The following is a 144179-nucleotide window of genomic DNA, read 5'->3' on the forward strand; positions in this document are numbered from 1 at the left end:
AACCCAAACCATAACCATAACCCAAAACATAACCCCTAACCCCTAACAATAACCCTCAACCAAACCATAACCCCAACCCCTAACAATTACCCTAACCCAAACCATAACCCCAATCATAACCATAACCCAAACCATAACCCCTAATCCCTTACAATAACCCTAACCCAAACCATAACCCCAACCCCTAACAATAACCCTAACCTAAACCATAACCCCTAACAAGAACCCTAACCCAAACCATAATCCCATCCATAGCCATAACCCCAACCATAACCATAACCCAAACCATAACCCAAACCATAACCCAAACCATAACCCAAACCATAACCCAAACCATAACCCAAACCATAACCCAAACCATAACCCAAACCATAACCCAAACCATAACCCAAACCATAACCCAAACCATAACCCAAACCATAACCCAAACCATAACCCAAACCATAACCCAAACAATAACCCTAACCCAAACCATAACCCAAACCATAACCCAAACCATAACCCAAACCATAACCCAAACCATAACCCAAACCATAACCCAAACCATAACCCAAACCATAACCCAAACCATAACCCTAACCCAAACCATAACCCTAACCCAAACCATAACCCTAACCCAAACCATAACCCTAACCCAAACCATAACCCTAACCCAAACCATAACCCTAACCCAAACCATAACCCTAACCCAAACCATAACCAGATTCCCAACCATAACCATAACCCCAACCAAAACCATATTCCCAACCATAGCCATAACTACAACCATATCCCCAACCATAACCATAACCCTAACCGATAACCCCAACCATAACACCAACCATAACCCCAACCATAACCCAAACCCTAACCCCAACCCCTAACAATAACCCTAACCCTAACCCAAACCATAACCCCTAACCCCTAACAATATCCCTAACCCAAACCATAACCCCTAACAATAACCCTAACCCAAACCATAACCCCAACCCCTAACAATAACCATAACCCAAACCATAACCCCTAACACCTAACAATAACCCTAACCCAAACCATAACCCCAACCCCTAACAATAACCCTAACCCAAAAACCTAACCCAAACCATAACCATAACCCCAACCATAACCATAACCCAAACCATAACCCCTAACCCCTCACAATAACCCTAACCCAAACCATAACCCCAACCCCTAACAATAACCCTAACCTAAACCATAACCCCAACCATAACCATAACCCAAACCATAACCATAACCCAAAACATAACCCCTAACCCCTAACAATAACCCTCAACAAAACCATAACCCCAACCCCTAACAATAACCCTAACCCAAACCATAACCCCAATCATAACCATAACCCAAACCATAACCCCTAATCCCTTACAATAACCCTAGCCCAAACCATAACCCCAACCCCTAACAATAACCCTAACCTAAACCATAACCATAACCCAAACCATAACCCCTAACCCCTAACAAGAACCCTAACCCAAACCATAATCCCATCCATAGCCATAACCCCAACCATAACCATAACCCAAACCATAACCCCCAACCCCTAACAATAACCATAACCCAAACCATAACCCCCAACCCCTAACAATAACCCTAACCCAAACCATAACCCAAACCATAACCCAAACCATAACCCAAACCATAACCCAAACCATAACCCAAACCATAACCCAAACCATAACCCAAACCATAACCCAAACCATAACCCCAATCATAACCATAACCCAAACCATAACCCCTAATCCCTTACAATGACCCTAGCCCAAACCATAACCCCAACCCCTAACAATAACCCTAACCTAAACCATAACCATAACCCAAACCATAACCCCTAACCCCTAACAAGAACCCTAACCCAAACCATAATCCCATCCATAGCCATAACCCCAACCATAACCATAACCCAAACCATAACGCCCAACCCCTAACAATAACCATAACCCAAACCATAACCCCCAACCCCTAACAATAACCCTAACCCAAACCATAACCCAAACCATAACCCAAACCATAACCCAAACCATAACCCAAACCATAACCCAAACCATAACCCAAACCATAACCCAAACCATAACCCAAACCATAACCCAAACCATAACCCAAACCATAACCCAAACCATAACCCCAACCATAACCATAACCCAAACCATAACCATAACCCAAAACATAACCCCTAACCCCTAACAATAACCCTCAACCAAACCATAACCCCAACCCTTAACAATAACCCTAACCCAAACCATAACCCCAATCATAACCATAACCCAAACCATAACCCCTAATCCCTTACAATAACCCTAACCCAAACCATAACCCCAACCCCTAACAATAACCCTAACCTAAACCATAACCCCTAACAAGAACCCTAACCCAAACCATAACCCAAACCATAACCCAAACCATAACCCAAACAATAACCCTAACCATAACCCAAACCATAACCCAAACAATAACCCTAACCCAAACCCTAACCCAAACCATAACCCAAACCATAACCCAAACCATAACCCAAACCATAACCCAAACCATAACCCAAACCATAACCCAAACAATAACCCTGACCCAAACCATAACCCTAACCCAAACCATAACCCTAACCCAAACCATAACCCAAACCATAACCCAAACCATAACCCAAACCATAACCCAAACCATAACCCAAACAATAACCCTAACCCAAACCATAACCCAAACCATAACCCAAACCATAACCCAAACCATAACCCAAACCATAACCCAAACCATAACCCAAACAATAACCCTGACCCAAACCATAACCCTAACCCAAACCATAACCCTAACCCAAACCATAACCCTAACCCAAACCATAACCCTAACCCAAACCATAACCATAACCATAACCCTAACCCAAACCATAACCAGATTCCCAACCATAACCATAACCCCAACCAAAACCATATTCCCAACCATAGCCATAACTCCAACCATATCCCCAACCATAACCATAACCCTAACCGATAACCCCAACCATAACACCAACCATAACCCCAACCATAACCCAAACCCTAACCCCAACCCCGAACAATAACCCTAACCCTAACCCAAACCATAACCCCTAACCCCTAACAATATCCCTAACCCAAACCATAACCCCTAACAATAACCCTAACCCAAACCATAACCCCAACCCCTAACAATAACCATAACCCAAACCATAACCCCTAACCCCTAACAATAACCCTAACCCAAACCATAACCCCAACCCCTAACAATAACCCTAACCCAAAAACCTAACCCAAACCATAACCATAACCCCAACCATAACCATAACCCAAACCATAACCCCTAACCCCTAACAATAACCCTAACCCAAACCATAACCCCAACCCCTAACAATAACCCTAACCTAAACCATAACCCCAACCATAACCATAACCCAAACCATAACCATAACCCAAAACATAACCCCTAACCCCTAACAATAACCCTCAACAAAACCATAACCCCAACCCCTAACAATAACCCTAACCCAAACCATAACCCCAATCATAACCATAACCCAAACCATAACCCCTAATCCCTTACAATAACCCTAGCCCAAACCATAACCCCAACCCCTAACAATAACCCTAACCTAAACCATAACCATAACCCAAACCATAACCCCTAACCCCTAACAAGAACCCTAACCCAAACCATAATCCCATCCATAGCCATAACCCCAACCATAACCATAACCCAAACCATAACCCCCAACCCCTAACAATAACCATAACCCAAACCATAACCCCCAACCCCTAACAATAACCCTAACCCAAACCATAACCCAAACCATAACCCAAACCATAACCCAAACCATAACCCAAACCATAACCCAAACCATAACCCAAACCATAACCCAAACCATAACCCAAACCATAGCCCAAACCATAACCCAAACCATAACCCAAACCATAACCCAAACCATAACCCAAACCATAACCCAAACCATAACCCAAACCATAACCCAAACCATAACCCCAACCATAACCATAACCCAAACCATAACCCCTAACCCCTAACAATAACCCTCAACCAAACCATAACCCCAACCCCTAACAATAACCCTAACCCAAACCATAACCCCAATCATAACCATAACCCAAACCATAACCCCTAATCCCTTACAATAACCCTAACCCAAACCATAACCCCAACCCCTAACAATAACCCTAACCTAAACCATAACCCCTAACAAGAACCCTAACCCAAACCATAATCCCATCGATAGCCATAACCCCAACCATAACCATAACCCAAACCATAACCCAAACCATAACCCAAACCATAACCCAAACCATAACCCAAACCATAACCCAAACCATAACCCAAACCATAACCCAAACCATAACCCAAACCATAACCCAAACCATAACCCAAACCATAACCCAAACCATAACCCAAACCATAACCCAAACCATAACCCAAACCATAACCCAAACCATAACCCAAACCATAACCCAAACCATAACCCAAACCATAACCCAAACCATAACCCAAACCATAACCCAAACCATAACCCAAACCATAACCCAAACCATAACCCAAACCATAACCCAAACCATAACCCAAACCATAACCCAAACCATAACCCCTAACCCCTAACAATAACCCTAACCCAAACCATAACCCCAACGCCTAACAATAACCCTAACCCAAACCATAACCCCAACCCCTAACAACAACCCTAACCTAAACCATAACCCCAACCATAACCATAACCCCTAACCCCTACCAATAACCCTAACCGAAACCATAACCCAAATGCCTAACAATAACCCTAACCCAAACCATAATCCCATCCATAACCATAACCCCAACAATAACCCTAACCCCTAACCCCTAAAAATAACGCTAACCCAAACCTTAACCCCAACCATAACCTTAACCATAACCGCAAACCATAACCCCTAAACCCTAACAATAACCCTAACCTTAACCATAACCCCAAACATAACCTTAAGCATAACCGTAAACCAAACCATAACCCCTAAACCCTAACAATAACCCTAACCCAAACCATAACCCCAACCATAACCATAACCCCTAACCCCTACCAATAACCCTAACCCAAACCATAACCCAAATCCCTAACAATAACCCTAACCCAAACCATAACCCCAACCCCTAACAATAACCCTAACCTAAACCATAACCCCAACCATAACCCCAACCATAACCATAACCATAACCCAAACCATAACCCCTAACCCCTAACAATAACCCTAACCCAAACCCCTAACAAGAACCCTAACCCAAACCATAACCCCAACCATAACCAGATTCCCAACCATAACCATAACCCCAACCAAAACCATATTCCCAACCATAGCCATAACTCCAACCATATCCCCAACCATAACCATAACCCTAACCGATAACCCCAACCATAACACCAACCATAACCCCAACCATAACCCAAACCCTAACCCCAACCCCTAACAATAACCCTAACCCTAACCCAAACCATAACCCCTAACAATATCCCTAACCCAAACCATAACTCCTAACAATAACCCTAACCCAAACCATAACCCCAACCCCTAACAATAACCATAACCCAAACCATAACCCCTAACCCCTAACAATAACCCTAACCCAAACCATAACCCCAACCCCTAACAATAACCCTAACCCAAAACCTAACCCAAACCATACCCATAACCCCAACCATAACCATAACCCAAACCATAACCCCTAACCCCTAACAATAACCCTAACCCAAACCATAACCCCAACCCCTAACAATAACCCTAACCTAAACCATAACCCCAACCATAACCATAACCCAAACCATAACCATAACCCAAAACATAACCCCTAACCCCTAACAATAACCCTCAACCAAACCATAACCCCAACCCCTAACAATTACCCTAACCCAAACCATAACCCCAATCATAACCATAACCCAAACCATAACCCCTAATCCCTTACAATAACCCTAACCCAAACCATAACCCCAACCCCTAACAATAACCCTAACCTAAACCATAACCCCTAACAAGAACCCTAACCCAAACCATAATCCCATCCATAGCCATAACCCCAACCATAACCATAACCCAAACCATAACCCAAACCATAACCCCAACCATAACCATAACCCAAACCATAACCATAACCCAAACCATAACCATAACCCAAAATATAACCCCTAACCCCTAACAATAACCCTCAACCAAACCATAACCCCAACCATTAACAATAACCCTAACCCAAACCATAACCCCAATCATAACCATAACCCAAACCATAACCCCTAATCCCTTACAATAACCCTTACCCAAACCATAACCCCAACCCCTAACAATAACCCTAACCTAAACCATAACCCCTAACAAGAACCCTAACCCAAACCATAATCCCATCCATAGCCATAACCCCAACCGTAACCATAACCCAAACCATAACCCAAACCATAACCCAAACCATAACCCAAACCATAACCCAAACCATAACCCAAACCATAACCCAAACCATAACCCAAACCATAACCCAAACCATAACCCAAACCATAACCCAAACCATAACCCAAACCATAACCCAAACCATAACCCAAACCATAACCCAAACCATAACCCAAACCATAACCCAAACCATAACCCAAACCATAACCCAAACCATAACCCAAACCATAACCCAAACCATAACCCAAACCATAACCCAAACCATAACCCAAACCATAACCCCAACCATAACCATAACCCAAAACATAACCCCTAACCCCTAACAATAACCCTCAACCAAACCATAACCCCAACCCCTAACAATAACCCTAACCCAAACCATAACCCCAATCATAACCATAACCCAAACCATAACCCCTAATCCCTTACAATAACCCTAACCCAAACCAAAACCCCAACCCCTAACAATAACCCTAACCTAAACCATAACCCCTAACAAGAACCCTAACCCAAACCATAATCCCATCCATAGCCATAACCCCAACCATAACCATAACCCAAACCATAACCCAAACCATAACCCAAACCATAACCCAAACAATAACCCTAACCCAAACCATAACCCAAACCATAACCCAAACCATAACCCAAACAATAACCCTAACCCAAACCATAACCCAAACCATAACCCAAACCATAACCCAAACCATAACCCAAACCATAACCCAAACCATAACCCAAACAATAACCCTGACCCAAACCATAACCCTAACCCAAACCATAACCCTAACCCAAACCATAACCCTAACCCAAACCATAACCCTAACCCAAACCATAACCCTAACCCAAACCATAACCATAACCCTAACCCAAACCATAACCAGATTCCCAACCATAACCATAACCCCAACCAAAACCATATTCCCAACCATAGCCATAACTCCAACCATATCCCCAACCATAACCATAACCCTAACCGATAACCCCAACCATAACACCAACCATAACCCCAACCATAACCCAAACCCTAACCCCAACCCCGAACAATAACCCTAACCCTAACCCAAACCATAACCCCTAACCCCTAACAATATCCCTAACCCAAACCATAACCCCTAACAATAACCCTAACCCAAACCATAACCCCAACCCCTAACAATAACCATAACCCAAACCATAACCCCTAACCCCTAACAATAACCCTAACCCAAACCATAACCCCAACCCCTAACAATAACCCTAACCCAAAAACCTAACCCAAACCATAACCATAACCCCAACCATAACCATAACCCAAACCATAACCCCCTAACCCCTAACAATAACCCTAACCCAAACCATAACCATAACCCAAACCATAACCCCTAACCCCTAACAATAACCCTAACCCAAACCATAACCCCTAACCCCTAACAATAACCCTAACCCAAACCTAACCCCAACCCCTAACAATAACCCTAACCCAAACCATAACCCCAATCATAACCATAACCCAAACCATAACCCCTAATCCCTTACAATGACCCTAGCCCAAACCATAACCCCAACCCCTAACAATAACCCTAACCTAAACCATAACCATAACCCAAACCATAACCCCCAACCCCTAACAATAACCATAACCCAAACCATAACCCCCAACCCCTAACAATAACCCTAACCCAAACCATAACCCAAACCATAACCCAAACCATAACCCAAACCATAACCCAAACCATAACCCAAACCATAACCCAAACCATAACCCAAACCATAACCCAAACCATAACCCAAACCATAACCCAAACCATAACCCAAACCATAACCCAAACCATAACCCCAACCATAACCATAACCCAAACCATAACCATAACCCAAAACATAACCCCTAACCCCTAACAATAACCCTCAACCAAACCATAACCCCAACCCCTAACAATTACCCTAACCCAAACCATAACCCCAATCATAACCATAACCCAAACCATAACCCCTAATCCCTTACAATAACCCTAACCCAAACCATAACCCCAACCCCTAACAATAACCCTAACCTAAACCATAACCCCTAACAAGAACCCTAACCCAAACCATAATCCCATCCATAGCCATAACCCCAACCATAACCATAACCCAAACCATAACCCAAACCATAACCCAAACCATAACCCAAACCATAACCCAAACCATAACCCAAACCATAACCCAAACCATAACCCAAACCATAACCCAAACCATAACCCAAACCATAACCCAAACCATAACCCAAACCATAACCCAAACCATAACCCAAACCATAACCCAAACAATAACCCTAACCCAAACCATAACCCAAACCATAACCCAAACCATAACCCAAACCATAACCCAAACCATAACCCAAACCATAACCCAAACCATAACCCAAACCATAACCCTAACCCAAACCATAACCCTAACCCAAACCATAACCCTAACCCAAACCATAACCCTAACCCAAACCATAACCCTAACCCAAACCATAACCCTAACCCAAACCATAACCCTAACCCAAACCATAACCAGATTCCCAACCATAACCATAACCCCAACCAAAACCATATTCCCAACCATAGCCATAACTACAACCATATCCCCAACCATAACCATAACCCTAACCGATAACCCCAACCATAACACCAACCATAACCCCAACCATAACCCAAACCCTAACCCCAACCCCTAACAATAACCCTAACCCTAACCCAAACCATAACCCCTAACCCCTAACAATATCCCTAACCCAAACCATAACCCCTAACAATAACCCTAACCCAAACCATAACCCCAACCCCTAACAATAACCATAACCCAAACCATAACCCCTAACACCTAACAATAACCCTAACCCAAACCATAACCCCAAACCCTAACAATAACCCTAACCCAAAAACCTAACCCAAACCATAACCATAACCCCAACCATAACCATAACCCAAACCATAACCCCTAACCCCTCACAATAACCCTAACCCAAACCATAACCCCAACCCCTAACAATAACCCTAACCTAAACCATAACCCCAACCATAACCATAACCCAAACCATAACCATAACCCAAAACATAACCCCTAACCCCTAACAATAACCCTCAACAAAACCATAACCCCAACCCCTAACAATAACCCTAACCCAAACCATAACCCCAATCATAACCATAACCCAAACCATAACCCCTAATCCCTTACAATAACCCTAGCCCAAACCATAACCCCAACCCCTAACAATAACCCTAACCTAAACCATAACCATAACCCAAACCATAACCCCTAACCCCTAACAAGAACCCTAACCCAAACCATAATCCCATCCATAGCCATAACCCCAACCATAACCATAACCCAAACCATAACCCCCAACCCCTAACAATAACCATAACCCAAACCATAACCCCCAACCCCTAACAATAACCCTAACCCAAACCATAACCCAAACCATAACCCAAACCATAACCCAAACCATAACCCAAACCATAACCCAAACCATAACCCAAACCATAACCCAAACCATAACCCAAACCATAACCCAAACCATAACCCAAACCATAACCCAAACCATAACCCAAACCATAACCCAAACCATAACCCAAACCATAACCCAAACCATAACCCAAACCATAACCCAAACCATAACCCAAACCATAACCCAAACCATAACCCAAACCATAACCCAAACCATAACCCAAACCATAACCCCAACCATAACCATAACCCAAACCATAACCATAACCCAAAACATAACCCCTAACCCCTAACAATAACCCTCAACCAAACCATAACCCCAACCCCTAACAATAACCCTAACCCAAACCATAACCCCAATCATAACCATAACCCAAACCATAACCCCTAATCCCTTACAATAACCCTAACCCAAACCATAACCCCAACCCCTAACAATAACCCTAACCTAAACCATAACCCCTAACAAGAACCCTAACCCAAACCATAATCCCATCCATAGCCATAACCCCAACCATAACCATAACCCAAACCATAACCCAAACCATAACCCAAACCATAACCCAAACAATAACCCTAACCCAAACCATAACCCAAACCATAACCCAAACCATAACCCAAACCATAACCCAAACAATAACCCTAACCCAAACCATAACCCAAACCATAACCCAAACCATAACCCAAACCATAACCCAAACCATAACCCAAACCATAACCCAAACCATAACCCAAACCATAACCCAAACAATAACCCTGACCCAAACCATAACCCTAACCCAAACCATAACCCTAACCCAAACCATAACCCTAACCCAAACCATAACCCTAACCCAAACCATAACCCTAACCCAAACCATAACCATAACCCTAACCCAAACCATAACCAGATTCCCAACCATAACCATAACCCCAACCAAAACCATATTCCCAACCATAGCCATAACTCCAACCATATCCCCAACCATAACCATAACCCTAACCGATAACCCCAACCATAACACCAACCATAACCCCAACCATAACCCAAACCCTAACCCCAACCCCGAACAATAACCCTAACCCTAACCCAAACCATAACCCCTAACCCCTAACAATATCCCTAACCCTAACCATAACCCCTAACAATAACCCTAACTCAAACCATAACCCCAACCCCTAACAATAACCATAACCCAAACCATAACCCCTAACCCCTAACAATAACCCTAACCCAAACCATAACCCCAACCCCTAACAATAACCCTAACCCAAAAACCTAACCCAAACCATAACCATAACCCCAACCATAACCATAACCCAAACCATAACCCCTAACCCCTAACAATAACCCTAACCCAAACCATAACCATAACCCAAACCATAACCCCTAACCCCTAACAATAACCCTAACCCAAACCATAACCCCTAACCCCTAACAATAACCCTAACCCAAACCTAACCCCAACCCCTAACAATAACCCTAACCCAAACCATAACCCCAATCATAACCATAACCCAAACCATAACCCCTAATCCCTTACAATGACCCTAGCCCAAACCATAACCCCAACCCCTAACAATAACCCTAACCTAAACCATAACCATAACCCAAACCATAACCCCTAACCCCTAACAAGAACCCTAACCCAAACCATAATCCCATCCATAGCCATAACCCCAACCATAACCATAACCCAAACCATAACGCCCAACCCCTAACAATAACCATAACCCAAACCATAACCCCCAACCCCTAACAATAACCCTAACCCAAACCATAACCCAAACCATAACCCAAACCATAACCCAAACCATAACCCAAACCATAACCCAAACCATAACCCAAACCATAACCCAAACCATAACCCAAACCATAACCCAAACCATAACCCAAACCATAACCCAAACCATAACCCCAACCATAACCATAACCCAAACCATAACCATAACCCAAAACATAACCCCTAACCCCTAACAATAACCCTCAACCAAACCATAACCCCAACCCTTAACAATAACCCTAACCCAAACCATAACCCCAATCATAACCATAACCCAAACCATAACCCCTAATCCCTTACAATAACCCTAACCCAAACCATAACCCCAACCCCTAACAATAACCCTAACCTAAACCATAACCCCTAACAAGAACCCTAACCCAAACCATAACCCAAACCATAACCCAAACCATAACCCAAACAATAACCCTAACCATAACCCAAACCATAACCCAAACAATAACCCTAACCCAAACCCTAACCCAAACCATAACCCAAACCATAACCCAAACCATAACCCAAACCATAACCCAAACCATAACCCAAACCATAACCCAAACAATAACCCTGACCCAAACCATAACCCTAACCCAAACCATAACCCTAACCCAAACCATAACCCAAACCATAACCCAAACCATAACCCAAACCATAACCCAAACCATAACCCAAACAATAACCCTAACCCAAACCATAACCCAAACCATAACCCAAACCATAACCCAAACCATAACCCAAACCATAACCCAAACCATAACCCAAACAATAACCCTGACCCAAACCATAACCCTAACCCAAACCATAACCCTAACCCAAACCATAACCCTAACCCAAACCATAACCCTAACCCAAACCATAACCATAACCCTAACCCAAACCATAACCAGATTCCCAACCATAACCATAACCCCAACCAAAACCATATTCCCAACCATAGCCATAACTCCAACCATATCCCCAACCATAACCATAACCCTAACCGATAACCCCAACCATAACACCAACCATAACCCCAACCATAACCCAAACCCTAACCCCAACCCCGAACAATAACCCTAACCCTAACCCAAACCATAACCCCTAACCCCTAACAATATCCCTAACCCAAACCATAACCCCTAACAATAACCCTAACCCAAACCATAACCCCAACCCCTAACAATAACCATAACCCAAACCATAACCCCTAACCCCTAACAATAACCCTAACCCAAACCATAACCCCAACCCCTAACAATAACCCTAACCCAAAAACCTAACCCAAACCATAACCATAACCCCAACCATAACCATAACCCAAACCATAACCCCTAACCCCTAACAATAACCCTAACCCAAACCATAACCCCAACCCCTAACAATAACCCTAACCTAAACCATAACCCCAACCATAACCATAACCCAAACCATAACCATAACCCAAAACATAACCCCTAACCCCTAACAATAACCCTCAACAAAACCATAACCCCAACCCCTAACAATAACCCTAACCCAAACCATAACCCCAATCATAACCATAACCCAAACCATAACCCCTAATCCCTTACAATAACCCTAGCCCAAACCATAACCCCAACCCCTAACAATAACCCTAACCTAAACCATAACCATAACCCAAACCATAACCCCTAACCCCTAACAAGAACCCTAACCCAAACCATAATCCCATCCATAGCCATAACCCCAACCATAACCATAACCCAAACCATAACCCCCAACCCCTAACAATAACCATAACCCAAACCATAACCCCCAACCCCTAACAATAACCCTAACCCAAACCATAACCCAAACCATAACCCAAACCATAACCCAAACCATAACCCAAACCATAACCCAAACCATAACCCAAACCATAACCCAAACCATAACCCAAACCATAGCCCAAACCATAACCCAAACCATAACCCAAACCATAACCCAAACCATAACCCAAACCATAACCCAAACCATAACCCAAACCATAACCCAAACCATAACCCCAACCATAACCATAACCCAAACCATAACCCCTAACCCCTAACAATAACCCTCAACCAAACCATAACCCCAACCCCTAACAATAACCCTAACCCAAACCATAACCCCAATCATAACCATAACCCAAACCATAACCCCTAATCCCTTACAATAACCCTAACCCAAACCATAACCCCAACCCCTAACAATAACCCTAACCTAAACCATAACCCCTAACAAGAACCCTAACCCAAACCATAATCCCATCGATAGCCATAACCCCAACCATAACCATAACCCAAACCATAACCCAAACCATAACCCAAACCATAACCCAAACCATAACCCAAACCATAACCCAAACCATAACCCAAACCATAACCCAAACCATAACCCAAACCATAACCCAAACCATAACCCAAACCATAACCCAAACCATAACCCAAACCATAACCCAAACCATAACCCAAACCATAACCCAAACCATAACCCAAACCATAACCCAAACCATAACCCAAACCATAACCCAAACCATAACCCAAACCATAACCCAAACCATAACCCAAACCATAACCCAAACCATAACCCAAACCATAACCCAAACCATAACCCAAACCATAACCCAAACCATAACCCCTAACCCCTAACAATAACCCTAACCCAAACCATAACCCCAACGCCTAACAATAACCCTAACCCAAACCATAACCCCAACCCCTAACAACAACCCTAACCTAAACCATAACCCCAACCATAACCATAACCCCTAACCCCTACCAATAACCCTAACCGAAACCATAACCCAAATGCCTAACAATAACCCTAACCCAAACCATAATCCCATCCATAACCATAACCCCAACAATAACCCTAACCCCTAACCCCTAAAAATAACGCTAACCCAAACCTTAACCCCAACCATAACCTTAACCATAACCGCAAACCATAACCCCTAAACCCTAACAATAACCCTAACCTTAACCATAACCCCAAACATAACCTTAAGCATAACCGTAAACCAAACCATAACCCCTAAACCCTAACAATAACCCTAACCCAAACCATAACCCCAACCATAACCATAACCCCTAACCCCTACCAATAACCCTAACCCAAACCATAACCCAAATCCCTAACAATAACCCTAACCCAAACCATAACCCCAACCCCTAACAATAACCCTAACCTAAACCATAACCCCAACCATAACCCCAACCATAACCATAACCATAACCCAAACCATAACCCCTAACCCCTAACAATAACCCTAACCCAAACCCCTAACAAGAACCCTAACCCAAACCATAACCCCAACCATAACCAGATTCCCAACCATAACCATAACCCCAACCAAAACCATATTCCCAACCATAGCCATAACTCCAACCATATCCCCAACCATAACCATAACCCTAACCGATAACCCCAACCATAACACCAACCATAACCCCAACCATAACCCAAACCCTAACCCCAACCCCTAACAATAACCCTAACCCTAACCCAAACCATAACCCCTAACAATATCCCTAACCCAAACCATAACTCCTAACAATAACCCTAACCCAAACCATAACCCCAACCCCTAACAATAACCATAACCCAAACCATAACCCCTAACCCCTAACAATAACCCTAACCCAAACCATAACCCCAACCCCTAACAATAACCCTAACCCAAAACCTAACCCAAACCATACCCATAACCCCAACCATAACCATAACCCAAACCATAACCCCTAACCCCTAACAATAACCCTAACCCAAACCATAACCCCAACCCCTAACAATAACCCTAACCTAAACCATAACCCCAACCATAACCATAACCCAAACCATAACCATAACCCAAAACATAACCCCTAACCCCTAACAATAACCCTCAACCAAACCATAACCCCAACCCCTAACAATTACCCTAACCCAAACCATAACCCCAATCATAACCATAACCCAAACCATAACCCCTAATCCCTTACAATAACCCTAACCCAAACCATAACCCCAACCCCTAACAATAACCCTAACCTAAACCATAACCCCTAACAAGAACCCTAACCCAAACCATAATCCCATCCATAGCCATAACCCCAACCATAACCATAACCCAAACCATAACCCAAACCATAACCCAAACCATAACCCAAACCATAACCCAAACCATAACCCAAACCATAACCCAAACCATAACCCAAACCATAACCCAAACCATAACCCAAACCATAACCCAAACCATAACCCAAACCATAACCCAAACCATAACCCAAACCATAACCCAAACCATAACCCAAACCATAACCCAAACAATAACCCTAACCCAAACCATAACCCAAACCATAACCCAAACCATAACCCAAACCATAACCCAAACCATAACCCAAACCATAACCCAAACCATAACCCTAACCCAAACCATAACCCTAACCCAAACCATAACCCTAACCCAAACCATAACCCTAACCCAAACCATAACCCTAACCCAAACCATAACCAGATTCCCAACCATAACCATAACCCCAACCAAAACCATATTCCCAACCATAGCCATAACTCCAACCATATCCCCAACCATAACCATAACCCTAACCGATAACCCCAACCATAACACCAACCATAACCCCAACCATAACCCAAACCCTAACCCCAACCCCTAACAATAACCCTAACCCTAACCCAAACCATAACCCCTAACCCCTAACAATATCCCTAACCCAAACCATAACCCCTAACAATAACCCTAACCCAAACCATAACCCCAACCCCTAACAATAACCATAACCCAAACCATAACCCCTAACCCCTAACAATAACCCTAACCCAAACCATAACCCCAACCCCTAACAATAACCCTAACCCAAAAACCTAACCCAAACCATAACCATAACCCCAACCATAACCATAACCCAAACCATAACCCCTAACCCCTCACAATAACCCTAACCCAAACCATAACCCCAACCCCTAACAATAACCCTAACCTAAACCATAACCCCAACCATAACCATAACCCAAACCATAACCATAACCCAAAACATAACCCCTAACCCCTAACAATAACCCTCAACAAAACCATAACCCCAACCCCTAACAATAACCCTCAACAAAACCATAACCCCAACCCCTAACAATAACCCTAACCCAAACCATAACCCCAATCATAACCATAACCCAAACCATAACCCCTAATCCCTTACAATAACCCTAGCCCAAACCATAACCCCAACCCCTAACAATAACCCTAACCTAAACCATAACCATAACCCAAACCATAACCCCTAACCCCTAACAAGAACCCTAACCCAAACCATAATCCCATCCATAGCCATAACCCCAACCATAACCATAACCCAAACCATAACCCCCAACCCCTAACAATAACCATAACCCAAACCATAACCCCCAACCCCTAACAATAACCCTAACCCAAACCATAACCCAAACCATAACCCAAACCATAACCCAAACCATAACCCAAACCATAACCCAAACCATAACCCAAACCATAACCCAAACCATAACCCAAACCATAACCCAAACCATAACCCAAACCATAACCCAAACCATAACCCAAACCATAACCCAAACCATAACCCAAACCATAACCCAAACCATAACCCAAACCATAACCCAAACCATAACCCAAACCATAACCCAAACCATAACCCAAACCATAACCCAAACCATAACCCAAACCATAACCCCAACCATAACCATAACCCAAACCATAACCATAACCCAAAACATAACCCCTAACCCCTAACAATAACCCTCAACCAAACCATAACCCCAACCCCTAACAATAACCCTAACCCAAACCATAACCCCAATCATAACCATAACCCAAACCATAACCCCTAATCCCTTACAATAACCCTAACCCAAACCATAACCCCAACCCCTAACAATAACCCTAACCTAAACCATAACCCCTAACAAGAACCCTAACCCAAACCATAATCCCATCCATAGCCATAACCCCAACCATAACCATAACCCAAACCATAACCCAAACCATAACCCAAACCATAACCCAAACCATAACCCAAACCATAACCCAAACCATAACCCAAACCATAACCCAAACCATAACCCAAACCATAACCCAAACCATAACCCAAACCATAACCCAAACCATAACCCAAACCATAACCCAAACCATAACCCAAACCATAACCCAAACCATAACCCAAACCATAACCCAAACCATAACCCAAACCATAACCCAAACCATAACCCAAACCATAACCCAAACCATAACCCAAACCATAACCCAAACCATAACCCAAACCATAACCCAAACCATAACCCAAACAATAACCCAAACAATAACCCTAACCCAAACCATAACCCTAACCCAAACCATAACCCTAACCCAAACCATAACCCTAACCCAAACCATAACCCTAACCCAAACCATAACCCTAACCCAAACCATAACCCTAACCCAAACCATAACCCTAACCCAAACCATAACCAGATTCCCAACCATAACCATAACCCCAACCAAAACCATATTCCCAACCATAGCCATAACTCCAACCATATCCCCAACCATAACCATAACCCTAACCGATAACCCCAACCATAACACCAACCATAACCCCAACCATAACCCAAACCCTAACCCCAACCCCTAACAATAACCCTAACCCTAACCCAAACCATAACCCCTAACCCCTAACAATATCCCTAACCCAAACCATAACCCTAACCCAAACCATAACCCCAACCCCTAACAATAACCATAACCCAAACCATAACCCCTAACCCCTAACAATAACCCTAACCCAAACCATAACCCCAACGCCTAACAATAACCCTAACCCAAAAACCTAACCCAAACCATAACCAAAACCCCAACCATAACCATAACCCAAACCATAACCCCTAACCCCTAACAATAACCCTAACCCAAACCATAACCCCAACCCCTAACAATAACCCTAACCTAAACCATAACCCCAACCATAACCATAACCCAAACCATAACCATAACCCAAAACATAACCCCTAACCCCTAACAATAACCCTCAACAAAACCATAACCCCAACCCCTAACAATAACCCTAACCCAAACCATAACCCCAATCATAACCATAACCCAAACCATAACCCCCAATCCCTTACAATAACCCTAGCCCAAACCATAACCCCAACCCCTAACAATAACCATAACCTAAACCATAACCCCAACCCAAACCATAACCCCTAACCCCTAACAAGAACCCTAACCCAAACCATAATCCCATCCATAGCCATAACCCCAACCATAACCATAACACAAACCATAACCCCCAACCCCTAACAATAACCATAACCCAAACCATAACCCCCAACCCCTAACAATAACCCTAACCCAAACCATAACCCAAACCATAACCCAAACCATAACCCAAACCATAACCCAAACCATAACCCAAACCATAACCCAAACCATAACCCAAACCATAACCCAAACCATAACCCAAACCATAACCCAAACCATAACCCAAACCATAACCCCAACCATAACCCAAACCATAACCATAACCCAAAACATAACCCCTAACCCCTAACAATAACCCTCAACCAAACCATAACCCCAACCCCTAACAATAACCCCAACCCAAACCATAACCCCAATCATAACCATAACCCAAACCATAACCCCTAATCCCTTACAATAACCCTAACCCAAACCATAACCCCAACCCCTAACAATAACCCTAACCTAAACCATAACCCCTAACAAGAACCCTAACCCAAACCATAATCCCATCCATAGCCATAACCCCAACCGTAACCATAACCCAAACCATAACCCAAACCATAACCCAAACCATAACCCAAACCATATCCCAAACCATAACCCAAACCATAACCCAAACCATAACCCAAACCATAACCCAAACCATAACCCAAACAATAACCCTAACCCAAACCATAACCCAAACCATAACCCAAACCATAACCCAAACCATAACCCAAACCATAACCCAAACCATAACCCAAACCATAACCCAAACCATAACCCAAACCATAACCCAAACCATAACCCAAACCATAACCCCTAACCCCTAACAATAACCCTAACCCAAACCATAACCCCAACGCCTAACAATAACCCTAACCCAAACCATAACCCCAACCCCTAACAACAACCCTAACCTAAACCATAACCCCAACCATAACCATAACCCCTAACCCCTACCAATAACCCTAACCGAAACCATAACCCAAATGCCTAACAATAACCCTAACCCAAACCATAATCCCATCCATAACCATAACCCCAACAATAACCCTAACCCCTAACCCCTAAAAATAACGCTAACCCAAACCTTAACCCCAACCATAACCTTAACCATAACCGCAAACCATAACCCCTAAACCCTAACAATAACCCTAACCTTAACCATAACCCCAAACATAACCTTAAGCATAACCGTAAACCAAACCATAACCCCTAAACCCTAACAATAACCCTAACCCAAACCATAACCCCAACCATAACCATAACCCCTAACCCCTACCAATAACCCTAACCCAAACCATAACCCAAATCCCTAACAATAACCCTAACCCAAACCATAACCCCAACCCCTAACAATAACCCTAACCTAAACCATAACCCCAACCATAACCCCAACCATAACCATAACCATAACCCAAACCATAACCCCTAACCCCTAACAATAACCCTAACCCAAACCCCTAACAAGAACCCTAACCCAAACCATAACCCCAACCATAACCAGATTCCCAACCATAACCATAACCCCAACCAAAACCATATTCCCAACCATAGCCATAACTCCAACCATATCCCCAACCATAACCATAACCCTAACCGATAACCCCAACCATAACACCAACCATAACCCCAACCATAACCCAAACCCTAACCCCAACCCCTAACAATAACCCTAACCCTAACCCAAACCATAACCCCTAACAATATCCCTAACCCAAACCATAACTCCTAACAATAACCCTAACCCAAACCATAACCCCAACCCCTAACAATAACCATAACCCAAACCATAACCCCTAACCCCTAACAATAACCCTAACCCAAACCATAACCCCAACCCCTAACAATAACCCTAACCCAAAACCTAACCCAAACCATACCCATAACCCCAACCATAACCATAACCCAAACCATAACCCCTAACCCCTAACAATAACCCTAACCCAAACCATAACCCCAACCCCTAACAATAACCCTAACCTAAACCATAACCCCAACCATAACCATAACCCAAACCATAACCATAACCCAAAACATAACCCCTAACCCCTAACAATAACCCTCAACCAAACCATAACCCCAACCCCTAACAATTACCCTAACCCAAACCATAACCCCAATCATAACCATAACCCAAACCATAACCCCTAATCCCTTACAATAACCCTAACCCAAACCATAACCCCAACCCCTAACAATAACCCTAACCTAAACCATAACCCCTAACAAGAACCCTAACCCAAACCATAATCCCATCCATAGCCATAACCCCAACCATAACCATAACCCAAACCATAACCCAAACCATAACCCAAACCATAACCCAAACCATAACCCAAACCATAACCCAAACCATAACCCAAACCATAACCCAAACCATAACCCAAACCATAACCCAAACCATAACCCAAACCATAACCCAAACCATAACCCAAACCATAACCCAAACCATAACCCAAACAATAACCCTAACCCAAACCATAACCCAAACCATAACCCAAACCATAACCCAAACCATAACCCAAACCATAACCCAAACCATAACCCAAACCATAACCCTAACCCAAACCATAACCCTAACCCAAACCATAACCCTAACCCAAACCATAACCCTAACCCAAACCATAACCCTAACCCAAACCATAACCCTAACCCAAACCATAACCAGATTCCCAACCATAACCATAACCCCAACCAAAACCATATTCCCAACCATAGCCATAACTCCAACCATATCCCCAACCATAACCATAACCCTAACCGATAACCCCAACCATAACACCAACCATAACCCCAACCATAACCCAAACCCTAACCCCAACCCCTAACAATAACCCTAACCCTAACCCAAACCATAACCCCTAACCCCTAACAATATCCCTAACCCAAACCATAACCCCTAACAATAACCCTAACCCAAACCATAACCCCAACCCCTAACAATAACCATAACCCAAACCATAACCCCTAACCCCTAACAATAACCCTAACCCAAACCATAACCCCAACCCCTAACAATAACCCTAACCCAAAAACCTAACCCAAACCATAACCATAACCCCAACCATAACCATAACCCAAACCATAACCCCTAACCCCTCACAATAACCCTAACCCAAACCATAACCCCAACCCCTAACAATAACCCTAACCTAAACCATAACCCCAACCATAACCATAACCCAAACCATAACCATAACCCAAAACATAACCCCTAACCCCTAACAATAACCCTCAACAAAACCATAACCCCAACCCCTAACAATAACCCTCAACAAAACCATAACCCCAACCCCTAACAATAACCCTAACCCAAACCATAACCCCAATCATAACCATAACCCAAACCATAACCCCTAATCCCTTACAATAACCCTAGCCCAAACCATAACCCCAACCCCTAACAATAACCCTAACCTAAACCATAACCATAACCCAAACCATAACCCCTAACCCCTAACAAGAACCCTAACCCAAACCATAATCCCATCCATAGCCATAACCCCAACCATAACCATAACCCAAACCATAACCCCCAACCCCTAACAATAACCATAACCCAAACCATAACCCCCAACCCCTAACAATAACCCTAACCCAAACCATAACCCAAACCATAACCCAAACCATAACCCAAACCATAACCCAAACCATAACCCAAACCATAACCCAAACCATAACCCAAACCATAACCCAAACCATAACCCAAACCATAACCCAAACCATAACCCAAACCATAACCCAAACCATAACCCAAACCATAACCCAAACCATAACCCAAACCATAACCCAAACCATAACCCAAACCATAACCCAAACCATAACCCAAACCATAACCCAAACCATAACCCAAACCATAACCCAAACCATAACCCAAACCATAACCCCAACCATAACCATAACCCAAACCATAACCATAACCCAAAACATAACCCCTAACCCCTAACAATAACCCTCAACCAAACCATAACCCCAACCCCTAACAATAACCCTAACCCAAACCATAACCCCAATCATAACCATAACCCAAACCATAACCCCTAATCCCTTACAATAACCCTAACCCAAACCATAACCCCAACCCCTAACAATAACCCTAACCTAAACCATAACCCCTAACAAGAACCCTAACCCAAACCATAATCCCATCCATAGCCATAACCCCAACCATAACCATAACCCAAACCATAACCCAAACCATAACCCAAACCATAACCCAAACCATAACCCAAACCATAACCCAAACCATAACCCAAACCATAACCCAAACCATAACCCAAACCATAACCCAAACCATAACCCAAACCATAACCCAAACCATAACCCAAACCATAACCCAAACCATAACCCAAACCATAACCCAAACCATAACCCAAACCATAACCCAAACCATAACCCAAACCATAACCCAAACCATAACCCAAACCATAACCCAAACCATAACCCAAACCATAACCCAAACCATAACCCAAACCATAACCCAAACCATAACCCAAACAATAACCCAAACAATAACCCTAACCCAAACCATAACCCTAACCCAAACCATAACCCTAACCCAAACCATAACCCTAACCCAAACCATAACCCTAACCCAAACCATAACCCTAACCCAAACCATAACCCTAACCCAAACCATAACCCTAACCCAAACCATAACCAGATTCCCAACCATAACCATAACCCCAACCAAAACCATATTCCCAACCATAGCCATAACTCCAACCATATCCCCAACCATAACCATAACCCTAACCGATAACCCCAACCATAACACCAACCATAACCCCAACCATAACCCAAACCCTAACCCCAACCCCTAACAATAACCCTAACCCTAACCCAAACCATAACCCCTAACCCCTAACAATATCCCTAACCCAAACCATAACCCTAACCCAAACCATAACCCCAACCCCTAACAATAACCATAACCCAAACCATAACCCCTAACCCCTAACAATAACCCTAACCCAAACCATAACCCCAACGCCTAACAATAACCCTAACCCAAAAACCTAACCCAAACCATAACCAAAACCCCAACCATAACCATAACCCAAACCATAACCCCTAACCCCTAACAATAACCCTAACCCAAACCATAACCCCAACCCCTAACAATAACCCTAACCTAAACCATAACCCCAACCATAACCATAACCCAAACCATAACCATAACCCAAAACATAACCCCTAACCCCTAACAATAACCCTCAACAAAACCATAACCCCAACCCCTAACAATAACCCTAACCCAAACCATAACCCCAATCATAACCATAACCCAAACCATAACCCCCAATCCCTTACAATAACCCTAGCCCAAACCATAACCCCAACCCCTAACAATAACCATAACCTAAACCATAACCCCAACCCAAACCATAACCCCTAACCCCTAACAAGAACCCTAACCCAAACCATAATCCCATCCATAGCCATAACCCCAACCATAACCATAACACAAACCATAACCCCCAACCCCTAACAATAACCATAACCCAAACCATAACCCCCAACCCCTAACAATAACCCTAACCCAAACCATAACCCAAACCATAACCCAAACCATAACCCAAACCATAACCCAAACCATAACCCAAACCATAACCCAAACCATAACCCAAACCATAACCCAAACCATAACCCAAACCATAACCCAAACCATAACCCCAACCATAACCCAAACCATAACCATAACCCAAAACATAACCCCTAACCCCTAACAATAACCCTCAACCAAACCATAACCCCAACCCCTAACAATAACCCCAACCCAAACCATAACCCCAATCATAACCATAACCCAAACCATAACCCCTAATCCCTTACAATAACCCTAACCCAAACCATAACCCCAACCCCTAACAATAACCCTAACCTAAACCATAACCCCTAACAAGAACCCTAACCCAAACCATAATCCCATCCATAGCCATAACCCCAACCGTAACCATAACCCAAACCATAACCCAAACCATAACCCAAACCATAACCCAAACCATATCCCAAACCATAACCCAAACCATAACCCAAACCATAACCCAAACCATAACCCAAACCATAACCCAAACAATAACCCTAACCCAAACCATAACCCAAACCATAACCCAAACCATAACCCAAACCATAACCCAAACCATAACCCAAACCATAACCCAAACCATAACCCAAACCATAACCCAAACCATAACCCAAACCATAACCCAAACCATAACCCAAACCATAACCCAAACCATAACCCAAACCATAACCCAAACAATAACCCTGACCCAAACCATAACCCTAACCCAAACCATAACCCTAACCCAAACCATAACCCTAACCCAAACCATAACCCTAACCCAAACCATAACCCTAACCCAAACCATAACCAGATTCCCAACCATAACCATAACCCCAACCAAAACCATATTCCCAACCATAGCCATAACTCCAACCATATCCCCAACCATAACCATAACCCTAACCGATAACCCCAACCATAACCATAACCCTAACCGATAACCCCAACCATAACACCAACCATAACCCCAACCATAACCCAAACCCTAACACCAACCCCTAAATATAACCCTAACCCTAACCCAAACCATAACCCCTAACCCCTAACAATATCCCTAACCCAAACCATAACCCCTAACAATAACCCTAACCCAAACCATAACCCCAACCCCTAACAATAACCATAACCCAAACCATAACCCCTAACCCCTAACAATAACCCTAACCCAAACCATAACCCCAACCCCTAACAATAACCCTAACCCAAAAACCTAACCCAAAAACCTAACCCAAACCATAACCATAACCCCAACCATAACCATAACCCAAACCATAACCCCTAACCCCTAACAATAACCCTAACCCAAACCATAACCCCAACCCCTAACAATAACCCTAACCTAAACCATAACCCCAACCATAACCATAACCCAAACCATAACCATAACCCAAAACATAACCCCTAACAATAACCCTCAACAAAACCATAACCCCAACCCCTAACAATAACCCTAACCCAAACCATAACCCAAACCATAACCCAAACCATAACCCAAACCATAACCCAAACCATAACCCCAACCATAACCATAACCCAAACCATAACCATAACCCAAAACATAACCCCTAACCCCTAACAATAACCCTCAACCAAACCATAACCCCAACCATTAACAATAACCCTAACCCAAACCATAACCCCAATCATAACCATAACCCAAACCATAACCCCTAATCCCTTACAATACCCCTTACCCAAACCATAACCCCAACCCCTAACAATAACCCTAACCTAAACCATAACCCCTAACAAGAACCCTAACCCAAACCATAATCCCATCCATAGCCATAACCCCAACCGTAACCATAACCCAAACCATAACCCAAACCATAACCCAAACCATAACCCAAACCATAACCCAAACCATAACCCAAACCATAACCCAAACCATAACCCAAACCATAACCCAAACCATAACCCAAACCATAACCCAAACCATAACCCAAACCATAACCCAAACAATAACCCTGACCCAAACCATAACCCTAACCCAAACCATAACCCTAACCCAAACCATAACCCTAACCCAAACCATAACCCTAACCCAAACCATAACCCTAACCCAAACCATAACCAGATTCCCAACCATAACCATAACCCCAACCAAAACCATATTCCCAACCATAGCCATAACTCCAACCATATCCCCAACCATAACCATAACCCTAACCGATAACCCCAACCATAACACCAACCATAACCCCAACCATAACCCAAACCCTAACACCAACCCCTAAATATAACCCTAACCCTAACCCAAACCATAACCCCTAACCCCTAACAATATCCCTAACCCAAACCATAACCCCTAACAATAACCCTAACCCAAACCATAACCCCAACCCCTAACAATAACCATAACCCAAACCATAACCCCTAACCCCTAACAATAACCCTAACCCAAACCATAACCCCAACCCCTAACAATAACCCTAACCCAAAAACCTAACCCAAACCATAACCATAACCCCAACCATAACCATAACCCAAACCATAACCCCTAACCCCTAACAATAACCCTAACCCAAACCATAACCCCAACCCCTAACAATAACCCTAACCTAAACCATAACCCCAACCATAACCATAACCCAAACCATAACCATAACCCAAAACATAACCCCTAACAATAACCCTCAACAAAACCATAACCCCAACCCCTAACAATAACCCTAACCCAAACCATAACCCAAACCATAACCCAAACCATAACCCAAACCATAACCCAAACCATAACCCCAACCATAACCATAACCCAAACCATAACCATAACCCAAAACATAACCCCTAACCCCTAACAATAACCCTCAACCAAACCATAACCCCAACCATTAACAATAACCCTAACCCAAACCATAACCCCAATCATAACCATAACCCAAACCATAACCCCTAATCCCTTACAATACCCCTTACCCAAACCATAACCCCAACCCCTAACAATAACCCTAACCTAAACCATAACCCCTAACAAGAACCCTAACCCAAACCATAATCCCATCCATAGCCATAACCCCAACCGTAACCATAACCCAAACCATAACCCAAACCATAACCCAAACCATAACCCAAACCATAACCCAAACCATAACCCAAACCATAACCCAAACCATAACCCAAACCATAACCCAAACCATAACCCAAACCATAACCCAAACCATAACCCAAACCATAACCCAAACCATAACCCAAACCATAACCCAAACCATAACCCAAACCATAACCCAAACCATAACCCAAACCATAACCCAAACCATAACCCAAACCATAACCCAAACCATAACCCAAACCATAACCCAAACCATAACCCAAACCATAACCCAAACCATAACCCAAACCATAACCCCAACCATAACCATAACCCAAAACATAACCCCTAACCCCTAACAATAACCCTCAACCAAACCATAACCCCAACCCCTAACAATAACCCTAACCCAAACCATAACCCCAATCATAACCATAACCCAAACCATAACCCCTAATCCCTTACAATAACCCTAACCCAAACCAAAACCCCAACCCCTAACAATAACCCTAACCTAAACCATAACCCCTAACAAGAACCCTAACCCAAACCATAATCCCATCCATAGCCATAACCCCAACCATAACCATAACCCAAACCATAACCCAAACCATAACCCAAACCATAACCCAAACAATAACCCTAACCCAAACCATAACCCAAACCATAACCCAAACCATAACCCAAACAATAACCCTAACCCAAACCATAACCCAAACCATAACCCAAACCATAACCCAAACCATAACCCAAACCATAACCCAAACCATAACCCAAACAATAACCCTGACCCAAACCATAACCCTAACCCAAACCATAACCCTAACCCAAACCATAACCCTAACCCAAACCATAACCCTAACCCAAACCATAACCCTAACCCAAACCATAACCATAACCCTAACCCAAACCATAACCAGATTCCCAACCATAACCATAACCCCAACCAAAACCATATTCCCAACCATAGCCATAACTCCAACCATATCCCCAACCATAACCATAACCCTAACCGATAACCCCAACCATAACACCAACCATAACCCCAACCATAACCCAAACCCTAACCCCAACCCCGAACAATAACCCTAACCCTAACCCAAACCATAACCCCTAACCCCTAACAATATCCCTAACCCAAACCATAACCCCTAACAATAACCCTAACCCAAACCATAACCCCAACCCCTAACAATAACCATAACCCAAACCATAACCCCTAACCCCTAACAATAACCCTAACCCAAACCATAACCCCAACCCCTAACAATAACCCTAACCCAAAAACCTAACCCAAACCATAACCATAACCCCAACCATAACCATAACCCAAACCATAACCCCCTAACCCCTAACAATAACCCTAACCCAAACCATAACCATAACCCAAACCATAACCCCTAACCCCTAACAATAACCCTAACCCAAACCATAACCCCTAACCCCTAACAATAACCCTAACCCAAACCTAACCCCAACCCCTAACAATAACCCTAACCCAAACCATAACCCCAATCATAACCATAACCCAAACCATAACCCCTAATCCCTTACAATGACCCTAGCCCAAACCATAACCCCAACCCCTAACAATAACCCTAACCTAAACCATAACCATAACCCAAACCATAACCCCCAACCCCTAACAATAACCATAACCCAAACCATAACCCCCAACCCCTAACAATAACCCTAACCCAAACCATAACCCAAACCATAACCCAAACCATAACCCAAACCATAACCCAAACCATAACCCAAACCATAACCCAAACCATAACCCAAACCATAACCCAAACCATAACCCAAACCATAACCCAAACCATAACCCAAACCATAACCCAAACCATAACCCCAACCATAACCATAACCCAAACCATAACCATAACCCAAAACATAACCCCTAACCCCTAACAATAACCCTCAACCAAACCATAACCCCAACCCCTAACAATTACCCTAACCCAAACCATAACCCCAATCATAACCATAACCCAAACCATAACCCCTAATCCCTTACAATAACCCTAACCCAAACCATAACCCCAACCCCTAACAATAACCCTAACCTAAACCATAACCCCTAACAAGAACCCTAACCCAAACCATAATCCCATCCATAGCCATAACCCCAACCATAACCATAACCCAAACCATAACCCAAACCATAACCCAAACCATAACCCAAACCATAACCCAAACCATAACCCAAACCATAACCCAAACCATAACCCAAACCATAACCCAAACCATAACCCAAACCATAACCCAAACCATAACCCAAACCATAACCCAAACCATAACCCAAACCATAACCCAAACAATAACCCTAACCCAAACCATAACCCAAACCATAACCCAAACCATAACCCAAACCATAACCCAAACCATAACCCAAACCATAACCCAAACCATAACCCAAACCATAACCCTAACCCAAACCATAACCCTAACCCAAACCATAACCCTAACCCAAACCATAACCCTAACCCAAACCATAACCCTAACCCAAACCATAACCCTAACCCAAACCATAACCCTAACCCAAACCATAACCAGATTCCCAACCATAACCATAACCCCAACCAAAACCATATTCCCAACCATAGCCATAACTACAACCATATCCCCAACCATAACCATAACCCTAACCGATAACCCCAACCATAACACCAACCATAACCCCAACCATAACCCAAACCCTAACCCCAACCCCTAACAATAACCCTAACCCTAACCCAAACCATAACCCCTAACCCCTAACAATATCCCTAACCCAAACCATAACCCCTAACAATAACCCTAACCCAAACCATAACCCCAACCCCTAACAATAACCATAACCCAAACCATAACCCCTAACACCTAACAATAACCCTAACCCAAACCATAACCCCAACCCCTAACAATAACCCTAACCCAAAAACCTAACCCAAACCATAACCATAACCCCAACCATAACCATAACCCAAACCATAACCCCTAACCCCTCACAATAACCCTAACCCAAACCATAACCCCAACCCCTAACAATAACCCTAACCTAAACCATAACCCCAACCATAACCATAACCCAAACCATAACCATAACCCAAAACATAACCCCTAACCCCTAACAATAACCCTCAACAAAACCATAACCCCAACCCCTAACAATAACCCTAACCCAAACCATAACCCCAATCATAACCATAACCCAAACCATAACCCCTAATCCCTTACAATAACCCTAGCCCAAACCATAACCCCAACCCCTAACAATAACCCTAACCTAAACCATAACCATAACCCAAACCATAACCCCTAACCCCTAACAAGAACCCTAACCCAAACCATAATCCCATCCATAGCCATAACCCCAACCATAACCATAACCCAAACCATAACCCCCAACCCCTAACAATAACCATAACCCAAACCATAACCCCCAACCCCTAACAATAACCCTAACCCAAACCATAACCCAAACCATAACCCAAACCATAACCCAAACCATAACCCAAACCATAACCCAAACCATAACCCAAACCATAACCCAAACCATAACCCAAACCATAACCCAAACCATAACCCAAACCATAACCCAAACCATAACCCAAACCATAACCCAAACCATAACCCAAACCATAACCCAAACCATAACCCAAACCATAACCCAAACCATAACCCAAACCATAACCCAAACCATAACCCAAACCATAACCCAAACCATAACCCAAACCATAACCCAAACCATAACCCCAACCATAACCATAACCCAAACCATAACCATAACCCAAAACATAACCCCTAACCCCTAACAATAACCCTCAACCAAACCATAACCCCAACCCCTAACAATAACCCTAACCCAAACCATAACCCCAATCATAACCATAACCCAAACCATAACCCCTAATCCCTTACAATAACCCTAACCCAAACCATAACCCCAACCCCTAACAATAACCCTAACCTAAACCATAACCCCTAACAAGAACCCTAACCCAAACCATAATCCCATCCATAGCCATAACCCCAACCATAACCATAACCCAAACCATAACCCAAACCATAACCCAAACCATAACCCAAACCATAACCCAAACCATAACCCAAACCATAACCCAAACCATAACCCAAACCATAACCCAAACCATAACCCAAACCATAACCCAAACCATAACCCAAACCATAACCCAAACCATAACCCAAACCATAACCCAAACCATAACCCAAACCATAACCCAAACCATAACCCAAACCATAACCCAAACCATAACCCAAACCATAACCCAAACCATAACCCAAACCATAACCCAAACCATAACCCAAACCATAACCCAAACCATAACCCAAACCATAACCCAAACCATAACCCAAACCATAACCCAAACCATAACCCAAACCATAACCCAAACCATAACCCAAACCATAACCCAAACAATAACCCAAACAATAACCCTAACCCAAACCATAACCCTAACCCAAACCATAACCCTAACCCAAACCATAACCCTAACCCAAACCATAACCCTAACCCAAACCATAACCCTAACCCAAACCATAACCCTAACCCAAACCATAACCCTAACCCAAACCATAACCAGATTCCCAACCATAACCATAACCCCAACCAAAACCATATTCCCAACCATAGCCATAACTCCAACCATATCCCCAACCATAACCATAACCCTAACCGATAACCCCAACCATAACACCAACCATAACCCCAACCATAACCCAAACCCTAACCCCAACCCCTAACAATAACCCTAACCCTAACCCAAACCATAACCCCTAACCCCTAACAATATCCCTAACCCAAACCATAACCCTAACCCAAACCATAACCCCAACCCCTAACAATAACCATAACCCAAACCATAACCCCTAACCCCTAACAATAACCCTAACCCAAACCATAACCCCAACGCCTAACAATAACCCTAACCCAAAAACCTAACCCAAACCATAACCAAAACCCCAACCATAACCATAACCCAAACCATAACCCCTAACCCCTAACAATAACCCTAACCCAAACCATAACCCCAACCCCTAACAATAACCCTAACCTAAACCATAACCCCAACCATAACCATAACCCAAACCATAACCATAACCCAAAACATAACCCCTAACCCCTAACAATAACCCTCAACAAAACCATAACCCCAACCCCTAACAATAACCCTAACCCAAACCATAACCCCAATCATAACCATAACCCAAACCATAACCCCCAATCCCTTACAATAACCCTAGCCCAAACCATAACCCCAACCCCTAACAATAACCATAACCTAAACCATAACCCCAACCCAAACCATAACCCCTAACCCCTAACAAGAACCCTAACCCAAACCATAATCCCATCCATAGCCATAACCCCAACCATAACCATAACCCAAACCATAACCCCCAACCCCTAACAATAACCATAACCCAAACCATAACCCCCAACCCCTAACAATAACCCTAACCCAAACCATAACCCAAACCATAACCCAAACCATAACCCAAACCATAACCCAAACCATAACCCAAACCATAACCCAAACCATAACCCAAACCATAACCCAAACCATAACCCCAACCATAACCCAAACCATAACCATAACCCAAAACATAACCCCTAACCCCTAACAATAACCCTCAACCAAACCATAACCCCAACCCCTAACAATAACCCCAACCCAAACCATAACCCCAATCATAACCATAACCCAAACCATAACCCCTAATCCCTTACAATAACCCTAACCCAAACCATAACCCCAACCCCTAACAATAACCCTAACCTAAACCATAACCCCTAACAAGAACCCTAACCCAAACCATAATCCCATCCATAGCCATAACCCCAACCGTAACCATAACCCAAACCATAACCCAAACCATAACCCAAACCATAACCCAAACCATATCCCAAACCATAACCCAAACCATAACCCAAACCATAACCCAAACCATAACCCAAACCATAACCCAAACAATAACCCTAACCCAAACCATAACCCAAACCATAACCCAAACCATAACCCAAACCATAACCCAAACCATAACCCAAACCATAACCCAAACCATAACCCAAACCATAACCCAAACCATAACCCAAACCATAACCCAAACCATAACCCAAACCATAACCCAAACAATAACCCTGACCCAAACCATAACCCTAACCCAAACCATAACCCTAACCCAAACCATAACCCTAACCCAAACCATAACCCTAACCCAAACCATAACCCTAACCCAAACCATAACCAGATTCCCAACCATAACCATAACCCCAACCAAAACCATATTCCCAACCATAGCCATAACTCCAACCATATCCCCAACCATAACCATAACCCTAACCGATAACCCCAACCATAACACCAACCATAACCCCAACCATAACCCAAACCCTAACACCAACCCCTAAATATAACCCTAACCCTAACCCAAACCATAACCCCTAACCCCTAACAATATCCCTAACCCAAACCATAACCCCTAACAATAACCCTAACCCAAACCATAACCCCAACCCCTAACAATAACCATAACCCAAACCATAACCCCTAACCCCTAACAATAACCCTAACCCAAACCATAACCCCAACCCCTAACAATAACCCTAACCCAAAAACCTAACCCAAAAACCTAACCCAAACCATAACCATAACCCCAACCATAACCATAACCCAAACCATAACCCCTAACCCCTAACAATAACCCTAACCCAAACCATAACCCCAACCCCTAACAATAACCCTAACCTAAACCATAACCCCAACCATAACCATAACCCAAACCATAACCATAACCCAAAACATAACCCCTAACAATAACCCTCAACAAAACCATAACCCCAACCCCTAACAATAACCCTAACCCAAACCATAACCCAAACCATAACCCAAACCATAACCCAAACCATAACCCAAACCATAACCCAAACCATAACCCCAACCATAACCATAACCCAAACCATAACCATAACCCAAAACATAACCCCTAACCCCTAACAATAACCCTCAACCAAACCATAACCCCAACCATTAACAATAACCCTAACCCAAACCATAACCCCAATCATAACCATAACCCAAACCATAACCCCTAATCCCTTACAATACCCCTTACCCAAACCATAACCCCAACCCCTAACAATAACCCTAACCTAAACCATAACCCCTAACAAGAACCCTAACCCAAACCATAATCCCATCCATAGCCATAACCCCAACCGTAACCATAACCCAAACCATAACCCAAACCATAACCCAAACCATAACCCAAACCATAACCCAAACCATAACCCAAACCATAACCCAAACCATAACCCAAACCATAACCCAAACCATAACCCAAACCATAACCCAAACCATAACCCAAACCATAACCCAAACAATAACCCTGACCCAAACCATAACCCTAACCCAAACCATAACCCTAACCCAAACCATAACCCTAACCCAAACCATAACCCTAACCCAAACCATAACCCTAACCCAAACCATAACCAGATTCCCAACCATAACCATAACCCCAACCAAAACCATATTCCCAACCATAGCCATAACTCCAACCATATCCCCAACCATAACCATAACCCTAACCGATAACCCCAACCATAACACCAACCATAACCCCAACCATAACCCAAACCCTAACACCAACCCCTAAATATAACCCTAACCCTAACCCAAACCATAACCCCTAACCCCTAACAATATCCCTAACCCAAACCATAACCCCTAACAATAACCCTAACCCAAACCATAACCCCAACCCCTAACAATAACCATAACCCAAACCATAACCCCTAACCCCTAACAATAACCCTAACCCAAACCATAACCCCAACCCCTAACAATAACCCTAACCCAAAAACCTAACCCAAACCATAACCATAACCCCAACCATAACCATAACCCAAACCATAACCCCTAACCCCTAACAATAACCCTAACCCAAACCATAACCCCAACCCCTAACAATAACCCTAACCTAAACCATAACCCCAACCATAACCATAACCCAAACCATAACCCCCAACCCCTAACAATAACCATAACCCAAACCATAACCCCCAACCCCTAACAATAACCATAACCCAAACCATAACCCCCAACCCCTAACAATAACCCTAACCCAAACCATAACCCAAACCATAACCCAAACCATAACCCAAACCATAACCCAAACCATAACCCAAACCATAACCCAAACCATAACCCAAACCATAACCCAAACCATAGCCCAAACCATAACCCAAACCATAACCCAAACCATAACCCAAACCATAACCCAAACCATAACCCAAACCATAACCCAAACCATAACCCAAACCATAACCCCAACCATAACCATAACCCAAACCATAACCATAACCCAAAACATAACCCCTAACCCCTAACAATAACCCTCAACCAAACCATAACCCCAACCCCTAACAATAACCCTAACCCAAACCATAACCCCAATCATAACCATAACCCAAACCATAACCCCTAATCCCTTACAATAACCCTAACCCAAACCATAACCCCAACCCCTAACAATAACCCTAACCTAAACCATAACCCCTAACAAGAACCCTAACCCAAACCATAATCCCATCGATAGCCATAACCCCAACCATAACCATAACCCAAACCATAACCCAAACCATAACCCAAACCATAACCCAAACCATAACCCAAACCATAACCCAAACCATAACCCAAACCATAACCCAAACCATAACCCAAACCATAACCCAAACCATAACCCAAACCATAACCCAAACCATAACCCAAACCATAACCCAAACCATAACCCAAACCATAACCCAAACCATAACCCAAACCATAACCCAAACCATAACCCAAACCATAACCCAAACCATAACCCAAACCATAACCCAAACCATAACCCAAACAATAACCCTAACCCAAACCATAACCCTAACCCAAACCATAACCCTAACCCAAACCATAACCCTAACCCAAACCATAACCCTAACCCAAACCATAACCAGATTCCCAACCATAACCATAACCCCAACCAAAACCATATTCCCAACCATAGCCATAACTCCAACCATATCCCCAACCATAACCATAACCCTAACCGATAACCCCAACCATAACACCAACCATAACCCCAACCATAACCCAAACCCTAACCCCAACCCCTAACAATAACCCTAACCCTAACCCAAACCATAACCCCTAACCCCTAACAATATCCCTAACCCAAACCATAACCCCTAACAATAACCCTAACCCAAACCATAACCCCAACCCCTAACAATAACCATAACCCAAACCATAACCCCTAACCCCTAACAATAACCCTAACCCAAACCATAACCCCAACCCCTAACAATAACCCTAACCCAAAAACCTAACCCAAACCATAACCATAACCCCAACCATAACCATAACCCAAACCATAACCCCTAACCCCTAACAATAACCCTAACCCAAACCATAACCCCAACCCCTAACAATAACCCTAACCTAAACCATAACCCCAACCTTAACCATAACCCAAACCATAACCATAACCCAAAACATAACCCCTAACCCCTAACAATAACCCTCAACAAAACCATAACCCCAACCCCTAAAAATAACCCTAACCCAAACCATAACCCCAATCATAACCATAACCCAAACCATAACCCCTAATCCCTTACAATAACCCTAGCCCAAACCATAACCCCAACCCCTAACAATAACCCTAACCTAAACCATAACCATAACCCAAACCATAACCCCTAACCCCTAACAAGAACCCTAACCCAAACCATAATCCCATCCATAGCCATAACCCCAACCATAACCATAACCCAAACCATAACCCCCAACCCCTAACAATAACCATAACCCAAACCATAACCCCCAACCCCTAACAATAACCCTAACCCAAACCATAACCCAAACCATAACCCAAACCATAACCCAAACCATAACCCAAACCATAACCCAAACCATAACCCAAACCATAACCCAAACCATAACCCAAACCATAGCCCAAACCATAACCCAAACCATAACCCAAACCATAACCCAAACCATAACCCAAACCATAACCCAAACCATAACCCAAACCATAACCCAAACCATAACCCAAACCATAACCCCAACCATAACCATAACCCAAACCATAACCCCTAACCCCTAACAATAACCCTCAACCAAACCATAACCCCAACCCCTAACAATAACCCTAACCCAAACCATAACCCCAATCATAACCATAACCCAAACCATAACCCCTAATCCCTTACAATAACCCTAACCCAAACCATAACCCCAACCCCTAACAATAACCCTAACCTAAACCATAACCCCTAACAAGAACCCCAACCCAAACCATAATCCCATCGATAGCCATAACCCCAACCATAACCATAACCCAAACCATAACCCAAACCATAACCCAAACCATAACCCAAACCATAACCCAAACCATAACCCAAACCATAACCCAAACCATAACCCAAACCATAACCCAAACCATAACCCAAACCATAACCCAAACCATAACCCAAACCATAACCCAAACCATAACCCAAACCATAACCCAAACCATAACCCAAACCATAACCCAAACCATAACCCAAACCATAACCCAAACCATAACCCAAACCATAACCCAAACCATAACCCAAACCATAACCCAAACCATAACCCAAACCATAACCCAAACCATAACCCAAACCATAACCCAAACCATAACCCCTAACCCCTAACAATAACCCTAACCCAAACCATAACCCCAACGCCTAACAATAACCCTAACCCAAACCATAACCCCAACCCCTAACAACAACCCTAACCTAAACCATAACCCCAACCATAACCATAACCCCTAACCCCTACCAATAACCCTAACCGAAACCATAACCCAAATGCCTAACAATAACCCTAACCCAAACCATAATCCCATCCATAACCATAACCCCAACAATAACCCTAACCCCTAACCCCTAAAAATAACGCTAACCCAAACCTTAACCCCAACCATAACCTTAACCATAACCGCAAACCATAACCCCTAAACCCTAACAATAACCCTAACCTTAACCATAACCCCAAACATAACCTTAAGCATAACCGTAAACCAAACCATAACCCCTAAACCCTAACAATAACCCTAACCCAAACCATAACCCCAACCATAACCATAACCCCTAACCCCTACCAATAACCCTAACCCAAACCATAACCCAAATCCCTAACAATAACCCTAACCCAAACCATAACCCCAACCCCTAACAATAACCCTAACCTAAACCATAACCCCAACCATAACCCCAACCATAACCATAACCATAACCCAAACCATAACCCCTAACCCCTAACAATAACCCTAACCCAAACCCCTAACAAGAACCCTAACCCAAACCATAACCCCAACCATAACCAGATTCCCAACCATAACCATAACCCCAACCAAAACCATATTCCCAACCATAGCCATAACTCCAACCATATCCCCAACCATAACCATAACCCTAACCGATAACCCCAACCATAACACCAACCATAACCCCAACCATAACCCAAACCCTAACCCCAACCCCTAACAATAACCCTAACCCTAACCCAAACCATAACCCCTAACAATATCCCTAACCCAAACCATAACTCCTAACAATAACCCTAACCCAAACCATAACCCCAACCCCTAACAATAACCATAACCCAAACCATAACCCCTAACCCCTAACAATAACCCTAACCCAAACCATAACCCCAACCCCTAACAATAACCCTAACCCAAAACCTAACCCAAACCATACCCATAACCCCAACCATAACCATAACCCAAACCATAACCCCTAACCCCTAACAATAACCCTAACCCAAACCATAACCCCAACCCCTAACAATAACCCTAACCTAAACCATAACCCCAACCATAACCATAACCCAAACCATAACCATAACCCAAAACATAACCCCTAACCCCTAACAATAACCCTCAACCAAACCATAACCCCAACCCCTAACAATTACCCTAACCCAAACCATAACCCCAATCATAACCATAACCCAAACCATAACCCCTAATCCCTTACAATAACCCTAACCCAAACCATAACCCCAACCCCTAACAATAACCCTAACCTAAACCATAACCCCTAACAAGAACCCTAACCCAAACCATAATCCCATCCATAGCCATAACCCCAACCATAACCATAACCCAAACCATAACCCAAACCATAACCCAAACCATAACCCAAACCATAACCCAAACCATAACCCAAACCATAACCCAAACCATAACCCAAACCATAACCCAAACCATAACCCAAACCATAACCCAAACCATAACCCAAACCATAACCCAAACCATAACCCAAACCATAACCCAAACCATAACCCAAACCATAACCCAAACCATAACCCAAACCATAACCCAAACAATAACCCTAACCCAAACCATAACCCAAACCATAACCCAAACCATAACCCAAACCATAACCCAAACCATAACCCAAACCATAACCCTAACCCAAACCATAACCCTAACCCAAACCATAACCCTAACCCAAACCATAACCCTAACCCAAACCATAACCCTAACCCAAACCATAACCAGATTCCCAACCATAACCATAACCCCAACCAAAACCATATTCCCAACCATAGCCATAACTCCAACCATATCCCCAACCATAACCATAACCCTAACCGATAACCCCAACCATAACACCAACCATAACCCCAACCATAACCCAAACCCTAACCCCAACCCCTAACAATAACCCTAACCCTAACCCAAACCATAACCCCTAACCCCTAACAATATCCCTAACCCAAACCATAACCCCTAACAATAACCCTAACCCAAACCATAACCCCAACCCCTAACAATAACCATAACCCAAACCATAACCCCTAACCCCTAACAATAACCCTAACCCAAACCATAACCCCAACCCCTAACAATAACCCTAACCCAAAAACCTAACCCAAACCATAACCATAACCCCAACCATAACCATAACCCAAACCATAACCCCTAACCCCTCACAATAACCCTAACCCAAACCATAACCCCAACCCCTAACAATAACCCTAACCTAAACCATAACCCCAACCATAACCATAACCCAAACCATAACCATAACCCAAAACATAACCCCTAACCCCTAACAATAACCCTCAACAAAACCATAACCCCAACCCCTAACAATAACCCTCAACAAAACCATAACCCCAACCCCTAACAATAACCCTAACCCAAACCATAACCCCAATCATAACCATAACCCAAACCATAACCCCTAATCCCTTACAATAACCCTAGCCCAAACCATAACCCCAACCCCTAACAATAACCCTAACCTAAACCATAACCATAACCCAAACCATAACCCCTAACCCCTAACAAGAACCCTAACCCAAACCATAATCCCATCCATAGCCATAACCCCAACCATAACCATAACCCAAACCATAACCCCCAACCCCTAACAATAACCATAACCCAAACCATAACCCCCAACCCCTAACAATAACCCTAACCCAAACCATAACCCAAACCATAACCCAAACCATAACCCAAACCATAACCCAAACCATAACCCAAACCATAACCCAAACCATAACCCAAACCATAACCCAAACCATAACCCAAACCATAACCCAAACCATAACCCAAACCATAACCCAAACCATAACCCAAACCATAACCCAAACCATAACCCAAACCATAACCCAAACCATAACCCAAACCATAACCCAAACCATAACCCAAACCATAACCCAAACCATAACCCAAACCATAACCCAAACCATAACCCAAACCATAACCCAAACCATAACCCCAACCATAACCATAACCCAAACCATAACCATAACCCAAAACATAACCCCTAACCCCTAACAATAACCCTCAACCAAACCATAACCCCAACCCCTAACAATAACCCTAACCCAAACCATAACCCCAATCATAACCATAACCCAAACCATAACCCCTAATCCCTTACAATAACCCTAACCCAAACCATAACCCCAACCCCTAACAATAACCCTAACCTAAACCATAACCCCTAACAAGAACCCTAACCCAAACCATAATCCCATCCATAGCCATAACCCCAACCATAACCATAACCCAAACCATAACCCAAACCATAACCCAAACCATAACCCAAACCATAACCCAAACCATAACCCAAACCATAACCCAAACCATAACCCAAACCATAACCCAAACCATAACCCAAACCATAACCCAAACCATAACCCAAACCATAACCCAAACCATAACCCAAACCATAACCCAAACCATAACCCAAACCATAACCCAAACCATAACCCAAACCATAACCCAAACCATAACCCAAACCATAACCCAAACCATAACCCAAACCATAACCCAAACCATAACCCAAACCATAACCCAAACCATAACCCAAACCATAACCCAAACCATAACCCAAACCATAACCCAAACAATAACCCAAACAATAACCCTAACCCAAACCATAACCCTAACCCAAACCATAACCCTAACCCAAACCATAACCCTAACCCAAACCATAACCCTAACCCAAACCATAACCCTAACCCAAACCATAACCCTAACCCAAACCATAACCCTAACCCAAACCATAACCAGATTCCCAACCATAACCATAACCCCAACCAAAACCATATTCCCAACCATAGCCATAACTCCAACCATATCCCCAACCATAACCATAACCCTAACCGATAACCCCAACCATAACACCAACCATAACCCCAACCATAACCCAAACCCTAACCCCAACCCCTAACAATAACCCTAACCCTAACCCAAACCATAACCCCTAACCCCTAACAATATCCCTAACCCAAACCATAACCCTAACCCAAACCATAACCCCAACCCCTAACAATAACCATAACCCAAACCATAACCCCTAACCCCTAACAATAACCCTAACCCAAACCATAACCCCAACGCCTAACAATAACCCTAACCCAAAAACCTAACCCAAACCATAACCAAAACCCCAACCATAACCATAACCCAAACCATAACCCCTAACCCCTAACAATAACCCTAACCCAAACCATAACCCCAACCCCTAACAATAACCCTAACCTAAACCATAACCCCAACCTTAACCATAACCCAAACCATAACCATAACCCAAAACATAACCCCTAACCCCTAACAATAACCCTCAACAAAACCATAACCCCAACCCCTAACAATAACCCTAACCCAAACCATAACCCCAATCATAACCATAACCCAAACCATAACCCCCAATCCCTTACAATAACCCTAGCCCAAACCATAACCCCAACCCCTAACAATAACCATAACCTAAACCATAACCCCAACCCAAACCATAACCCCTAACCCCTAACAAGAACCCTAACCCAAACCATAATCCCATCCATAGCCATAACCCCAACCATAACCATAACACAAACCATAACCCCCAACCCCTAACAATAACCATAACCCAAACCATAACCCCCAACCCCTAACAATAACCCTAACCCAAACCATAACCCAAACCATAACCCAAACCATAACCCAAACCATAACCCAAACCATAACCCAAACCATAACCCAAACCATAACCCAAACCATAACCCAAACCATAACCCAAACCATAACCCAAACCATAACCCCAACCATAACCATAACCCAAAACATAACCCCTAACCCCTAACAATAACCCTCAACCAAACCATAACCCCAACCCCTAACAATAACCCTAACCCAAACCATAACCCCAATCATAACCATAACCCAAACCATAACCCCTAATCCCTTACAATAACCCTAACCCAAACCATAACCCCAACCCCTAACAATAACCCTAACCTAAACCATAACCCCTAACAAGAACCCTAACCCAAACCATAATCCCATCCATAGCCATAACCCCAACCATAACCATAACCCAAACCATAACCCAAACCATAACCCAAACCATAACCCAAACCATAACCCAAACCATAACCCAAACCATAACCCAAACCATAACCCAAACCATAACCCAAACCATAACCCAAACCATAACCCAAACCATAACCCAAACCATAACCCAAACCATAACCCAAACAATAACCCTAACCCAAACCATAACCCAAACCATAACCCAAACCATAACCCAAACCATAACCCAAACCATAACCCAAACCATAACCCAAACCATAACCCTAACCCAAACCATAACCCTAACCCAAACCATAACCCTAACCCAAACCATAACCCTAACCCAAACCATAACCCTAACCCAAACCATAACCAGATTCCCAACCATAACCATAACCCCAACCAAAACCATATTCCCAACCATAGCCATAACTCCAACCATATCCCCAACCATAACCATAACCCTAACCGATAACCCCAACCATAACACCAACCATAACCCCAACCATAACCCAAACCCTAACCCCAACCCCTAACAATAACCCTAACCCTAACCCAAACCATAACCCCTAACCCCTAACAATATCCCTAACCCAAACCATAACCCCTAACAATAACCCTAACCCAAACCATAACCCCAACCCCTAACAATAACCATAACCCAAACCATAACCCCTAACCCCTAACAATAACCCTAACCCAAACCATAACCCCAACCCCTAACAATAACCCTAACCCAAAAACCTAACCCAAACCATAACCATAACCCCAACCATAACCATAACCCAAACCATAACCCCTAACCCCTCACAATAACCCTAACCCAAACCATAACCCCAACCCCTAACAATAACCCTAACCTAAACCATAACCCCAACCATAACCATAACCCAAACCATAACCATAACCCAAAACATAACCCCTAACCCCTAACAATAACCCTCAACAAAACCATAACCCCAACCCCTAACAATAACCCTCAACAAAACCATAACCCCAACCCCTAACAATAACCCTAACCCAAACCATAACCCCAATCATAACCATAACCCAAACCATAACCCCTAATCCCTTACAATAACCCTAGCCCAAACCATAACCCCAACCCCTAACAATAACCCTAACCTAAACCATAACCATAACCCAAACCATAACCCCTAACCCCTAACAAGAACCCTAACCCAAACCATAATCCCATCCATAGCCATAACCCCAACCATAACCATAACCCAAACCATAACCCCCAACCCCTAACAATAACCATAACCCAAACCATAACCCCCAACCCCTAACAATAACCCTAACCCAAACCATAACCCAAACCATAACCCAAACCATAACCCAAACCATAACCCAAACCATAACCCAAACCATAACCCAAACCATAACCCAAACCATAACCCAAACCATAACCCAAACCATAACCCAAACCATAACCCAAACCATAACCCAAACCATAACCCAAACCATAACCCAAACCATAACCCAAACCATAACCCAAACCATAACCCAAACCATAACCCAAACCATAACCCAAACCATAACCCAAACCATAACCCAAACCATAACCCAAACCATAACCCCAACCATAACCATAACCCAAACCATAACCATAACCCAAAACATAACCCCTAACCCCTAACAATAACCCTCAACCAAACCATAACCCCAACCCCTAACAATAACCCTAACCCAAACCATAACCCCAATCATAACCATAACCCAAACCATAACCCCTAATCCCTTACAATAACCCTAACCCAAACCATAACCCCAACCCCTAACAATAACCCTAACCTAAACCATAACCCCTAACAAGAACCCTAACCCAAACCATAATCCCATCCATAGCCATAACCCCAACCATAACCATAACCCAAACCATAACCCAAACCATAACCCAAACCATAACCCAAACCATAACCCAAACCATAACCCAAACCATAACCCAAACCATAACCCAAACCATAACCCAAACCATAACCCAAACCATAACCCAAACCATAACCCAAACCATAACCCAAACCATAACCCAAACCATAACCCAAACCATAACCCAAACCATAACCCAAACCATAACCCAAACCATAACCCAAACCATAACCCAAACCATAACCCAAACCATAACCCAAACCATAACCCAAACCATAACCCAAACCATAACCCAAACCATAACCCAAACCATAACCCAAACAATAACCCAAACAATAACCCTAACCCAAACCATAACCCTAACCCAAACCATAACCCTAACCCAAACCATAACCCTAACCCAAACCATAACCCTAACCCAAACCATAACCCTAACCCAAACCATAACCCTAACCCAAACCATAACCCTAACCCAAACCATAACCAGATTCCCAACCATAACCATAACCCCAACCAAAACCATATTCCCAACCATAGCCATAACTCCAACCATATCCCCAACCATAACCATAACCCTAACCGATAACCCCAACCATAACACCAACCATAACCCCAACCATAACCCAAACCCTAACCCCAACCCCTAACAATAACCCTAACCCTAACCCAAACCATAACCCCTAACCCCTAACAATATCCCTAACCCAAACCATAACCCTAACCCAAACCATAACCCCAACCCCTAACAATAACCATAACCCAAACCATAACCCCTAACCCCTAACAATAACCCTAACCCAAACCATAACCCCAACGCCTAACAATAACCCTAACCCAAAAACCTAACCCAAACCATAACCAAAACCCCAACCATAACCATAACCCAAACCATAACCCCTAACCCCTAACAATAACCCTAACCCAAACCATAACCCCAACCCCTAACAATAACCCTAACCTAAACCATAACCCCAACCATAACCATAACCCAAACCATAACCATAACCCAAAACATAACCCCTAACCCCTAACAATAACCCTCAACAAAACCATAACCCCAACCCCTAACAATAACCCTAACCCAAACCATAACCCCAATCATAACCATAACCCAAACCATAACCCCCAATCCCTTACAATAACCCTAGCCCAAACCATAACCCCAACCCCTAACAATAACCATAACCTAAACCATAACCCCAACCCAAACCATAACCCCTAACCCCTAACAAGAACCCTAACCCAAACCATAATCCCATCCATAGCCATAACCCCAACCATAACCATAACACAAACCATAACCCCCAACCCCTAACAATAACCATAACCCAAACCATAACCCCCAACCCCTAACAATAACCCTAACCCAAACCATAACCCAAACCATAACCCAAACCATAACCCAAACCATAACCCAAACCATAACCCAAACCATAACCCAAACCATAACCCAAACCATAACCCAAACCATAACCCCAACCATAACCCAAACCATAACCATAACCCAAAACATAACCCCTAACCCCTAACAATAACCCTCAACCAAACCATAACCCCAACCCCTAACAATAACCCCAACCCAAACCATAACCCCAATCATAACCATAACCCAAACCATAACCCCTAATCCCTTACAATAACCCTAACCCAAACCATAACCCCAACCCCTAACAATAACCCTAACCTAAACCATAACCCCTAACAAGAACCCTAACCCAAACCATAATCCCATCCATAGCCATAACCCCAACCGTAACCATAACCCAAACCATAACCCAAACCATAACCCAAACCATAACCCAAACCATATCCCAAACCATAACCCAAACCATAACCCAAACCATAACCCAAACCATAACCCAAACCATAACCCAAACAATAACCCTAACCCAAACCATAACCCAAACCATAACCCAAACCATAACCCAAACCATAACCCAAACCATAACCCAAACCATAACCCAAACCATAACCCAAACCATAACCCAAACCATAACCCAAACCATAACCCAAACCATAACCCAAACCATAACCCAAACCATAACCCAAACCATAACCCAAACAATAACCCTGACCCAAACCATAACCCTAACCCAAACCATAACCCTAACCCAAACCATAACCCTAACCCAAACCATAACCCTAACCCAAACCATAACCCTAACCCAAACCATAACCAGATTCCCAACCATAACCATAACCCCAACCAAAACCATATTCCCAACCATAGCCATAACTCCAACCATATCCCCAACCATAACCATAACCCTAACCGATAACCCCAACCATAACACCAACCATAACCCCAACCATAACCCAAACCCTAACACCAACCCCTAAATATAACCCTAACCCTAACCCAAACCATAACCCCTAACCCCTAACAATATCCCTAACCCAAACCATAACCCCTAACAATAACCCTAACCCAAACCATAACCCCAACCCCTAACAATAACCATAACCCAAACCATAACCCCTAACCCCTAACAATAACCCTAACCCAAACCATAACCCCAACCCCTAACAATAACCCTAACCCAAAAACCTAACCCAAAAACCTAACCCAAACCATAACCATAACCCCAACCATAACCATAACCCAAACCATAACCCCTAACCCCTAACAATAACCCTAACCCAAACCATAACCCCAACCCCTAACAATAACCCTAACCTAAACCATAACCCCAACCATAACCATAACCCAAACCATAACCATAACCCAAAACATAACCCCTAACAATAACCCTCAACAAAACCATAACCCCAACCCCTAACAATAACCCTAACCCAAACCATAACCCAAACCATAACCCAAACCATAACCCAAACCATAACCCAAACCATAACCCCAACCATAACCATAACCCAAACCATAACCATAACCCAAACCATAACCATAACCCAAAACATAACCCCTAACCCCTAACAATAACCCTCAACCAAACCATAACCCCAACCATTAACAATAACCCTAACCCAAACCATAACCCCAATCATAACCATAACCCAAACCATAACCCCTAATCCCTTACAATACCCCTTACCCAAACCATAACCCCAACCCCTAACAATAACCCTAACCTAAACCATAACCCCTAACAAGAACCCTAACCCAAACCATAATCCCATCCATAGCCATAACCCCAACCGTAACCATAACCCAAACCATAACCCAAACCATAACCCAAACCATAACCCAAACCATAACCCAAACCATAACCCAAACCATAACCCAAACCATAACCCAAACCATAACCCAAACCATAACCCAAACCATAACCCAAACCATAACCCAAACAATAACCCTGACCCAAACCATAACCCTAACCCAAACCATAACCCTAACCCAAACCATAACCCTAACCCAAACCATAACCCTAACCCAAACCATAACCCTAACCCAAACCATAACCAGATTCCCAACCATAACCATAACCCCAACCAAAACCATATTCCCAACCATAGCCATAACTCCAACCATATCCCCAACCATAACCATAACCCTAACCGATAACCCCAACCATAACACCAACCATAACCCCAACCATAACCCAAACCCTAACACCAACCCCTAAATATAACCCTAACCCTAACCCAAACCATAACCCCTAACCCCTAACAATATCCCTAACCCAAACCATAACCCCTAACAATAACCCTAACCCAAACCATAACCCCAACCCCTAACAATAACCATAACCCAAACCATAACCCCTAACCCCTAACAATAACCCTAACCCAAACCATAACCCCAACCCCTAACAATAACCCTAACCCAAAAACCTAACCCAAACCATAACCATAACCCCAACCATAACCATAACCCAAACCATAACCCCTAACCCCTAACAATAACCCTAACCCAAACCATAACCCCAACCCCTAACAATAACCCTAACCTAAACCATAACCCCAACCATAACCATAACCCAAACCATAACCATAACCCAAAACATAACCCCTAACAATAACCCTCAACAAAACCATAACCCCAACCCCTAACAATAACCCTAACCCAAACCATAACCCAAACCATAACCCAAACCATAACCCAAACCATAACCCAAACCATAACCCCAACCATAACCATAACCCAAACCATAACCATAACCCAAAACATAACCCCTAACCCCTAACAATAACCCTCAACCAAACCATAACCCCAACCATTAACAATAACCCTAACCCAAACCATAACCCCAATCATAACCATAACCCAAACCATAACCCCTAATCCCTTACAATACCCCTTACCCAAACCATAACCCCAACCCCTAACAATAACCCTAACCTAAACCATAACCCCTAACAAGAACCCTAACCCAAACCATAATCCCATCCATAGCCATAACCCCAACCGTAACCATAACCCAAACCATAACCCAAACCATAACCCAAACCATAACCCAAACCATAACCCAAACCATAACCCAAACCATAACCCAAACCATAACCCAAACCATAACCCAAACAATAACCCTGACCCAAACCATAACCCTAACCCAAACCATAACCCTAACCCAAACCATAACCCTAACCCAAACCATAACCCTAACCCAAACCATAACCCTAACCCAAACCATAACCCTAACCCAAACCATAACCAGATTCCCAACCATAACCATAACCCCAACCAAAACCATATTCCGAACCATAGCCATAACTCCAACCATATCCCCAACCATAACCATAACCCTAACCGATAACCCCAACCATAACACCAACCATAACCCCAACCATAACCCAAACCCTAACACCAACCCCTAAATATAACCCTAACCCTAACCCAAACCATAACCCCTAACCCCTAACAATATCCCTAACCCAAACCATAACCCCTAACAATAACCCTAACCCAAACCATAACCCCAACCCCTAACAATAACCATAACCCAAACCATAACCCCTAACCCCTAACAATAACCCTAACCCAAACCATAACCCCAACCCCTAACAATAACCCTAACCCAAAAACCTAACCCAAACCATAACCATAACCCCAACCATAACCATAACCCAAACCATAACCCCTAACCCCTAACAATAACCCTAACCCAAACCATAACCCCAACCCCTAACAATAACCCTAACCTAAACCATAACCCCAACCATAACCATAACCCAAACCATAACCATAACCCAAAACATAACCCCTAACAATAACCCTCAACAAAACCATAACCCCAACCCCTAACAATAACCCTAACCCAAACCATAACCCAAACCATAACCCAAACCATAACCCAAACCATAACCCAAACCATAACCCCAACCATAACCATAACCCAAACCATAACCATAACCCAAAATATAACCCCTAACCCCTAACAATAACCCTCAACCAAACCATAACCCCAACCATTAACAATAACCCTAACCCAAACCATAACCCCAATCATAACCATAACCCAAACCATAACCCCTAATCCCTTACAATAACCCTTACCCAAACCATAACCCCAACCCCTAACAATAACCCTAACCTAAACCATAACCCCTAACAAGAACCCTAACCCAAACCATAATCCCATCCATAGCCATAACCCCAACCGTAACCATAACCCAAACCATAACCCAAACCATAACCCAAACCATAACCCAAACCATAACCCAAACCATAACCCAAACCATAACCCAAACCATAACCCAAACCATAACCCAAACCATAACCCAAACCATAACCCAAACCATAACCCAAACCATAACCCAAACCATAACCCAAACCATAACCCAAACCATAACCCAAACCATAACCCAAACCATAACCCAAACCATAACCCAAACCATAACCCAAACCATAACCCAAACCATAACCCAAACCATAACCCCAACCATAACCATAACCCAAAACATAACCCCTAACCCCTAACAATAACCCTCAACCAAACCATAACCCCAACCCCTAACAATAACCCTAACCCAAACCATAACCCCAATCATAACCATAACCCAAACCATAACCCCTAATCCCTTACAATAACCCTAACCCAAACCATAACCCCAACCCCTAACAATAACCCTAACCTAAACCATAACCCCTAACAAGAACCCTAACCCAAACCATAATCCCATCCATAGCCATAACCCCAACCATAACCATAACCCAAACCATAACCCAAACCATAACCCAAACCATAACCCAAACAATAACCCTAACCCAAACCATAACCCAAACCATAACCCAAACCATAACCCAAACAATAACCCTAACCCAAACCATAACCCAAACCATAACCCAAACCATAACCCAAACCATAACCCAAACCATAACCCAAACCATAACCCAAACAATAACCCTGACCCAAACCATAACCCTAACCCAAACCATAACCCTAACCCAAACCATAACCCTAACCCAAACCATAACCCTAACCCAAACCATAACCCTAACCCAAACCATAACCATAACCCTAACCCAAACCATAACCAGATTCCCAACCATAACCATAACCCCAACCAAAACCATATTCCCAACCATAGCCATAACTCCAACCATATCCCCAACCATAACCATAACCCTAACCGATAACCCCAACCATAACACCAACCATAACCCCAACCATAACCCAAACCCTAACCCCAACCCCGAACAATAACCCTAACCCTAACCCAAACCATAACCCCTAACCCCTAACAATATCCCTAACCCAAACCATAACCCCTAACAATAACCCTAACCCAAACCATAACCCCAACCCCTAACAATAACCATAACCCAAACCATAACCCCTAACCCCTAACAATAACCCTAACCCAAACCATAACCCCAACCCCTAACAATAACCCTAACCCAAAAACCTAACCCAAACCATAACCATAACCCCAACCATAACCATAACCCAAACCATAACCCCCTAACCCCTAACAATAACCCTAACCCAAACCATAACCATAACCCAAACCATAACCCCTAACCCCTAACAATAACCCTAACCCAAACCATAACCCCTAACCCCTAACAATAACCCTAACCCAAACCTAACCCCAACCCCTAACAATAACCCTAACCCAAACCATAACCCCAATCATAACCATAACCCAAACCATAACCCCTAATCCCTTACAATGACCCTAGCCCAAACCATAACCCCAACCCCTAACAATAACCCTAACCTAAACCATAACCATAACCCAAACCATAACCCCCAACCCCTAACAATAACCATAACCCAAACCATAACCCCCAACCCCTAACAATAACCCTAACCCAAACCATAACCCAAACCATAACCCAAACCATAACCCAAACCATAACCCAAACCATAACCCAAACCATAACCCAAACCATAACCCAAACCATAACCCAAACCATAACCCAAACCATAACCCAAACCATAACCCAAACCATAACCCAAACCATAACCCCAACCATAACCATAACCCAAACCATAACCATAACCCAAAACATAACCCCTAACCCCTAACAATAACCCTCAACCAAACCATAACCCCAACCCTTAACAATAACCCTAACCCAAACCATAACCCCAATCATAACCATAACCCAAACCATAACCCCTAATCCCTTACAATAACCCTAACCCAAACCATAACCCCAACCCCTAACAATAACCCTAACCTAAACCATAACCCCTAACAAGAACCCTAACCCAAACCATAATCCCATCCATAGCCATAACCCCAACCATAACCATAACCCAAACCATAACCCAAACCATAACCCAAACCATAACCCAAACCATATCCCAAACCATAACCCAAACCATAACCCAAACCATAACCCAAACCATAACCCAAACAATAACCCTAACCCAAACCATAACCCAAACCATAACCCAAACCATAACCCAGACCATAACCCAAACCATAACCCAAACCATAACCCAAACCATAACCCAAACCATAACCCAAACCATAACCCAAACCATAACCCAAACCATAACCCAAACCATAACCCAAACCATAACCCAAACCATAACCCAAACCATAACCCAAACCATAACCCAAACCATAACCCAAACCATAACCCAAACCATAACCCAAACAATAACCCTGACCCAAACCATAACCCTAACCCAAACCATAACCCTAACCCAAACCATAACCCTAACCCAAACCATAACCCTAACCCAAACCATAACCCTAACCCAAACCATAACCAGATTCCCAACCATAACCATAACCCCAACCAAAACCATATTCCCAACCATAGCCATAACTCCAACCATATCCCCAACCATAACCATAACCCTAACCGATAACCCCAACCATAACACCAACCATAACCCCAACCATAACCCAAACCCTAACCCCAACCCCTAACAATAACCCTAACCCTAACCCAAACCATAACCCCTAACCCCTAACAATATCCCTAACCCAAACCATAACCCCTAACAATAACCCTAACCCAAACCATAACCCCAACCCCTAACAATAACCATAACCCAAACCATAACCCCTAACCCCTAACAATAACCCTAACCCAAACCATAACCCCAACTCCTAACAATAACCCTAACCCAAAAACCTAACCCAAACCATAACCATAACCCCAACCATAACCATAACCCAAACCATAACCCCTAACCCCTAACAATAACCCTAACCCAAACCATAACCCCAACCCCTAACAATAACCCTAACCTAAACCATAACCCCAACCATAACCATAACCCAAACCATAACCATAACCCAAAACATAACCCCTAACAATAACCCTCAACAAAACCATAACCCCAACCCCTAACAATAACCCTAACCCAAACCATAACCCAAACCATAACCCAAACCATAACCCAAACCATAACCCAAACCATAACCCAAACCATAACCCCAACCATAACCATAACCCAAACCATAACCATAACCCAAAACATAACCCCTAACCCCTAACAATAACCCTCAACCAAACCATAACCCCAACCATTAACAATAACCCTAACCCAAACCATAACCCCAATCATAACCATAACCCAAACCATAACCCCTAATCCCTTACAATACCCCTTACCCAAACCATAACCCCAACCCCTAACAATAACCCTAACCTAAACCATAACCCCTAACAAGAACCCTAACCCAAACCATAATCCCATCCATAGCCATAACCCCAACCGTAACCATAACCCAAACCATAACCCAAACCATAACCCAAACCATAACCCAAACCATAACCCAAACCATAACCCAAACCATAACCCAAACCATAACCCAAACCATAACCCAAACCATAACCCAAACCATAACCCAAACAATAACCCTGACCCAAACCATAACCCTAACCCAAACCATAACCCTAACCCAAACCATAACCCTAACCCAAACCATAACCCTAACCCAAACCATAACCCTAACCCAAACCATAACCAGATTCCCAACCATAACCATAACCCCAACCAAAACCATATTCCCAACCATAGCCATAACTCCAACCATATCCCCAACCATAACCATAACCCTAACCGATAACCCCAACCATAACACCAACCATAACCCCAACCATAACCCAAACCCTAACACCAACCCCTAAATATAACCCTAACCCTAACCCAAACCATAACCCCTAACCCCTAACAATATCCCTAACCCAAACCATAACCCCTAACAATAACCCTAACCCAAACCATAACCCCAACCCCTAACAATAACCATAACCCAAACCATAACCCCTAACCCCTAACAATAACCCTAACCCAAACCATAACCCCAACCCCTAACAATAACCCTAACCCAAAAACCTAACCCAAACCATAACCATAACCCCAACCATAACCATAACCCAAACCATAACCCCTAACCCCTAACAATAACCCTAACCCAAACCATAACCCCAACCCCTAACAATAACCCTAACCTAAACCATAACCCCAACCATAACCATAACCCAAACCATAACCCCCAACCCCTAACAATAACCATAACCCAAACCATAACCCCCAACCCCTAACAATAACCATAACCCAAACCATAACCCCCAACCCCTAACAATAACCCTAACCCAAACCATAACCCAAACCATAACCCAAACCATAACCCAAACCATAACCCAAACCATAACCCAAACCATAACCCAAACCATAACCCAAACCATAACCCAAACCATAACCCAAACCATAGCCCAAACCATAACCCAAACCATAACCCAAACCATAACCCAAACCATAACCCAAACCATAACCCAAACCATAACCCAAACCATAACCCAAACCATAACCCCAACCATAACCATAACCCAAACCATAACCATAACCCAAAACATAACCCCTAACCCCTAACAATAACCCTCAACCAAACCATAACCCCAACCCCTAACAATAACCCTAACCCAAACCATAACCCCAATCATAACCATAACCCAAACCATAACCCCTAATCCCTTACAATAACCCTAACCCAAACCATAACCCCAACCCCTAACAATAACCCTAACCTAAACCATAACCCCTAACAAGAACCCTAACCCAAACCATAATCCCATCGATAGCCATAACCCCAACCATAACCATAACCCAAACCATAACCCAAACCATAACCCAAACCATAACCCAAACCATAACCCAAACCATAACCCAAACCATAACCCAAACCATAACCCAAACCATAACCCAAACCATAACCCAAACCATAACCCAAACCATAACCCAAACCATAACCCAAACCATAACCCAAACCATAACCCAAACCATAACCCAAACCATAACCCAAACCATAACCCAAACCATAACCCAAACCATAACCCAAACCATAACCCAAACCATAACCCAAACCATAACCCAAACCATAACCCAAACAATAACCCTAACCCAAACCATAACCCTAACCCAAACCATAACCCTAACCCAAACCATAACCCTAACCCAAACCATAACCCTAACCCAAACCATAACCAGATTCCCAACCATAACCATAACCCCAACCAAAACCATATTCCCAACCATAGCCATAACTCCAACCATATCCCCAACCATAACCATAACCCTAACCGATAACCCCAACCATAACACCAACCATAACCCCAACCATAACCCAAACCCTAACCCCAACCCCTAACAATAACCCTAACCCTAACCCAAACCATAACCCCTAACCCCTAACAATATCCCTAACCCAAACCATAACCCCTAACAATAACCCTAACCCAAACCATAACCCCAACCCCTAACAATAACCATAACCCAAACCATAACCCCTAACCCCTAACAATAACCCTAACCCAAACCATAACCCCAACCCCTAACAATAACCCTAACCCAAAAACCTAACCCAAACCATAACCATAACCCCAACCATAACCATAACCCAAACCATAACCCCTAACCCCTAACAATAACCCTAACCCAAACCATAACCCCAACCCCTAACAATAACCCTAACCTAAACCATAACCCCAACCTTAACCATAACCCAAACCATAACCATAACCCAAAACATAACCCCTAACCCCTAACAATAACCCTCAACAAAACCATAACCCCAACCCCTAACAATAACCCTAACCCAAACCATAACCCCAATCATAACCATAACCCAAACCATAACCCCTAATCCCTTACAATAACCCTAGCCCAAACCATAACCCCAACCCCTAACAATAACCCTAACCTAAACCATAACCATAACCCAAACCATAACCCCTAACCCCTAACAAGAACCCTAACCCAAACCATAATCCCATCCATAGCCATAACCCCAACCATAACCATAACCCAAACCATAACCCCCAACCCCTAACAATAACCATAACCCAAACCATAACCCCCAACCCCTAACAATAACCCTAACCCAAACCATAACCCAAACCATAACCCAAACCATAACCCAAACCATAACCCAAACCATAACCCAAACCATAACCCAAACCATAACCCAAACCATAACCCAAACCATAGCCCAAACCATAACCCAAACCATAACCCAAACCATAACCCAAACCATAACCCAAACCATAACCCAAACCATAACCCAAACCATAACCCAAACCATAACCCCAACCATAACCATAACCCAAACCATAACCCCTAACCCCTAACAATAACCCTCAACCAAACCATAACCCCAACCCCTAACAATAACCCTAACCCAAACCATAACCCCAATCATAACCATAACCCAAACCATAACCCCTAATCCCTTACAATAACCCTAACCCAAACCATAACCCCAACCCCTAACAATAACCCTAACCTAAACCATAACCCCTAACAAGAACCCCAACCCAAACCATAATCCCATCGATAGCCATAACCCCAACCATAACCATAACCCAAACCATAACCCAAACCATAACCCAAACCATAACCCAAACCATAACCCAAACCATAACCCAAACCATAACCCAAACCATAACCCAAACCATAACCCAAACCATAACCCAAACCATAACCCAAACCATAACCCAAACCATAACCCAAACCATAACCCAAACCATAACCCAAACCATAACCCAAACCATAACCCAAACCATAACCCAAACCATAACCCAAACCATAACCCAAACCATAACCCAAACCATAACCCAAACCATAACCCAAACCATAACCCAAACCATAACCCAAACCATAACCCAAACCATAACCCAAACCATAACCCCTAACCCCTAACAATAACCCTAACCCAAACCATAACCCCAACGCCTAACAATAACCCTAACCCAAACCATAACCCCAACCCCTAACAACAACCCTAACCTAAACCATAACCCCAACCATAACCATAACCCCTAACCCCTACCAATAACCCTAACCGAAACCATAACCCAAATGCCTAACAATAACCCTAACCCAAACCATAATCCCATCCATAACCATAACCCCAACAATAACCCTAACCCCTAACCCCTAAAAATAACGCTAACCCAAACCTTAACCCCAACCATAACCTTAACCATAACCGCAAACCATAACCCCTAAACCCTAACAATAACCCTAACCTTAACCATAACCCCAAACATAACCTTAAGCATAACCGTAAACCAAACCATAACCCCTAAACCCTAACAATAACCCTAACCCAAACCATAACCCCAACCATAACCATAACCCCTAACCCCTACCAATAACCCTAACCCAAACCATAACCCAAATCCCTAACAATAACCCTAACCCAAACCATAACCCCAACCCCTAACAATAACCCTAACCTAAACCATAACCCCAACCATAACCCCAACCATAACCATAACCATAACCCAAACCATAACCCCTAACCCCTAACAATAACCCTAACCCAAACCCCTAACAAGAACCCTAACCCAAACCATAACCCCAACCATAACCAGATTCCCAACCATAACCATAACCCCAACCAAAACCATATTCCCAACCATAGCCATAACTCCAACCATATCCCCAACCATAACCATAACCCTAACCGATAACCCCAACCATAACACCAACCATAACCCCAACCATAACCCAAACCCTAACCCCAACCCCTAACAATAACCCTAACCCTAACCCAAACCATAACCCCTAACAATATCCCTAACCCAAACCATAACTCCTAACAATAACCCTAACCCAAACCATAACCCCAACCCCTAACAATAACCATAACCCAAACCATAACCCCTAACCCCTAACAATAACCCTAACCCAAACCATAACCCCAACCCCTAACAATAACCCTAACCCAAAACCTAACCCAAACCATACCCATAACCCCAACCATAACCATAACCCAAACCATAACCCCTAACCCCTAACAATAACCCTAACCCAAACCATAACCCCAACCCCTAACAATAACCCTAACCTAAACCATAACCCCAACCATAACCATAACCCAAACCATAACCATAACCCAAAACATAACCCCTAACCCCTAACAATAACCCTCAACCAAACCATAACCCCAACCCCTAACAATTACCCTAACCCAAACCATAACCCCAATCATAACCATAACCCAAACCATAACCCCTAATCCCTTACAATAACCCTAACCCAAACCATAACCCCAACCCCTAACAATAACCCTAACCTAAACCATAACCCCTAACAAGAACCCTAACCCAAACCATAATCCCATCCATAGCCATAACCCCAACCATAACCATAACCCAAACCATAACCCAAACCATAACCCAAACCATAACCCAAACCATAACCCAAACCATAACCCAAACCATAACCCAAACCATAACCCAAACCATAACCCAAACCATAACCCAAACCATAACCCAAACCATAACCCAAACCATAACCCAAACCATAACCCAAACCATAACCCAAACAATAACCCTAACCCAAACCATAACCCAAACCATAACCCAAACCATAACCCAAACCATAACCCAAACCATAACCCAAACCATAACCCAAACCATAACCCTAACCCAAACCATAACCCTAACCCAAACCATAACCCTAACCCAAACCATAACCCTAACCCAAACCATAACCCTAACCCAAACCATAACCAGATTCCCAACCATAACCATAACCCCAACCAAAACCATATTCCCAACCATAGCCATAACTCCAACCATATCCCCAACCATAACCATAACCCTAACCGATAACCCCAACCATAACACCAACCATAACCCCAACCATAACCCAAACCCTAACCCCAACCCCTAACAATAACCCTAACCCTAACCCAAACCATAACCCCTAACCCCTAACAATATCCCTAACCCAAACCATAACCCCTAACAATAACCCTAACCCAAACCATAACCCCAACCCCTAACAATAACCATAACCCAAACCATAACCCCTAACCCCTAACAATAACCCTAACCCAAACCATAACCCCAACCCCTAACAATAACCCTAACCCAAAAACCTAACCCAAACCATAACCATAACCCCAACCATAACCATAACCCAAACCATAACCCCTAACCCCTCACAATAACCCTAACCCAAACCATAACCCCAACCCCTAACAATAACCCTAACCTAAACCATAACCCCAACCATAACCATAACCCAAACCATAACCATAACCCAAAACATAACCCCTAACCCCTAACAATAACCCTCAACAAAACCATAACCCCAACCCCTAACAATAACCCTCAACAAAACCATAACCCCAACCCCTAACAATAACCCTAACCCAAACCATAACCCCAATCATAACCATAACCCAAACCATAACCCCTAATCCCTTACAATAACCCTAGCCCAAACCATAACCCCAACCCCTAACAATAACCCTAACCTAAACCATAACCATAACCCAAACCATAACCCCTAACCCCTAACAAGAACCCTAACCCAAACCATAATCCCATCCATAGCCATAACCCCAACCATAACCATAACCCAAACCATAACCCCCAACCCCTAACAATAACCATAACCCAAACCATAACCCCCAACCCCTAACAATAACCCTAACCCAAACCATAACCCAAACCATAACCCAAACCATAACCCAAACCATAACCCAAACCATAACCCAAACCATAACCCAAACCATAACCCAAACCATAACCCAAACCATAACCCAAACCATAACCCAAACCATAACCCAAACCATAACCCAAACCATAACCCAAACCATAACCCAAACCATAACCCAAACCATAACCCAAACCATAACCCAAACCATAACCCAAACCATAACCCAAACCATAACCCAAACCATAACCCAAACCATAACCCAAACCATAACCCAAACCATAACCCCAACCATAACCATAACCCAAACCATAACCATAACCCAAAACATAACCCCTAACCCCTAACAATAACCCTCAACCAAACCATAACCCCAACCCCTAACAATAACCCTAACCCAAACCATAACCCCAATCATAACCATAACCCAAACCATAACCCCTAATCCCTTACAATAACCCTAACCCAAACCATAACCCCAACCCCTAACAATAACCCTAACCTAAACCATAACCCCTAACAAGAACCCTAACCCAAACCATAATCCCATCCATAGCCATAACCCCAACCATAACCATAACCCAAACCATAACCCAAACCATAACCCAAACCATAACCCAAACCATAACCCAAACCATAACCCAAACCATAACCCAAACCATAACCCAAACCATAACCCAAACCATAACCCAAACCATAACCCAAACCATAACCCAAACCATAACCCAAACCATAACCCAAACCATAACCCAAACCATAACCCAAACCATAACCCAAACCATAACCCAAACCATAACCCAAACCATAACCCAAACCATAACCCAAACCATAACCCAAACCATAACCCAAACCATAACCCAAACCATAACCCAAACCATAACCCAAACCATAACCCAAACCATAACCCAAACCATAACCCAAACCATAACCCAAACAATAACCCAAACAATAACCCTAACCCAAACCATAACCCTAACCCAAACCATAACCCTAACCCAAACCATAACCCTAACCCAAACCATAACCCTAACCCAAACCATAACCCTAACCCAAACCATAACCCTAACCCAAACCATAACCCTAACCCAAACCATAACCAGATTCCCAACCATAACCATAACCCCAACCAAAACCATATTCCCAACCATAGCCATAACTCCAACCATATCCCCAACCATAACCATAACCCTAACCGATAACCCCAACCATAACACCAACCATAACCCCAACCATAACCCAAACCCTAACCCCAACCCCTAACAATAACCCTAACCCTAACCCAAACCATAACCCCTAACCCCTAACAATATCCCTAACCCAAACCATAACCCTAACCCAAACCATAACCCCAACCCCTAACAATAACCATAACCCAAACCATAACCCCTAACCCCTAACAATAACCCTAACCCAAACCATAACCCCAACGCCTAACAATAACCCTAACCCAAAAACCTAACCCAAACCATAACCAAAACCCCAACCATAACCATAACCCAAACCATAACCCCTAACCCCTAACAATAACCCTAACCCAAACCATAACCCCAACCCCTAACAATAACCCTAACCTAAACCATAACCCCAACCTTAACCATAACCCAAACCATAACCATAACCCAAAACATAACCCCTAACCCCTAACAATAACCCTCAACAAAACCATAACCCCAACCCCTAACAATAACCCTAACCCAAACCATAACCCCAATCATAACCATAACCCAAACCATAACCCCCAATCCCTTACAATAACCCTAGCCCAAACCATAACCCCAACCCCTAACAATAACCATAACCTAAACCATAACCCCAACCCAAACCATAACCCCTAACCCCTAACAAGAACCCTAACCCAAACCATAATCCCATCCATAGCCATAACCCCAACCATAACCATAACACAAACCATAACCCCCAACCCCTAACAATAACCATAACCCAAACCATAACCCCCAACCCCTAACAATAACCCTAACCCAAACCATAACCCAAACCATAACCCAAACCATAACCCAAACCATAACCCAAACCATAACCCAAACCATAACCCAAACCATAACCCAAACCATAACCCAAACCATAACCCAAACCATAACCCCAACCATAACCCAAACCATAACCATAACCCAAAACATAACCCCTAACCCCTAACAATAACCCTCAACCAAACCATAACCCCAACCCCTAACAATAACCCCAACCCAAACCATAACCCCAATCATAACCATAACCCAAACCATAACCCCTAATCCCTTACAATAACCCTAACCCAAACCATAACCCCAACCCCTAACAATAACCCTAACCTAAACCATAACCCCTAACAAGAACCCTAACCCAAACCATAATCCCATCCATAGCCATAACCCCAACCGTAACCATAACCCAAACCATAACCCAAACCATAACCCAAACCATAACCCAAACCATATCCCAAACCATAACCCAAACCATAACCCAAACCATAACCCAAACCATAACCCAAACCATAACCCAAACAATAACCCTAACCCAAACCATAACCCAAACCATAACCCAAACCATAACCCAAACCATAACCCAAACCATAACCCAAACCATAACCCAAACCATAACCCAAACCATAACCCAAACCATAACCCAAACCATAACCCAAACCATAACCCAAACCATAACCCAAACCATAACCCAAACCATAACCCAAACCATAACCCAAACCATAACCCAAACCATAACCCAAACCATAACCCAAACAATAACCCTGACCCAAACCATAACCCTAACCCAAACCATAACCCTAACCCAAACCATAACCCTAACCCAAACCATAACCCTAACCCAAACCATAACCCTAACCCAAACCATAACCAGATTCCCAACCATAACCATAACCCCAACCAAAACCATATTCCCAACCATAGCCATAACTCCAACCATATCCCCAACCATAACCATAACCCTAACCGATAACCCCAACCATAACACCAACCATAACCCCAACCATAACCCAAACCCTAACACCAACCCCTAAATATAACCCTAACCCTAACCCAAACCATAACCCCTAACCCCTAACAATATCCCTAACCCAAACCATAACCCCTAACAATAACCCTAACCCAAACCATAACCCCAACCCCTAACAATAACCATAACCCAAACCATAACCCCTAACCCCTAACAATAACCCTAACCCAAACCATAACCCCAACCCCTAACAATAACCCTAACCCAAAAACCTAACCCAAAAACCTAACCCAAACCATAACCATAACCCCAACCATAACCATAACCCAAACCATAACCCCTAACCCCTAACAATAACCCTAACCCAAACCATAACCCCAACCCCTAACAATAACCCTAACCTAAACCATAACCCCAACCATAACCATAACCCAAACCATAACCATAACCCAAAACATAACCCCTAACAATAACCCTCAACAAAACCATAACCCCAACCCCTAACAATAACCCTAACCCAAACCATAACCCAAACCATAACCCAAACCATAACCCAAACCATAACCCAAACCATAACCCCAACCATAACCATAACCCAAACCATAACCATAACCCAAACCATAACCATAACCCAAAACATAACCCCTAACCCCTAACAATAACCCTCAACCAAACCATAACCCCAACCATTAACAATAACCCTAACCCAAACCATAACCCCAATCATAACCATAACCCAAACCATAACCCCTAATCCCTTACAATACCCCTTACCCAAACCATAACCCCAACCCCTAACAATAACCCTAACCTAAACCATAACCCCTAACAAGAACCCTAACCCAAACCATAATCCCATCCATAGCCATAACCCCAACCGTAACCATAACCCAAACCATAACCCAAACCATAACCCAAACCATAACCCAAACCATAACCCAAACCATAACCCAAACCATAACCCAAACCATAACCCAAACCATAACCCAAACCATAACCCAAACCATAACCCAAACAATAACCCTGACCCAAACCATAACCCTAACCCAAACCATAACCCTAACCCAAACCATAACCCTAACCCAAACCATAACCCTAACCCAAACCATAACCCTAACCCAAACCATAACCAGATTCCCAACCATAACCATAACCCCAACCAAAACCATATTCCCAACCATAGCCATAACTCCAACCATATCCCCAACCATAACCATAACCCTAACCGATAACCCCAACCATAACACCAACCATAACCCCAACCATAACCCAAACCCTAACACCAACCCCTAAATATAACCCTAACCCTAACCCAAACCATAACCCCTAACCCCTAACAATATCCCTAACCCAAACCATAACCCCTAACAATAACCCTAACCCAAACCATAACCCCAACCCCTAACAATAACCATAACCCAAACCATAACCCCTAACCCCTAACAATAACCCTAACCCAAACCATAACCCCAACCCCTAACAATAACCCTAACCCAAAAACCTAACCCAAACCATAACCATAACCCCAACCATAACCATAACCCAAACCATAACCCCTAACCCCTAACAATAACCCTAACCCAAACCATAACCCCAACCCCTAACAATAACCCTAACCTAAACCATAACCCCAACCATAACCATAACCCAAACCATAACCATAACCCAAAACATAACCCCTAACAATAACCCTCAACAAAACCATAACCCCAACCCCTAACAATAACCCTAACCCAAACCATAACCCAAACCATAACCCAAACCATAACCCAAACCATAACCCAAACCATAACCCAAACCATAACCCCAACCATAACCATAACCCAAACCATAACCATAACCCAAAACATAACCCCTAACCCCTAACAATAACCCTCAACCAAACCATAACCCCAACCATTAACAATAACCCTAACCCAAACCATAACCCCAATCATAACCATAACCCAAACCATAACCCCTAATCCCTTACAATACCCCTTACCCAAACCATAACCCCAACCCCTAACAATAACCCTAACCTAAACCATAACCCCTAACAAGAACCCTAACCCAAACCATAATCCCATCCATAGCCATAACCCCAACCGTAACCATAACCCAAACCATAACCCAAACCATAACCCAAACCATAACCCAAACCATAACCCAAACCATAACCCAAACCATAACCCAAACCATAACCCAAACCATAACCCAAACAATAACCCTGACCCAAACCATAACCCTAACCCAAACCATAACCCTAACCCAAACCATAACCCTAACCCAAACCATAACCCTAACCCAAACCATAACCCTAACCCAAACCATAACCAGATTCCCAACCATAACCATAACCCCAACCAAAACCATATTCCGAACCATAGCCATAACTCCAACCATATCCCCAACCATAACCATAACCCTAACCGATAACCCCAACCATAACACCAACCATAACCCCAACCATAACCCAAACCCTAACACCAACCCCTAAATATAACCCTAACCCTAACCCAAACCATAACCCCTAACCCCTAACAATATCCCTAACCCAAACCATAACCCCTAACAATAACCCTAACCCAAACCATAACCCCAACCCCTAACAATAACCATAACCCAAACCATAACCCCTAACCCCTAACAATAACCCTAACCCAAACCATAACCCCAACCCCTAACAATAACCCTAACCCAAAAACCTAACCCAAACCATAACCATAACCCCAACCATAACCATAACCCAAACCATAACCCCTAACCCCTAACAATAACCCTAACCCAAACCATAACCCCAACCCCTAACAATAACCCTAACCTAAACCATAACCCCAACCATAACCATAACCCAAACCATAACCATAACCCAAAACATAACCCCTAACAATAACCCTCAACAAAACCATAACCCCAACCCCTAACAATAACCCTAACCCAAACCATAACCCAAACCATAACCCAAACCATAACCCAAACCATAACCCAAACCATAACCCCAACCATAACCATAACCCAAACCATAACCATAACCCAAAATATAACCCCTAACCCCTAACAATAACCCTCAACCAAACCATAACCCCAACCATTAACAATAACCCTAACCCAAACCATAACCCCAATCATAACCATAACCCAAACCATAACCCCTAATCCCTTACAATAACCCTTACCCAAACCATAACCCCAACCCCTAACAATAACCCTAACCTAAACCATAACCCCTAACAAGAACCCTAACCCAAACCATAATCCCATCCATAGCCATAACCCCAACCGTAACCATAACCCAAACCATAACCCAAACCATAACCCAAACCATAACCCAAACCATAACCCAAACCATAACCCAAACCATAACCCAAACCATAACCCAAACCATAACCCAAACCATAACCCAAACCATAACCCAAACCATAACCCAAACCATAACCCAAACCATAACCCAAACCATAACCCAAACCATAACCCAAACCATAACCCAAACCATAACCCAAACCATAACCCAAACCATAACCCAAACCATAACCCAAACCATAACCCAAACCATAACCCAAACCATAACCCCAACCATAACCATAACCCAAAACATAACCCCTAACCCCTAACAATAACCCTCAACCAAACCATAACCCCAACCCCTAACAATAACCCTAACCCAAACCATAACCCCAATCATAACCATAACCCAAACCATAACCCCTAATCCCTTACAATAACCCTAACCCAAACCATAACCCCAACCCCTAACAATAACCCTAACCTAAACCATAACCCCTAACAAGAACCCTAACCCAAACCATAATCCCATCCATAGCCATAACCCCAACCATAACCATAACCCAAACCATAACCCAAACCATAACCCAAACCATAACCCAAACAATAACCCTAACCCAAACCATAACCCAAACCATAACCCAAACCATAACCCAAACAATAACCCTAACCCAAACCATAACCCAAACCATAACCCAAACCATAACCCAAACCATAACCCAAACCATAACCCAAACCATAACCCAAACAATAACCCTGACCCAAACCATAACCCTAACCCAAACCATAACCCTAACCCAAACCATAACCCTAACCCAAACCATAACCCTAACCCAAACCATAACCCTAACCCAAACCATAACCATAACCCTAACCCAAACCATAACCAGATTCCCAACCATAACCATAACCCCAACCAAAACCATATTCCCAACCATAGCCATAACTCCAACCATATCCCCAACCATAACCATAACCCTAACCGATAACCCCAACCATAACACCAACCATAACCCCAACCATAACCCAAACCCTAACCCCAACCCCGAACAATAACCCTAACCCTAACCCAAACCATAACCCCTAACCCCTAACAATATCCCTAACCCAAACCATAACCCCTAACAATAACCCTAACCCAAACCATAACCCCAACCCCTAACAATAACCATAACCCAAACCATAACCCCTAACCCCTAACAATAACCCTAACCCAAACCATAACCCCAACCCCTAACAATAACCCTAACCCAAAAACCTAACCCAAAAACCTAACCCAAACCATAACCATAACCCCAACCATAACCATAACCCAAACCATAACCCCCTAACCCCTAACAATAACCCTAACCCAAACCATAACCATAACCCAAACCATAACCCCTAACCCCTAACAATAACCCTAACCCAAACCATAACCCCTAACCCCTAACAATAACCCTAACCCAAACCTAACCCCAACCCCTAACAATAACCCTAACCCAAACCATAACCCCAATCATAACCATAACCCAAACCATAACCCCTAATCCCTTACAATGACCCTAGCCCAAACCATAACCCCAACCCCTAACAATAACCCTAACCTAAACCATAACCATAACCCAAACCATAACCCCCAACCCCTAACAATAACCATAACCCCCAACCCCTAACAATAACCCTAACCCAAACCATAACCCAAACCATAACCCAAACCATAACCCAAACCATAACCCAAACCATAACCCAAACCATAACCCAAACCATAACCCAAACCATAACCCAAACCATAACCCAAACCATAACCCAAACCATAACCCAAACCATAACCCAAACCATAACCCAAACCATAACCCAAACCATAACCCCAACCATAACCATAACCCAAACCATAACCATAACCCAAAACATAACCCCTAACCCCTAACAATAACCCTCAACCAAACCATAACCCCAACCCTTAACAATAACCCTAACCCAAACCATAACCCCAATCATAACCATAACCCAAACCATAACCCCTAATCCCTTACAATAACCCTAACCCAAACCATAACCCCAACCCCTAACAATAACCCTAACCTAAACCATAACCCCTAACAAGAACCCTAACCCAAACCATAATCCCATCCATAGCCATAACCCCAACCATAACCATAACCCAAACCATAACCCAAACCATAACCCAAACCATAACCCAAACCATAACCCAAACCATAACCCAAACCATAACCCAAACCATAACCCAAACAATAACCCTAACCCAAACCATAACCCAAACCATAACCCAAACCATAACCCAGACCATAACCCAAACCATAACCCAAACCATAACCCAAACCATAACCCAAACCATAACCCAAACCATAACCCAAACCATAACCCAAACCATAACCCAAACCATAACCCAAACCATAACCCAAACCATAACCCAAACCATAACCCAAACCATAACCCAAACCATAACCCAAACCATAACCCAAACAATAACCCTGACCCAAACCATAACCCTAACCCAAACCATAACCCTAACCCAAACCATAACCCTAACCCAAACCATAACCCTAACCCAAACCATAACCCTAACCCAAACCATAACCAGATTCCCAACCATAACCATAACCCCAACCAAAACCATATTCCCAACCATAGCCATAACTCCAACCATATCCCCAACCATAACCATAACCCTAACCGATAACCCCAACCATAACACCAACCATAACCCCAACCATAACCCAAACCCTAACCCCAACCCCTAACAATAACCCTAACCCTAACCCAAACCATAACCCCTAACCCCTAACAATATCCCTAACCCAAACCATAACCCCTAACAATAACCCTAACCCAAACCATAACCCCAACCCCTAACAATAACCATAACCCAAACCATAACCCCTAACCCCTAACAATAACCCTAACCCAAACCATAACCCCAACTCCTAACAATAACCCTAACCCAAAAACCTAACCCAAACCATAACCATAACCCCAACCATAACCATAACCCAAACCATAACCCCTAACCCCTAACAATAACCCTAACCCAAACCATAACCCCAACCCCTAACAATAACCCTAACCTAAACCATAACCCCAACCATAACCATAACCCAAACCATAACCATAACCCAAAACATAACCCCTAACCCCTAACAATAACCCTCAACAAAACCATAACCCCAACCCCTAACAATAACCCTAACCCAAACCATAACCCCAATCATAACCATAACCCAAACCATAACCCCTAATCCCTTACAATAACCCTAGCCCAAACCATAACCCCAACCCCTAACAATAACCCTAACCTAAACCATAACCATAACCCAAACCATAACCCCTAACCCCTAACAAGAACCCTAACCCAAACCATAATCCCATCCATAGCCATAACCCCAACCATAGCCATAACCCAAACCATAACCCCCAACCCCTAACAATAACCCTAACCCAAACCATAACCCCAATCATAACCATAACCCAAACCATAACCCCTAATCCCTTACAATAACCCTAACCCAAACCATAACCCCAACCCCTAACAATAACCCTAACCTAAACCATAACCCCTAACAAGAACCCTAACCCAAACCATAATCCCATCCATAGCCATAACCCCAACCATAAACATAACCCAAACCATAACCCAAACCATAACCCAAACCATAACCCAAACCATAACCCAAACCATAACCCAAACCATAACCCAAACCATAACCCAAACCATAACCCCAACCCCTAACAATAACCCTAACCTAAACCATAACCCCTAACAAGAACCCTAACCCAAACCATAATCCCATCCATAGCCATAACCCCATCCATAGCCATAACCCCAACCATAACCATAACCCAAACCATAACCCCCAACCCCTAACAATAACCCTAACCCAAACCATAACCCAAACAACCATAACCACGTGCTGCCAGAGGACCTCGGCACGCCTGGTGAATACCTTGTTGAAGACAGGCAGGCCTCGGTTCACCTTGTTGGCCAAAGTGGCAAAGGACCTCTGGGGAGGGGGGGGAGATGTCGGTTCCAACTTTCCTGGAAAACAGACGGATAGACGGCCTCCTGGCACGCCTACCGGGAATCGTCCTGGTCTTTAGATTTTTCGTCTGACAACAACTCGTCCCACTCTGGATGACAAAATGGGGAAACAAGTGCCATCTATCACATATAAACCGAAAGCCTTTTAATGACCGACTATCTGGTAAACGTCCCAGACAAGACCGGCAGGCCGGCCCTCTCGGTTAAAAATGGACTGAGCATCTGCCAATTACCGACTCTAACCTTGCCTTGGCTGGCTCCAAAATGGAAAAAAATAACATCTTGTACATTTAAGTTTCAATTACTCACGTTTCACTGTATTCCACCACCCCATCAAACTGTCCGTATCCTGTGAAGAAGAAAGGAAGGAAGGGCGTAAGTGAGACGAGACGGAAAGAGGCAGCGGCTGAGAGAGAGCGAGAGAGAGCGAGAGAGAGCGAGAGAGAGCGAGAGAGAGCGAGAGAGAGCGAGAGAGCCAGAGAGCAAGAGAGCAAGAGAGCAAACGAGAGAGAGAGAGAGAGAGCGCGGGAGCAAACGAGAGAGAGAGAGCGTGGGAGCAAACGAGAGAGAGAGAGAGCGCGGGAGCAAACGACAGAGAGAGAGAGCGCGAGAGCAAACGAGCGCGAACGAGAGCGAGCGGGCGCGAGAGCGAGCGGGCGCGAGTGCGAACGGGCGGCCGCGAGAGCGAACGGGCGGGCGCGAGAGCGAACGGGCGGGCGCGAGAGCGAATGGGCGGGTGCGAGAGTTATGGTTGAGAGCGAGAACGAGCGCGAGAGCGAACGGGCGGGCGCGAGAGCGAACGGGCGGGCGCAAGAGTTATGGTTGAGAGCGAGAACGAGCGCGAGAACGAGCGCGAGAACGAGTGCGAGAGAAAGAGAAAAAAAGAGAGAGAGAAAGAAGAGGAAGAAGAAGAAGAAGAAGAAGAAGAAGAAGAAGAAGAGGAAGAAGAAGAGGAAGAAGAAGAGGAAGAAGAAGAGGAAGAAGAAGAGGAAGAAGAAGAGGAAGAAGAAGAGGAAGAAGAAGAAGAAGAAGAAGAAGAAGAAGAAGAAGAAGAAGAAGAAGAAGAAGAAGAAGAGGAAGAAGAAGAAGAAGAAGAAGAAGAAGAAGAAGAAGAAGAAGAAGAAGAAGAAGAAGAAGAAGAGGAAGAAGAACAAGAGGAAGAAGAACAAGCGGAAGAAGAACAAGAGGAAGAGGAACAAGAAGAAGAGGAACAAGAAGAAGAGGAACAAGAAGAAGAAGAAGAAGAAGAGGAAGAGGAAGAAGAGGGAGGGGAAGAGGGAGGGGAAGAGGGAGGGGAAGAGGAGGGAGAGGGGGGGAAGAGGAGGGAGAGGGGGGAAGAGGAGGGAGAGGGGGGAAGAGGAGGGAGAGGGGGGGAAGAGGAGGGAGAGGGGGGGAGAGGAGGGAGAGGGGGGAGAGGGGGGGAAGAGGAGGGAGAGGGGGGGAAGAGGAGGGAGAGGGGGGGCAGCGGACGGGGGGAGGAGAAGGGGGGCGGCCGGGGGGAGGAGAAGACATTGACGTTGTCCGAGATGCTGGCGGAAGCTGATCTGATCCCTCCGGCCGTGGCGATGAGCGAGGCCCCAAAGGTGAAGGGCGTCAGGGCCAGGCCGGCGATGGCCGTCACGCCGGTTACTTTGGCCTTCTGGTGGAAGGTGGCCAGGTGGCCGGCCAGGGCGCGGAGCTTCACCACGTGCTGCCAGAGGACCTCGGCGCGCCAGGTGAATACCTTGTTGAAGACAGGCAGGGCTCGGTTCACCTTGTTGGTCAAAGTGGAAAATGACCTGTGGGGAGGGGGGAGATGTCGGTTCCAACTTCCCTGGAAAACAGACGGATAGACGGCCTCCCGGCACGCCTACCGGGAATCGTCCCGGTCTTTAAATTCTTCGTCTGACGACAACTCGTCCCACTCTGGATGAGAAAATGGGGGAAAAAAGTGCCATCTATCACATATAAACCGAAAGCCTTTTTATGACCGACTGTGTGTGTGGTGGGGGGTGGGGGGTCACCTCTTTTGGGGCGCCACATTACTGGACAATATTGCAGGGTTTTTGGGTCGGAAAGAATAATTGCAGGGTGCACTTTTTCCAAACGGCCACAAGATGGCAGCAGGAGATCATATTACTGGGAAGTAATTTTCAAATCAAAGCGTATGGGAGGCATTTTGGTTTTCAAGACCAATTGCGGGTTATGTCATTAATCTTGCCTACGAATAAACTAGTTTCAGGGTTAGGGTTATAGTCAATTAAAAGTCAAATCAATTAGAAGAAACTTACATAAGACGACATCTTGAGACAACTTGCGTTGGCGCCCAAAAGAACCTGTAAAGTGGTATGGATTGAGAACGTGTTGCTGCAGTACTTTTTACTTTGAAAAAAATACAAGGCACAACGATATATATTATCATTTAAAATTGACAATATATAGTGGTAGCTCGACAAGAAAGAGAAAGATAGAGAGAGGAGAAGGAGAGGAGGGAGAGAGAGAGAGAGAGAGGAGAAGAAGAGGAGGGAGAGACAGAGAGAGGAGAAGAAGAGGAGGGAGAGAGAGAAGAAGAGGAGGGAGAGAGAGAAGAAGAGGAGGGAGAGAGAGAAGAAGAGGAGGGAGAGAGAGAAGAAGAGGAGGGAGAGAGAGAGGCGGCGGTCGGGGGGAGAGAGAGAGAAAAAAAAAGAGAAAAAAGAGAGAAATAAAGAGAAAAAGAGAGAAAGAGAAAAAAAGAGAAAGAGAAAATAAGAGAACCAAACCATAACCCCTAACCCCTAACAATAACCCTAACCCAAACCATAACCCCAACCCCTGACAATAACCCTAACCTAAACCATAACCCCAACCATAACCATAACCCAAACCATAATCATACCCCAAAACATAACCCCTAACCCCTAACAATAACCCTCAACCAAACCATAACCCCAACCCCTAACAATAACCCTAACCCAAACCAGAACCCCAATCATAACCATAACCCAAACCATAACCCCTAATCCCTTACAATAACCCTAACCCAAACCATAACCCCAACACCTAACAATAACCCTAACCTAAACCATAACCCCTAACAAGAACCCTAACCCAAACCATAATCCCATCCATAGCCATAACCCCTAACATAACCCTAACCCAAACCATAACCCAAACCATAACCCAAACCATTACCCAAACCATAACCCAAACCATTACCCAAACCATAACCCAAACCATAACCCAAACCATAACCCAAACCATAACCCAAACCATAACCCAAACCATAACCCAAACCATAACCCAAACCATAACCCAAACCATAACCCAAACCATAACCCAAACCATAACCCAAACCATAACCCAAACCATAACCCAAACCATAACCCAAACCATAACCCAAACCATAACCCAAACCATAACCCAAACCATAACCCAAACCATAACCCAAACCATAACCCAAACCATAACCCAAACCATAACCCAAACCATAACCCAAACCATAACCCAAACCATAACCCAAACCATAACCCAAACCATAACCCAAACCATAACCCAAACCATAACCCAAACCATAACCCAAACCATAACCCAAACCATAACCCAAACCATAACCCAAACCATAACCCAAACCATAACCCAAACCATAACCCAAACCATAACCCAAACCATAACCCAAACCATAACCCAAACCATAACCCAAACCATAACCCAAACCATAACCCAAACCATAACCCAAACCATAACCCAAACCATAACCCCTAACCCCTAACAATAACCCTAACCCAAACCATAACCCCAACGCCTAACAATAACCCTAACCCAAACCATAACCCCAACCCCTAACAACAACCCTAACCTAAACCATAACCCCAACCATAACCATAACCCCTAACCCCTACCAATAACCCTAACCGAAACCATAACCCAAATGCCTAACAATAACCCTAACCCAAACCATAATCCCATCCATAACCATAACCCCAACAATAACCCTAACCCCTAACCCCTAAAAATAACGCTAACCCAAACCTTAACCCCAACCATAACCTTAACCATAACCGCAAACCATAACCCCTAAACCCTAACAATAACCCTAACCTTAACCATAACCCCAAACATAACCTTAAGCATAACCGTAAACCAAACCATAACCCCTAAACCCTAACAATAACCCTAACCCAAAACATAACCCCAACCATAACCATAACCCCTAACCCCTACCAATAACCCTAACCCAAACCATAACCCAAATCCCTAACAATAACCCTAACCCAAACCATAACCCCAACCCCTAACAATAACCCTAACCTAAACCATAACCCCAACCATAACCCCAACCATAACCATAACCATAACCCAAACCATAACCCCTAACCCCTAACAATAACCCTAACCCAAACCCCTAACAAGAACCCTAACCCAAACCATAACCCCAACCATAACCAGATTCCCAACCATAACCATAACCCCAACCAAAACCATATTCCCAACCATAGCCATAACTCCAACCATATCCCCAACCATAACCATAACCCTAACCGATAACCCCAACCATAACACCAACCATAACCCCAACCATAACCCAAACCCTAACCCCAACCCCTAACAATAACCCTAACCCTAACCCAAACCATAACCCCTAACAATATCCCTAACCCAAACCATAACTCCTAACAATAACCCTAACCCAAACCATAACCCCAACCCCTAACAATAACCATAACCCAAACCATAACCCCTAACCCCTAACAATAACCCTAACCCAAACCATAACCCCAACCCCTAACAATAACCCTAACCCAAAACCTAACCCAAACCATACCCATAACCCCAACCATAACCATAACCCAAACCATAACCCCTAACCCCTAACAATAACCCTAACCCAAACCATAACCCCAACCCCTAACAATAACCCTAACCTAAACCATAACCCCAACATAACCATAACCCAAACCATAACCATAACCCAAAACATAACCCCTAACCCCTAACAATAACCCTCAACCAAACCATAACCCCAACCCCTAACAATTACCCTAACCCAAACCATAACCCCAATCATAACCATAACCCAAACCATAACCCCTAATCCCTTACAATAACCCTAACCCAAACCATAACCCCAACCCCTAACAATAACCCTAACCTAAACCATAACCCCTAACAAGAACCCTAACCCAAACCATAATCCCATCCATAGCCATAACCCCAACCATAACCATAACCCAAACCATAACCCAAACCATAACCCAAACCATAACCCAAACCATAACCCAAACCATAACCCAAACCATAACCCAAACCATAACCCAAACCATAACCCAAACCATAACCCAAACCATAACCCAAACCATAACCCAAACCATAACCCAAACCATAACCCAAACCATAACCCAAACCATAACCCAAACAATAACCCTAACCCAAACCATAACCCAAACCATAACCCAAACCATAACCCAAACCATAACCCTAACCCAAACCATAACCCTAACCCAAACCATAACCCTAACCCAAACCATAACCCTAACCCAAACCATAACCCTAACCCAAACCATAACCCTAACCCAAACCATAACCCTAACCCAAACCATAACCCTAACCCAAACCATAACCCTAACCCAAACCATAACCAGATTCCCAACCATAACCATAACCCCAACCAAAACCATATTCCCAACCATAGCCATAACTCCAACCATATCCCCAACCATAACCATAACCCTAACCGATAACCCCAACCATAACACCAACCATAACCCCAACCATAACCCAAACCCTAACCCCAACCCCTAACAATAACCCTAACCCTAACCCAAACCATAACCCCTAACCCCTAACAATATCCCTAACCCAAACCATAACCCCTAACAATAACCCTAACCCAAACCATAACCCCAACCCCTAACAATAACCATAACCCAAACCATAACCCCTAACCCCTAACAATAACCCTAACCCAAACCATAACCCCAACCCCTAACAATAACCCTAACCCAAAAACCTAACCCAAACCATAACCATAACCCCAACCATAACCATAACCCAAACCATAACCCCTAACCCCTAACAATAACCCTAACCCAAACCATAACCCCAACCCCTAACAATAACCCTAACCTAAACCATAACCCCAACCATAACCATAACCCAAACCATAACCATAACCCAAAACATAACCCCTAACCCCTAACAATAACCCTCAACAAAACCATAACCCCAACCCCTAACAATAACCCTAACCCAAACCATAACCCCAATCATAACCATAACCCAAACCATAACCCCTAATCCCTTACAATAACCCTAGCCCAAACCATAACCCCAACCCCTAACAATAACCCTAACCTAAACCATAACCATAACCCAAACCATAACCCCTAACCCCTAACAAGAACCCTAACCCAAACCATAATCCCATCCATAGCCATAACCCCAACCATAACCATAACCCAAACCATAACCCCCAACCCCTAACAATAACCCTAACCCAAACCATAACCCCAATCATAACCATAACCCAAACCATAACCCCTAATCCCTTACAATAACCCTAACCCAAACCATAACCCCAACCCCTAACAATAACCCTAACCTAAACCATAACCCCTAACAAGAACCCTAACCCAAACCATAATCCCATCCATAGCCATAACCCCAACCATAACCATAACCCAAACCATAACCCAAACCATAACCCAAACCATAACCCAAACCATAACCCAAACCATAACCCAAACCATAACCCAAACCATAACCCAAACCATAACCCAAACCATAACCCAAACCATAACCCAAACCATAACCCAAACCATAACCCAAACCATAACCCAAACCATAACCCAAACCATAACCCAAACCATAACCCAAACCATAACCCAAACCATAACCCAAACCATAACCCAAACCATAACCCAAACCATAACCCAAACCATAACCCAAACCATAACCCCTAACCCCTAACAATAACCCTAACCCAAACCATAACCCCAACGCCTAACAATAACCCTAACCCAAACCATAACCCCAACCCCTAACAACAACCCTAACCTAAACCATAACCCCAACCATAACCATAACCCCTAACCTCTACCAATAACCCTAACCCAAACCATAACCCAAATGCCTAACAATAACCCTAACCCAAACCATAATCCCATCCATAACCATAACCCCAACAATAACCCTAACCCCTAACCCAGGGATGGGCAAACTTTTTGACTTGCGGGCCACTATGGGTTATAAAATTTGAACAAGGGGCCACAGCAGTACATTGACTGCTGGGCCAAATATAATAAAGCGTTGCTTGTAGTATCCAAACCTCATAGTACAGCAAGCACATGCAAATAAATGTTCAACACGTTTCACTAACATTGAGGACTGCATTTTCCAAATGTACAAGAGAAATAGTAGGCCAAATAGATTAGAATAGAAAACTGTGATCTATCAACCCTGGAGATTGCATCTGTTTTTAATACAATTCAATTGAAGGCACCAAGTAAAACAAATATCAAAATTTATTGAAATCTTGATGAATATAACTTTCAACATTCAAAACATTACTACCCAACAACATAGGCGACTAACCTCAATCCTTTCTGTCCCGCTCAGTGCGTAATTAAAAGATGCGCCCTTTCAAACTTTCAATTTTTTTATCATAGTAGAAAAACTCGAACTTTCAGTGGGAACAGTGTTGTTGGCTGATTTTTTCGAACTTGCCTTTGCTCTCCGGACACAAAACACCAGCTGTCTCTATCATGCATTCTTTCAAAAACTCGCCTTCGGAGAAAGGCTTGCTAGCCTTTGCCAGTTTGAAGGCCAGCAAAAAGCTTGTCTTTGTGCTTGCCTCTTGAATTGCAGTTTGCCGGTGAAAAAAATTCTGCTGACTCTGCAAATTAGCCACCAATCTCTGAGCAGTAGCCGCTCGTTGTTGTGTTGACTGCTTGCTAGCGTAGTTTGCATGCTTCGTGGCAAAGTGACGGCTGATATTGTACTCTTTGAAAACAGCAATAGTTTCTTGGCATATCAGACATACAGCGGTTGATCGGACTTCAGTGAAGAAATATTTAGTTGTCCACTCTTTATTAAATACACGACACTCACTGTCCACTTTCCTTTTCTTTGGTCCGCTCATTTTTACAGAAGGGCTCAAATGACAATGAGAAAATTAAAGAGGGATAAATAAAGAGAAAGGCGCGACTCAACAAAGGCCTAAATGTCAGCGCGCCATTCATAGGTGAAACACGGTATTGCATGGACAAGATGTAATGAATGATTTATGAAGCATTATTATTTTATTTATTGGACAAGCTCGGCGGGCCGGATTAAATTGTCTAACGGGCCGTATACGGCCCGCGGGCCGTAGTTTGCCCATGTCTGCCCTAACCCCTAAAAATAACGCTAACCCAAACCTTAACCCCAACCATAACCTTAACCATAACCGCAAACCATAACCCCTAAACCCTAACAATAACCCTAACCTTAACCATAACCCCAAACATAACCTTAAGCATAACCGTAAACCAAACCATAACCCCTAAACCCTAACAATAACCCTAACCCAAACCATAACCCCAACCATAACCATAACCCCTAACCCCTACCAATAACCCTAACCCAAACCATAACCCAAATCCCTAACAATAACCCTAACCCAAACCATAACCCCAACCCCTAACAATAACCCTAACCTAAACCATAACCCCAACCATAACCCCAACCATAACCATAACCATAACCATAACCATAACCCAAACCATAACCCCTAAACCCTAACAATAACCCTAACCCAAACCCCTAACAAGAACCCTAACCCAAACCATAACCCCAACCATAACCAGATTCCCAACCATAACCATAACCCCAACCAAAACCATATTCCCAACCATAGCCATAACTCCAACCATATCCCCAACCATAACCATAACCCTAACCGATAACCCCAACCATAACACCAACCATAACCCCAACCATAACCCAAACCCTAACCCCAACCCCTAACAATAACCCTAACCCTAACCCAAACCATAACCCCTAACAATATCCCTAACCCAAACCATAACTCCTAACAATAACCCTAACCCAAACCATAACCCCAACCCCTAACAATAACCATAACCCAAACCATAACCCCTAACCCCTAACAATAACCCTAACCCAAACCATAACCCCAACCCCTAACCCAAACCATACCCATAACCCCAACCATAACCATAACCCAAACCATAACCCCTAACCCCTAACAATAACCCTAACCCAAACCATAACCCCAACCCCTAACAATAACCCTAACCCAAACCATAACCATAACCCCAACCATAACCATAACCCAAACCATAACCCCTAACCCCTAACAATAACCCTAACCCAAACCATAACCCCAACCCCTAACAATAACCCTAACCTAAACCATAACCCCAACCATAACCATAACCCAAACCATAACCATAACCCAAAACATAACCTCTAACCCCTAACAATAACCCTCAACAAAACCATAACCCCAACCCCTAACAATAACCCCAACCCAAACCATAACCCCAATCATAACCATAACCCAAACCATAACCCCTAATCCCTTACAATAACCCTAGCCCAAACCATAACCCCAACCCCTAACAATAACCCTAACCTAAACCATAACCATAACCCAAACCATAACCCCTAACCCCTAACAAGAACCCTAACCCAAACCATAATCCCATCCATAGCCATAACCCCAACCATAACCATAACCCAAACCATAACCCCCAACCCCTAACAATAACCATAACCCAAACCATAACCCCCCACCCCTAACAATAACCCTAACCCAAACCATAACCCAAACCATAACCCAAACCATAACCCAAACCATAACCCAAACCATAACCCAAACCATAACCCAAACCATAACCCAAACCATAACCCAAACCATAACCCAAACCATAACCCAAACCATAACCCAAACCATAACCCAAACCATAACCCAAACCATAACCCAAACCATAACCCAAACCATAACCCAAACCATAACCCAAACCATAACCCAAACCATAACCCAAACCATAACCCCAACCATAACCATAACCCAAACCATAACCATAACCCAAAACATAACCCCTAACCCCTAACAATAACCCTCAACCAAACCATAACCCCAACCCCTAACAATAACCCTAACCCAAACCATAACCCCAATCATAACCATAACCCAAACCATAACCCCTAATCCCTTACAATAACCCTAACCCATACCATAACCCCAACCCCTAACAATAACCCTAACCTAAACCATAACCCCTAACAAGAACCCTAACCCAAACCATAATCCCATCCATAGCCATAACCCCAACCATAACCATAACCCAAACCATAACCCAAACCATAACCCAAACCATAACCCAAACAATAACCCTAACCCAAACCATAACCCAAACCATAACCCAAACCATAACCCAAACCATAACCCAAACAATAACCCTAACCCAAACCATAACCCAAACCATAACCCAAACCATAACCCAAACCATAACCCAAACCATAACCCAAACCATAACCCAAACAATAACCCTGACCCAAACCATAACCCTAACCCAAACCATAACCCTAACCCAAACCATAACCCTAACCCAAACCATAACCCTAACCCAAACCATAACCCTAACCCAAACCATAACCATAACCCTAACCCAAACCATAACCAGATTCCCAACCATAACCATAACCCCAACCAAAACCATATTCCCAACCATAGCCATAACTCCAACCATATCCCCAACCATAACCATAACCCTAACCGATAACCCCAACCATAACACCAACCATAACCCCAACCATAACCCAAACCCTAACCCCAACCCCGAACAATAACCCTAACCCTAACCCAAACCATAACCCCTAACCCCTAACAATATCCCTAACCCAAACCATAACCCCTAACAATAACCCTAACTCAAACCATAACCCCAACCCCTAACAATAACCATAACCCAAACCATAACCCCTAACCCCTAACAATAACCCTAACCCAAACCATAACCCCAACCCCTAACAATAACCCTAACCCAAAAACCTAACCCAAACCATAACCATAACCCCAACCATAACCATAACCCAAACCATAACCCCTAACCCCTAACAATAACCCTAACCCAAACCATAACCATAACCCAAACCATAACCCCTAACCCCTAACAATAACCCTAACCCAAACCATAACCCCTAACCCCTAACAATAACCCTAACCCAAACCTAACCCCAACCCCTAACAATAACCCTAACCCAAACCATAACCCCAATCATAACCATAACCCAAACCATAACCCCTAATCCCTTACAATGACCCTAGCCCAAACCATAACCCCAACCCCTAACAATAACCCTAACCTAAACCATAACCATAACCCAAACCATAACCCCTAACCCCTAACAAGAACCCTAACCCAAACCATAATCCCATCCATAGCCATAACCCCAACCATAACCATAACCCAAACCATAACGCCCAACCCCTAACAATAACCATAACCCAAACCATAACCCCCAACCCCTAACAATAACCCTAACCCAAACCATAACCCAAACCATAACCCAAACCATAACCCAAACCATAACCCAAACCATAACCCAAACCATAACCCAAACCATAACCCAAACCATAACCCAAACCATAACCCAAACCATAACCCAAACCATAACCCAAACCATAACCCAAACCATAACCCAAACCATAACCCAAACCATAACCCAAACCATAACCCCAACCATAACCATAACCCAAACCATAACCATAACCCAAAACATAACCCCTAACCCCTAACAATAACCCTCAACCAAACCATAACCCCAACCCTTAACAATAACCCTAACCCAAACCATAACCCCAATCATAACCATAACCCAAACCATAACCCCTAATCCCTTACAATAACCCTAACCCAAACCATAACCCCAACCCCTAACAATAACCCTAACCTAAACCATAACCCCTAACAAGAACCCTAACCCAAACCATAACCCAAACCATAACCCAAACCATAACCCAAACAATAACCCTAACCATAACCCAAACCATAACCCAAACAATAACCCTAACCCAAACCCTAACCCAAACCATAACCCAAACCATAACCCAAACCATAACCCAAACCATAACCCAAACCATAACCCAAACCATAACCCAAACAATAACCCTGACCCAAACCATAACCCTAACCCAAACCATAACCCTAACCCAAACCATAACCCAAACCATAATCATACCCCAAAACATAACCCCTAACCCCCAACAATAACCCTCAACCAAACCATAACCCCAACCCCTAACAATAACCCTAACCCAAACCAGAACCCCAATCATAACCATAACCCAAACCATAACCCCTAATCCCTTACAATAACCCTAACCCAAACCATAACCCCAACACCTAACAATAACCCTAACCTAAACCATAACCCCTAACAAGAACCCTAACCCAAACCATAATCCCATCCATAGCCATAACCCCTAACATAACCCTAACCCAAACCATAACCCAAACCATAACCCAAACCATTACCCAAACCATAACCCAAACCATTACCCAAACCATAACCCAAACCATAACCCAAACCATAACCCAAACCATAACCCAAACCATAACCCAAACCATAACCCAAACCATAACCCAAACCATAACCCAAACCATAACCCAAACCATAACCCAAACCATAACCCAAACCATAACCCAAACCATAACCCAAACCATAACCCAAACCATAACCCAAACCATAACCCAAACCATAACCCAAACCATAACCCAAACCATAACCCAAACCATAACCCAAACCATAACCCAAACCATAACCCAAACCATAACCCAAACCATAACCCAAACCATAACCCAAACCATAACCCAAACCATAACCCAAACCATAACCCAAACCATAACCCAAACCATAACCCAAACCATAACCCAAACCATAACCCAAACCATAACCCAAACCATAACCCAAACCATAACCCAAACCATAACCCAAACCATAACCCAAACCATAACCCAAACCATAACCCAAACCATAACCCAAACCATAACCCAAACCATAACCCAAACCATAACCCAAACCATAACCCCTAACCCCTAACAATAACCCTAACCCAAACCATAACCCCAACGCCTAACAATAACCCTAACCCAAACCATAACCCCAACCCCTAACAACAACCCTAACCTAAACCATAACCCCAACCATAACCATAACCCCTAACCCCTACCAATAACCCTAACCGAAACCATAACCCAAATGCCTAACAATAACCCTAACCCAAACCATAATCCCATCCATAACCATAACCCCAACAATAACCCTAACCCCTAACCCCTAAAAATAACGCTAACCCAAACCTTAACCCCAACCATAACCTTAACCATAACCCCTAAACCCTAACAATAACCCTAACCTTAACCATAACCCCAAACATAACCTTAAGCATAACCGTAAACCAAACCATAACCCCTAAACCCTAACAATAACCCTAACCCAAACCATAACCCCAACCATAACCATAACCCCTAACCCCTACCAATAACCCTAACCCAAACCATAACCCAAATCCCTAACAATAACCCTAACCCAAACCATAACCCCAACCCCTAACAATAACCCTAACCTAAACCATAACCCCAACCATAACCCCAACCATAACCATAACCATAACCCAAACCATAACCCCTAACCCCTAACAATAACCCTAACCCAAACCCCTAACAAGAACCTTAACCCAAACCATAACCCCAACCATAACCAGATTCCCAACCATAACCATAACCCCAACCAAAACCATATTCCCAACCATAGCCATAACTCCAACCATATCCCCAACCATAACCATAACCCTAACCGATAACCCCAACCATAACACCAACCATAACCCCAACCATAACCCAAACCCTAACCCCAACCCCTAACAATAACCCTAACCCTAACCCAAACCATAACCCCTAACAATATCCCTAACCCAAACCATAACTCCTAACAATAACCCTAACCCAAACCATAACCCCAACCCCTAACAATAACCATAACCCAAACCATAACCCCTAACCCCTAACAATAACCCTAACCCAAACCATAACCCCAACCCCTAACAATAACCCTAACCCAAAACCTAACCCAAACCATACCCATAACCCCAACCATAACCATAACCCAAACCATAACCCCTAACCCCTAACAATAACCCTAACCCAAACCATAACCCCAACCCCTAACAATAACCCTAACCTAAACCATAACCCCAACCATAACCATAACCCAAACCATAACCATAACCCAAAACATAACCCCTAACCCCTAACAATAACCCTCAACCAAACCATAACCCCAACCCCTAACAATTACCCTAACCCAAACCATAACCCCAATCATAACCATAACCCAAACCATAACCCCTAATCCCTTACAATAACCCTAACCCAAACCATAACCCCAACCCCTAACAATAACCCTAACCTAAACCATAACCCCTAACAAGAACCCTAACCCAAACCATAATCCCATCCATAGCCATAACCCCAACCATAACCATAACCCAAACCATAACCCAAACCATAACCCAAACCATAACCCAAACCATAACCCAAACCATAACCCAAACCATAACCCAAACCATAACCCAAACCATAACCCAAACCATAACCCAAACCATAACCCAAACCATAACCCAAACCATAACCCAAACCATAACCCAAACCATAACCCAAACCATAACCCAAACCATAACCCAAACCATAACCCAAACCATAACCCAAACCATAACCCAAACCATAACCCAAACAATAACCCTAACCCAAACCATAACCCAAACCATAACCCAAACCATAACCCAAACCATAACCCTAACCCAAACCATAACCCTAACCCAAACCATAACCCTAACCCAAACCATAACCCTAACCCAAACCATAACCCTAACCCAAACCATAACCCTAACCCAAACCATAACCCTAACCCAAACCATAACCCTAACCCAAACCATAACCCTAACCCAAACCATAACCCTAACCCAAACCATAACCCTAACCCAAACCATAACCAGATTCCCAACCATAACCATAACCCCAACCAAAACCATATTCCCAACCATAGCCATAACTCCAACCATATCCCCAACCATAACCATAACCCTAACCGATAACCCCAACCATAACACCAACCATAACCCCAACCATAACCCAAACCCTAACCCCAACCCCTAACAATAACCCTAACCCTAACCCAAACCATAACCCCTAACCCCTAACAATATCCCTAACCCAAACCATAACCCCTAACAATAACCCTAACCCAAACCATAACCCCAACCCCTAACAATAACCATAACCCAAACCATAACCCCTAACCCCTAACAATAACCCTAACCCAAACCATAACCCCAACCCCTAACAATAACCCTAACCCAAAAACCTAACCCAAACCATAACCATAACCCCAACCATAACCATAACCCAAACCATAACCCCTAACCCCTAACAATAACCCTAACCCAAACCATAACCCCAACCCCTAACAATAACCCTAACCTAAACCATAACCCCAACCATAACCATAACCCAAACCATAACCATAACCCAAAACATAACCCCTAACCCCTAACAATAACCCTCAACAAAACCATAACCCCAACCCCTAACAATAACCCTAACCCAAACCATAACCCCAATCATAACCATAACCCAAACCATAACCCCTAATCCCTTACAATAACCCTAGCCCAAACCATAACCCCAACCCCTAACAATAACCCTAACCTAAACCATAACCATAACCCAAACCATAACCCCTAACCCCTAACAAGAACCCTAACCCAAACCATAATCCCATCCATAGCCATAACCCCAACCATAACCATAACCCAAACCATAACCCCCAACCCCTAACAATAACCCTAACCCAAACCATAACCCCAATCATAACCATAACCCAAACCATAACCCCTAATCCCTTACAATAACCCTAACCCAAACCATAACCCCAACCCCTAACAATAACCCTAACCTAAACCATAACCCCTAACAAGAACCCTAACCCAAACCATAATCCCATCCATAGCCATAACCCCAACCATAACCATAACCCAAACCATAACCCAAACCATAACCCAAACCATAACCCAAACCATAACCCAAACCATAACCCAAACCATAACCCAAACCATAACCCAAACCATAACCCAAACCATAACCCAAACCATAACCCAAACCATAACCCAAACCATAACCCAAACCATAACCCAGACCATAACCCAAACCATAACCCAAACCATAACCCAAACCATAACCCAAACCATAACCCAAACCATAACCCAAACCATAACCCAAACCATAACCCAAACCATAACCCCTAACCCCTAACAATAACCCTAACCCAAACCATAACCCCAACGCCTAACAATAACCCTAACCCAAACCATAACCCCAACCCCTAACAACAACCCTAACCTAAACCATAACCCCAACCATAACCATAACCCCTAACCTCTACCAATAACCCTAACCCAAACCATAACCCAAATGCCTAACAATAACCCTAACCCAAACCATAATCCCATCCATAACCATAACCCCAACAATAACCCTAACCCCTAACCCAGGGATGGGCAAACTTTTTGACTTGCGGGCCACTATGGGTTATAAAATTTGAACAAGGGGCCACAGCAGTACATTGACTGCTGGGCCAAATATAATAAAGCGTTGCTTGTAGTATCCAAACCTCATAGTACAGCAAGCACATGCAAATAAATGTTCAACACGTTTCACTAACATTGAGGACTGCATTTTCCAAATGTACAAGAGAAATAGTAGGCCAAATAGATTAGAATAGAAAACTGTGATCTATCAACCCTGGAGATTGCATCTGTTTTTAATACAATTCAATTGAAGGCACCAAGTAAAACAAATATCAAAATTTATTGAAATCTTGATGAATATAACTTTCAACATTCAAAACATTACTACCCAACAACATAGGCGACTAACCTCAATCCTTTCTGTCCCGCTCAGTGCGTAATTAAAAGATGCGCCCTTTCAAACTTTCAATTTTTTTATCATAGTAGAAAAACTCGAACTTTCAGTGGGAACAGTGTTGTTGGCTGATTTTTTCGAACTTGCCTTTGCTCTCCGGACACAAAACACCAGCTGTCTCTATCATGCATTCTTTCAAAAACTCGCCTTCGGAGAAAGGCTTGCTAGCCTTTGCCAGTTTGAAGGCCAGCAAAAAGCTTGTCTTTGTGCTTGCCTCTTGAATTGCAGTTTGCCGGTGAAAAAAATTCTGCTGACTCTGCAAATTAGCCACCAATCTCTGAGCAGTAGCCGCTCGTTGTTGTGTTGACTGCTTGCTAGCGTAGTTTGCATGCTTCGTGGCAAAGTGACGGCTGATATTGTACTCTTTGAAAACAGCAATAGTTTCTTGGCATATCAGACATACAGCGGTTGATCGGACTTCAGTGAAGAAATATTTAGTTGTCCACTCTTTATTAAATACACGACACTCACTGTCCACTTTCCTTTTCTTTGGTCCGCTCATTTTTACAGAAGGGCTCAAATGACAATGAGAAAATTAAAGAGGGATAAATAAAGAGAAAGGCGCGACTCAACAAAGGCCTAAATGTCAGCGCGCCATTCATAGGTGAAACACGGTATTGCATGGACAAGATGTAATGAATGATTTATGAAGCATTATTATTTTATTTATTGGACAAGCTCGGCGGGCCGGATTAAATTGTCTAACGGGCCGTATACGGCCCGCGGGCCGTAGTTTGCCCATGTCTGCCCTAACCCCTAAAAATAACGCTAACCCAAACCTTAACCCCAACCATAACCTTAACCATAACCGCAAACCATAACCCCTAAACCCTAACAATAACCCTAACCTTAACCATAACCCCAAACATAACCTTAAGCATAACCGTAAACCAAACCATAACCCCTAAACCCTAACAATAACCCTAACCCAAACCATAACCCCAACCATAACCATAACCCCTAACCCCTACCAATAACCCTAACCCAAACCATAACCCAAATCCCTAACAATAACCCTAACCCAAACCATAACCCCAACCCCTAACAATAACCCTAACCTAAACCATAACCCCAACCATAACCCCAACCATAACCATAACCATAACCATAACCCAAACCATAACCCCTAAACCCTAACAATAACCCTAACCCAAACCCCTAACAAGAACCCTAACCCAAACCATAACCCCAACCATAACCAGATTCCCAACCATAACCATAACCCCAACCAAAACCATATTCCCAACCATAGCCATAACTCCAACCATATCCCCAACCATAACCATAACCCTAACCGATAACCCCAACCATAACACCAACCATAACCCCAACCATAACCCAAACCCTAACCCCAACCCCTAACAATAACCCTAACCCTAACCCAAACCATAACCCCTAACAATATCCCTAACCCAAACCATAACTCCTAACAATAACCCTAACCCAAACCATAACCCCAACCCCTAACAATAACCATAACCCAAACCATAACCCCTAACCCCTAACAATAACCCTAACCCAAACCATAACCCCAACCCCTAACCCAAACCATACCCATAACCCCAACCATAACCATAACCCAAACCATAACCCCTAACCCCTAACAATAACCCTAACCCAAACCATAACCCCAACCCCTAACAATAACCCTAACCCAAACCATAACCATAACCCCAACCATAACCATAACCCAAACCATAACCCCTAACCCCTAACAATAACCCTAACCCAAACCATAACCCCAACCCCTAACAATAACCCTAACCTAAACCATAACCCCAACCATAACCATAACCCAAACCATAACCATAACCCAAAACATAACCTCTAACCCCTAACAATAACCCTCAACAAAACCATAACCCCAACCCCTAACAATAACCCCAACCCAAACCATAACCCCAATCATAACCATAACCCAAACCATAACCCCTAATCCCTTACAATAACCCTAGCCCAAACCATAACCCCAACCCCTAACAATAACCCTAACCTAAACCATAACCATAACCCAAACCATAACCCCTAACCCCTAACAAGAACCCTAACCCAAACCATAATCCCATCCATAGCCATAACCCCAACCATAACCATAACCCAAACCATAACCCCCAACCCCTAACAATAACCATAACCCAAACCATAACCCCCCACCCCTAACAATAACCCTAACCCAAACCATAACCCAAACCATAACCCAAACCATAACCCAAACCATAACCCAAACCATAACCCAAACCATAACCCAAACCATAACCCAAACCATAACCCAAACCATAACCCAAACCATAACCCAAACCATAACCCAAACCATAACCCAAACCATAACCCAAACCATAACCCAAACCATAACCCAAACCATAACCCAAACCATAACCCCAACCATAACCATAACCCAAACCATAACCATAACCCAAAACATAACCCCTAACCCCTAACAATAACCCTCAACCAAACCATAACCCCAACCCCTAACAATAACCCTAACCCAAACCATAACCCCAATCATAACCATAACCCAAACCATAACCCCTAATCCCTTACAATAACCCTAACCCAAACCATAACCCCAACCCCTAACAATAACCCTAACCTAAACCATAACCCCTAACAAGAACCCTAACCCAAACCATAATCCCATCCATAGCCATAACCCCAACCATAACCATAACCCAAACCATAACCCAAACCATAACCCAAACCATAACCCAAACAATAACCCTAACCCAAACCATAACCCAAACCATAACCCAAACCATAACCCAAACCATAACCCAAACAATAACCCTAACCCAAACCATAACCCAAACCATAACCCAAACCATAACCCAAACCATAACCCAAACCATAACCCAAACCATAACCCAAACCATAACCCAAACAATAACCCTGACCCAAACCATAACCCTAACCCAAACCATAACCCTAACCCAAACCATAACCCTAACCCAAACCATAACCCTAACCCAAACCATAACCCTAACCCAAACCATAACCATAACCCTAACCCAAACCATAACCAGATTCCCAACCATAACCATAACCCCAACCAAAACCATATTCCCAACCATAGCCATAACTCCAACCATATCCCCAACCATAACCATAACCCTAACCGATAACCCCAACCATAACACCAACCATAACCCCAACCATAACCCAAACCCTAACCCCAACCCCGAACAATAACCCTAACCCTAACCCAAACCATAACCCCTAACCCCTAACAATATCCCTAACCCAAACCATAACCCCTAACAATAACCCTAACTCAAACCATAACCCCAACCCCTAACAATAACCATAACCCAAACCATAACCCCTAACCCCTAACAATAACCCTAACCCAAACCATAACCCCAACCCCTAACAATAACCCTAACCCAAAAACCTAACCCAAACCATAACCATAACCCCAACCATAACCATAACCCAAACCATAACCCCTAACCCCTAACAATAACCCTAACCCAAACCATAACCATAACCCAAACCATAACCCCTAACCCCTAACAATAACCCTAACCCAAACCATAACCCCTAACCCCTAACAATAACCCTAACCCAAACCTAACCCCAACCCCTAACAATAACCCTAACCCAAACCATAACCCCAATCATAACCATAACCCAAACCATAACCCCTAATCCCTTACAATGACCCTAGCCCAAACCATAACCCCAACCCCTAACAATAACCCTAACCTAAACCATAACCATAACCCAAACCATAACCCCTAACCCCTAACAAGAACCCTAACCCAAACCATAATCCCATCCATAGCCATAACCCCAACCATAACCATAACCCAAACCATAACGCCCAACCCCTAACAATAACCATAACCCAAACCATAACCCCCAACCCCTAACAATAACCCTAACCCAAACCATAACCCAAACCATAACCCAAACCATAACCCAAACCATAACCCAAACCATAACCCAAACCATAACCCAAACCATAACCCAAACCATAACCCAAACCATAACCCAAACCATAACCCAAACCATAACCCAAACCATAACCCAAACCATAACCCAAACCATAACCCCAACCATAACCATAACCCAAACCATAACCATAACCCAAAACATAACCCCTAACCCCTAACAATAACCCTCAACCAAACCATAACCATAACCCAAAACATAACCCCTAACCCCTAACAATAACCCTCAACCAAACCATAACCCCAACCCTTAACAATAACCCTAACCCAAACCATAACCCCAATCATAACCATAACCCAAACCATAACCCCTAATCCCTTACAATAACCCTAACCCAAACCATAACCCCAACCCCTAACAATAACCCTAACCTAAACCATAACCCCTAACAAGAACCCTAACCCAAACCATAACCCAAACCATAACCCAAACCATAACCCAAACAATAACCCTAACCATAACCCAAACCATAACCCAAACAATAACCCTAACCCAAACCCTAACCCAAACCATAACCCAAACCATAACCCAAACCATAACCCAAACCATAACCCAAACCATAACCCAAACCATAACCCAAACAATAACCCTGACCCAAACCATAACCCTAACCCAAACCATAACCCTAACCCAAACCATAACCCAAACCATAACCCAAACCATAACCCAAACCATAACCCAAACAATAACCCTAACCCAAACCATAACCCAAACCATAACCCAAACCATAACCCAAACCATAACCCAAACCATAACCCAAACCATAACCCAAACAATAACCCTGACCCAAACCATAACCCTAACCCAAACCATAACCCTAACCCAAACCATAACCCTAACCCAAACCATAACCCTAACCCAAACCATAACCATAACCCTAACCCAAACCATAACCAGATTCCCAACCATAACCATAACCCCAACCAAAACCATATTCCCAACCATAGCCATAACTCCAACCATATCCCCAACCATAACCATAACCCTAACCGATAACCCCAACCATAACACCAACCATAACCCCAACCATAACCCAAACCCTAACCCCAACCCCGAACAATAACCCTAACCCTAACCCAAACCATAACCCCTAACCCCTAACAATATCCCTAACCCAAACCATAACCCCTAACAATAACCCTAACCCAAACCATAACCCCAACCCCTAACAATAACCATAACCCAAACCATAACCCCTAACCCCTAACAATAACCCTAACCCAAACCATAACCCCAACCCCTAACAATAACCCTAACCCAAAAACCTAACCCAAACCATAACCATAACCCCAACCATAACCATAACCCAAACCATAACCCCTAACCCCTAACAATAACCCTAACCCAAACCATAACCCCAACCCCTAACAATAACCCTAACCTAAACCATAACCCCAACCATAACCATAACCCAAACCATAACCATAACCCAAAACATAACTCCTAACCCCTAACAATAACCCTCAACAAAACCATAACCCCAACCCCTAACAATAACCCTAACCCAAACCATAACCCCAATCATAACCATAACCCAAACCATAACCCCTAATCCCTTACAATAACCCTAGCCCAAACCATAACCCCAACCCCTAACAATAACCCTAACCTAAACCATAACCATAACCCAAACCATAACCCAAACCCCTAACAATAACCCTAACCTAAACCATAACCATAACCCAAACCATAACCCCTAACCCCTAACAAGAACCCTAACCCAAACCATAATCCCATCTATAGCCATAACCCCAACCATAACCATAACCCAAACCATAACCCCCAACCCCTAACAATAACCCTAACCCAAACCATAACTCCTAACAATAACCCTAACCCAAACCATAACCCCAACCCCTAACAATAACCATAACCCAAACCATAACCCCTAACCCCTAACAATAACCCTAACCCAAACCATAACCCCAACCCCTAACCCAAACCATACCCATAACCCCAACCATAACCATAACCCAAACCATAACCCCTAACCCCTAACAATAACCCTAACCCAAACCATAACCCCAACCCCTAACAATAACCCTAACCTAAACCATAACCCCAACCATAACCATAACCCAAACCATAACCATAACCCAAAACATAACCCCTAACCCCTAACAATAACCCTCAACAAAACCATAACCCCAACCCCTAACAATAACCCTAACCCAAACCATAACCCCAATCATAACCATAACCCAAACCATAACCCCTAATCCCTTACAATAACCCTAGCCCAAACCATAACCCCAACCCCTAACAATAACCCTAACCTAAACCATAACCATAACCCAAACCATAACCCCTAACCCCTAACAAGAACCCTAACCCAAACCATAATCCCATCCATAGCCATAACCCCAACCATAACCATAACCCAAACCATAACCCAAACCATAACCCAAACCATAACCCAAACCATAACCCAATCCATAACCCAAACCATAACCCAAACCATAACCCAAACCATAACCCAAACCATAACCCAAACCATAACCCAAACCATAACCCAAACCATAACCCAAACCATAACCCAAACCATAACCCAAACCATAACCCAAACCATAACCCAAACCATAACCCAAACCATAACCCAAACCATAACCCAAACCATAACCCAAACCATAACCAAAACCATAACCCAAACCATAACCCAAACAATAACCCTAACCCAAACCATAACCCAAACCATAACCCAAACCATAACCCAAACCATAACCCAAACCATAACCCAAACCATAACCCAAACAATAACCCTAACCCAAACCATAACCCTAACCCAAACCATAACCCTAACCCAAACCATAACCCTAACCCAAACCATAACCCTAACCCAAACCATAACCAGATTCCCAACCATAACCATAACCCCAACCAAAACCATATTCCCAACCATAGCCATAACTCCAACCATATCCCCAACCATAACCATAACCCTAACCGATAACCCCAACCATAACACCAACCATAACCCCAACCATAACCCAAACCCTAACCCCAACCCCTAACAATAACCCTAACCCAAACCATAACCCCTAACAATAACCCTAACCCAAACCATAACCCCAAACCCTAACAATAACCATAACCCAAACCATAACCCCTAACCCCTAACAATAACCCTAACCCAAACCATAACCCCAACCCCTAACAATAACCCTAACCCAAACCATAACCATAACCCCAACCATAACCATAACCCAAACCATAACCATAACCCAAACCATAACCCCTAACCCCTAACAATAACCCTAACCCAAACCATAACCCCAACCCCTAACAATAACCCTAACATAAACCATAACCCCAACCATAACCATAACCCAAACCATAACCATAACCCAAAACATAACCTCTAACCCCTAACAATAACCCTCAACAAAACCATAACCCCAACCCCTAACAATAACCCTAACCCAAACCATAACCCCAATCATAACCATAACCCAAACCATAACCCCTAATCCCTTACAATAACCCTAGCCCAAACCATAACCCCAACCCCTAACAATAACCCTAACCTAAACCATAACCATAACCCAAACCATAACCCCTAACCCCTAACAAGAACCCTAACCCAAACCATAATCCCATCCATAGCCATAACCCCAACCATAACCATAACCCAAACCATAACCCCAAACCCCTAACAATAACCATAACCCAAACCATAACCCCCAACCCCTAACAATAACCCTAACCCAAACCATAACCCAAACCATAACCCAAACCATAACCCAAACCATAACCCAAACCATAACCCAAACCATAACCCAAACCATAACCCAAACCATAACCCAAACCATAACCCAAACCATAACCCCAACCATAACCATAACCCAAACCATAACCATAACCCAAAACATAACCCCTAACCCCTAACAATAACCCTCAACAAAACCATAACCCCAACCCCTAACAATAACCCTAACCCAAACCATAACCCCAATCATAACCATAACCCAAACCATAACCCCTAATCCCTTACAATAACCCTAGCCCAAACCATAACCCCAACCCCTAACAATAACCCTAACCTAAACCATAACCATAACCCAAACCATAACCCCAACCCCTAACAATAACCCTAACCTAAACCATAACCATAACCCAAACCATAACCCCTAACCCCTAACAAGAACCCTAACCCAAACCATAATCCCATCCATAGCCATAACCCCAACCATAACCATAACCCAAACCATAACCCCCAACCCCTAACAATAACCCTAACCCAAACCATAACCCCAATCATAACCATAACCCAAACCATAACCCCTAATCCCTTACAATAACCCTAACCCAAACCATAACCCCAACCCCTAACAATAACCCTAACCTAAACCATAACCCCTAACAAGAACCCTAACCCAAACCATAATCCCATCCATAGCCATAACCCCAACCATAACCATAACCCAAACCATAACCCAAACCATAACCCAAACCATAACCCAAACCATAACCCAAACCATAACCCAAACCATAACCCAAACCATAACCCAAACCATAACCCAAACCATAACCCAAACCATAACCCAAACCATAACCCAAACCATAACCCAAACCATAACCCAAACCATAACCCAAACCATAACCCAAACCATAACCCAAACCATAACCCAAACCATAACCCCAACCCCTAACAATAACCCTAACCTAAACCATAACCCCTAACAAGAACCCTAACCCAAACCATAATCCCATCCATAGCCATAACCCCATCCATAGCCATAACCCCAACCATAACCATAACCCAAACCATAACCCCCAACCCCTAACAATAACCCTAACCCAAACCATAACCCCCAACCCCTAACAATAACCATAACCCAAACCATAACCCCCAACCCCTAACAATAACCCTAACCCAAACCATAACCCAAACCATAACCCAAACCATAACCCAAACCATAACCCAAACCATAACCCAAACCATAACCCAAACCATAACCCAAACCATAACCCAAACCATAACCCAAACCATAACCCAAACCATAACCCAAACCATAACCCAAACCATAACCCAAACCATAACCCAAACCATAACCCAAACCATAACCCCAACCCCTAACAATAACCCTAACCTAAACCATAACCCCTAACAAGAACCCTAACCCAAACCATAATCCCATCCATAGCCATAACCCCATCCATAGCCATAACCCCAACCATAACCATAACCCAAACCATAACCCCCAACCCCTAACAATAACCCTAACCCAAACCATAACCCAAACAACCATAACCACGTGCTGCCAGAGGACCTCGGCACGCCCGGTGAATACCTTGTTGAAGACAGGCAGGCCTCGGTTCACCTTGTTGGCCAAAGTGGCAAAGGACCTCTGGGGAGGGGGGGGGAGATGTCGGTTCCAACTTTCCTGGAAAACAGACGGATAGACGGCCTCCTGGCACGCCTACCGGGAATCGTCCTGGTCTTTAGATTTTTCGTCTGACAACAACTCGTCCCACTCTGGATGACAAAATGGGGAAACAAGTGCCATCTATCACATATAAACCGAAAGCCTTTTCATGACCGACTATCTGGTAAACGTCCCAGACAAGACCGGCAGGCCGGCCCTCTCGGTTAAAAATGGACTGAGCATCTGCCAATTACCGACTCTAACCTTGCCTTGGCTGGCTCCAAAATGGAAAAAAATAACATCTTGTACATTTAAGTTTCAATTACTCACGTTTCACTGTATTCCACCACCCCATCAAACTGTCCGTATCCTGTGAAGAAGAAAGGAAGGAAGGGCGTAAGTGAGACGAGACGGAAAGAGGCAGCGGCTGAGAGAGAGCGAGAGAGAGCGAGAGAGAGCGAGAGAGAGCGAGAGAGAGCGAGAGAGCCAGAGAGCAAGAGAGCAAGAGAGCAAACGAGAGAGAGAGAGAGAGAGCGCGGGAGCAAACGAGAGAGAGAGAGCGTGGGAGCAAACGAGAGAGAGAGAGAGCGCGGGAGCAAACGACAGAGAGAGAGAGCGCGAGAGCAAACGAGCGCGAACGAGAGCGAGCGGGCGCGAGAGCGAGCGGGCGCGAGTGCGAACGGGCGGCCGCGAGAGCGAACGGGCGGGCGCGAGAGCGAACGGGCGGGCGCGAGAGCGAATGGGCGGGTGCCAGAGTTATGGTTGAGAGCGAGAACGAGCGCGAGAGCGAACGGGCGGGCGCGAGAGCGAACGGGCGGGCGCAAGAGTTATGGTTGAGAGCGAGAACGAGCGCGAGAACGAGCGCGAGAACGAGTGCGAGAGAAAGAGAAAAAAAGAGAGAGAGAAAGAAGAGGAAGAAGAAGAAGAAGAAGAAGAAGAAGAAGAAGAGGAAGAAGAAGAGGAAGAAGAAGAGGAAGAAGAAGAGGAAGAAGAAGAGGAAGAAGAAGAGGAAGAAGAAGAGGAAGAAGAAGAAGAAGAAGAAGAAGAAGAAGAAGAAGAAGAAGAAGAAGAAGAAGAAGAAGAAGAAGAGGAAGAAGAAGAAGAAGAAGAAGAAGAAGAAGAAGAAGAAGAAGAAGAAGAAGAAGAAGAAGAAGAAGAAGAAGAAGAAGAAGAAGAAGAAGAGGAAGAAGAACAAGAGGAAGAAGAACAAGCGGAAGAAGAACAAGAGGAAGAGGAACAAGAAGAAGAGGAACAAGAAGAAGAGGAACAAGAAGAAGAAGAAGAAGAAGAGGAAGAGGAAGAAGAGGGAGGGGAAGAGGGAGGGGAAGAGGGAGGGGAAGAGGAGGGAGAGGGGGGGAAGAGGAGGGAGAGGGGGGAAGAGGAGGGAGAGGGGGGAAGAGGAGGGAGAGGGGGGGAAGAGGAGGGAGAGGGGGGGAGAGGAGGGAGAGGGGGGAGAGGGGGGGAAGAGGAGGGAGAGGGGGGGAAGAGGAGGGAGAGGGGGGGCAGCGGACGGGGGGAGGAGAAGGGGGGCGGCCGGGGGGAGGAGAAGACATTGACGTTGTCCGAGATGCTGGCGGAAGCTGATCTGATCCCTCCGGCCGTGGCGATGAGCGAGGCCCCAAAGGTGAAGGGCGTCAGGGCCAGGCCGGCGATGGCCGTCACGCCGGTTACTTTGGCCTTCTGGTGGAAGGTGGCCAGGTGGCCGGCCAGGGCGCGGAGCTTCACCACGTGCTGCCAGAGGACCTCGGCGCGCCAGGTGAATACCTTGTTGAAGACAGGCAGGGCTCGGTTCACCTTGTTGGTCAAAGTGGAAAATGACCTGTGGGGAGGGGGGAGATGTCGGTTCCAACTTCCCTGGAAAACAGACGGATAGACGGCCTCCCGGCACGCCTACCGGGAATCGTCCCGGTCTTTAAATTCTTCGTCTGACGACAACTCGTCCCACTCTGGATGAGAAAATGGGGGAAAAAAGTGCCATCTATCACATATAAACCGAAAGCCTTTTTATGACCGACTGTGTGTGTGGTGGGGGGTCACCTCTTTTGGGGCGCCACATTACTGGACAATATTGCAGGGTTTTTGGGTCGGAAAGAATAATTGCAGGGTGCACTTTTTCCAAACGGCCACAAGATGGCAGCAGGAGATCATATTACTGGGAAGTAATTTTCAAATCAAAGCGTATGGGAGGCATTTTGGTTTTCAAGACCAATTGCGGGTTATGTCATTAATCTTGCCTACGAATAAACTAGTTTCAGGGTTAGGGTTATAGTCAATTAAAAGTCAAATCAATTAGAAGAAACTTACATAAGACGACATCTTGAGACAACTTGCGTTGGCGCCCAAAAGAACCTGTAAAGTGGTATGGATTGAGAACGTGTTGCTGCAGTACTTTTTACTTTGAAAAAAATACAAGGCACAACGATATATATTATCATTTAAAATTGACAATATATAGTGGTAGCTCGACAAGAAAGAGAAAGATAGAGAGAGGAGAAGGAGAGGAGGGAGAGAGAGAGAGAGAGAGGAGAAGAAGAGGAGGGAGAGACAGAGAGAGGAGAAGAAGAGGAGGGAGAGAGAGAAGAAGAGGAGGGAGAGAGAGAAGAAGAGGAGGGAGAGAGAGAAGAAGAGGAGGGAGAGAGAGAAGAAGAGGAGGGAGAGAGAGAGGCGGCGGTCGGGGGGAGAGAGAGAGAAAAAAAAAAGAGAAAAAAGAGAGAAATAAAGAGAAAAAGAGAGAAAGAGAAAAAAAGAGAAAGAGAAAATAAGAGAACCAAACCATAACCCCTAACCCCTAACAATAACCCTAACCCAAACCATAACCCCAACCCCTGACAATAACCCTAACCTAAACCATAACCCCAACCATAACCATAACCCAAACCATAATCATACCCCAAAACATAACCCCTAACCCCTAACAATAACCCTCAACCAAACCATAACCCCAACCCCTAACAATAACCCTAACCCAAACCAGAACCCCAATCATAACCATAACCCAAACCATAACCCCTAATCCCTTACAATAACCCTAACCCAAACCATAACCCCAACACCTAACAATAACCCTAACCTAAACCATAACCCCTAACAAGAACCCTAACCCAAACCATAATCCCATCCATAGCCATAACCCCTAACATAACCCTAACCCAAACCATAACCCAAACCATAACCCAAACCATTACCCAAACCATAACCCAAACCATTACCCAAACCATAACCCAAACCATAACCCAAACCATAACCCAAACCATAACCCAAACCATAACCCAAACCATAACCCAAACCATAACCCAAACCATAACCCAAACCATAACCCAAACCATAACCCAAACCATAACCCAAACCATAACCCAAACCATAACCCAAACCATAACCCAAACCATAACCCAAACCATAACCCAAACCATAACCCAAACCATAACCCAAACCATAACCCAAACCATAACCCAAACCATAACCCAAACCATAACCCAAACCATAACCCAAACCATAACCCAAACCATAACCCAAACCATAACCCAAACCATAACCCAAACCATAACCCAAACCATAACCCAAACCATAACCCAAACCATAACCCAAACCATAACCCAAACCATAACCCAAACCATAACCCAAACCATAACCCAAACCATAACCCAAACCATAACCCAAACCATAACCCAAACCATAACCCAAACCATAACCCAAACCATAACCCAAACCATAACCCAAACCATAACCCAAACCATAACCCAAACCATAACCCAAACCATAACCCCTAACCCCTAACAATAACCCTAACCCAAACCATAACCCCAACGCCTAACAATAACCCTAACCCAAACCATAACCCCAACCCCTAACAACAACCCTAACCTAAACCATAACCCCAACCATAACCATAACCCCTAACCCCTACCAATAACCCTAACCGAAACCATAACCCAAATGCCTAACAATAACCCTAACCCAAACCATAATCCCATCCATAACCATAACCCCAACAATAACCCTAACCCCTAACCCCTAAAAATAACGCTAACCCAAACCTTAACCCCAACCATAACCTTAACCATAACCGCAAACCATAACCCCTAAACCCTAACAATAACCCTAACCTTAACCATAACCCCAAACATAACCTTAAGCATAACCGTAAACCAAACCATAACCCCTAAACCCTAACAATAACCCTAACCCAAACCATAACCCCAACCATAACCATAACCCCTAACCCCTACCAATAACCCTAACCCAAACCATAACCCAAATCCCTAACAATAACCCTAACCCAAACCATAACCCCAACCCCTAACAATAACCCTAACCTAAACCATAACCCCAACCATAACCCCAACCATAACCATAACCATAACCCAAACCATAACCCCTAACCCCTAACAATAACCCTAACCCAAACCCCTAACAAGAACCCTAACCCAAACCATAACCCCAACCATAACCAGATTCCCAACCATAACCATAACCCCAACCAAAACCATATTCCCAACCATAGCCATAACTCCAACCATATCCCCAACCATAACCATAACCCTAACCGATAACCCCAACCATAACACCAACCATAACCCCAACCATAACCCAAACCCTAACCCCAACCCCTAACAATAACCCTAACCCTAACCCAAACCATAACCCCTAACAATATCCCTAACCCAAACCATAACTCCTAACAATAACCCTAACCCAAACCATAACCCCAACCCCTAACAATAACCATAACCCAAACCATAACCCCTAACCCCTAACAATAACCCTAACCCAAACCATAACCCCAACCCCTAACAATAACCCTAACCCAAAACCTAACCCAAACCATACCCATAACCCCAACCATAACCATAACCCAAACCATAACCCCTAACCCCTAACAATAACCCTAACCCAAACCATAACCCCAACCCCTAACAATAACCCTAACCTAAACCATAACCCCAACCATAACCATAACCCAAACCATAACCATAACCCAAAACATAACCCCTAACCCCTAACAATAACCCTCAACCAAACCATAACCCCAACCCCTAACAATTACCCTAACCCAAACCATAACCCCAATCATAACCATAACCCAAACCATAACCCCTAATCCCTTACAATAACCCTAACCCAAACCATAACCCCAACCCCTAACAATAACCCTAACCTAAACCATAACCCCTAACAAGAACCCTAACCCAAACCATAATCCCATCCATAGCCATAACCCCAACCATAACCATAACCCAAACCATAACCCAAACCATAACCCAAACCATAACCCAAACCATAACCCAAACCATAACCCAAACCATAACCCAAACCATAACCCAAACCATAACCCAAACCATAACCCAAACCATAACCCAAACCATAACCCAAACAATAACCCTAACCCAAACCATAACCCAAACCATAACCCAAACCATAACCCAAACCATAACCCTAACCCAAACCATAACCCTAACCCAAACCATAACCCTAACCCAAACCATAACCCTAACCCAAACCATAACCCTAACCCAAACCATAACCCTAACCCAAACCATAACCCTAACCCAAACCATAACCCTAACCCAAACCATAACCAGATTCCCAACCATAACCATAACCCCAACCAAAACCATATTCCCAACCATAGCCATAACTCCAACCATATCCCCAACCATAACCATAACCCTAACCGATAACCCCAACCATAACACCAACCATAACCCCAACCATAACCCAAACCCTAACCCCAACCCCTAACAATAACCCTAACCCTAACCCAAACCATAACCCCTAACCCCTAACAATATCCCTAACCCAAACCATAACCCCTAACAATAACCCTAACCCAAACCATAACCCCAACCCCTAACAATAACCATAACCCAAACCATAACCCCTAACCCCTAACAATAACCCTAACCCAAACCATAACCCCAACCCCTAACAATAACCCTAACCCAAAAACCTAACCCAAACCATAACCATAACCCCAACCATAACCATAACCCAAACCATAACCCCTAACCCCTAACAATAACCCTAACCCAAACCATAACCCCAACCCCTAACAATAACCCTAACCTAAACCATAACCCCAACCATAACCATAACCCAAACCATAACCATAACCCAAAACATAACCCCTAACCCCTAACAATAACCCTCAACAAAACCATAACCCCAACCCCTAACAATAACCCTAACCCAAACCATAACCCCAATCATAACCATAACCCAAACCATAACCCCTAATCCCTTACAATAACCCTAGCCCAAACCATAACCCCAACCCCTAACAATAACCCTAACCTAAACCATAACCATAACCCAAACCATAACCCCTAACCCCTAACAAGAACCCTAACCCAAACCATAATCCCATCCATAGCCATAACCCCAACCATAACCATAACCCAAACCATAACCCCCAACCCCTAACAATAACCCTAACCCAAACCATAACCCCAATCATAACCATAACCCAAACCATAACCCCTAATCCCTTACAATAACCCTAACCCAAACCATAACCCCAACCCCTAACAATAACCCTAACCTAAACCATAACCCCTAACAAGAACCCTAACCCAAACCATAATCCCATCCATAGCCATAACCCCAACCATAACCATAACCCAAACCATAACCCAAACCATAACCCAAACCATAACCCAAACCATAACCCAAACCATAACCCAAACCATAACCCAAACCATAACCCAAACCATAACCCAAACCATAACCCAAACCATAACCCAAACCATAACCCAAACCATAACCCAAACCATAACCCAAACCATAACCCAAACCATAACCCAAACCATAACCCAAACCATAACCCAAACCATAACCCAAACCATAACCCAAACCATAACCCAAACCATAACCCAAACCATAACCCCTAACCCCTAACAATAACCCTAACCCAAACCATAACCCCAACGCCTAACAATAACCCTAACCCAAACCATAACCCCAACCCCTAACAACAACCCTAACCTAAACCATAACCCCAACCATAACCATAACCCCTAACCTCTACCAATAACCCTAACCCAAACCATAACCCAAATGCCTAACAATAACCCTAACCCAAACCATAATCCCATCCATAACCATAACCCCAACAATAACCCTAACCCCTAACCCAGGGATGGGCAAACTTTTTGACTTGCGGGCCACTATGGGTTATAAAATTTGAACAAGGGGCCACAGCAGTACATTGACTGCTGGGCCAAATATAATAAAGCGTTGCTTGTAGTATCCAAACCTCATAGTACAGCAAGCACATGCAAATAAATGTTCAACACGTTTCACTAACATTGAGGACTGCATTTTCCAAATGTACAAGAGAAATAGTAGGCCAAATAGATTAGAATAGAAAACTGTGATCTATCAACCCTGGAGATTGCATCTGTTTTTAATACAATTCAATTGAAGGCACCAAGTAAAACAAATATCAAAATTTATTGAAATCTTGATGAATATAACTTTCAACATTCAAAACATTACTACCCAACAACATAGGCGACTAACCTCAATCCTTTCTGTCCCGCTCAGTGCGTAATTAAAAGATGCGCCCTTTCAAACTTTCAATTTTTTTATCATAGTAGAAAAACTCGAACTTTCAGTGGGAACAGTGTTGTTGGCTGATTTTTTCGAACTTGCCTTTGCTCTCCGGACACAAAACACCAGCTGTCTCTATCATGCATTCTTTCAAAAACTCGCCTTCGGAGAAAGGCTTGCTAGCCTTTGCCAGTTTGAAGGCCAGCAAAAAGCTTGTCTTTGTGCTTGCCTCTTGAATTGCAGTTTGCCGGTGAAAAAAATTCTGCTGACTCTGCAAATTAGCCACCAATCTCTGAGCAGTAGCCGCTCGTTGTTGTGTTGACTGCTTGCTAGCGTAGTTTGCATGCTTCGTGGCAAAGTGACGGCTGATATTGTACTCTTTGAAAACAGCAATAGTTTCTTGGCATATCAGACATACAGCGGTTGATCGGACTTCAGTGAAGAAATATTTAGTTGTCCACTCTTTATTAAATACACGACACTCACTGTCCACTTTCCTTTTCTTTGGTCCGCTCATTTTTACAGAAGGGCTCAAATGACAATGAGAAAATTAAAGAGGGATAAATAAAGAGAAAGGCGCGACTCAACAAAGGCCTAAATGTCAGCGCGCCATTCATAGGTGAAACACGGTATTGCATGGACAAGATGTAATGAATGATTTATGAAGCATTATTATTTTATTTATTGGACAAGCTCGGCGGGCCGGATTAAATTGTCTAACGGGCCGTATACGGCCCGCGGGCCGTAGTTTGCCCATGTCTGCCCTAACCCCTAAAAATAACGCTAACCCAAACCTTAACCCCAACCATAACCTTAACCATAACCGCAAACCATAACCCCTAAACCCTAACAATAACCCTAACCTTAACCATAACCCCAAACATAACCTTAAGCATAACCGTAAACCAAACCATAACCCCTAAACCCTAACAATAACCCTAACCCAAACCATAACCCCAACCATAACCATAACCCCTAACCCCTACCAATAACCCTAACCCAAACCATAACCCAAATCCCTAACAATAACCCTAACCCAAACCATAACCCCAACCCCTAACAATAACCCTAACCTAAACCATAACCCCAACCATAACCCCAACCATAACCATAACCATAACCATAACCCAAACCATAACCCCTAAACCCTAACAATAACCCTAACCCAAACCCCTAACAAGAACCCTAACCCAAACCATAACCCCAACCATAACCAGATTCCCAACCATAACCATAACCCCAACCAAAACCATATTCCCAACCATAGCCATAACTCCAACCATATCCCCAACCATAACCATAACCCTAACCGATAACCCCAACCATAACACCAACCATAACCCCAACCATAACCCAAACCCTAACCCCAACCCCTAACAATAACCCTAACCCTAACCCAAACCATAACCCCTAACAATATCCCTAACCCAAACCATAACTCCTAACAATAACCCTAACCCAAACCATAACCCCAACCCCTAACAATAACCATAACCCAAACCATAACCCCTAACCCCTAACAATAACCCTAACCCAAACCATAACCCCAACCCCTAACCCAAACCATACCCATAACCCCAACCATAACCATAACCCAAACCATAACCCCTAACCCCTAACAATAACCCTAACCCAAACCATAACCCCAACCCCTAACAATAACCCTAACCCAAACCATAACCATAACCCCAACCATAACCATAACCCAAACCATAACCCCTAACCCCTAACAATAACCCTAACCCAAACCATAACCCCAACCCCTAACAATAACCCTAACCTAAACCATAACCCCAACCATAACCATAACCCAAACCATAACCATAACCCAAAACATAACCTCTAACCCCTAACAATAACCCTCAACAAAACCATAACCCCAACCCCTAACAATAACCCCAACCCAAACCATAACCCCAATCATAACCATAACCCAAACCATAACCCCTAATCCCTTACAATAACCCTAGCCCAAACCATAACCCCAACCCCTAACAATAACCCTAACCTAAACCATAACCATAACCCAAACCATAACCCCTAACCCCTAACAAGAACCCTAACCCAAACCATAATCCCATCCATAGCCATAACCCCAACCATAACCATAACCCAAACCATAACCCCCAACCCCTAACAATAACCATAACCCAAACCATAACCCCCCACCCCTAACAATAACCCTAACCCAAACCATAACCCAAACCATAACCCAAACCATAACCCAAACCATAACCCAAACCATAACCCAAACCATAACCCAAACCATAACCCAAACCATAACCCAAACCATAACCCAAACCATAACCCAAACCATAACCCAAACCATAACCCAAACCATAACCCAAACCATAACCCAAACCATAACCCAAACCATAACCCAAACCATAACCCAAACCATAACCCAAACCATAACCCAAACCATAACCCCAACCATAACCATAACCCAAACCATAACCATAACCCAAAACATAACCCCTAACCCCTAACAATAACCCTCAACCAAACCATAACCCCAACCCCTAACAATAACCCTAACCCAAACCATAACCCCAATCATAACCATAACCCAAACCATAACCCCTAATCCCTTACAATAACCCTAACCCAAACCATAACCCCAACCCCTAACAATAACCCTAACCTAAACCATAACCCCTAACAAGAACCCTAACCCAAACCATAATCCCATCCATAGCCATAACCCCAACCATAACCATAACCCAAACCATAACCCAAACCATAACCCAAACCATAACCCAAACAATAACCCTAACCCAAACCATAACCCAAACCATAACCCAAACCATAACCCAAACCATAACCCAAACAATAACCCTAACCCAAACCATAACCCAAACCATAACCCAAACCATAACCCAAACCATAACCCAAACCATAACCCAAACCATAACCCAAACAATAACCCTGACCCAAACCATAACCCTAACCCAAACCATAACCCTAACCCAAACCATAACCCTAACCCAAACCATAACCCTAACCCAAACCATAACCCTAACCCAAACCATAACCATAACCCTAACCCAAACCATAACCAGATTCCCAACCATAACCATAACCCCAACCAAAACCATATTCCCAACCATAGCCATAACTCCAACCATATCCCCAACCATAACCATAACCCTAACCGATAACCCCAACCATAACACCAACCATAACCCCAACCATAACCCAAACCCTAACCCCAACCCCGAACAATAACCCTAACCCTAACCCAAACCATAACCCCTAACCCCTAACAATATCCCTAACCCAAACCATAACCCCTAACAATAACCCTAACTCAAACCATAACCCCAACCCCTAACAATAACCATAACCCAAACCATAACCCCTAACCCCTAACAATAACCCTAACCCAAACCATAACCCCAACCCCTAACAATAACCCTAACCCAAAAACCTAACCCAAACCATAACCATAACCCCAACCATAACCATAACCCAAACCATAACCCCTAACCCCTAACAATAACCCTAACCCAAACCATAACCATAACCCAAACCATAACCCCTAACCCCTAACAATAACCCTAACCCAAACCATAACCCCTAACCCCTAACAATAACCCTAACCCAAACCTAACCCCAACCCCTAACAATAACCCTAACCCAAACCATAACCCCAATCATAACCATAACCCAAACCATAACCCCTAATCCCTTACAATGACCCTAGCCCAAACCATAACCCCAACCCCTAACAATAACCCTAACCTAAACCATAACCATAACCCAAACCATAACCCCTAACCCCTAACAAGAACCCTAACCCAAACCATAATCCCATCCATAGCCATAACCCCAACCATAACCATAACCCAAACCATAACGCCCAACCCCTAACAATAACCATAACCCAAACCATAACCCCCAACCCCTAACAATAACCCTAACCCAAACCATAACCCAAACCATAACCCAAACCATAACCCAAACCATAACCCAAACCATAACCCAAACCATAACCCAAACCATAACCCAAACCATAACCCAAACCATAACCCAAACCATAACCCAAACCATAACCCAAACCATAACCCAAACCATAACCCAAACCATAACCCCAACCATAACCATAACCCAAACCATAACCATAACCCAAAACATAACCCCTAACCCCTAACAATAACCCTCAACCAAACCATAACCCCAACCCTTAACAATAACCCTAACCCAAACCATAACCCCAATCATAACCATAACCCAAACCATAACCCCTAATCCCTTACCATAACCCTAACCCAAACCATAACCCCAACCCCTAACAATAACCCTAACCTAAACCATAACCCCTAACAAGAACCCTAACCCAAACCATAACCCAAACCATAACCCAAACCATAACCCAAACAATAACCCTAACCATAACCCAAACCATAACCCAAACAATAACCCTAACCCAAACCCTAACCCAAACCATAACCCAAACCATAACCCAAACCATAACCCAAACCATAACCCAAACCATAACCCAAACCATAACCCAAACCATAACCCAAACCATAACCCAAACCATAACCCAAACAATAACCCTGACCCAAACCATAACCCTAACCCAAACCATAACCCTAACCCAAACCATAACCCAAACCATAACCCAAACCATAACCCAAACCATAACCCAAACAATAACCCTAACCCAAACCATAACCCAAACCATAACCCAAACCATAACCCAAACCATAACCCAAACCATAACCCAAACCATAACCCAAACAATAACCCTGACCCAAACCATAACCCTAACCCAAACCATAACCCTAACCCAAACCATAACCCTAACCCAAACCATAACCCTAACCCAAACCATAACCATAACCCTAACCCAAACCATAACCAGATTCCCAACCATAACCATAACCCCAACCAAAACCATATTCCCAACCATAGCCATAACTCCAACCATATCCCCAACCATAACCATAACCCTAACCGATAACCCCAACCATAACACCAACCATAACCCCAACCATAACCCAAACCCTAACCCCAACCCCGAACAATAACCCTAACCCTAACCCAAACCATAACCCCTAACCCCTAACAATATCCCTAACCCAAACCATAACCCCTAACAATAACCCTAACCCAAACCATAACCCCAACCCCTAACAATAACCATAACCCAAACCATAACCCCTAACCCCTAACAATAACCCTAACCCAAACCATAACCCCAACCCCTAACAATAACCCTAACCCAAAAACCTAACCCAAACCATAACCATAACCCCAACCATAACCATAACCCAAACCATAACCCCTAACCCCTAACAATAACCCTAACCCAAACCATAACCCCAACCCCTAACAATAACCCTAACCTAAACCATAACCCCAACCATAACCATAACCCAAACCATAACCATAACCCAAAACATAACCCCTAACAATAACCCTCAACAAAACCATAACCCCAACCCCTAACAATAACCCTAACCCAAACCATAACCCCAATCATAACCATAACCCAAACCATAACCCCTAATCCCTTACAATAACCCTAGCCCAAACCATAACCCCAACCCCTAACAATAACCCTAACCTAAACCATAACCATAACCCAAACCATAACCCAAACCCCTAACAATAACCCTAACCTAAACCATAACCATAACCCAAACCATAACCCCTAACCCCTAACAAGAACCCTAACCCAAACTATAATCCCATCTATAGCCATAACCCCAACCATAACCATAACCCAAACCATAACCCCCAACCCCTAACAATAACCCTAACCCAAACCATAACTCCTAACAATAACCCTAACCCAAACCATAACCCCAACCCCTAACAATAACCATAACCCAAACCATAACCCCTAACCCCTAACAATAACCCTAACCCAAACCATAACCCCAACCCCTAACCCAAACCATACCCATAACCCCAACCATAACCATAACCCAAACCATAACCCCTAACCCCTAACAATAACCCTAACCCAAACCATAACCCCAACCCCTAACAATAACCCTAACCTAAACCATAACCCCAACCATAACCATAACCCAAACCATAACCATAACCCAAAACATAACCCCTAACCCCTAACAATAACCCTCAACAAAACCATAACCCCAACCCCTAACAATAACCCTAACCCAAACCATAACCCCAATCATAACCATAACCCAAACCATAACCCCTAATCCCTTACAATAACCCTAGCCCAAACCATAACCCCAACCCCTAACAATAACCCTAACCTAAACCATAACCATAACCCAAACCATAACCCCTAACCCCTAACAAGAACCCTAACCCAAACCATAATCCCATCCATAGCCATAACCCCAACCATAACCATAACCCAAACCATAACCCAAACCATAACCCAAACCATAACCCAAACCATAACCCAATCCATAACCCAAACCATAACCCAAACCATAACCCAAACCATAACCCAAACCATAACCCAAACCATAACCCAAACCATAACCCAAACCATAACCCAAACCATAACCCAAACCATAACCCAAACCATAACCCAAACCATAACCCAAACCATAACCCAAACCATAACCCAAACCATAACCCAAACCATAACCCAAACCATAACCAAAACCATAACCCAAACCATAACCCAAACAATAACCCTAACCCAAACCATAACCCAAACCATAACCCAAACCATAACCCAAACCATAACCCAAACCATAACCCAAACCATAACCCAAACAATAACCCTAACCCAAACCATAACCCTAACCCAAACCATAACCCTAACCCAAACCATAACCCTAACCCAAACCATAACCCTAACCCAAACCATAACCAGATTCCCAACCATAACCATAACCCCAACCAAAACCATATTCCCAACCATAGCCATAACTCCAACCATATCCCCAACCATAACCATAACCCTAACCGATAACCCCAACCATAACACCAACCATAACCCCAACCATAACCCAAACCCTAACCCCAACCCCTAACAATAACCCTAACCCAAACCATAACCCCTAACAATAACCCTAACCCAAACCATAACCCCAAACCCTAACAATAACCATAACCCAAACCATAACCCCTAACCCCTAACAATAACCCTAACCCAAACCATAACCCCAACCCCTAACAATAACCCTAACCCAAACCATAACCATAACCCCAACCATAACCATAACCCAAACCATAACCATAACCCAAACCATAACCCCTAACCCCTAACAATAACCCTAACCCAAACCATAACCCCAACCCCTAACAATAACCCTAACATAAACCATAACCCCAACCATAACCATAACCCAAACCATAACCATAACCCAAAACATAACCTCTAACCCCTAACAATAACCCTCAACAAAACCATAACCCCAACCCCTAACAATAACCCTAACCCAAACCATAACCCCAATCATAACCATAACCCAAACCATAACCCCTAATCCCTTACAATAACCCTAGCCCAAACCATAACCCCAACCCCTAACAATAACCCTAACCTAAACCATAACCATAACCCAAACCATAACCCCTAACCCCTAACAAGAACCCTAACCCAAACCATAATCCCATCCATAGCCATAACCCCAACCATAACCATAACCCAAACCATAACCCCAAACCCCTAACAATAACCATAACCCAAACCATAACCCCCAACCCCTAACAATAACCCTAACCCAAACCATAACCCAAACCATAACCCAAACCATAACCCAAACCATAACCCAAACCATAACCCAAACCATAACCCAAACCATAACCCAAACCATAACCCAAACCATAACCCAAACCATAACCCAAACCATAACCCAAACCATAACCCAAACCATAACCCCAACCATAACCATAACCCAAACCATAACCATAACCCAAAACATAACCCCTAACCCCTAACAATAACCCTCAACAAAACCATAACCCCAACCCCTAACAATAACCCTAACCCAAACCATAACCCCAATCATAACCATAACCCAAACCATAACCCCTAATCCCTTACAATAACCCTAGCCCAAACCATAACCCCAACCCCTAACAATAACCCTAACCTAAACCATAACCATAACCCAAACCATAACCCCAACCCCTAACAATAACCCTAACCTAAACCATAACCATAACCCAAACCATAACCCCTAACCCCTAACAAGAACCCTAACCCAAACCATAATCCCATCCATAGCCATAACCCCAACCATAACCATAACCCAAACCATAACCCCCAACCCCTAACAATAACCCTAACCCAAACCATAACCCCAATCATAACCATAACCCAAACCATAACCCCTAATCCCTTACAATAACCCTAACCCAAACCATAACCCCAACCCCTAACAATAACCCTAACCTAAACCATAACCCCTAACAAGAACCCTAACCCAAACCATAATCCCATCCATAGCCATAACCCCAACCATAACCATAACCCAAACCATAACCCAAACCATAACCCAAACCATAACCCAAACCATAACCCAAACCATAACCCAAACCATAACCCAAACCATAACCCAAACCATAACCCAAACCATAACCCAAACCATAACCCAAACCATAACCCAAACCATAACCCAAACCATAACCCAAACCATAACCCAAACCATAACCCAAACCATAACCCAAACCATAACCCCAACCCCTAACAATAACCCTAACCTAAACCATAACCCCTAACAAGAACCCTAACCCAAACCATAATCCCATCCATAGCCATAACCCCATCCATAGCCATAACCCCAACCATAACCATAACCCAAACCATAACCCCCAACCCCTAACAATAACCCTAACCCAAACCATAACCCCCAACCCCTAACAATAACCATAACCCAAACCATAACCCCCAACCCCTAACAATAACCCTAACCCAAACCATAACCCAAACCATAACCCAAACCATAACCCAAACCATAACCCAAACCATAACCCAAACCATAACCCAAACCATAACCCAAACCATAACCCAAACCATAATCCAAACCATAACCCAAACCATAACCCAAACCATAACCCAAACCATAACCCAAACCATAACCCCAACCCCTAACAATAACCCTAACCTAAACCATAACCCCTAACAAGAACCCTAACCCAAACCATAATCCCATCCATAGCCATAACCCCATCCATAGCCATAACCCCAACCATAACCATAACCCAAACCATAACCCCCAACCCCTAACAATAACCCTAACCCAAACCATAACCCAAACAACCATAACCACGTGCTGCCAGAGGACCTCGGCACGCCCGGTGAATACCTTGTTGAAGACAGGCAGGCCTCGGTTCACCTTGTTGGCCAAAGTGGCAAAGGACCTCTGGGGAGGGGGGGGGAGATGTCGGTTCCAACTTTCCTGGAAAACAGACGGATAGACGGCCTCCTGGCACGCCTACCGGGAATCGTCCTGGTCTTTAGATTTTTCGTCTGACAACAACTCGTCCCACTCTGGATGACAAAATGGGGAAACAAGTGCCATCTATCACATATAAACCGAAAGCCTTTTCATGACCGACTATCTGGTAAACGTCCCAGACAAGACCGGCAGGCCGGCCCTCTCGGTTAAAAATGGACTGAGCATCTGCCAATTACCGACTCTAACCTTGCCTTGGCTGGCTCCAAAATGGAAAAAAATAACATCTTGTACATTTAAGTTTCAATTACTCACGTTTCACTGTATTCCACCACCCCATCAAACTGTCCGTATCCTGTGAAGAAGAAAGGAAGGAAGGGCGTAAGTGAGACGAGACGGAAAGAGGCAGCGGCTGAGAGAGAGCGAGAGAGAGCGAGAGAGAGCGAGAGAGAGCGAGAGAGAGCGAGAGAGCCAGAGAGCAAGAGAGCAAGAGAGCAAACGAGAGAGAGAGAGAGAGAGCGCGGGAGCAAACGAGAGAGAGAGAGCGTGGGAGCAAACGAGAGAGAGAGAGAGCGCGGGAGCAAACGACAGAGAGAGAGAGCGCGAGAGCAAACGAGCGCGAACGAGAGCGAGCGGGCGCGAGAGCGAGCGGGCGCGAGTGCGAACGGGCGGCCGCGAGAGCGAACGGGCGGGCGCGAGAGCGAACGGGCGGGCGCGAGAGCGAATGGGCGGGTGCCAGAGTTATGGTTGAGAGCGAGAACGAGCGCGAGAGCGAACGGGCGGGCGCGAGAGCGAACGGGCGGGCGCAAGAGTTATGGTTGAGAGCGAGAACGAGCGCGAGAACGAGCGCGAGAACGAGTGCGAGAGAAAGAGAAAAAAAGAGAGAGAGAAAGAAGAGGAAGAAGAAGAAGAAGAAGAAGAAGAAGAAGAGGAAGAAGAAGAGGAAGAAGAAGAGGAAGAAGAAGAGGAAGAAGAAGAGGAAGAAGAAGAGGAAGAAGAAGAGGAAGAAGAAGAAGAAGAAGAAGAAGAAGAAGAAGAAGAAGAAGAAGAAGAAGAAGAAGAAGAAGAGGAAGAAGAAGAAGAAGAAGAAGAAGAAGAAGAAGAAGAAGAAGAAGAAGAAGAAGAGGAAGAAGAACAAGAGGAAGAAGAACAAGCGGAAGAAGAACAAGAGGAAGAGGAACAAGAAGAAGAGGAACAAGAAGAAGAGGAACAAGAAGAAGAAGAAGAAGAAGAGGAAGAGGAAGAAGAGGGAGGGGAAGAGGGAGGGGAAGAGGGAGGGGAAGAGGAGGGAGAGGGGGGGAAGAGGAGGGAGAGGGGGGAAGAGGAGGGAGAGGGGGGAAGAGGAGGGAGAGGGGGGGAAGAGGAGGGAGAGGGGGGGAGAGGAGGGAGAGGGGGGAGAGGGGGGGGAAGAGGAGGGAGAGGGGGGGAAGAGGAGGGAGAGGGGGGGCAGCGGACGGGGGGAGGAGAAGGGGGGCGGCCGGGGGGAGGAGAAGACATTGACGTTGTCCGAGATGCTGGCGGAAGCTGATCTGATCCCTCCGGCCGTGGCGATGAGCGAGGCCCCAAAGGTGAAGGGCGTCAGGGCCAGGCCGGCGATGGCCGTCACGCCGGTTACTTTGGCCTTCTGGTGGAAGGTGGCCAGGTGGCCGGCCAGGGCGCGGAGCTTCACCACGTGCTGCCAGAGGACCTCGGCGCGCCAGGTGAATACCTTGTTGAAGACAGGCAGGGCTCGGTTCACCTTGTTGGTCAAAGTGGAAAATGACCTGTGGGGAGGGGGGAGATGTCGGTTCCAACTTCCCTGGAAAACAGACGGATAGACGGCCTCCCGGCACGCCTACCGGGAATCGTCCCGGTCTTTAAATTCTTCGTCTGACGACAACTCGTCCCACTCTGGATGAGAAAATGGGGGAAAAAAGTGCCATCTATCACATATAAACCGAAAGCCTTTTTATGACCGACTGTGTGTGTGGTGGGGGGTCACCTCTTTTGGGGCGCCACATTACTGGACAATATTGCAGGGTTTTTGGGTCGGAAAGAATAATTGCAGGGTGCACTTTTTCCAAACGGCCACAAGATGGCAGCAGGAGATCATATTACTGGGAAGTAATTTTCAAATCAAAGCGTATGGGAGGCATTTTGGTTTTCAAGACCAATTGCGGGTTATGTCATTAATCTTGCCTACGAATAAACTAGTTTCAGGGTTAGGGTTATAGTCAATTAAAAGTCAAATCAATTAGAAGAAACTTACATAAGACGACATCTTGAGACAACTTGCGTTGGCGCCCAAAAGAACCTGTAAAGTGGTATGGATTGAGAACGTGTTGCTGCAGTACTTTTTACTTTGAAAAAAATACAAGGCACAACGATATATATTATCATTTAAAATTGACAATATATAGTGGTAGCTCGACAAGAAAGAGAAAGATAGAGAGAGGAGAAGGAGAGGAGGGAGAGAGAGAGAGAGAGAGGAGAAGAAGAGGAGGGAGAGACAGAGAGAGGAGAAGAAGAGGAGGGAGAGAGAGAAGAAGAGGAGGGAGAGAGAGAAGAAGAGGAGGGAGAGAGAGAAGAAGAGGAGGGAGAGAGAGAAGAAGAGGAGGGAGAGAGAGAGGCGGCGGTCGGGGGGAGAGAGAGAGAAAAAAAAAAAGAGAAAAAAGAGAGAAATAAAGAGAAAAAGAGAGAAAGAGGAAAAAAAGAGAAAGAGAAAATAAGAGAACCAAACCATAACCCCTAACCCCTAACAATAACCCTAACCCAAACCATAACCCCAACCCCTGACAATAACCCTAACCTAAACCATAACCCCAACCATAACCATAACCCAAACCATAATCATACCCCAAAACATAACCCCTAACCCCTAACAATAACCCTCAACCAAACCATAACCCCAACCCCTAACAATAACCCTAACCCAAACCAGAACCCCAATCATAACCATAACCCAAACCATAACCCCTAATCCCTTACAATAACCCTAACCCAAACCATAACCCCAACACCTAACAATAACCCTAACCTAAACCATAACCCCTAACAAGAACCCTAACCCAAACCATAATCCCATCCATAGCCATAACCCCTAACATAACCCTAACCCAAACCATAACCCAAACCATAACCCAAACCATTACCCAAACCATAACCCAAACCATTACCCAAACCATAACCCAAACCATAACCCAAACCATAACCCAAACCATAACCCAAACCATAACCCAAACCATAACCCAAACCATAACCCAAACCATAACCCAAACCATAACCCAAACCATAACCCAAACCATAACCCAAACCATAACCCAAACCATAACCCAAACCATAACCCAAACCATAACCCAAACCATAACCCAAACCATAACCCAAACCATAACCCAAACCATAACCCAAACCATAACCCAAACCATAACCCAAACCATAACCCAAACCATAACCCAAACCATAACCCAAACCATAACCCAAACCATAACCCAAACCATAACCCAAACCATAACCCAAACCATAACCCAAACCATAACCCAAACCATAACCCAAACCATAACCCAAACCATAACCCAAACTATAACCCAAACCATAACCCAAACCATAACCCAAACCATAACCCAAACCATAACCCAAACCATAACCCAAACCATAACCCAAACCATAACCCAAACCATAACCCAAACCATAACCCAAACCATAACCCAAACCATAACCCAAACCATAACCCAAACCATAACCCAAACCATAACCCAAACCATAACCCCTAACCCCTAACAATAACCCTAACCCAAACCATAACCCCAACGCCTAACAATAACCCTAACCCAAACCATAACCCCAACCCCTAACAACAACCCTAACCTAAACCATAACCCCAACCATAACCATAACCCCTAACCCCTACCAATAACCCTAACCGAAACCATAACCCAAATGCCTAACAATAACCCTAACCCAAACCATAATCCCATCCATAACCATAACCCCAACAATAACCCTAACCCCTAACCCCTAAAAATAACGCTAACCCAAACCTTAACCCCAACCATAACCTTAACCATAACCGCAAACCATAACCCCTAAACCCTAACAATAACCCTAACCTTAACCATAACCCCAAACATAACCTTAAGCATAACCGTAAACCAAACCATAACCCCTAAACCCTAACAATAACCCTAACCCAAACCATAACCCCAACCATAACCATAACCCCTAACCCCTACCAATAACCCTAACCCAAACCATAACCCAAATCCCTAACAATAACCCTAACCCAAACCATAACCCCAACCCCTAACAATAACCCTAACCTAAACCATAACCCCAACCATAACCCCAACCATAACCATAACCATAACCCAAACCATAACCCCTAACCCCTAACAATAACCCTAACCCAAACCCCTAACAAGAACCCTAACCCAAACCATAACCCCAACCATAACCAGATTCCCAACCATAACCATAACCCCAACCAAAACCATATTCCCAACCATAGCCATAACTCCAACCATATCCCCAACCATAACCATAACCCTAACCGATAACCCCAACCATAACACCAACCATAACCCCAACCATAACCCAAACCCTAACCCCAACCCCTAACAATAACCCTAACCCTAACCCAAACCATAACCCCTAACAATATCCCTAACCCAAACCATAACTCCTAACAATAACCCTAACCCAAACCATAACCCCAACCCCTAACAATAACCATAACCCAAACCATAACCCCTAACCCCTAACAATAACCCTAACCCAAACCATAACCCCAACCCCTAACAATAACCCTAACCCAAAACCTAACCCAAACCATACCCATAACCCCAACCATAACCATAACCCAAACCATAACCCCTAACCCCTAACAATAACCCTAACCCAAACCATAACCCCAACCCCTAACAATAACCCTAACCTAAACCATAACCCCAACCATAACCATAACCCAAACCATAACCATAACCCAAAACATAACCCCTAACCCCTAACAATAACCCTCAACCAAACCATAACCCCAACCCCTAACAATTACCCTAACCCAAACCATAACCCCAATCATAACCATAACCCAAACCATAACCCCTAATCCCTTACAATAACCCTAACCCAAACCATAACCCCAACCCCTAACAATAACCCTAACCTAAACCATAACCCCTAACAAGAACCCTAACCCAAACCATAATCCCATCCATAGCCATAACCCCAACCATAACCATAACCCAAACCATAACCCAAACCATAACCCAAACCATAACCCAAACCATAACCCAAACCATAACCCAAACCATAACCCAAACCATAACCCAAACCATAACCCAAACCATAACCCAAACCATAACCCAAACCATAACCCAAACCATAACCCAAACCATAACCCAAACCATAACCCAAACAATAACCCTAACCCAAACCATAACCCAAACCATAACCCAAACCATAACCCAAACCATAACCCTAACCCAAACCATAACCCTAACCCAAACCATAACCCTAACCCAAACCATAACCCTAACCCAAACCATAACCCTAACCCAAACCATAACCCTAACCCAAACCATAACCCTAACCCTAACCCAAACCATAACCCTAACCCAAACCATAACCAGATTCCCAACCATAACCATAACCCCAACCAAAACCATATTCCCAACCATAGCCATAACTCCAACCATATCCCCAACCATAACCATAACCCTAACCGATAACCCCAACCATAACACCAACCATAACCCCAACCATAACCCAAACCCTAACCCCAACCCCTAACAATAACCCTAACCCTAACCCAAACCATAACCCCTAACCCCTAACAATATCCCTAACCCAAACCATAACCCCTAACAATAACCCTAACCCAAACCATAACCCCAACCCCTAACAATAACCATAACCCAAACCATAACCCCTAACCCCTAACAATAACCCTAACCCAAACCATAACCCCAACCCCTAACAATAACCCTAACCCAAAAACCTAACCCAAACCATAACCATAACCCCAACCATAACCATAACCCAAACCATAACCCCTAACCCCTAACAATAACCCTAACCCAAACCATAACCCCAACCCCTAACAATAACCCTAACCTAAACCATAACCCCAACCATAACCATAACCCAAACCATAACCATAACCCAAAACATAACCCCTAACCCCTAACAATAACCCTCAACAAAACCATAACCCCAACCCCTAACAATAACCCTAACCCAAACCATAACCCCAATCATAACCATAACCCAAACCATAACCCCTAATCCCTTACAATAACCCTAGCCCAAACCATAACCCCAACCCCTAACAATAACCCTAACCTAAACCATAACCATAACCCAAACCATAACCCCTAACCCCTAACAAGAACCCTAACCCAAACCATAATCCCATCCATAGCCATAACCCCAACCATAACCATAACCCAAACCATAACCCCCAACCCCTAACAATAACCCTAACCCAAACCATAACCCCAATCATAACCATAACCCAAACCATAACCCCTAATCCCTTACAATAACCCTAACCCAAACCATAACCCCAACCCCTAACAATAACCCTAACCTAAACCATAACCCCTAACAAGAACCCTAACCCAAACCATAATCCCATCCATAGCCATAACCCCAACCATAACCATAACCCAAACCATAACCCAAACCATAACCCAAACCATAACCCAAACCATAACCCAAACCATAACCCAAACCATAACCCAAACCATAACCCAAACCATAACCCAAACCATAACCCAAACCATAACCCAAACCATAACCCAAACCATAACCCAAACCATAACCCAAACCATAACCCAAACCATAACCCAAACCATAACCCAAACCATAACCCAAACCATAACCCAAACCATAACCCAAACCATAACCCAAACCATAACCCAAACCATAACCCAAACCATAACCCCTAACCCCTAACAATAACCCTAACCCAAACCATAACCCCAACGCCTAACAATAACCCTAACCCAAACCATAACCCCAACCCCTAACAACAACCCTAACCTAAACCATAACCCCAACCATAACCATAACCCCTAACCTCTACCAATAACCCTAACCCAAACCATAACCCAAATGCCTAACAATAACCCTAACCCAAACCATAATCCCATCCATAACCATAACCCCAACAATAACCCTAACCCCTAACCCAGGGATGGGCAAACTTTTTGACTTGCGGGCCACTATGGGTTATAAAATTTAAACAAGGGGCCACAGCAGTACATTGACTGCTGGGCCAAATATAATAAAGCGTTGCTTGTAGTATCCAAACCTCATAGTACAGCAAGCACATGCAAATAAATGTTCAACACGTTTCACTAACATTGAGGACTGCATTTTCCAAATGTACAAGAGAAATAGTAGGCCAAATAGATTAGAATAGAAAACTGTGATCTATCAACCCTGGAGATTGCATCTGTTTTTAATACAATTCAATTGAAGGCACCAAGTAAAACAAATATCAAAATTTATTGAAATCTTGATGAATATAACTTTCAACATTCAAAACATTACTACCCAACAACATAGGCGACTAACCTCAATCCTTTCTGTCCCGCTCAGTGCGTAATTAAAAGATGCGCCCTTTCAAACTTTCAATTTTTTTATCATAGTAGAAAAACTCGAACTTTCAGTGGGAACAGTGTTGTTGGCTGATTTTTTCGAACTTGCCTTTGCTCTCCGGACACAAAACACCAGCTGTCTCTATCATGCATTCTTTCAAAAACTCGCCTTCGGAGAAAGGCTTGCTAGCCTTTGCCAGTTTGAAGGCCAGCAAAAAGCTTGTCTTTGTGCTTGCCTCTTGAATTGCAGTTTGCCGGTGAAAAAAATTCTGCTGACTCTGCAAATTAGCCACCAATCTCTGAGCAGTAGCCGCTCGTTGTTGTGTTGACTGCTTGCTAGCGTAGTTTGCATGCTTCGTGGCAAAGTGACGGCTGATATTGTACTCTTTGAAAACAGCAATAGTTTCTTGGCATATCAGACATACAGCGGTTGATCGGACTTCAGTGAAGAAATATTTAGTTGTCCACTCTTTATTAAATACACGACACTCACTGTCCACTTTCCTTTTCTTTGGTCCGCTCATTTTTACAGAAGGGCTCAAATGACAATGAGAAAATTAAAGAGGGATAAATAAAGAGAAAGGCGCGACTCAACAAAGGCCTAAATGTCAGCGCGCCATTCATAGGTGAAACACGGTATTGCATGGACAAGATGTAATGAATGATTTATGAAGCATTATTATTTTATTTATTGGACAAGCTCGGCGGGCCGGATTAAATTGTCTAACGGGCCGTATACGGCCCGCGGGCCGTAGTTTGCCCATGTCTGCCCTAACCCCTAAAAATAACGCTAACCCAAACCTTAACCCCAACCATAACCTTAACCATAACCGCAAACCATAACCCCTAAACCCTAACAATAACCCTAACCTTAACCATAACCCCAAACATAACCTTAAGCATAACCGTAAACCAAACCATAACCCCTAAACCCTAACAATAACCCTAACCCAAACCATAACCCCAACCATAACCATAACCCCTAACCCCTACCAATAACCCTAACCCAAACCATAACCCAAATCCCTAACAATAACCCTAACCCAAACCATAACCCCAACCCCTAACAATAACCCTAACCTAAACCATAACCCCAACCATAACCCCAACCATAACCATAACCATAACCATAACCCAAACCATAACCCCTAACCCCTAACAATAACCCTAACCCAAACCCCTAACAAGAACCCTAACCCAAACCATAACCCCAACCATAACCAGATTCCCAACCATAACCATAACCCCAACCAAAACCATATTCCCAACCATAGCCATAACTCCAACCATATCCCCAACCATAACCATAACCCTAACCGATAACCCCAACCATAACACCAACCATAACCCCAACCATAACCCAAACCCTAACCCCAACCCCTAACAATAACCCTAACCCAAACCATAACCCCTAACAATATCCCTAACCCAAACCATAACTCCTAACAATAACCCTAACCCAAACCATAACCCCAACCCCTAACAATAACCATAACCCAAACCATAACGCCTAACCCCTAACAATAACCCTAACCCAAACCATAACCCCAACCCCTAACCCAAACCATACCCATAACCCCAACCATAACCATAACCCAAACCATAACCCCTAACCCCTAACAATAACCCTAACCCAAACCATAACCCCAACCCCTAACCCAAACCATACCCATAACCCCAACCATAACCATAACCCAAACCATAACCCCTAACCCCTAACAATAACCCTAACCCAAACCATAACCCCAACCCCTAACAATAACCCTAACCCAAACCATAACCATAACCCCAACCATAACCATAACCCAAACCATAACCCCTAACCCCTAACAATAACCCTAACCCAAACCATAACCCCAACCCCTAACAATAACCCTAACCTAAACCATAACCCCAACCATAACCATAACCCAAACCATAACCATAACCCAAAACATAACCTCTAACCCCTAACAATAACCCTCAACAAAACCATAACCCCAACCCCTAACAATAACCCCAACCCAAACCATAACCCCAATCATAACCATAACCCAAACCATAACCCCTAATCCCTTACAATAACCCTAGCCCAAACCATAACCCCAACCCCTAACAATAACCCTAACCTAAACCATAACCATAACCCAAACCATAACCCCTAACCCCTAACAAGAACCCTAACCCAAACCATAATCCCATCCATAGCCATAACCCCAACCATAACCATAACCCAAACCATAACCCAAACCATAACCCAAACCATAACCCAAACCATAACCCAAACCATAACCCAAACCATAACCCAAACCATAACCCAAACCATAACCCAAACCATAACCCAAACCATAACCCAAACCATAACCCAAACCATAACCCAAACCATAACCCAAACCATAACCCAAACCATAACCCAAACCATAACCCCTAACCCCTAACAATAACCCTAACCCAAACCATAACCCCAACGCCTAACAATAACCCTAACCCAAACCATAACCCCAACCCCTAACAACAACCCTAACCTAAACCATAACCCCAACCATAACCATAACCCCTAACCTCTACCAATAACCCTAACCCAAACCATAACCCAAATGCCTAACAATAACCCTAACCCAAACCATAATCCCATCCATAACCATAACCCCAACAATAACCCTAACCCCTAACCCAGGGATGGGCAAACTTTTTGACTTGCGGGCCACTATGGGTTATAAAATTTGAACAAGGGGCCACAGCAGTACATTGACTGCTGGGCCAAATATAATAAAGCGTTGCTTGTAGTATCCAAACCTCATAGTACAGCAAGCACATGCAAATAAATGTTCAACACGTTTCACTAACATTGAGGACTGCATTTTCCAAATGTACAAGAGAAATAGTAGGCCAAATAGATTAGAATAGAAAACTGTGATCTATCAACCCTGGAGATTGCATCTGTTTTTAATACAATTCAATTGAAGGCACCAAGTAAAACAAATATCAAAATTTATTGAAATCTTGATGAATATAACTTTCAACATTCAAAACATTACTACCCAACAACATAGGCGACTAACCTCAATCCTTTCTGTCCCGCTCAGTGCGTAATTAAAAGATGCGCCCTTTCAAACTTTCAATTTTTTTATCATAGTAGAAAAACTCGAACTTTCAGTGGGAACAGTGTTGTTGGCTGATTTTTTCGAACTTGCCTTTGCTCTCCGGACACAAAACACCAGCTGTCTCTATCATGCATTCTTTCAAAAACTCGCCTTCGGAGAAAGGCTTGCTAGCCTTTGCCAGTTTGAAGGCCAGCAAAAAGCTTGTCTTTGTGCTTGCCTCTTGAATTGCAGTTTGCCGGTGAAAAAAATTCTGCTGACTCTGCAAATTAGCCACCAATCTCTGAGCAGTAGCCGCTCGTTGTTGTGTTGACTGCTTGCTAGCGTAGTTTGCATGCTTCGTGGCAAAGTGACGGCTGATATTGTACTCTTTGAAAACAGCAATAGTTTCTTGGCATATCAGACATACAGCGGTTGATCGGACTTCAGTGAAGAAATATTTAGTTGTCCACTCTTTATTAAATACACGACACTCACTGTCCACTTTCCTTTTCTTTGGTCCGCTCATTTTTACAGAAGGGCTCAAATGACAATGAGAAAATTAAAGAGGGATAAATAAAGAGAAAGGCGCGACTCAACAAAGGCCTAAATGTCAGCGCGCCATTCATAGGTGAAACACGGTATTGCATGGACAAGATGTAATGAATGATTTATGAAGCATTATTATTTTATTTATTGGACAAGCTCGGCGGGCCGGATTAAATTGTCTAACGGGCCGTATACGGCCCGCGGGCCGTAGTTTGCCCATGTCTGCCCTAACCCCTAAAAATAACGCTAACCCAAACCTTAACCCCAACCATAACCTTAACCATAACCGCAAACCATAACCCCTAAACCCTAACAATAACCCTAACCTTAACCATAACCCCAAACATAACCTTAAGCATAACCGTAAACCAAACCATAACCCCTAAACCCTAACAATAACCCTAACCCAAACCATAACCCCAACCATAACCATAACCCCTAACCCCTACCAATAACCCTAACCCAAACCATAACCCAAATCCCTAACAATAACCCTAACCCAAACCATAACCCCAACCCCTAACAATAACCCTAACCTAAACCATAACCCCAACCATAACCCCAACCATAACCATAACCATAACCATAACCCAAACCATAACCCCTAAACCCTAACAATAACCCTAACCCAAACCCCTAACAAGAACCCTAACCCAAACCATAACCCCAACCATAACCAGATTCCCAACCATAACCATAACCCCAACCAAAACCATATTCCCAACCATAGCCATAACTCCAACCATATCCCCAACCATAACCATAACCCTAACCGATAACCCCAACCATAACACCAACCATAACCCCAACCATAACCCAAACCCTAACCCCAACCCCTAACAATAACCCTAACCCTAACCCAAACCATAACCCCTAACAATATCCCTAACCCAAACCATAACTCCTAACAATAACCCTAACCCAAACCATAACCCCAACCCCTAACAATAACCATAACCCAAACCATAACCCCTAACCCCTAACAATAACCCTAACCCAAACCATAACCCCAACCCCTAACCCAAACCATACCCATAACCCCAACCATAACCATAACCCAAACCATAACCCCTAACCCCTAACAATAACCCTAACCCAAACCATAACCCCAACCCCTAACAATAACCCTAACCCAAACCATAACCATAACCCCAACCATAACCATAACCCAAACCATAACCCCTAACCCCTAACAATAACCCTAACCCAAACCATAACCCCAACCCCTAACAATAACCCTAACCTAAACCATAACCCCAACCATAACCATAACCCAAACCATAACCATAACCCAAAACATAACCTCTAACCCCTAACAATAACTCTCAACAAAACCATAACCCCAACCCCTAACAATAACCCCAACCCAAACCATAACCCCAATCATAACCATAACCCAAACCATAACCCCTAATCCCTTACAATAACCCTAGCCCAAACCATAACCCCAACCCCTAACAATAACCCTAACCTAAACCATAACCATAACCCAAACCATAACCCCTAACCCCTAACAAGAACCCTAACCCAAACCATAATCCCATCCATAGCCATAACCCCAACCATAACCATAACCCAAACCATAACCCCCAACCCCTAACAATAACCATAACCCAAACCATAACCCCCCACCCCTAACAATAACCCTAACCCAAACCATAACCCAAACCATAACCCAAACCATAACCCAAACCATAACCCAAACCATAACCCAAACCATAACCCAAACCATAACCCAAACCATAACCCAAACCATAACCCAAACCATAACCCAAACCATAACCCAAACCATAACCCAAACCATAACCCAAACCATAACCCAAACCATAACCCAAACCATAACCCAAACCATAACCCAAACCATAACCCCAACCATAACCATAACCCAAACCATAACCATAACCCAAAACATAACCCCTAACCCCTAACAATAACCCTCAACCAAACCATAACCCCAACCCCTAACAATAACCCTAACCCAAACCATAACCCCAATCATAACCATAACCCAAACCATAACCCCTAATCCCTTACAATAACCCTAACCCAAACCATAACCCCAACCCCTAACAATAACCCTAACCTAAACCATAACCCCTAACAAGAACCCTAACCCAAACCATAATCCCATCCATAGCCATAACCCCAACCATAACCATAACCCAAACCATAACCCAAACCATAACCCAAACCATAACCCAAACAATAACCCTAACCCAAACCATAACCCAAACCATAACCCAAACCATAACCCAAACCATAACCCAAACCATAACCCAAACAATAACCCTAACCCAAACCATAACCCAAACCATAACCCAAACCATAACCCAAACCATAACCCAAACCATAACCCAAACCATAACCCAAACCATAACCCAAACAATAACCCTGACCCAAACCATAACCCTAACCCAAACCATAACCCTAACCCAAACCATAACCCTAACCCAAACCATAACCCTAACCCAAACCATAACCCTAACCCAAACCATAACCATAACCCTAACCCAAACCATAACCAGATTCCCAACCATAACCATAACCCCAACCAAAACCATATTCCCAACCATAGCCATAACTCCAACCATATCCCCAACCATAACCATAACCCTAACCGATAACCCCAACCATAACACCAACCATAACCCCAACCATAACCCAAACCCTAACCCCAACCCCGAACAATAACCCTAACCCTAACCCAAACCATAACCCCTAACCCCTAACAATATCCCTAACCCAAACCATAACCCCTAACAATAACCCTAACTCAAACCATAACCCCAACCCCTAACAATAACCATAACCCAAACCATAACCCCTAACCCCTAACAATAACCCTAACCCAAACCATAACCCCAACCCCTAACAATAACCCTAACCCAAAAACCTAACCCAAACCATAACCATAACCCCAACCATAACCATAACCCAAACCATAACCCCTAACCCCTAACAATAACCCTAACCCAAACCATAACCATAACCCAAACCATAACCCCTAACCCCTAACAATAACCCTAACCCAAACCATAACCCCTAACCCCTAACAATAACCCTAACCCAAACCTAACCCCAACCCCTAACAATAACCCTAACCCAAACCATAACCCCAATCATAACCATAACCCAAACCATAACCCCTAATCCCTTACAATGACCCTAGCCCAAACCATAACCCCAACCCCTAACAATAACCCTAACCTAAACCATAACCATAACCCAAACCATAACCCCTAACCCCTAACAAGAACCCTAACCCAAACCATAATCCCATCCATAGCCATAACCCCAACCATAACCATAACCCAAACCATAACGCCCAACCCCTAACAATAACCATAACCCAAACCATAACCCCCAACCCCTAACAATAACCCTAACCCAAACCATAACCCAAACCATAACCCAAACCATAACCCAAACCATAACCCAAACCATAACCCAAACCATAACCCAAACCATAACCCAAACCATAACCCAAACCATAACCCAAACCATAACCCAAACCATAACCCAAACCATAACCCAAACCATAACCCAAACCATAACCCAAACCATAACCCCAACCATAACCATAACCCAAACCATAACCATAACCCAAAACATAACCCCTAACCCCTAACAATAACCCTCAACCAAACCATAACCCCAACCCTTAACAATAACCCTAACCCAAACCATAACCCCAATCATAACCATAACCCAAACCATAACCCCTAATCCCTTACAATAACCCTAACCCAAACCATAACCCCAACCCCTAACAATAACCCTAACCTAAACCATAACCCCTAACAAGAACCCTAACCCAAACCATAACCCAAACCATAACCCAAACCATAACCCAAACAATAACCCTAACCATAACCCAAACCATAACCCAAACAATAACCCTAACCCAAACCCTAACCCAAACCATAACCCAAACCATAACCCAAACCATAACCCAAACCATAACCCAAACCATAACCCAAACCATAACCCAAACCATAACCCAAACAATAACCCTGACCCAAACCATAACCCTAACCCAAACCATAACCCTAACCCAAACCATAACCCAAACCATAACCCAAACCATAACCCAAACCATAACCCAAACCATAACCCAAACAATAACCCTAACCCAAACCATAACCCAAACCATAACCCAAACCATAACCCAAACCATAACCCAAACCATAACCCAAACCATAACCCAAACAATAACCCTGACCCAAACCATAACCCTAACCCAAACCATAACCCTAACCCAAACCATAACCCTAACCCAAACCATAACCCTAACCCAAACCATAACCATAACCCTAACCCAAACCATAACCAGATTCCCAACCATAACCATAACCCCAACCAAAACCATATTCCCAACCATAGCCATAACTCCAACCATATCCCCAACCATAACCATAACCCTAACCGATAACCCCAACCATAACACCAACCATAACCCCAACCATAACCCAAACCCTAACCCCAACCCCGAACAATAACCCTAACCCTAACCCAAACCATAACCCCTAACCCCTAACAATATCCCTAACCCAAACCATAACCCCTAACAATAACCCTAACCCAAACCATAACCCCAACCCCTAACAATAACCATAACCCAAACCATAACCCCTAACCCCTAACAATAACCCTAACCCAAACCATAACCCCAACCCCTAACAATAACCCTAACCCAAAAACCTAACCCAAACCATAACCATAACCCCAACCATAACCATAACCCAAACCATAACCCCTAACCCCTAACAATAACCCTAACCCAAACCATAACCCCAACCCCTAACAATAACCCTAACCTAAACCATAACCCCAACCATAACCATAACCCAAACCATAACCATAACCCAAAACATAACCCCTAACCCCTAACAATAACCCTCAACAAAACCATAACCCCAACCCCTAACAATAACCCTAACCCAAACCATAACCCCAATCATAACCATAACCCAAACCATAACCCCTAATCCCTTACAATAACCCTAGCCCAAACCATAACCCCAACCCCTAACAATAACCCTAACCTAAACCATAACCATAACCCAAACCATAACCCAAACCCCTAACAATAACCCTAACCTAAACCATAACCATAACCCAAACCATAACCCCTAACCCCTAACAAGAACCCTAACCCAAACCATAATCCCATCTATAGCCATAACCCCAACCATAACCATAACCCAAACCATAACCCCCAACCCCTAACAATAACCCTAACCCAAACCATAACTCCTAACAATAACCCTAACCCAAACCATAACCCCAACCCCTAACAATAACCATAACCCAAACCATAACCCCTAACCCCTAACAATAACCCTAACCCAAACCATAACCCCAACCCCTAACCCAAACCATACCCATAACCCCAACCATAACCATAACCCAAACCATAACCCCTAACCCCTAACAATAACCCTAACCCAAACCATAACCCCAACCCCTAACAATAACCCTAACCTAAACCATAACCCCAACCATAACCATAACCCAAACCATAACCATAACCCAAAACATAACCCCTAACCCCTAACAATAACCCTCAACAAAACCATAACCCCAACCCCTAACAATAACCCTAACCCAAACCATAACCCCAATCATAACCATAACCCAAACCATAACCCCTAATCCCTTACAATAACCCTAGCCCAAACCATAACCCCAACCCCTAACAATAACCCTAACCTAAACCATAACCATAACCCAAACCATAACCCCTAACCCCTAACAAGAACCCTAACCCAAACCATAATCCCATCCATAGCCATAACCCCAACCATAACCATAACCCAAACCATAACCCAAACCATAACCCAAACCATAACCCAAACCATAACCCAATCCATAACCCAAACCATAACCCAAACCATAACCCAAACCATAACCCAAACCATAACCCAAACCATAACCCAAACCATAACCCAAACCATAACCCAAACCATAACCCAAACCATAACCCAAACCATAACCCAAACCATAAGCCAAACCATAACCCAAACCATAACCCAAACCATAACCCAAACCATAACCAAAACCATAACCCAAACCATAACCCAAACAATAACCCTAACCCAAACCATAACCCAAACCATAACCCAAACCATAACCCAAACCATAACCCAAACCATAACCCAAACCATAACCCAAACAATAACCCTAACCCAAACCATAACCCTAACCCAAACCATAACCCTAACCCAAACCATAACCCTAACCCAAACCATAACCCTAACCCAAACCATAACCAGATTCCCAACCATAACCATAACCCCAACCAAAACCATATTCCCAACCATAGCCATAACTCCAACCATATCCCCAACCATAACCATAACCCTAACCGATAACCCCAACCATAACACCAACCATAACCCCAACCATAACCCAAACCCTAACCCCAACCCCTAACAATAACCCTAACCCAAACCATAACCCCTAACAATAACCCTAACCCAAACCATAACCCCAAACCCTAACAATAACCATAACCCAAACCATAACCCCTAACCCCTAACAATAACCCTAACCCAAACCATAACCCCAACCCCTAACAATAACCCTAACCCAAACCATAACCATAACCCCAACCATAACCATAACCCAAACCATAACCATAACCCAAACCATAACCCCTAACCCCTAACAATAACCCTAACCCAAACCATAACCCCAACCCCTAACAATAACCCTAACATAAACCATAACCCCAACCATAACCATAACCCAAACCATAACCATAACCCAAAACATAACCTCTAACCCCTAACAATAACCCTCAACAAAACCATAACCCCAACCCCTAACAATAACCCTAACCCAAACCATAACCCCAATCATAACCATAACCCAAACCATAACCCCTAATCCCTTACAATAACCCTAGCCCAAACCATAACCCCAACCCCTAACAATAACCCTAACCTAAACCATAACCATAACCCAAACCATAACCCCTAACCCCTAACAAGAACCCTAACCCAAACCATAATCCCATCCATAGCCATAACCCCAACCATAACCATAACCCAAACCATAACCCCAAACCCCTAACAATAACCATAACCCAAACCATAACCCCCAACCCCTAACAATAACCCTAACCCAAACCATAACCCAAACCATAACCCAAACCATAACCCAAACCATAACCCAAACCATAACCCAAACCATAACCCAAATCATAACCCAAACCATAACCCAAACCATAACCCAAACCATAACCCAAACCATAACCCAAACCATAACCCCAACCATAACCATAACCCAAACCATAACCATAACCCAAAACATAACCCCTAACCCCTAACAATAACCCTCAACAAAACCATAACCCCAACCCCTAACAATAACCCTAACCCAAACCATAACCCCAATCATAACCATAACCCAAACCATAACCCCTAATCCCTTACAATAACCCTAGCCCAAACCATAACCCCAACCCCTAACAATAACCCTAACCTAAACCATAACCATAACCCAAACCATAACCCCAACCCCTAACAATAACCCTAACCTAAACCATAACCATAACCCAAACCATAACCCCTAACCCCTAACAAGAACCCTAACCCAAACCATAATCCCATCCATAGCCATAACCCCAACCATAACCATAACCCAAACCATAACCCCCAACCCCTAACAATAACCCTAACCCAAACCATAACCCCAATCATAACCATAACCCAAACCATAACCCCTAATCCCTTACAATAACCCTAACCCAAACCATAACCCCAACCCCTAACAATAACCCTAACCTAAACCATAACCCCTAACAAGAACCCTAACCCAAACCATAATCCCATCCATAGCCATAACCCCAACCATAACCATAACCCAAACCATAACCCAAACCATAACCCAAACCATAACCCAAACCATAACCCAAACCATAACCCAAACCATAACCCAAACCATAACCCAAACCATAACCCAAACCATAACCCAAACCATAACCCAAACCATAACCCAAACCATAACCCAAACCATAACCCAAACCATAACCCAAACCATAACCCAAACCATAACACCAACCCCTAACAATAACCCTAACCTAAACCATAACCCCTAACAAGAACCCTAACCCAAACCATAATCCCATCCATAGCCATAACCCCATCCATAGCCATAACCCCAACCATAACCATAACCCAAACCATAACCCCCAACCCCTAACAATAACCCTAACCCAAACCATAACCCCCAACCCCTAACAATAACCATAACCCAAACCATAACCCCCAACCCCTAACAATAACCCTAACCCAAACCATAACCCAAACCATAACCCAAACCATAACCCAAACCATAACCCAAACCATAACCCAAACCATAACCCAAACCATAACCCAAACCATAACCCAAACCATAACCCAAACCATAACCCAAACCATAACCCAAACCATAACCCAAACCATAACCCAAACCATAACCCAAACCATAACCCAAACCATAACCCCAACCCCTAACAATAACCCTAACCTAAACCATAACCCCTAACAAGAACCCTAACCCAAACCATAATCCCATCCATAGCCATAACCCCATCCATAGCCATAACCCCAACCATAACCATAACCCAAACCATAACCCCCAACCCCTAACAATAACCCTAACCCAAACCATAACCCAAACAACCATAACCACGTGCTGCCAGAGGACCTCGGCACGCCCGGTGAATACCTTGTTGAAGACAGGCAGGCCTCGGTTCACCTTGTTGGCCAAAGTGGCAAAGGACCTCTGGGGAGGGGGGGGGGGAGATGTCGGTTCCAACTTTCCTGGAAAACAGACGGATAGACGGCCTCCTGGCACGCCTACCGGGAATCGTCCTGGTCTTTAGATTTTTCGTCTGACAACAACTCGTCCCACTCTGGATGACAAAATGGGGAAACAAGTGCCATCTATCACATATAAACCGAAAGCCTTTTCATGACCGACTATCTGGTAAACGTCCCAGACAAGACCGGCAGGCCGGCCCTCTCGGTTAAAAATGGACTGAGCATCTGCCAATTACCGACTCTAACCTTGCCTTGGCTGGCTCCAAAATGGAAAAAAATAACATCTTGTACATTTAAGTTTCAATTACTCACGTTTCACTGTATTCCACCACCCCATCAAACTGTCCGTATCCTGTGAAGAAGAAAGGAAGGAAGGGCGTAAGTGAGACGAGACGGAAAGAGGCAGCGGCTGAGAGAGAGCGAGAGAGAGCGAGAGAGAGCGAGAGAGAGCGAGAGAGAGCGAGAGAGCCAGAGAGCAAGAGAGCAAGAGAGCAAACGAGAGAGAGAGAGAGAGAGCGCGGGAGCAAACGAGAGAGAGAGAGCGTGGGAGCAAACGAGAGAGAGAGAGAGCGCGGGAGCAAACGACAGAGAGAGAGAGAGCGCGAGAGCAAACGAGCGCGAACGAGAGCGAGCGGGCGCGAGAGCGAGCGGGCGCGAGTGCGAACGGGCGGCCGCGAGAGCGAACGGGCGGGCGCGAGAGCGAACGGGCGGGCGCGAGAGCGAATGGGCGGGTGCCAGAGTTATGGTTGAGAGCGAGAACGAGCGCGAGAGCGAACGGGCGGGCGCGAGAGCGAACGGGCGGGCGCAAGAGTTATGGTTGAGAGCGAGAACGAGCGCGAGAACGAGCGCGAGAACGAGTGCGAGAGAAAGAGAAAAAAAGAGAGAGAGAAAGAAGAGGAAGAAGAAGAAGAAGAAGAAGAAGAAGAAGAGGAAGAAGAAGAGGAAGAAGAAGAGGAAGAAGAAGAGGAAGAAGAAGAGGAAGAAGAAGAGGAAGAAGAAGAGGAAGAAGAAGAAGAAGAAGAAGAAGAAGAAGAAGAAGAAGAAGAAGAAGAAGAAGAGGAAGAAGAAGAAGAAGAAGAAGAAGAAGAAGAAGAAGAAGAAGAAGAAGAAGAAGAAGAAGAAGAAGAAGAAGAAGAAGAGGAAGAAGAACAAGAGGAAGAAGAACAAGCGGAAGAAGAACAAGAGGAAGAGGAACAAGAAGAAGAGGAACAAGAAGAAGAGGAACAAGAAGAAGAAGAAGAAGAAGAGGAAGAGGAAGAAGAGGGAGGGGAAGAGGGAGGGGAAGAGGGAGGGGAAGAGGAGGGAGAGGGGGGGAAGAGGAGGGAGAGGGGGGAAGAGGAGGGAGAGGGGGGAAGAGGAGGGAGAGGGGGGGAAGAGGAGGGAGAGGGGGGAGAGGAGGGAGAGGGGGGAGAGGGGGGGGAAGAGGAGGGAGAGGGGGGGAAGAGGAGGGAGAGGGGGGGCAGCGGACGGGGGGAGGAGAAGGGGGGCGGCCGGGGGGAGGAGAAGACATTGACGTTGTCCGAGATGCTGGCGGAAGCTGATCTGATCCCTCCGGCCGTGGCGATGAGCGAGGCCCCAAAGGTGAAGGGCGTCAGGGCCAGGCCGGCGATGGCCGTCACGCCGGTTACTTTGGCCTTCTGGTGGAAGGTGGCCAGGTGGCCGGCCAGGGCGCGGAGCTTCACCACGTGCTGCCAGAGGACCTCGGCGCGCCAGGTGAATACCTTGTTGAAGACAGGCAGGGCTCGGTTCACCTTGTTGGTCAAAGTGGAAAATGACCTGTGGGGAGGGGGGAGATGTCGGTTCCAACTTCCCTGGAAAACAGACGGATAGACGGCCTCCCGGCACGCCTACCGGGAATCGTCCCGGTCTTTAAATTCTTCGTCTGACGACAACTCGTCCCACTCTGGATGAGAAAATGGGGGAAAAAAGTGCCATCTATCACATATAAACCGAAAGCCTTTTTATGACCGACTGTGTGTGTGGTGGGGGGTCACCTCTTTTGGGGCGCCACATTACTGGACAATATTGCAGGGTTTTTGGGTCGGAAAGAATAATTGCAGGGTGCACTTTTTCCAAACGGCCACAAGATGGCAGCAGGAGATCATATTACTGGGAAGTAATTTTCAAATCAAAGCGTATGGGAGGCATTTTGGTTTTCAAGACCAATTGCGGGTTATGTCATTAATCTTGCCTACGAATAAACTAGTTTCAGGGTTAGGGTTATAGTCAATTAAAAGTCAAATCAATTAGAAGAAACTTACATAAGACGACATCTTGAGACAACTTGCGTTGGCGCCCAAAAGAACCTGTAAAGTGGTATGGATTGAGAACGTGTTGCTGCAGTACTTTTTACTTTGAAAAAAATACAAGGCACAACGATATATATTATCATTTAAAATTGACAATATATAGTGGTAGCTCGACAAGAAAGAGAAAGATAGAGAGAGGAGAAGGAGAGGAGGGAGAGAGAGAGAGAGAGAGGAGAAGAAGAGGAGGGAGAGACAGAGAGAGGAGAAGAAGAGGAGGGAGAGAGAGAAGAAGAGGAGGGAGAGAGAGAAGAAGAGGAGGGAGAGAGAGAAGAAGAGGAGGGAGAGAGAGAAGAAGAGGAGGGAGAGAGAGAGGCGGCTGTCGGGGGGAGAGAGAGAGAAAAAAAAAAGAGAAAAAAGAGAGAAATAAAGAGAAAAAGAGAGAAAGAGAAAAAAAGAGAAAGAGAAAATAAGAGAACCAAACCATAACCCCTAACCCCTAACAATAACCCTAACCCAAACCGTAACCCCAACCCCTGACAATAACCCTAACCTAAACCATAACCCCAACCATAACCATAACCCAAACCATAATCATACCCCAAAACATAACCCCTAACCCCTAACAATAACCCTCAACCAAACCATAACCCCAACCCCTAACAATAACCCTAACCCAAACCAGAACCCCAATCATAACCATAACCCAAACCATAACCCCTAATCCCTTACAATAACCCTAACCCAAACCATAACCCCAACACCTAACAATAACCCTAACCTAAACCATAACCCCTAACAAGAACCCTAACCCAAACCATAATCCCATCCATAGCCATAACCCCTAACATAACCCTAACCCAAACCATAACCCAAACCATAACCCAAACCATTACCCAAACCATAACCCAAACCATTACCCAAACCATAACCCAAACCATAACCCAAACCATAACCCAAACCATAACCCAAACCATAACCCAAACCATAACCCAAACCATAACCCAAACCATAACCCAAACCATAACCCAAACCATAACCCAAACCATAACCCAAACCATAACCCAAACCATAACCCAAACCATAACCCAAACCATAACCCAAACCATAACCCAAACCATAACCCAAACCATAACCCAAACCATAACCCAAACCATAACCCAAACCATAACCCAAACCATAACCCAAACCATAACCCAAACCATAACCCAAACCATAACCCAAACCATAACCCAAACCATAACCCAAACCATAACCCAAACCATAACCCAAACCATAACCCAAACCATAACCCAAACCATAACCCAAACCATAACCCAAACCATAACCCAAACCATAACCCAAACCATAACCCAAACCATAACCCAAACCATAACCCAAACCATAACCCAAACCATAACCCAAACCATAACCCAAACCATAACCCAAACCATAACCCAAACCATAACCCAAACCATAACCCAAACCATAACCCAAACCATAACCCAAACCATAACCCAAACCATAACCCAAACCATAACCCCTAACCCCTAACAATAACCCTAACCCAAACCATAACCCCAACGCCTAACAATAACCCTAACCCAAACCATAACCCCAACCCCTAACAACAACCCTAACCTAAACCATAACCCCAACCATAACCATAACCCCTAACCCCTACCAATAACCCTAACCGAAACCATAACCCAAATGCCTAACAATAACCCTAACCCAAACCATAATCCCATCCATAACCATAACCCCAACAATAACCCTAACCCCTAACCCCTAAAAATAACGCTAACCCAAACCTTAACCCCAACCATAACCTTAACCATAACCGCAAACCATAACCCCTAAACCCTAACAATAACCCTAACCTTAACCATAACCCCAAACATAACCTTAAGCATAACCGTAAACCAAACCATAACCCCTAAACCCTAACAATAACCCTAACCCAAACCATAACCCCAACCATAACCATAACCCCTAACCCCTACCAATAACCCTAACCCAAACCATAACCCAAATCCCTAACAATAACCCTAACCCAAACCATAACCCCAACCCCTAACAATAACCCTAACCTAAACCATAACCCCAACCATAACCCCAACCATAACCATAACCATAACCCAAACCATAACCCCTAACCCCTAACAATAACCCTAACCCAAACCCCTAACAAGAACCCTAACCCAAACCATAACCCCAACCATAACCAGATTCCCAACCATAACCATAACCCCAACCAAAACCATATTCCCAACCATAGCCATAACTCCAACCATATCCCCAACCATAACCATAACCCTAACCGATAACCCCAACCATAACACCAACCATAACCCCAACCATAACCCAAACCCTAACCCCAACCCCTAACAATAACCCTAACCCTAACCCAAACCATAACCCCTAACAATATCCCTAACCCAAACCATAACTCCTAACAATAACCCTAACCCAAACCATAACCCCAACCCCTAACAATAACCATAACCCAAACCATAACCCCTAACCCCTAACAATAACCCTAACCCAAACCATAACCCCAACCCCTAACAATAACCCTAACCCAAAACCTAACCCAAACCATACCCATAACCCCAACCATAACCATAACCCAAACCATAACCCCTAACCCCTAACAATAACCCTAACCCAAACCATAACCCCAACCCCTAACAATAACCCTAACCTAAACCATAACCCCAACCATAACCATAACCCAAACCATAACCATAACCCAAAACATAACCCCTAACCCCTAACAATAACCCTCAACCAAACCATAACCCCAACCCCTAACAATTACCCTAACCCAAACCATAACCCCAATCATAACCATAACCCAAACCATAACCCCTAATCCCTTACAATAACCCTAACCCAAACCATAACCCCAACCCCTAACAATAACCCTAACCTAAACCATAACCCCTAACAAGAACCCTAACCCAAACCATAATCCCATCCATAGCCATAACCCCAACCATAACCATAACCCAAACCATAACCCAAACCATAACCCAAACCATAACCCAAACCATAACCCAAACCATAACCCAAACCATAACCCAAACCATAACCCAAACCATAACCCAAACCATAACCCAAACCATAACCCAAACCATAACCCAAACCATAACCCAAACAATAACCCTAACCCAAACCATAACCCAAACCATAACCCAAACCATAACCCAAACCATAACCCTAACCCAAACCATAACCCTAACCCAAACCATAACCCTAACCCAAACCATAACCCTAACCCAAACCATAACCCTAACCCAAACCATAACCCTAACCCAAACCATAACCCTAACCCAAACCATAACCCTAACCCAAACCATAACCAGATTCCCAACCATAACCATAACCCCAACCAAAACCATATTCCCAACCATAGCCATAACTCCAACCATATCCCCAACCATAACCATAACCCTAACCGATAACCCCAACCATAACACCAACCATAACCCCAACCATAACCCAAACCCTAACCCCAACCCCTAACAATAACCCTAACCCTAACCCAAACCATAACCCCTAACCCCTAACAATATCCCTAACCCAAACCATAACCCCTAACAATAACCCTAACCCAAACCATAACCCCAACCCCTAACAATAACCATAACCCAAACCATAACCCCTAACCCCTAACAATAACCCTAACCCAAACCATAACCCCAACCCCTAACAATAACCCTAACCCAAAAACCTAACCCAAACCATAACCATAACCCCAACCATAACCATAACCCAAACCATAACCCCTAACCCCTAACAATAACCCTAACCCAAACCATAACCCCAACCCCTAACAATAACCCTAACCTAAACCATAACCCCAACCATAACCATAACCCAAACCATAACCATAACCCAAAACATAACCCCTAACCCCTAACAATAACCCTCAACAAAACCATAACCCCAACCCCTAACAATAACCCTAACCCAAACCATAACCCCAATCATAACCATAACCCAAACCATAACCCCTAATCCCTTACAATAACCCTAGCCCAAACCATAACCCCAACCCCTAACAATAACCCTAACCTAAACCATAACCATAACCCAAACCATAACCCCTAACCCCTAACAAGAACCCTAACCCAAACCATAATCCCATCCATAGCCATAACCCCAACCATAACCATAACCCAAACCATAACCCCCAACCCCTAACAATAACCCTAACCCAAACCATAACCCCAATCATAACCATAACCCAAACCATAACCCCTAATCCCTTACAATAACCCTAACCCAAACCATAACCCCAACCCCTAACAATAACCCTAACCTAAACCATAACCCCTAACAAGAACCCTAACCCAAACCATAATCCCATCCATAGCCATAACCCCAACCATAACCATAACCCAAACCATAACCCAAACCATAACCCAAACCATAACCCAAACCATAACCCAAACCATAACCCAAACCATAACCCAAACCATAACCCAAACCATAACCCAAACCATAACCCAAACCATAACCCAAACCATAACCCAAACCATAACCCAAACCATAACCCAAACCATAACCCAAACCATAACCCAAACCATAACCCAAACCATAACCCAAACCATAACCCAAACCATAACCCAAACCATAACCCAAACCATAACCCAAACCATAACCCAAACCATAACCCCTAACCCCTAACAATAACCCTAACCCAAACCATAACCCCAACGCCTAACAATAACCCTAACCCAAACCATAACCCCAACCCCTAACAACAACCCTAACCTAAACCATAACCCCAACCATAACCATAACCCCTAACCTCTACCAATAACCCTAACCCAAACCATAACCCAAATGCCTAACAATAACCCTAACCCAAACCATAATCCCATCCATAACCATAACCCCAACAATAACCCTAACCCCTAACCCAGGGATGGGCAAACTTTTTGACTTGCGGGCCACTATGGGTTATAAAATTTAAACAAGGGGCCACAGCAGTACATTGACTGCTGGGCCAAATATAATAAAGCGTTGCTTGTAGTATCCAAACCTCATAGTACAGCAAGCACATGCAAATAAATGTTCAACACGTTTCACTAACATTGAGGACTGCATTTTCCAAATGTACAAGAGAAATAGTAGGCCAAATAGATTAGAATAGAAAACTGTGATCTATCAACCCTGGAGATTGCATCTGTTTTTAATACAATTCAATTGAAGGCACCAAGTAAAACAAATATCAAAATTTATTGAAATCTTGATGAATATAACTTTCAACATTCAAAACATTACTACCCAACAACATAGGCGACTAACCTCAATCCTTTCTGTCCCGCTCAGTGCGTAATTAAAAGATGCGCCCTTTCAAACTTTCAATTTTTTTATCATAGTAGAAAAACTCGAACTTTCAGTGGGAACAGTGTTGTTGGCTGATTTTTTCGAACTTGCCTTTGCTCTCCGGACACAAAACACCAGCTGTCTCTATCATGCATTCTTTCAAAAACTCGCCTTCGGAGAAAGGCTTGCTAGCCTTTGCCAGTTTGAAGGCCAGCAAAAAGCTTGTCTTTGTGCTTGCCTCTTGAATTGCAGTTTGCCGGTGAAAAAAATTCTGCTGACTCTGCAAATTAGCCACCAATCTCTGAGCAGTAGCCGCTCGTTGTTGTGTTGACTGCTTGCTAGCGTAGTTTGCATGCTTCGTGGCAAAGTGACGGCTGATATTGTACTCTTTGAAAACAGCAATAGTTTCTTGGCATATCAGACATACAGCGGTTGATCGGACTTCAGTGAAGAAATATTTAGTTGTCCACTCTTTATTAAATACACGACACTCACTGTCCACTTTCCTTTTCTTTGGTCCGCTCATTTTTACAGAAGGGCTCAAATGACAATGAGAAAATTAAAGAGGGATAAATAAAGAGAAAGGCGCGACTCAACAAAGGCCTAAATGTCAGCGCGCCATTCATAGGTGAAACACGGTATTGCATGGACAAGATGTAATGAATGATTTATGAAGCATTATTATTTTATTTATTGGACAAGCTCGGCGGGCCGGATTAAATTGTCTAACGGGCCGTATACGGCCCGCGGGCCGTAGTTTGCCCATGTCTGCCCTAACCCCTAAAAATAACGCTAACCCAAACCTTAACCCCAACCATAACCTTAACCATAACCGCAAACCATAACCCCTAAACCCTAACAATAACCCTAACCTTAACCATAACCCCAAACATAACCTTAAGCATAACCGTAAACCAAACCATAACCCCTAAACCCTAACAATAACCCTAACCCAAACCATAACCCCAACCATAACCATAACCCCTAACCCCTACCAATAACCCTAACCCAAACCATAACCCAAATCCCTAACAATAACCCTAACCCAAACCATAACCCCAACCCCTAACAATAACCCTAACCTAAACCATAACCCCAACCATAACCCCAACCATAACCATAACCATAACCATAACCCAAACCATAACCCCTAACCCCTAACAATAACCCTAACCCAAACCCCTAACAAGAACCCTAACCCAAACCATAACCCCAACCATAACCAGATTCCCAACCATAACCATAACCCCAACCAAAACCATATTCCCAACCATAGCCATAACTCCAACCATATCCCCAACCATAACCATAACCCTAACCGATAACCCCAACCATAACACCAACCATAACCCCAACCATAACCCAAACCCTAACCCCAACCCCTAACAATAACCCTAACCCTAACCCAAACCATAACCCCTAACAATATCCCTAACCCAAACCATAACTCCTAACAATAACCCTAACCCAAACCATAACCCCAACCCCTAACAATAACCATAACCCAAACCATAACCCCTAACCCCTAACAATAACCCTAACCCAAACCATAACCCCAACCCCTAACCCAAACCATACCCATAACCCCAACCATAACCATAACCCAAACCATAACCCCTAACCCCTAACAATAACCCTAACCCAAACCATAACCCCAACCCCTAACAATAACCCTAACCCAAACCATAACCATAACCCCAACCATAACCATAACCCAAACCATAACCCCTAACCCCTAACAATAACCCTAACCCAAACCATAACCCCAACCCCTAACAATAACCCTAACCTAAACCATAACCCCAACCATAACCATAACCCAAACCATAACCATAACCCAAAACATAACCTCTAACCCCTAACAATAACCCTCAACAAAACCATAACCCCAACCCCTAACAATAACCCCAACCCAAACCATAACCCCAATCATAACCATAACCCAAACCATAACCCCTAATCCCTTACAATAACCCTAGCCCAAACCATAACCCCAACCCCTAACAATAACCCTAACCTAAACCATAACCATAACCCAAACCATAACCCCTAACCCCTAACAAGAACCCTAACCCAAACCATAATCCCATCCATAGCCATAACCCCAACCATAACCATAACCCAAACCATAACCCCCAACCCCTAACAATAACCATAACCCAAACCATAACCCCCCACCCCTAACAATAACCCTAACCCAAACCATAACCCAAACCATAACCCAAACCATAACCCAAACCATAACCCAAACCATAACCCAAACCATAACCCAAACCATAACCCAAACCATAACCCAAACCATAACCCAAACCATAACCCAAACCATAACCCAAACCATAAACCAAACCATAACCCAAACCATAACCCCAACCATAACCATAACCCAAACCATAACCATAACCCAAAACATAACCCCTAACCCCTAACAATAACCCTCAACCAAACCATAACCCCAACCCCTAACAATAACCCTAACCCAAACCATAACCCCAATCATAACCATAACCCAAACCATAACCCCTAATCCCTTACAATAACCCTAACCCAAACCATAACCCCAACCCCTAACAATAACCCTAACCTAAACCATAACCCCTAACAAGAACCCTAACCCAAACCATAATCCCATCCATAGCCATAACCCCAACCATAAC

This window comes from Stigmatopora nigra, unplaced genomic scaffold, assembly GCF_051989575.1.
Source record: "Stigmatopora nigra isolate UIUO_SnigA unplaced genomic scaffold, RoL_Snig_1.1 HiC_scaffold_33, whole genome shotgun sequence".
Taxonomy (NCBI): domain Eukaryota; kingdom Metazoa; phylum Chordata; class Actinopteri; order Syngnathiformes; family Syngnathidae; genus Stigmatopora; species Stigmatopora nigra.